General features: G+C 40.9%; 1 protein-coding gene across 1 annotated transcript; it reads right to left on the reverse strand.

Moving 5' to 3' along the window:
- Positions 1–12,584: 12,584 nt before the first annotated feature.
- On the reverse strand, positions 12,585–117,357 carry Asxl3 (ASXL transcriptional regulator 3). Its single transcript, XM_032886225.1, has 11 exons — positions 117,249–117,357; positions 115,687–115,795; positions 99,436–99,557; positions 88,852–88,969; positions 87,509–87,628; positions 75,102–75,265; positions 28,756–28,852; positions 25,851–25,956; positions 20,133–22,083; positions 14,578–16,624; positions 12,585–14,543 (listed from the first exon to the last, which is right to left on the reverse strand). Exons 1-11 carry the CDS (start codon positions 117,324–117,326, stop codon positions 12,841–12,843), a joined length of 6,615 nt encoding a protein of 2,204 aa, XP_032742116.1. The 5' UTR covers positions 117,327–117,357; the 3' UTR covers positions 12,585–12,840.
- Between the last annotated feature and the right edge of the window lie 10,226 nt (positions 117,358–127,583).

Raw genomic sequence — 127,583 nt, forward strand, 5'->3', positions numbered from 1 at the left:
CATTCTGAGTCTCAGAGTCTAAGGTGGAGTCTCAGAGTTGTTCTGATTTGCATTTCTCTGATCTCTAAGGACTTTGAATATTTCTTTAGGTGCTTCTCAGCCATTCAAGATTCCTCTATTGTAAATTCTCAGCTTAGTTCTATACCCCATTTTTTGATTAGGTTTTTTTTTTTTTGAAGGTAAGCTTCTTGAATTCTTTATGTATTTTGGATATTATCCCTCTATCAGATGTGGGGTTAGTGAAGTTTTTCCCAATCTGTAGGATGCTGATTTGTCCTATTGACTATGTTCTTTACTTTACAGAAGCTTTCGAGTTTCATGAGGTCCCATTTATCAATTCTTGATCTTAGAGCATGAGCCATTGGAGGTCTGTTTAGGAAATTTCTGCCTATGACAATGAGTTCAAGGCTCTTTCTCAATTTCTCTTCTATTAGATTCAGTGTATCTGGTTTTATGTTGAGGTCTTTGATCCATTTGGACTCAAGCTTTGTGCATGGTGACAAATATGTGTCTTTTTCATTTTCTTCATACACACATTCAGTTAGACCAGCACCATTTATTGAAGATTCTTTTTTCCATTGTATATTTTTGGCTTCTTTATCAAAGATCAAGTATGGGTAAGTGTGTGATTTTATTTCTGAGTCTCCAATTCTATTTCATTGATCAACCTGTCTGTCTCTGTACCAATACCATGCAGTTTTTAATCACTATTGCTCTGTTGTAGAGCTTGAGGTCAGGGATGGTGATTCCCCCAACCGTTCTTTTATTGTTAAGAATTGTTTTTGCTATTCTGGGTATTTTGCTTTCCAGATGAATTTGAGAATTCCTCTTTCCATGTCTTTGAAGAATTGTGCTGGGATTTTGATGGGGATTGCATTGAATCTGTAGATTGCCTTTGATAGGGTAGCTATTTTTACAATGTTAATTCTGCCAATTCATGAGCATGGGAGATCTCTCCATTTTCTGAGATCTTCCTCAATTTCTTTCTTGAGAGACTTGAAGTTCTTATCATAAAGGTCTTTCACTTGTTTGGTTAGAGTTACCCCAAGATATTTTATATAATCTGTGGCTATTGTGAAGGGAATTATTGCCCCAATTTCTTTCTTAATCCTGTTTATCATTTGTAAAAGGAAGGGTACTGATTTATTTGAGTTATTTTTATATCTGACCACTTTGCTGAAGTTGTTTATCAGCTGGAGAAATTCTCTGGTAGAATTTTTGGGGTCACTTATGTATACTATCATATCATCTGCAAATAGTGATACCTTTAAAGTTTTTTGCCAATTTGTGTCCCCTTGATCTCTTTTTGTTGTCTTATTGTTTTAGCTAGCACTTCAAGTCCTATATTGAATAGATATGTGGAGAGTGGGCATCCTTGCATTGTCCCAGATTTTAGTGGGATAGTTTCAAGTATCTCTCCATTTAATTTGATATTGGCTGTTGGTTTGCAGTAAATTGCTTTTATTATGTTTAGGTATGTGCCTTGAATTCCTGATCTCTCCAATACTTTTTACATGAAGGGGTGTTGTATTTTGTCAAATGCTTTTTCTTTTTCTGCATCTAAGGACATGTTCATGTGTTTTTTTCTTCAAGTTTGTTTATATGGTGGACTATTTTAATGAATTGAACCAAACTTTGTGTCCCAGGGATGAAGCCTGCTTGATCGTGGTGAATGATGATTTTGATGTGTTCTAGGATTCAGTTTGTGAGAATTTTATTGAGTATTTTTGCATCAATATCCATAAGTGAGATTGTTCTGAAGTTCTCTTTTTTTGGTAGGGGCCTTGTGTGGTTTAGGTATCAAAGTAATTGTGACTTCATAGAATGAATTAGGTAGTGTTCCTTCTGTTTCTATTTTATGGAATAGTTTGAGGAATATTGGTATCAGGTCTTCTTTGAAGGTCTGGTAGAATTCTAAATTAAACCTATCTGGCCCTGTGCTTTTTTTGGTTAGGAGGTTTTTAATGACTTCTTCTATTTCCTTATGGAATATGGGCCTGCTTAGAAAGTTTATCTGTTCTTGATTTAACTCTGGTATCTGGTATCTGTCTAGAAAATCATCCATTTCATCTAGATTTCTCAGTTTTCTTGAGTATAGGCTTTTGTAGTAGGATCTGATGATTTTTTGAATTTCCTTCATTTCCGTTGTTATATATCCCTTTTCATTTCTTCCTCTTGGCCCTTTAATTAGTTTGGCTATGGGTTGTTGATTCTCTCAAAGAACCAGCTTTTGATTTTGCTGATTCTTTGTATTGTTCTCTCTGTTTCTATTTGATTGATTTCAGCCCTGAGTTTGACTGTTTCCTGCCTTCTACTCCTCTTGGGTGAGTTTGCTTCCTTTCATTTAGAGCTGTCATGCATGCTGTTAAGTTGCTAGTGTAAGATCTCTCCAGTTTCTTCACCAGGGCACTTAGTGCTTTGAATTTTGCTCTTAGCACTGCTTTCATTGTGTCCCATAGGTTTGGGTATGATATGTCAACATTTTTGTTAAATTCCAGGAAGTCGTTTATTTCTTTCTTTATTTTATCCTTGACGAAAAATGCTCATTGAAAGCATGGTGTCAAATTCATATTATCTGCCATATATTTAAAGGCTATGTAACTTTGTCAACTTAATTTCTTTGAGTCTTTAATTCCCTCATTTAAAAATACTATGAATAGCAAAGGCTGTCCCATAGAGCTATGTAGGATGATGTCATTACGCAGGTGAAGGCAGGTACAAGATAGAACGAGGCCTTTCCTTGGACGAGAAGGAAGGATGGGTGGGAGAAAAGTTTTAGAGAGGAGGAAACTGGAACCGAGGAGGGGGAGAAGCAGCAGAGAGAACATGGAGACGGATGTTAAGATTCTTCTCTGCACATTTACAGGCTGTTATGAATATTCTTAAGGGATGGATGTGTACAGGACTTGGAAGGCTAGATAAGCAAATTATATATTATCAATTGGATCAGAGGTTATTGTGTTGTGTGTTTTTTCATGTGGCGATTTAAGTTCGAGAGTATGTAGTGGCCGGAGACATGTGTATGTCTGGCATGGTGGCAGCCTACCTGCCTTGGGAACTAGAGGGGTAGAGAGATTGTTGCCAGGCTCAGAGAGAAGCCATTGGCAGCATGATATGAGATAAAGCAAAGCGGGTGAGAGGCTTTGCTGACTAAGATGACGATATCTACCAGATATCTTGGGGCACTACGGTGCTGGATCTAGTGCAGGATAAAAGACAGCCTATTTTATTTTTAAATTTTACAGCAACAGGGCTTCCACATTAATACACACACACACACACACACACACACACACACAGACACACACACACACAAAACGCTTAACATGGTAACTGGGTCACAGTCAGTAAGTGCCAGCTATTCTGATGCCCAGGCCTTGTATGCTACTTTTCATCTTAATGTACAACATAAAAGTTCTTGGTAGTTAAACACATATCAGGCTAAGGTTCAAATTTCCAAATTTTATTTCATATATGGCTATAGTTTGAAGGGTATTAAAAGTACTTTCCTTTAAAATATTAAAAATAAAACGGAGTATGGACTATAGGAATAATCCTGAGAATTTAATGTGTTAGAGTATATAGTTAAAACTTCTAAAATTTATACAAAGATAAATATCTATGGGTAGAGAACAAGATTTATTTATTTTTGAGATTGTATTTTACTTACAATATTACTTCTTTTTTCTTCTCTCCCCAATCACTTCCATATACCGCTCTGCTCTCCCTCAAATTCATGGTCTCTCTCTCTCTCTTTTCTTGTTTTCATATACTAAATCATTTTTATTATTTTATTTATTTACATTCCAAAGGTTGCCCCTTCCTGGTCCCCTCTCCCCAAGTTCTTTACCCCATCACCCCTGCCTCTGAGAGAGTGCTCTCCCACCCACACATCCACCCTCTCCCACCTTACCCCTACAGTGAGAAGCTAGATCAGGCAGTCCTCTGCTATATATGTGTCAGGGGCCTCATATCAGCTGGTATATGCTGCCTGGTTGGTGGCTCAGTGTCTGAGTTAGCTAAGTCAGCTAATCTAGGGGTCAAAGTTAGCTAAGACTGCTGCTCTTCCTTCTTGGTAAAGGAAAGATGCTTTTGTGCAAACTTTTCTTTCCAAAAGCTTCGCTTCAGAAGTACTGGGAGTGATCAAGGATCTGGTTTTATAGGCAACTGAGTAAAGCTGGAAGCAGGTGATGACATGGCCCTCCCCAGGGAAGAGCACATCTATTCATTATCCAGTGCTAAATAAAAGGCCAGAACTGAAAGTTTCTCTCTCTCTCTCTCTCTCTCTCTCTCTCTCTCTCTCTCTCTCTCTCTCTCTCTCTCACACACACACACACACACACACACACACACACACACTCACCATGTTTTGGACACAATAGGTTATATTTAGGGATGTATATGTTGTATATGTATATACAAATATACATGTGTATTCAATATCAATTCTTTAAAAAAAGAGATCAGGGGTGCCTATGGAAGACTAACAGGAAGGACTGAAGAAGATGAAGGGGATGGCAACCCCATAGGAAGAACAATAGTGTCAAGTAACCCAGAGCCCTCAGAGCTCTCAGAGGCTAGGCCACCAACCAAAGAGCATATCTGGCCTCATCCATGGCTGCTGCTACATATGTAGCAGAGGACTGCCTTGTCTGGTCTCAGTGAGAGGGAATGTACCTAATCCTGTAGAGACTTGATGCCCAAGGGAAGGGAGATGCTACTAGGGGTTGAGAGACTTGAGGCTTCAGGGAGTGGGGATGGGAACATGGGGGAGGGGGAAAGGAATGAGGAACAGTTGAAGGATGGACCAGGAAGGGTACAATGACTGGTCTGTAAAAAATAATTAAATGATGGTGATGATGATGGTAATGATGATGATGAGAAACAAAGAAGATTGATGAGGGAGGAAGGAGAGGCATGGGGCTAGGTGAAGAGCGAAAAGAAGCTGGAAGAAGAAAAGAGTCATCTCACTAGCCCAGAACTTCAGTAAGTAGGTTAGATTATCTGGTCAGTGAATTTCCAGGGATATTCTTCTCTCTCTCTCTCTCTCTCTCTCTCTCTCTCTCTCTCTCTCTCTCTCTCTCTCTCTCTCTCTCTCTCTCTCTCTCTGCCTCTGCAGCACTGGGATTACAAGGGCACATCACCATGCCTGACTTCTGTGAATCTAATAGAGTTCTTCATCCGAGGCATGAGTTTCGCCAAATGAGCCAACTCTCAGCCCCATCCTGTCTTCCTGGTGCTTGACAGGCATTCAATCAAGTAAGAAAAACTATTACACAAATAGCACTCAAATTTCAAGATTTTTTAAAAAGTTTTAAAGTTTTTATTTTGAATGTTTCTTTTCAAGTTACTAACCGATTTCCCATAGCTTTTTCTCCACAGAGAAATCTTTGATATAAATTTTATATAAAAATGTGTATTACTGAAAGCAAACAAAAATATTTATGTTGAGTCGACATAGGAAGGAGTCTTCTAAAGGACGAAAAGCTATGAAATACCTTAGAGGCGCACGTTAGAAGCGAGTTTTGGGAACTCTTCCTGGGCCTTTCAATTTATTTTGAGATTTGAAATGACGGGCAGATATTTACAATATTTAAAAATGTTTGCCTAATTGGAAACACATAGTCACTGCAAGTCCATGGGTTGAGTGTGTTCAGAAGAAGTTCCTGTTTCCTCATTGCTGAGGTGATCCCACTGTCTTAAGTCAGGAAGAATTGGACACCAGACACCAAAACGTTAAGCAAAATGTTAGTAGAGCCTTGGTCCTCCACTGGATTTCCCTGAATTCCTTTATTACTGAAGAATAGGAAGTAAACGTGTGTCTTGGAATCAGATGGATTTGGGTAACAAGTGAAATCTATTTTCAACTTAGAAGCTTGTGGTAAATTCAGAAAATAGGTGAACCATATGTAACTTTCAAGTGTCCATGGTGTTTTTTTGAAAGTAGCCAATATTCTTAGCCTTATGAGGAGAGCCAACTGATCTGCTTAGAAAAAGCCCAATGGGGAGTTTCAAAACATCCCATTATAGTTTGGGAAGCCTACTTTGAACTGTGCAGAATTATTTCCTTCAAGTGAGGGCTGAGGAGTTGGTTCAGCAGGTAAAGCTTACTCTGAAAGCATGAGGTCCCAAATCTAGTTCCTCAGGATTCATGTAATTCCTGGGGCATCCACAGGTACCTGTACACATGCATATTCCTATATACACATATAACCCCACATATGCAAAAAAGCATACACATACATCCATACCACACACATATGTACTCCTGTGTGTGCGCCTTTGTGTGTGAAGGAGACATCTGTGTTGTGATATGGTAAATAATAATTGTGGATTAAAATAGTACCATAGATATTGACTTTCCCAATAAAGCACACAATGCACACAGCATAAAGCCTCCTCACTGACAAGTGCAGATGCAGGGGCAGCTTTGTCTACACAGAATCCCGGCCAGTCACACAGGTTTGCTGTCTTAGAGTCATTGCTTAGTTTGTTGGGGATCTCTTGGTATTGGTCAATTCCTTACAGGATTAATGGTTACTTTTACCATCAGTTTTCCTTATGAATAGGTACCATGATGGGATATCACTCAATACAGCTACAAAACTTTATTTGAAGTAAAATTGCCAAACAGCTCAGGGCACTCCTCTGATCAGTGAGCAACAACGTGAGTGACTTGGATAAAAGTGTTCTGTGGGACTAAGTCACTGCTCACCTTAGGGTTCTCCATTAGACATTTGTTGACCACAACTTTTCATTTTTCTGATCATTCTGAATAACTGTGTTTGGAAGTTGAGATCTAAGTAATTCAGGGCAAAAAGACTCTAATTACTTCTATGGACTAAAAAATATCCAATTGTTTTATATAGAGGAGAGCTCACAAGTCATTGTCAAACACTTTCCAAGTGAGGCTGCTTCTGGGTTTTTTTTTTTTAATTTATATTTTGCATGTACAACTGTTTACCCTTCATACATGTTTTTATATTACATGAATGCAGTGCCTGTGGATGCCAGAGAGGGTGTGAGATGCCCTGGTTCTAAATTACACTTTGTTCTGGTTATATTTGCTGGTAATCAACCCAGGTCTTCTGCAGAACAATCGATATTCTTAGACACTGAAAAATCTTTCAAACCCTGTTAGTATGCTTCTAAAAGTCTTACCTATCTTTGACCACAGTGAGAAAGGCACTTAGAGCTAAGGAACCACCAGACCCAGATAAAGGCCATGATTGGACATACATTATTTACATCCTAAGAAAGATTGCTACTGAAACCAGGCCCATTAGTAATTAAAATAAAGGAATGTTTACAAAAAACTGTGTATTCATATCCATCTTATGAGAATGAATAAATTAAAACATGTAAACATTCATGTCATTTTTAAAAAAATGTCAGCCTAAGAAATAAGCTGTTCAATTTCTAGGGACATTTTTTATGTGTGTGCGTGTGTGTACCCTTGGAGTCCTAAAGAACATGTTGGATCTGTTGAAACTTGAGTTACAAGTGGTTGTGAGACATCCAGTTTGTGTGGGAAGAGGTGAAGAAGGGTAGAGTTCCCCTACAGGAGAAGCAAGGACTCTGAACTATCTCTCTAGCCCCATAGTTTGCTTGATTTAATATAGTGAATTTTGGACTAGATTAGGTCTGTGGAATAATGCAACATGATCATTTACAAGGGGCCATGATTGTAAATAAAATGAATTATGTTAAATGTTTTAACAGTTGCTGAAAATAACAGAGTGCAATTTAGATCCGGGATCCAAAACCAAGTATCCTCTTTCGCCATCTGGTGGTGAAGGAAAATGATTTCCACGTGCAGAAAGCACACTTGCACTCAGATTTAACAGCCAATTACATTTAATGGTTTCTGATTCATTTTACCAGAAAGATATGCATACTTCCTTACCCCAGATAAACATGCCGGAGGCAATTTTGTTCTAATGGTTCATAACGCGGGATACAAGTAACTACAGCCCCAATCGTTCAGCTCGGATACGATATTAACCAGAACAATTCTTTTAAGATTGCTTTCATTTTGTAATTTAAGTTAATTCTGGCAGTAACAATTTATTTACATGAATGCTTTTTGATGTAAGAAATTAAGATGCTCATGACAAGGCCCAGGCATTGCTGTGGACGGTATGCTCAGCAGACACCACCAATTTCTGATTTCACTCTGCTAACAATGGTTACAACCAAACGTTGATAGTTCCTCACACCAGGAATAAGCAGAGATAATTCAACGGTATGTGCGTGTTTTCCCAAATAGAGCGTTCAAACCTCATCACATTCACAACGAAAAATGACAAGTATTTCGTGTTTTCATTTCTTTATTTTCTCCAGAATATTTTGATATGGAAACCAAATTCTTACTCGGAGAAAGGGGGAAACATAGAAACATAGAGACGGACGTTCCATTTAACTTACATCATCATGAGCAGTCACTTTGTAGGCAACACTTTTTATTCTTTGTAGAAAAGAAATTAAAAAAAAACAAAAACAAAAACAAAAACAAAAAAACCCAAACAGCACCATTAAAGAATACATGATCCCTGAATTCTAAACAAAACACTGCCTAAAACTTCCTGTTGAAATGCTTGTCTCAGCCAGTCACATTTAGTCAGGTATCAAAGCAAGCGTAACGTGATTCCGTTGTAGCAGTCTCGTGGATCAACTGCACCCCCTCCTGAGGGCTTTACACACCTGTCTGAGTTTTTCCTGTGGGAATAATATATTCTTTGGTAGAGGGCTGAAGGAGGGTCTCACTGTTCTCTATGCTGATAGGAAATGTCTGTGTACAATCAGGGCCTTGGTCCCCCAGTCTGTGTGCGCCACGAATGGTGTGTTCAGGTTGACTTCACATTTTGCTGTCACGCTGGAGGAGTGAATTCTGCCTTTGGAAAAAAAAAGGCATCACACGGCTAATATCAAACAGATGTAAACATTTAGAATACTGACCGAAAGAAGGGACAGACACACGAAAACGAATGGTACTGAAAACAAACCGAGGTCGGATTTCTGCAAAGCAGGGAGGGAATACAGCAGAGTCGGGAAAGGAGGGGAACCAGGTAAAGCACTTTTCTGGAACATTCGTGAACAGCACAAACACAACGAATTCTCTCTACAGTCTAGATTATTGTGTGACTATAAAATATAGTTCAAAGCTAAATAGTGTATGCTATTTAAAAAAGCAGCTCCTTTAAATTATAGTAGAAATGCCGTTTGCTTGCTAAACTGTGACAAACATGAGAGCAGGAGGCAACACGATTCTTACAGTGACATTTTGGCTACATAGGCCCCTGACAGTTGATGAGTTCTGTTCCAGGACTCTTCACGTTGTTCTCGGGGAACAAAGATGGACTTGAGTCTGAGCTGTGTGTGTTCGGTGGGGTAGCTATCCCAGGCCGCTATTAGGATGCCGAGCGTCCACACCAGGCTAGGACCATAGAGGACTAAACCTGACTTCAGCATCTAACACCCAGGCTTCATCACACCCCACGGGAAGAAGCAGGGAGACTGGCCACAGCAAATCCCTCTTTTGAAATTGTGCGAGTGTTTGTAAAGGAAACAGGCTTGCAGCATCGTGAACTTAAAAAAAAAAAACAATATTTCGGACTACATTATAAAGCACCACAGACACCAGGCGATTTCTGTATGCTAATTTTTGAACTGAATAAGAAGATCCAGGTCCAGAAGTCAGCTATGCCTCTATAGCTCACCTCAGAAATAGACATCGCTATGAAGTCTTTCTAGAAACCTGGCTCAGCGTCAGAGGTTTTCAAGTCTGTTTTGTAATGCTGGGCCTTCACAGGGAAATAGTCTACGTAACTGTAGTGCTCGGGTCACTGGATTTTGCATTCTTACTTTGGGAAGGATAAATATTTTCATTTTGAAAATGAAGTTTGCATCAGAATGCTTTTATTAACATGCCCATTAACTAGCTAAATGTTTTATGCACCTCAGGCATATGCATATAACACGGAGGGAGATAAAGCATGGCCGTTTCCCTCCCTCCCCTGCTCCGAAAGTGCTATTTTGAGAAATACATCCTTTGTGATTAAAAATAAATACATGTTACATGTGCAAGTTCTGTTCCTGATAGGGGACTAATAATGCCCGATGTTCAGGAAAATGCACATATGAAGTTTGCACATTACATCACTGTAACAGCATAGTCAATGACATTGTCAAGTTGCACACACGCGGAAACACGTAGAATCAGGAAGCCGAGAAGCTGCTCGCCTAATTCAGATATGCTGGCTTTTATAGAAAGGTGAAGTGCATACCTACAAAATACCTCGCCGACATTTTGCTTCTGAATTTCATTATTGTAGTCGCCCCAATGATACTACCTCAGGAAACCAAGCCGTAGAATTTGAACTGGGGCAGAAAAGGAAGATGTAGAAAAATTAAGATCTTTGGACCTGGGTGACAGAATCCGTGCACTATCAACATTAGAATCTCCAAACTTACTATGTGAAAAATCCAGACATACAGAAGGACACTTTTCTTTATTCCCGGGAAGAAATTGGCAGGCAGTACTCAACAAAGGTGCAACTGACAGTGTGCTCAGTGTCCCTCCAGCCTCAACTGTCCCTCTCATACAGAGTGCAAAGGCTTCGTAGACTTGGGTTTCTTTAACAGGTGTCAGGTACTGGCGTTGTAGTTCAGAATCTGCTGGTGTAGACAGTATCTGACGCTGGAATAGCAGCGATTAAACAGGAAGGGGTTGGCATGCAAGTGTCATTGCGTACTGGGCTGCCCAGCTGTGAGGCTAAGAGCACAATCTTCAAAATTAAGATGATATCATACCCAAGCAGACCGTAAGGGCATCACTGATAAGCACAGCATGCAGACACACCCTGGCAGGGCTGGCAGTGCACCACCCAGGCCTTAAGGCTGCAGTCCTGGGGTGTAGCTGGCTAAACAAATGCACTGCTGGCTTTCTCCACTGTCAATTCTGTTAGCTTTAATATGGAAAGGCAGCAAAGAGCCCGAATCAGCCACAGGCAGGCCTTTCCTTGCTTTTCTGTCTTAGGAGGAAAGGATCTTTCACGTTCAGTGCTTTGTTAATGTCTCTGTCACCTAAAGAAATTTGGCAACATCACAATAATAAATTTAGAGGGGAAAAAAACCCCACCACAGTTGGTTATGTTTTTTTGTTCTTGTTGTTTTGTTTTTGTTTTTTTTAAATGTGGCTTTTGTTTGTTTCAGGAATGTATTTTCTACTCATTCTGGTTAACTTTTAAGATGCATTTTCAAGGAATGTCAAACATGTTTACATTGAAAAGATGACCCCCACATGAAAATATCTTTCACTCTTACCCTAGACACGTAATTTTCTTCCACTCTGAATTCTTTTAACTCTATAGGCACAACCAATGGGCTAATGGCACTGCATTTTGTGCTATGAATCTCAGTTAAATGGGTGTACTTCTCCTTCCTTTCATCTTCCAGTCGTGAACCTGTGCTTTTGAGCTTGCTTTGGGGAACCGAGCCTCTCGTCAAGCACAGCTGTCTCTGGAAGGCAAGTAGTCAGTATATGGAAGGAACTCAAGTCCTCCGTTTTTACCGGATAAATTCGAAGGGAACTGTGTGAGATGCAAGACTCCCTTTCCAGTTCCATTCTCTTAGGTACGAGCAATGAAACAGCGACACATGCAGGAGGGAGCATTTTGTTTCAAATAAGAGTTACTTCAGAGTCAAAGGCAACTGTATAGAATGTGAATCAAGAGGGAATAAATGGTTCTGAAAAATGTCATCATTCATACTGCCTTCTGTAGTCATTGTCATCAATGACAACTGTGAAGAGAGGTGGCCAATCTCTGGAAAGGCCAGGGTGAGCCTGGCATGACTGAGGGCTGCATCAGCTCCATGTATGCCCGATTTCCATGTGGTATTTGGAAGAGAGTGAGTAGAATGGCTAACATTCGATATCATCAGCCCACAATAATGCATGTACGGCATTTTATTGTTTGCTTTTAATATTAGGTAGGGCACAGATTTTCATATTTGCTCTTAAAAGCCACATGTGGAATGCCACGATACTCATGGGCCCATGACTATGTATGAGTCAATGGATCCTACAGTTTTGAATATTCAAGGGCTACAATCAGACCACCTATTGAACAAAGCCCAGTTGTCAAATCAGATGCAATACATATTCAACCACAATTTGTGGACAAAATCCAAAGCCAACTTAGGTTTCCTGCCAGTCTCTGAGAAAGAGTAAGAAGGGAAGAAAGGGGGATGGGGCAGGGGACTCCACAGACACATCCTTCACGTACCTTCTGTGATCAGAGGCAACATAAGGAATCACATTTTTAAAGCAGGCTCCCATTCCTACTCTGACTTGAAGCACTGGGTAAGGGTAGGTCCCCCAGCATCACTGCAGAAATGCTTGCTCTGACGTCGAAACTATGGAAGGACACCAGGCTAGGCTGGCTCGGATCATGCTTCTCATAGTTTATCAATAGCTGCATATCTGGTAAATAGGCAACTTGCTATGCCCTAACTGTCTAGGCCTGGGTTGAAAGAAAAAAAAATCAAAATAAAAAAAAAAATATGAGGCAGTGACCTGTGTTCACAGAAACACTCCAAGCTGTGCATCGTGACGGAACAGGCAAAAGCCATTCACTCACGTGCCTTGCATCATCCCCTGTATGAGAAACATAAGAAAATGATCACCTAGAAGAAAAAAAACCAAGATGACTTACTTCTTAATGAAAATGTCGGCACAGAAGCCAAGGCTGTACTTGACTCCTTGCTAATGACGTTAGACTTTTTTCATGTTAAAAAACTGGGGTGCAGGGTAGGGGTACTGAATCCTTCCCTCGGCTCTTATCGGACAACCAGGCAAGCTACGCAAAGTTTGGATGGACCTATGCAGTCGTCGTGGCAGAAGGCACCACAGCCTTTGCACACAATCATGGCTTTGAGGCGGCAAGAACATTTCAGCTCTAACTCATCTGCGTTGCTGTTGTCTGCAAAGTTCTGAACTGGCATCTGGGTGGTCTGACCTGCCAGGCCGGTGGTGGTGGTGGTGACAGGGCTGGAGCCACTTCCCAGAATCCCAATGGACTTTTCAATGGCAGACGCTGCCCTTTTGAAATTTGTGCTCCCAAAGTGTATGGTCGGGTAACTTCCACAGAGCGGCTGTTGCTGGGGTACTGGTAGTTTCTGAGCAGCTAACTGGGTAAAAGGCTTTTGGGGCTCAGAGAGTAAGAAGGAAGAAAAATCTGCATTTTTTAATGCAAAAGCCTTCAGCTGCTCCTTCACTTCATTCTGGTCATAGGGAACCTGTTTCATGCCCAGTTCACAGCTGCTGCTTAAACTTTCCTCAAAAGAAAGAGGTTCTGACTTGATATTGCTACATATGCCCGTGGGCTGGGGCCAACTAAGTCGCTTAGTGGTTTCCATGGTAACTGGTGGTTGCTTTTGGTCAGGTGGGACTTCTACAGTGGGAAGAGGTGGAGGTAGTGGAGGGGGTGGAGGGGGTGGTGGGGGCAGGGCCAAGGGTGGAGGGGGTGGTGGGGGAGGAGGTGGGGGAGGTGGCAGTGGAGCGTGGACCACCGCTTTGCTTGGCATTGTGTGTGTGGTGCCTCCCCCATCCTCGCCTTCTTTTATGGGCATGTTGGGGGACAACATATTGGCTAGTCTTAGCTGGTGAGGTGCTGTGGGGAGATTCACGTCTCCCAACGCTTTTTGCTCAAGATGCCTGTTGAAGGCAAATGCGTTGCAGCCCACTGGGGTCTTGGGAGAGTTCTGTAACAGAGCAGCAGTGGGAAGAGGACCCCTGGCGGCCATGGGCATTTGGTAGAACTGCTGTCTATGTGAGGTACCGGTGTCTGCATGGAAGCCTTCGTTTTTGTTCACGTGGAACAGGCTCGGCTGGAAGCTACATGCAGGCAACAGCCGTTTTTGTTGTTTGACCTCAGGGCTGGGCATGATCCTGTTGGCCATGGAGGGCTTATTGAGCCGTTCCTGCTTAAACGGCTGGCTGTGTCCTAGCTGACTCATGCCTGGACTGATGACACAGGGGACCGCTTTGACATCGGGCTCCATCGCCATCTTCCCTGGCTCGCATTTAACTTGAGCATGGTCTCCCACCGTCCTGGCTGCTCTCTTTTTGGGATGGTTTTCTCGCTTCCTCATTTGGACTGGTGCTAAAGTCCCTGCCAAATAGCCCTTACCATCTGGATTTGGAGAGCTGGACGGCACTTCCGCCATGCTTCTCTCCAGCCCTGTCTTACCCACTGAGGTAGTTTGAAGGGGCAGGGGGAGCCTATTGATCTCAAGTTTGGCTCCCAATCTTGGCTGTGGTAACACCTTTTCCAGGGGCAGGTTGCCCTGCAGTAACTGCGTCACCAGTGGATTATTAGCTTCCACGGAAGACAGGCGGCAGCTTGCGCTACCTGCACTTGGAAGCCTCTTCAGGGTGTCGGTAGTCAAGGAAATAGCTTCTTCCATGGGGCTCGTGGCAGAGGACTTCATGGCCTGTGTTTGTTGTGCACTGTTTGTCGCCTCTGTGGCTGGAGGAGGAGGAGGAGGAGGAGGAGGAGGAGGAGGAGGAGGAGGCTCGGGGGCCAGGGAAATCCTCAGTGTCCATTCTAAAGCCCTTGTCTACTTCATGAGGTTCGGGCTTCACAGGAAGACTGACGTTTGTGATGAGATTCCTAGGGTGGAGATCTGACACGTGTGCATAGCTGGCATGTTCCATTTTTACAGCCTTCAGGCCAGTCGGCTCTGGATGTTCTTTCTGTTTACTTGAGCCTGAATGACTAACCACGGGCTGTGCTGTGTTTCTCATTGGCTCCTCGCTCCAGCAAATCCGGTTTCCTGGGTTATACTGATTGCTACAGGCCGCGTCTGTTTCATTCTTGAAGGTACTCGAGTTTCGTGCTGGCTCAGCAAAGCCATGAGTAGGTGTTGTCACTTCGTTCAGTTTATCTGGAAGAGCAAGGGGCAATTCTCGGAGACCAGTGCAGGTGGCTTGCAGGGTCTTGCAGTCCTGTTTGGCCGTAGAAGCAGCAATGAAAACAGAACCATGGTCAAGCCCTTCACATGCGGCCTGCTCAGGTCTACTGATGACAGACACCTGAGGACACGCCACAGGCTGGATGGCTATGTCTGTCCTCACTGATCTAGTCTGGGGATCCAAGCTTGAGTCTCCACTTTCGATGGAGACAGTCAGAGACAGATTGGAGGTCAGTGTCGTGCTGTGGTCCACAATGACTTTACATGGAATTGACCTGTTTATGGTTGCTGGGACAAAGGCCCCTGGTGGCTGCTGCGATGTCTCAGAACTGTCTGTTCTGTTTCGAGGCCCTGGATTCTTGTCCAAGCTCTCCCCACTCAGTTTGGGGGGACTGCTGTAAGTGTTTACAGTGAGCATGTTTCCTGCAAACATTGCGATGGGTGGACGCGGGGCCAGTGAATCAGTCACAGCCACCGAATCACCGCAGCTGAGGGCTGTTCTCATGGTGGTCCCCATGGACACGGTGGTGGACTGTTCTTCACTCCCAGGCATGGCTATCTTCTCAGAAGCAAATCTGTTATTGATCCCTGCGGGGGGAATCAAGAAAGAACTAGTGCAGAGATGATTTGGCAAGTTACTTCCAATGGGGGGCGCTGGCACAGAAGTGTACTGATTGGACATTAGGTTAGCAGCCTTGCTACTGGGTACGAGCAGGGCCTTCCCGTCCATGGAGTTAGACTGTCCAGTACCTTCTGGGGCAGCAGGGATAGGAGTCCTGTTGACACATTTTGGTACAAGGGCTATGCACGGAGCGTCGGATCCCTGGATGGGTTTCAACATGCTTATGTTACAGGCAGAAATCGTACTGTTTGCACTGTCAACAGACATGAGGACAGACGATTTGTCAACAGGACTCACAAAGGGATGCTCTTTAACTGCTCCAGACACAGCGGTGCTGCAGACAGACATGGGGACGGGGTTGAGGGGACTTTTATTAAGAAGCATGGGTACACTGCTATTTTCAGAAGAGGTAGATGAAACAATTTTCTCAGTTAAATGTGACACAGGTATGTTGTCGTCAGAACTATGCACAGACAAGTCAGTGGCAGTTTCTGGAATCTGAGGTGGGTTCAGAGGCTGCTGTAATACAGTGGTGGTCTCCCGGATGTGTGTGGGCTTGCTGCTAGGAGATCTGCAGTTTGGATTGATGATAATGACACCAGTGGAGCCTTCCATTTTTGTCTCAGGGGTAGGAGAGGCTTCCATATTGAGAGATTCTTCCTTGGTGCTGACAATGGGTAACCGGGTCTCCTTGGAGGTCTGGAAGAGGTGGACTCTGGACTGATGTTTTGCAAAGAGCTTAGCTTTGGTCTGCTCTTTGATGTGGGCCAGGGTTCTTGCCTTTCCACCTTCTCCTGGGCTTCCCATGGCTCCTGAGACAATGCTCGCTGCAGCTGCAACTGCAGCGGCTGCAGCAGCCTCACGCTGGGCCCGGGCTTGTTGAGCACGGGCCTTGATATCTGCAAGGGTCCTGGCTCCTGTGTTCCTCCCACTGCTGACTGATGTGCTAGTGGATGCACGGGACTCTGCTTTGGAGACTGGCTGGCTCTTAATGATAAAAGGTGGCCCAATTTTAGAAAGCTGTATCTGAAAGAGGAAAGAATAAAAAGATATTAGTATGCACCCAGAGAGGAGGGTGGTGGAGCCTTACGTCAAGGTGAGGAGGAAGAGGAGGAGGAGGAGGAGGAGGAGGAGGAGGAGGAGGAGGAAGAGGAGGAGGAGGAGGAGGAGGGGGAGGAGGAGGAGGAGGGGGGGAGGAAGAGGAAGAGGATGGGGAAGAGGAGGAGGCAGAGGATGAGGAGGGAGAGGAGGAAGAGGAGGATGAGGAGGAGGAGGAGGAGGAGGAGGGAGAGGAGGAGGAGGAGGCAGAGGAGGAGGAGGACTATAGATATAATTCAGTTGATTCAGTGCTTGTCTAGTGTGCATGAAGTCCTGGGACATATCTCTGTAGTCCCAATACTCAGGACATAAAGGTAGGTGGTTCTCTATGATCTTGTATCCAACCTCATCTACAAAACTAGTTCCAGGTTGCACAGTGAAATCTGATCTCATCTTAGGCTATCTATTGAACTTGAAGCAGGCTGGACCTCCATGAAACCTCTGCCTTAATAAAAAATGGTTAGTGGGGTGGAAGTAAGCTGTACTGGAAGTGGGCTGAAATATGTCTCAATGCCTGCAGGTAGATTTAGGTCATAAACAGAATGTGCAGTATGAATATGACAATGAAGATTTTCATTTTGAAGGCATCAACCAGTATTCTTTTAGCAACATATTAAGAATATTCTTAAAGTTATGTATGAATGAAAGCAAACTTCATGCTTCTTAAGACGAGATTAGCTCACACATGGTAGAGCACACTCGTAATCAGGAGGCCAGTGACAATGTGAGGTTAGCCTAGGCTACATAGTGAGTTCTGGGTCAGCCTGGACAACATAGAAAGACTATGTCTTAAAAAAATAGATGATACATAAATAGATAGATAGATAGATAGATAGATAGATAGATTATACATAGATAGACATTGATAGATGAATGCTACACCCCATATATCCATATCATATCCATATATATATATGTATATATATATTAGATGATAGATAGTCAAAAGACTTATACTTACTTTAAAAATTATATTCCCTGCTAGAGAAAAACAAACCAACTGAGATGTTTATACCTAGTTTAATCTTACTTCATTTAATTCAAAGAAAACAGCTCTGGTCAAGAAACCTGGAGACAATTTTCATCCTGGGCTTGTCCAAAGGTGACCATCCTTTGGAAGATCACTGTGTGCCTCCATGGCTCTATGATCAGATGCTGGTATAGTTTTGATAGACTCTCATAAACATCTGACATGCTGCCTGACATGGATGCAGAACAGTGACTGTTTATAAGCTCAGTTATTTCTGGTCAGCAGCTCTCTGTAGACAGAGAATGCTGTACTTGAGCTGTGTATTGTCCTGACATTTTAATAAAAGCAGGGACGGGTGACTTGGCTACTCTTGCATTTCAAAACATGTGATTTGGGTGACTTCTTTAAACATTGATCATCTGCAGGGATGCTGTACCTCTCCCAGTCCAGTCTACACTGCCTACCCAGTCATGCTATTTAATAGGCCAAAAAGTCATCATCTCACTTGGGGGACACATACAGCCTCCCATGGTAAGGCTGTGATGAACCAATCACTAAGAACACCTCAAGAGTCACAATTTGGGGGCTGGAAGGGCTCTGTTTGCTGTCCCCCTTTCAAACTTAGAAGTTACCTGCCCACACTCAGAGAGTGACAGAGAGTCTGTAAATACCTAATTTGACTGTTCACGGGTATGTGTTCTGTGTTCTTCCCCTCTCCATTTAGAACAAGACTGTCCTAGAAGACTTATATATTTCTCTAAAACATATATGTATATTGGCTTTATAATTCCTGGATGGGTACAGGATCTTCCCACCTGGGATGTATTTGTGGACCTCTAGATACTTCTCATCTGTCTGAGAAAATTTTTGTTCTTATGTACAAATTGCTTATAAGTCATGTCCTCCAATCCATAGTCAGGAATCACTTATTTGCCAGAGGCATTACATTTTTATTTTTAATATTTATTTCCCTTAGTCTAAATAATTACAATGTTAAAAATCCATCTAAATCTGCTTAATCAAGATGTTCAAGCCCCTTGATACTAAGGGTGTAAATTTCTTTCTGACTTTCTGGAAACACCTATCTATCATACACATATCTATTCAACCTATTAATATGTATTTAAATAAAGTGCATGGCAGTCTGAACATCAGCTTCTGATTACAAAAGTGACACTGGCATAGCTAACAAAGTGTAAAGAGCACATTTACGCTTTTCTTTCTATGGTTTATAGATTAGACAGAGGAGCACTTTATTAATTGGTGTTTGCAGCAGACCTTTAAATGATTAGATTTATTTAATAGGCATTGATTTATGAAGTAGAATAACCACAGCCACACTCTTAAAATTCAGCCTTGTGAAGATCCTGAATCGCCTATAAAATTGGGTGTAGCAGAGCAAAATTAAAAAGAACTGTACTTTTTAAAAGCTTAATATGATTTTAATTCTACAGTGACCTGCGATGTGGAAATCATCCACTGTACAAAACATAAACTGAAATAGACCAAGGCCACAGACATGACAGAGCAGAGCAAAATTTGTAATCAGAGATTTCTTTTGAATCAACCTTAATCTTTATTTTTCTCACCCATCTACAACTTATTTAGGGCATGTATCTTCTTAAATGATCCACTGATCCAGACAAAAATCAAAGTATCTAAACAGGGCTATCTGTCCAAAAAGCCTTATAATTTGGTGACATCTGAGAACTCTTTAATATTTTGGAAACAAAATCTCAGATTTATTGATATATCTATTGCACTCTCTCTCAGTTCATAAGGACTTTTAAAATTTTTGCTTAAGAAATATTCCAAGGTGCCCCATAAGTCTTTATCTGTGACAGTAGCAGTAGATGTTCAGTGTTTGTTGGGTCTTTGTCTCTCAATGCCAGCTCTGCTCCTGACCCAAACCTATAGAACTTTAACTCTCTTTTTTACTTTCCCAAGTTCCTCTTCTGTACTATGGAATCCACACATTTCCTGACCTTTCTATGTTCTATAGGGTCCTCTAGGCCCCGCCCTTCTCTACATCGTTCCTAAATCCTGCTTTTAAACATATTGATAATTCAGCTTTTCTTGCATGGACTCAGTGTATAGCTTATTACGGTTTTTTAAAATGCACGTGTATGCATGTGTGCTGCACTGTGCTTGATAGTACCATGAATACCAGAATGTTTCAGATCCTCTGAAACTGGAGATAAAGGTGCTGTTGAGCCATCGGGTATGGATGCTGGAACTGAATATGGGTCTTCTGCAAGAGTGGTAAGTGTCCTGCACCACTGATCTCTGAAGTCTCCTCTATTCATTTTTTTTAAAAAAACAATTTAATGTTAGAGTGAATGGGAGGAGTTTAGATTCTAGTTTGCTATGTGAAGCCCAGAAAGAGAAACATCTACATAACTTTTGGAAATTAAGTTTCTAAATCTAGGGGCCATATATCTGATGGTCGGTTTTAAAACACCATACCTTGAGAGGGGGAACCCTGGGCTCCTCTCGTGGTGGCTGCTCTTTCTCAGGAGGACTGCCAGACGCCAGGTTCCGGGGTGACTGATCGTCTTCTATCCTCGCTCTTTTTTCTTTACATATCCCAAAGCTGTGCTCCATGGTTTTCCTCTTTGAGATCTCTGACTCCCTATTTTCATTTCTTATGCCATCGGGTGACTTGGACGGCTCTGATGTTTTGGAAGTATGTGAGGTCTCCAATCGATTCAGAGAACTGGTCTGTTTATGCATTTTGTTTCTTGAGCCTTCTAAAAACGTAGCCTTATCTACTGATGGCACATAGTGCTTGTCCTGTAGTTTAGCTGGAGGAAGCTCCTTTCCCTTGGTCTCTGTTTCCTCAGAAAAGACGGGGACCTCCAATGGTGAGGACACCCCTCTCTTTTCAGTTCTTTGCAGAACGCTATGGTTTTTAGCTTTTGTCATTTCTGTAGAAGGAAGTTCTGGGATGGAAGGGGTATAGAGCTTCTCCATTTCAACATGAGAGTTACCAGGCTCCTGACTCAGAGGCTGACTGTGCGATTCTTCAGGTGGAATTGCTTCAGGCACCATGGCAGAACTCATGTTGATGGGTTCTGGAATGGTGGACAAGGGCTTTGAGTGGGAGAGAAGGTTCTCTCCCAGGGGCGTAGTGGGGATGGAAGGTTCCTCTTTCTGTGGAGAGATAGCTTCTTCAGACCCTGAAGGTGAGTTTCTCTGTTGATGCACCATTCTCTCATTCACGGAAGAATTAGAAATTGGAGAAGTCTCCGCAGGAACTGGCAAACTTGATACAAAAGGCGTCTCGGAGGTGAGAGGCATGGAAGATACTGAGGAAGTCTCTGATGTCAGTGGTAAATCGGACACTGGAGACGCTTCAGACGTTAGAGGTACGTTGGATACTGGTGATGCCTCTGACGTCAGAGGCAGGCTGGACATAAGAGATGCTTCTGAGGTTTCCGGTGAGGTGGCTAATGGAGACACTTCTGACACCATCGATGCATGGAGGCTCTCCCCAGTGGGATTTCTCTGGTGGTACTTATCTGTATTCTCAGTGCTGGACACCTCAGAACAGAATGTGGTTTCCAGAGAAGCTGGAGTGCATGACTCTTCAGATGTGGATTGTGTTTCCCCACCCGGGGATGGAAGGCTGGCACACGCTCCCTCTGGGCTCTCAGAAGAGAAGGAATTCTCAGAGATACAAGCATTTTCTGAGAGCTGTTCTTCGGGGTCACTCTGTAGCTCCATATCTACAGCAATGCCCTCATTCGGAAGTTGGCTTTCCAGAGAAGATGGCCCTGCTCTCAGGGCCATGGCGCTAGTTTCTATGGTGGCTTCTTGATCCTTTTGTTCTGCATCAAAGACATGGGTGACAGAAGAAGGGCAAGGAACAAGAGAGTCACCGATTTCTAACTGGTCAATAACAACCGACATTTCTTCCTGGGGACATTCCAATTTCTCGTCTATCTTCACTTCGATGTGAGGTAAGGTGTCTAAAATATCATTCATTACAACACAGGACTCCAAGCTGTCTTCGGGGGCTGCTACCTGGGGTTCTTCACAAGAGGTGGCAGGACTTTTAGACTCCTCAGAAAACTCAGGAATTGTCTTCAGATCCTCATCTTGGCATTCGTAGATACTTGTCTCCACCTCCTCTGCCACTTCCTCCTGAATGACAGACTCCTCAGGGATAAAGATATCTTCTGTTTCCGATTCTGTCATTACGTCTTTCGCTGGAACTTCTAACATAGGGCAAATGGTAGTGCAGAAGTCAGGCTCCAAAGACGCCGAGCTTCTCATGACTTTTGGCTGCTGTTCTAAGGCAGCCTGTGCAGAAGCGCCCGGAATGCCAGAGTCCCCGTGTGAGGAACTCCCCTCAGCTCCTTCATGGTTTGGTCCAGAAGTAAGCTTCATAGAGTCTTCTCTGGACATGCCCAATCTGAGGAAGAATTAGAGACGTCATTGTACAGACATGAAATAAAAGGCTTGCATTGGATCTCTTACAAGTTCAGTATTCAATAAAGGTAAAGGTATCAACTTAGTCACACAACCACTCGGCCTCGTGGTTAATTTATGTTAAGTAGCTCCTGATACAGCTTCAGTGCTACCACTATGCCTAACAGAAGCTATGGCTAATTAAGAATGGCAAGTTTTGTTTTATAAGTAAGGAGTTATGAATCTCAGCAAGTATTAGTAAAGGGAATTTAAATGTTACAAATAACAATGAATCAGAGAATATGGCTAGAAAAATTAAAGAATAGATACAAACCTAAGTTTGAGTCATAAAATAAAAATGTCTCTGTAATATAAAAATTATGAAGACTTTAAACCATACGGTGGAAATAATTAAATAAATGGGAGCTTAGAGGCATAATTCAGATTTTAAAATTGAAATGATATTCAAAGATTAGGTATCTTAGAAACAATCTAAGAAATGCTACTCAACCTTTATCTTACCATCTAATCGACTAATTAAATATGAAGATGATAAAGCAACTTTGAGTTACTAAAGTTAGTCTACTAGATGATACTTGTGTCAGTCAAAGTGTGTGCACACCTTCCTGTGAAGATGTTCCATACAGGACAGAAGAGAAAAACTGCAAGATTATCTGTCCTAATGTTGAGTCCCCAAGCCAGGCTAAGTAGATACAGTGAACATGCAGTGAGTCACTGTTTTCTTCCTATTAAGTTGCAGCATCAGCAGCAGATGGTAGAGAAACACATTATAAATGAAGCCAAATTAGGGTGCAAAAGCGATATTCTCAGGAAACCTTAGAGCAATGAAACGACAAATAGGGTCAGTCCCCTGAGAGGGGTCTGGTGCTGTGCTGGATCTCCCAAACAGGGGGAGTCCAAGTGATGCAGGAATAGCAAGAGAGAAGAAGCCACTACTGTTGTGTGTCAGCTCTCCAATATGAATTAATAAGGTAGTAAAGATCAAAGTTACGCGATGTCATGATGGTAAAAAAAAATCCAACGTAGCAATGATCGTCTACAGCCCTGGTTCTCAGCTTCCTAATTCTATGACCCTTTAATACAATTTCTTATGTTGTGATGACTCCCAGCCGTAAAATCATTTTCATTGCTGCTTCATAATTGTGATTTCCCTACTGTTATGAACCATAATCTGATACACGGGATATCTGCTATTTGACCCCAGTAAAAGGGTCATTTGACCACCAAAGGTTGAGACTCACTTGACTACAGCAGGGAAAGCGTCTAGGGTATGATCTTGTATTTCAGAATGTGATAAAGGTTGTGCAAGGTTGTTACTTGTGTTATGGTGGCTGTCATCTTCTGTGACAATGCCTCTCCCTCAAATGTGCTTGGGAACCTGGGAGTATCCAAACTTCTTGGATAAAATGGGCATATTTGTGAATTTTTATGAGAATTTTTTTGTGGAATTACGATTTTTGAACAACTCATTGAGCAGATCATAACATTTAGCTTCATGTTTCCTGCTACCTACCTAACCTTTTATAATATCATCAATGTAGGTGAGCTATGGGAGGGCTTCAGGCTTGTACTTCACACTTTTTCAGGCTTCCAGGCTTTAGGACAACCTAGCAAGCTTCTACCAATGTGAATTTCTGGGTTCTACTCCTAGAGTTGCTCCATCAATACACTTCACGTGAGTGTTGGAATCTGTGCGTATGCTTAAATAAATTATATTAATTTACCTCTATTTAGTTTGGCGGATGTGTATGTGCATCTAAGAACCCTGCTAGAGAAATCAAAGAAAGACCTCACTGCTTAGAAGTATTTATTGTGGGGCTGGGGATTTAGCTCAGTGGTAGAGCGCTTGCCTAGCAAGCGCAAGGCCCTGGGTTCCGTCCTCAGCTCCGAGGGAAAAAAAAAAAAAGAAAAAAGAAAAAAAGAAGAAGTATTTATTGTGAATGAGGACAATTCACCAAGGCCGGCCCATGCTGAATAAGAAGCTTCTTTGTGTATGTAAATGTGTATATGCAAGTATATGCTTTCACGTGTGTGCACATGAGTGTATGCATGCAAATAGTAAAGGTCACACTCCAGTGTTATTCATCAGGCATTAGTCACATTGGCTTTATTTATTTCTATTTTATTATTTATTTATTTATTTATTTATTTATTTATTTATTTATTTATTTATTTATTTATTTATGTGTACATAAGTGCATATGTGTATATACATACATGTATAAAAGCCAGAAAAAGACATCTGATCCCTTGGAGCTTGAATTATAGGTGTCTTCAGAATGGGTGGTTGGCCATGTGGATGTTAGGATCCTCATGGTTACATGGAAAGAGCTCTCAGCTGCCGAGCCGTGGGATCGACTCCCCCGCCCCCCCCTTGCTGGTGTGTTCGTATGCTGTGTATGCATGGGACTTGTGTTTCGAAACTGATTCTTTCACTAACCTTTGAGCTTATCAAACAGGCAAGGCCAGCTGGCCAGCATCCCTGCCTTCCCAGGGCTGAGATTATAAATGGTTCTGAAGCTTCACTGAGCTCCTCGTGTGTGTGCAGGAAGCACTTTATGGACTAGGTTATCCCGCTTTGCACATATACGGACAGTCTCTTTAAGACGGATTCCTTTAGTTTGCTGAAAAGCTCAAGTGGGATTCCTGGGGGTTCTTTAACCACTAATAGGAGATTTTTATGAAATGAAACTGAAGGAAAGAGACGATGTTACTGGAAGTCAACTCTGTACCTTTGAAAGAACATTAGTCAGCACAATTTCCTCTGCAAAGACCTGGAGCTACAAATGGATCTCCATTCCTAGAAATCTGGTTGTCTGGGACAGATTCTTCCCAAACAATCCTTGCTAAACAGGATGCAGAGGGAAAGCTGCCTTCAGGTTCAGTTCCTACCATATATACCTGCGGTTGCTATTGCATAGTTTTTAAAAGCATAGTCAGAGAGAAGGTTCAGTCAGCAGGTAAAAGTCCTAGCCATACAAGCATGATAACCAAAGGCTGACCTTCAGAACCTAGGTAAAAAGCTGGACAGAGTGGGGAGCACATGTAATGCCAACCCTCTTATGGTGAGATGGGAGGCAAAGACAGGAGACTGTCTCAGCTGAACGCTGCAGGACCAGCTAGCCTGGAGAATGTAGTACAATGGCAGAGACCTGGGTGACACGCAGCAGTTGTTCTCAGACCATTAGACAGGTGCTGTGTCAGGGTGTTCTTCACGCACATACATCATACACATGTACACACTAAATAGAAAAAACACTAAACCAACATACACACGCACTGGAAATGGTAAATTAAACTGTACTCTCAGGCTCTCTCCAACACAAGAGCTAAGCACACACTAGAATGGGCACCTCAACTCATCATCTGTAGGGGACAAGCATATGAATTAAATGTGTCTCAACTACATGCCTTCAGCATAATTATTAATGAAAATACTTGGATTCAAAACTAAGGGAATTTTATCAAAATCCACTTAAGCAAACCACAGATGACTTCTTTGAGATTCCATGTGTAATTTTTGACCTAAGATGGTTTCTCATGCACATGTTATAAACCTTGAAAGCGCATTTTTAAAATTTAAGTGCTGATATGCCACTATAATTTTACCTGCAATTTCGTTCACTGGGGGACCATTGCCTTTTATCACAGGATTATTAAGTTTTACAGCATATGAGGGTGCCGTGGGAAGCAGAGAATTACATTTTCATTTTCTTATAGGAGAAATAAGAGAAAATCTCTAGTACTTACCTCTCTCCATAAAACCTCTCAAAGAATTTTTCTTTCCAAGGTTCTGTTTTCTTTTCCTTCTCAATTTCTTGCCTTATTCGTAATTGCATTTCTGGGGTAAACTCTCCTGGAAAAAAATTGGCAATAAATTGAATTAAAATGTGCATGTCTTCTGCCAATCCGGAAAGACCGCCTGCCATTCAGTTGGGTAAACTTCACTGGACGTTAAAAGTAAGAAGCGTAATGATCACATTTCTAATATTGCCCCTTTTATGAACACCACTCAAATGCTCATTTCACGTTAGACCAACTCTAAAACATTTGGCAAAGGTATTGCATACTATGGGCTGGAAACGAAACCATATATCCACTGTCCTGGAGGAAATCATCCTGATGGAAGGAGAAGGTGCATAATGGACTATGAAATATTGTCCAAAGCCTAGTACAGGCCATAAGAATAATATATGCATTGAAAGTAGAGACAGGACAGCACTTAATTTTCCCTAAGTCAATTAAAGAGGATTACATTTAGGGGCTGATTCTTGAGTTAGCTTTTAAAGGATGATCAGGCTTATGTCCGTGATTAAATCACAAGGCACGGAGACGTGAATATGCATATTTATGTCCTTTTGAGTGGTCAGTTCTGAGCAGAATATAGGACGAAATTAAGTAATAAAGGAAGGCTGAAGCCAATTACCCAATGCACACTCTATAGAGAGATGAGCATTTCCTTCAGGAGACAGGAGTACCTCATCGCATCCCATGGGGGAAGAGCACGGATAGGTAAACAGTCTGGAAAGACGAGTGTGCAAAGCGGTGGAGAATCCATCAGTCTCCTGCCTGAAGACCCCCAAATGGCATGGAGGGAACGATGCAGGCTACAAGGGGGCAGCAACAATGGGGAGCTAAGAGACATCAGAGAGAAAGCAGAGGCCCAGGTACTGTCCAAGTTTTGGATACCCAAGTGTGAGTGTAAGGTGACGGTTCAGAGAAAGGAGGAGGAAGGAGAGAAAAGCAGGGGAAATCCTAGCTTTACAGGCACCATTTGGAATTTAGAGTGTGTAGAACAAGCTTGTGAGATTTATAAACACCCAGGGGTGAAGGGAAGGGACCAGTCAGAACAGGAAGCTTGTAGATAGTATAGGAGCTTAAACTGGGTGGCAAACAAGGCTGCTTGGAGAAAACGTACTGTACAAAAGAAAACGTTATGTTTAAAACATCATTATTTACTATTAAAGAAAAGGAGCTTCCAATGGAATCCATGAGAGGACTGTGAGAATACAGGCTTAGAGAATGAATTTGAAATAGACTATGAACTTCTAAGGCATGCTGTTTGATATAAAATAGGGTTAAAACAAAAATGCAAATACAGTAAGAATAAATGGCGGTGTGAGGAAAGGAAGTGACCTGTGAGGACTAAGAAAGCATGAGCTGGAGGCATCTGCATTCCAAGGAGAAACTTAGGTTTCCCACCAGACCACAACTCAGAGAGAGGGGAGTCGTGTGCTACATTGGGTTTTTTAGTCTATCCAAAACCCTGGGTTGAATTCCAAGGAAGGAAATGATAACAGAAGGTTTGGGACAAAAGGGGGGTCACAAGTTCCTTAGACTCCAGGGCATGTAAAAACACAATGGTTCAAGCTATGTTGTAATTTCAAGAAAATTATATATGAAAATGCATATGTAAAATCTGTGATATATCACACATTCTTCAAAAAATATCTGATAGTAAAAATGCTCCTTGTCATCAAAGAATTAATGTGTTGTTTAGAAAGGGGGGGTGTACTAAGTGAAAATGTGTCTCAGGGGAAAGCAGGGAAGACCTGGAAGTCAGAAATATATCAAGTTCAGTACAGTATGCAAAGTTGCAGTCCACGGAGTGTGTGTATTCTACAGTGTGAGCACACTAGAGTGTGAGCGCTCTACAATGTATGTTCTCTGTAGTGTGTATGCTCTACAGTGTGTGAGTACACTACAGTGTCGTGTGCTCTACAGAGTGTGTGTGTAGTACAGTGTGTACTCTCCGGTATGTATACTCCAGAGTGTGTGTACTCTAGAATAGCATTTTACTCCATCATAGTTGATGTACTTTAGCACTGTGTGTGTGTGTGTGTGTGTGTGTGTGTGTGTGTGTGTGTGTGTGTGTGTGTGTGTGTGTGTATTCCAGCAGTATTCATGTACTCTAACCATGTGTGAACTCTGGCAGTATGAGCATTCTCTAACAAAGTACCTCATTGCCATATGTCCTCTAGCACTGTATATCTAGCACTCACTCTAGCAAAGCACATGAATTCTAATGTAGCACATATGCTTTAACATAGTGTGGCAGTTTGAATATGCTTGGTCCATGGGAAGGGACAATATTAGGAGGTGTGACCTTGTTAGAGTAGGTGTGGCCTAGTTCAAGGAATTGTGTCATTGTAGGGATGGACTTTTAAGTCTTGCGCTTCCTTTTGGCTGCCTGCTGAAGCCAGTCTCTTGTCTGCTTTCAGACCAAGATGTAACTCTCTCAATTCCTTCTCCAGCATCATGTCTGCCTGCATGAGAATAATGGACTAAACCTTTGAAACTGTACGCCAGCCTCAATTAAGTCTTTGTCCCCTATGAGAGCTGCCTTGGTTATGTTCTCTCACAGCAATAGGACACTAACTAGTAAGACAATAGTGCGTGCACTGTATCAGAGTGTGTGTTTGTGTTCCCACAGAGCATGCGTATGTGAACGTGGTACATGCACTGTAGCAGTGTGGGTGTATCTAACCCCATACATGTGCTCTAGCAGAGCATGTACACAGCGTGTTGTAAAGCGTTTATGCTCTAGCATGGTCCAGGCGCTCTAGCCGAGTTGTACACTCTAATGCAGTACTCATGTTCTAACACACCTCACATGCTCTAGCATGGCACATAATAGCAGGAAACTGAAATTTACCTTCTGCCAGCCGCTGTTTCCACCCTTGTGCTGCATATGCAAAGAATTCATTATTTAGAGCTGAAGTACTGAGGCGTAAAATTCCATCGCTTCCCATCTAGGAAATAAGCCGACAAAACAATATTCCATCAGAGATAATTCAAAGTAAAAGCATGAAAAAGAAAAGAAAAATTGAGTAGGGGTGTGTGTGTGTGTGTGTGTGTGTGTGTGTGTGTGTGTGTGTGTGTGCGCGCGCTCGTGCATGTGTGTATGAAGGGCTGATGTAGGAGGAAGGAAAAGAAAAGAAACTCAACAGAAGATGACTCCTGGGTATCAATCACATGCTTCTGCTTGCTGACTTCCGGCATAGGGACAATGAGTGCTGTCCCTGACTCTAATTGTGGGCTGACTATAGGAGATAAAAAGATGAAGTGTGTCAGGAAGCTAAGCATGAACTGACTGGGCATGAAGATGGCTGAGAGATGAAGGCTAAGGGAATGCATATTGAGTCATGAGTAGTAAAGGACAAATCTGTGCAAATGGAACTGCTGTCATGTGAAGATATGAAGATGGGTCCTCTTTCCATATTGCCAGCACCCATACAAGAAGCAAGCATGTAAATTCATATAGGTGACAGAATAAGAATCTGTCAAATAATTCGTGAGTGTATGTGTGTGAGCACATGTGTATGTGTACTTGTGTGTGCACATTCTAAGTGTGTGTATGTGCGTGCATGCACACTCACACACATGTGTGTTGCATGTGTAATGTGGAGTGGATGTAGCAGTCAGTGCGTGCCTTGCATGGTTGTTTCTCTGCTTCCCCAGTGTGGATTCCAGTGATGAAACACACGGCATCAACAAGTGTTACTTGCAGGAGCATCTTACCGCCCATAATTAGATGTCGTGTATGCATACTTTTATTCTTCTTTCTACACTCTATCTTCAGCCACATAAACAATAACATTAAAGAGTTGACGCGGTGACTGCATGAATGTATCATGAGATAAATCATCTTTCAGGAGTAAAGAGGAATATGGATTCTGAAAACACACACTATCTGTTCTAGACCGGCTCATCATGGAAAATCAAACTGAGAGAAGGCAGACATTAGGAATGGTGGAAATGCTAAGTAACTGGAGGGCCACAGATAAGGTCCTTAGCATCACCATCCAGGAAGACACTGACAGCTCCTTAGGTGTGTTCTGAGCACATTTTACACAAGATTTCATTCACTCATTGTTTGCTCTTTGTTTTTTAACATTACTTAACGGATACCTTTTAGGTGACCAGTATGAACTTATCTGGTCCTTGTGTGGATGCTAGCAATGAAGAAAAAGTCGCCCTCCTTAAGTTTTCAATATTTGCTACATGGAGAAAACGATTCAGTTTAATCTAGAGCCTTTCCATCCTTCTGTATTCTGTGTGCTTGGGGTGATTGTCATCAGCTTGGTGCTGATGGTCATTTTGGCAGAATCTAGATTCACAGATTGCTCGACAGAACCCAGAACACCAGCCTCTGGGCATGCCTGCCTGTGGAGGAGTTTCTCGACTGTGCTAAGTTACAGAAGAGTCATTCTAAAGGGTGTGGGATCACCCAGGGCTCAGAGCCTAAATGCAAAGAATAAGATGAGTGCTGAGCAAACTCACTTCTCTCTCCTTCCGAGCTTCAGGTGCTTTATGATCAGCGGTCTCGCGATGCCACCAGCGTGACGTCCCTATGACGATTAACTGTGTGCTCAAGCTATGAGCCAAGGTAAAGCCTCCCTTCCTTAAGTTGCTTCTTGTCAGGTATTTGGTAAGAGTGATTTTTAAAGTAAATATCATGGTAGCCAAGATAGAGCTTTATGGTCCTAACTTTTGTGAAAAATATCCAGTCATTCTATCTGTCAACTGGATAATTCTAGAATATTTTTTTTTCAGAATTCAGTTTAACCACTGAATTATTAGCTGTTACTTGATGATAAGTTTCTTGTGGCTGAGGTGTATGGACCAGAGCGCTAAAAGTAAAATTCGCTAGTACCAGGACCCACTTACCTGCTGTGTACGCTCTGTGCTCTAAGTTCTATGATCAATGAGATTAGAGGCCCACCTCCTCCCTGGGTGAATCACTTCTACTGGGGCATGCTGCTTATCATGATACTGCTGTCTTTTAGGATCATGAAACCTCTGTGCACTGTAGGAAAATTAGTAGCATTCCTAATTAGTAGCAGCAGCTCCTCTCAAAGATGCAACATCTAAAGGTGCCTTCAAATATCTCCAGATGCAATATGGAGGCAGAACCATATTATCAGGATAAAAATATTTGAATAGCTAAGGCACTGAGTGAAGAACGTTCTGGTAGCTAAGTTTTGCCTGGATACCTTGTATCTCTCATGCAGTGGGATTACAAAGCAAAGTTCTAAAGGAGTGGGATGATGTAGAGGGAGAGAGCTGCTGTTGCAGAGTGGGGCAGGCAGGAGAATTAGGGAAACACAGAGCATACACTGCATATCTCCTATATGATCAGAGCAAGACAGCTATAGATTCACATGCCTCAGCAGTGATGTCTGTGTCCTGCTACCAAGTCTACCAGGAGAAGAGCAAGTCTGAGGATAAATGGGTCTTAAGGGAGGATAGGAGGAATGTCAAACAGAGGTTAAGTCCGGCTTGTGACTGGCACAGCCTGTAGTTAACCAAGCAGTTATTGCCTTTGTCCTTACTTTCCTCCCTCCTTCCCTCCCTCCCTCCCTCCTTCCTTCTTCCTTCCTTCCATTCTTTATTCCCACTTCAGTAACTTGTGAAAGAGTAGCCCTCATGTCCGACACTGCAAGTGCTAAGAGAGTAGGAATGACCCCAGAAGTTGTGACGCTCCATTGAGGGTCTGAAGCCCACGCAATGCAAAGGAGCCCGGAAAACTATTGCACGCCCTAGTTCTACCCAAGTCTGTAAAGTCTTGGACTTCTGTTCAAGTTCAGAGACCTGAAAAGCAACCTGCGGGAACAAACAGGGGACAATTCAGATCCATGGGAAACAGGGGTGACTGTAGATAAGACATAAGTCGAAGATCTAGGGCTGCCCAGGGCTGGCCTACTGAGTGCCTCTTGTGGGCTTCCGTGCCAGAAGTTTTCCACGGAAATCTCTGGTCCAGCTGGGTGTGCGGGTTCAGGGGAAGGGAAGAGAACTCAGTCAGGGAGGGGAACAGCTTTTTTGTTGTCTCCACTGTTGTTGTTCTTCCTCCTTTCCAAGCTGGGCTGAGCCAGCAGGGGACTGAGTAGCCAGCGAGGGGTGCCGGGAGCTTCTGGCGGAAATTCTGGGAGAGCAGATCTCTTCCCTAAGTAGCGGTGTTACAGCTCTTATGACAGAAGCTCTCAGATGACAGAGTGATTCTTGCCCACCTTTAATCCTTCTGAACATGATTCTTAAATACAGATTTTGGATGGGTCAGTGTCTGACAGCAGGAATTTCCTATTGGTTTGGCCTGAGAGCTTGAGAAGATCTCATCTACATATTCTGGGGCGTGGTCCTGCTTCTATGATTGATCTGTCTTGAGTCCACATCCTCACCTGTGAAGGAGGGGCTCGAGGCGTTGCCCTACATGACTGGTATGTCTCAAACCTCTCTACAGGGGACTGTGGGGGGCTGCAGCTACATGAGAAGGCCATGATCCCCCTGCCGTCCCTTAGGGTCCTTGGGGGAGTCGACCTATCTCGACCAGGATTCAGGGCATCTTTCACAGCCCGCAGCCCCACACTTCTCAAGTCAATGCGAGGTTCTAGGTTAGTGGTTTCTGGCCCTAAGTGTCCCCTTTAATTCTCTTCTACATATCATGATGTTGCTAGCTTGATCCACAATGCAGGGAATCCATGAGTAGGGCCCTATTCTAGGTAACAGAAAACTCTCTAAACTGGTGTACCTCAGAAATGTCTTAAAGATCTATGCCTGCAAAGGGGATCTTAGGGATGTGTAAAGGTGAAAAGGGAAGGAGGAGAGGATGTGGAGTCATTATTGAACAGTAGACTGAATGGACGATTTAGAGGACAGATGATCAAAGGAACATAATTCACGGTGATCCTCAGGACTGATGAAGGTCTCTGGGGTCAAAGACGCAAGCCTACGTGAGCAGGTCAGAGGGAGCCCTAACACCGCCCAGTATCACTCTGGCAGGAGTAAGTTAAAGATGTCTGCCCTTGAAGCCAAGCAGATCTTCCAGGTATGTTACCAAGTATGTCATCTGATGTGCCTCTAAGCCTGGAATGTGGGCAAAGGCTGTAAGAGGACCTCCATGTTGTCACAGAAAAGCTGCTGCATACAGAGAGATGAAAATGGAAACCGGACCTTTGCTTCACAGGTGGATTTTAAATAAATTTAGCAGGTGTGGGGCAAGTTCCCCACTGTGAACAGGAACCTGTGTGGTGAGGAGTCTGTGTGGATTAGGCACAGTGGGAAAGGCATAAAGTGCTCTGTGTTTAGGGACGTGCATGGTGCTGCTGCGACCACAGCCTATGCAGTGTACAGGGTCTCCAGTGCTCTCCCTAATGGTTTTCTTGCTACCCTTATTTTGGTTAGCAAAAGATTTGAAATTTCTCTCTGGCAGCTAATATACAGAATTTCTGCCTCACAGGTTCTGCCAGGCTGGGGGCTTGGTTACTAATTTAAGACACAAAGACAGCGGATCCAGATTAACTCTGACAGATTCCCAAGATCTGAGCACATAAACATGCAAGTGTGATAAAAACACACTGTAGATCATGGAAGCTAGCCCCGGAGGAAAATCATTTTCTTTTCAAATAGAAAGTACATGGAAATTAAGGTTCCCAACCTATGTGAGACAGCACAATTAAACACTGGAGCTAAAATAGACTTAAGAAATACGTGCCAATAAAACTTTTAAAATACACTATTAATTTTATGGCCTTTAAAAATACTGTCTGAAAGATATAACGCTTTAATGAACTAGAACAATAAACATTTCTGAAAGGTTAGTTATTTATTGATGAGCTATAAATTCTGTTTTTATTAGCCATGATAGAAACATTCATTCTGAAAAATCTTCTCTCGTGATGAAATGTCTACCTAAGCTATTGATCAGCTGCGCTTCCTTTTAAATTAGCAAGAAAAAAAAAAAAAAGAGCCTGACCGAAATGATTTCTCTAGGGAAAATAATAAGAGTAAAGAGAAATGTATTTATGCACAGATCCTGGGATGATGCAAAGATTTAAACTCTTTCTTGATGAGTTTATCATTTAGTTATTAAAACACTTTAGCTGGCTATGTTAGTACATGACTGTAATCACATTTTTGTAAGGCAGGTGGATTACTGTGAGTTTGAGGATAGCCCACGCTACATAGTGGATTTTAGTCCAGCCTGGTCTCCAAAGTGAGAGTCCACTTAAAAAACACAAAACAAAAAGGAAAGCAAAACAAAAACCCACCCACAACAGTGAAGAAGACATTTAGGAATGGGTATGTGGCAAGTGGAATTCAAAGCATTAAACAAACACTGCAGTATTATCTAATTTCAATTCATGTTTAATAAAATAATCTTTTAATTTGTGTATGGGTGGGAGGGGGAGGGAGGGGAGGAGGAGGGGGAGAGAGAGGAGAGAGAGAGAGAGAGAGAGAGAGAGAGAGAGAGAGAGAGAAGCAGGGGCAAGGCAGCATCTCATATAGCCTCACACTGTAACTAATGCTGAACTTAAACTCCTTTTCTTCCTCCTTCAGTTTCCATGTGATCATATCATAGACTACCAAGCTTAACATATTTTTAACACTATCTTCTTTTTTTTTTTTCTGGCTTTGTATCTCTTCCACATGATTTCCCAACACAACAAGAACATGTATTAGCAGAATAGGGAGGAGTACGTTGGGAGTGGAAACTGGTCAAGCGACAACATTGCATTTAGAAACACAACTTAGATTTCATTCTACAGAGAGTGGAGAGTTGTCCAATGTAAAGCCAAAACCTGCTGAGAAGAAGCAAGTTGGTGTCTAGGTCAGCAGCATGTAGGTTTAGACAGTGTAAGGAGAGTCTCCTTGTAACTCAGGATTAATAAGGAACTAATTGGGGTCACACTTGGAGGGACTGGGGAAGAACACGCCGAGGAATAAAAGCAGAGAACTTAGTGAGCGAAGGAATAAGGAGAGAGGTAGTCCAATATCATGGGCAGCATGGTGGGCAACAGGACCTACTGTGCCCTGGACTCCAGGGAGCATTCAGAATGCCCACTGATGGAGTCACAAAGCTAGTCAGGATAAAATCTGATATTTCAAAGGAACAGTTCAGTTGTTTTTGTGTGCAAATACTTTAAAAAGCAGAGAGGACAGCAATAAAATGTTTACATATAATTTTAAGTTTTGTCTCTGCATTGGAAAATGTAAAGAAACACAAAGTTATTCCTAAGAATACATTTTACTTATTTCGACCTACCTAAAATGTTATTTTAACATGTTACTAAATTCAAATGTTGTTCCTGAGCTGTTTTATATTCTCTTTGAAAATTATTTGCTATTCAGTTATATGTCAGTACATGGCCCATCTCAATACAACACACAGCTGCCACATCTCCAGTTATGAGCAGCTGTGTGACTGGCTATTGGCCATTGTCATGAACAGTAGAGCTTCAGACAAGGACTACTCAGATCCATTAAAATGTGCTGATTGCTATAATTCATGAGAAACATGATAGGAGTTGGGACTGGATATGATAAACGGCATAGTTGTCCACACCTGTAACCCCCATCCCCACCCCACACCACAGACAGAAGGGTCACTAGGGCTTGTTGCCAACCTAAGTAACCTCAGGTTCAGTGAGTGACTTTGTTTCCAGGATAAAGGACAGGCAGGTGCACACGTGTGTGCATGGATATTGTTAATTTTAAACATTTGTGTATGAGAATATCCAAGGAAGATTGAACAAAATAAAAGAGCGCTTGTGAAGGGCATTGTGAGGAAAAGTGAGGCAGACAGGAGATGCTGCTGGGAGAATGAAAAAAAAATCATGGAGAAGTCATCAGGAAATCAGAGCAAGCAGCATCATGGGTATAAAGAAGGGAGCAGCATCATGGCTGTAAAGGAGGGAGGATTGGGAAATGATGTGCTAACATAGGTATAAGAGAGAACACTGAGAAATGATGTGCTACCCCAGACGTAAGGGGGAGCATTGGGAAACGATGTGCTAACACAGGTATAAGGGGGAGCATTGAGAAATGATGTGCTACCCCAGACATAAGGGGGAGCATTGGGAAACGATGTGCTAACACAGGTATAAGGGGGAGCATTGAGAAATGATGTGCTACCCCAGACGTAAGGGGGAGCATTGGGAAACGATGTGCTAACACAGACATAAGAGGGAGTGTTGAGGAAATGATGCTGTATCGTGCATGTGATAACACCCACCAAAACACTTAAAATTACTTAGGTCAACAGAGTGTGCAGAACGCCATGCAAGCTGTTGCTTCCATTAAAAAATAATCAATATGCTCTTTAGGGGAAAGGCAGCCAGCCCAGACAGTGGAACACTAAGGGGGATGCTGAGCCTAATATAGTGTCATACTGGAAAGCGACCAGCTCTGGTGAGCTATTGTCACTGACTCCCTTATATCTGATTTGATCGAGAACTCTATGAATTAAGTGAGAGCACTCTGTTTTCTTTAAAAAACTAGTTTTCATTTTAAAACCCAACCACCCAGTCAGATGTAGTAGACAGCTCGGGAGACTGACTGTGTATGTTCAGGTCTCACTTGGAAGGGGGACTTTTTTCTTCAGAACTACATAAAGAGGCATAAAAATTAAAGGAGGCTGTTGAAAGACGGAGGGGGAATCACTAAAAGAAATGGATCCAGAAATAGGATAAGAATGTGCTGAAGAACACTTTGCAAGTAATGTTAGACTAAGCCAATATTCCCCACGCTGCCCCTTCCAAACCAGCTAATTTATTAGATGGCTTTAGGTTAATGCATCTAAAAAGAACCCCTTTCTTCCAACAAATACAGTTTGCACCTACTTCTAAAGTCCATTATTATTATTTTTTTTACTATAAGCATTTTGTAATGTACTGGAATTTCTTATAAGAATGAATTACGCACTGTTTGCCAAACTCATTGGCTTGTAATCCCTTCTCAGAGCAATTATCAATATCTTATGGAACAATTACTCTCTGAGGATACAGTTGGTAAATGACACACAGCTATGTATGAGAGCAGTCAGGAGCACACTATTTAAGTCTAATGAATATGTCCGTGCTTCGTATGAAATCCCTGATTAACAAAAAAAATGAGAACATTTTAAGATCTGGACTTAGAATAATTTTCAAGATAATACCAGACTGTCAGGATTTAATAACCAAAGTAATTCTATGGAATGGGAAATAGAATCTTGAAAAAATAATATAATAATCCTCACTCTATTCACCAACAAGCATCAAATTAAATCCCACTGCAGACAGCAGCTCCTACAGTCCCAACTGGTCAGTGTCGGTGGATTCTCACATATTAGTAGACATTTTTATCCCCAGTGCAGGGAACAGTGCAGGGAAAGACAGGATAGGAAGACTATAAGACCTGCACAGTGTCAAGCCAGTCAACCTTCGAGCATGAGTTGGAGAAGGGGTCATAAAGCCCCACCCCTATCTACAGCGGCAGTTGATAGGTGTACAGTAAGGTATGGAGAGTCATTTTTCTTCAGGGATGTGAGCCCTGATAGGCTGCCCATGCTCTCCTGGGTAGCCTCGCCTCACGCACATATAGGTTTAAGTATACTCAGCAGGTTATACAAAAAAGGGAACAGGAAGGTGGGAGAGAGATTATGTTGAAGAGAGGGTTGTAGAGGAGATGGAGGGTGGGATTAGGAAGTGGATGGGATAAAAAGACATTTTTTTTTTACATATGTATGAAATTCTCAACAAAAATAAAAATACTTAAATTTCATTGCAGGCAACTTAATTATTTTCTATTTTTCCAATCTTTATGTACACAAACAACTTTTTAAACCATGAAGATTTCATTATACAGACATAAAGGCATACAAGAATTTTTAAGTTATGTAATTTTCGTCCTTTTACCCAATTTAAAAATAACGCACAGAATCAAAGTAGAATGAACAAAAGAGAGACTTTGGAAAGAAAATATTGTGAAAAAAAATCAACATGTAGATGGAAAAGTGGAAGGCTTTTGTGTCATAATTGTTATGACAGAGTTTCAGAGCTGATTTTCATAATAAAAGCCTCCCCTGTTCTGTGCCTAGATGATTTTCTTTTCTTCCCACAGCCTGCCGCTCTTGTGACAGGCACTCAACCCCAGGAAGAACTCACGAGGTACAAAGTTCAGCAGGGACGGTCTGGGAGCTAGATCTGCTGTGTTCAGGAGGAGGCCACATGTCATTTTGAACCAGAGGGAATTCTGGCAGGGGAGTGGGCAGGCACGCAGGACATCTGATTATTGAGATCTCAATAAATGTATTGAAAAGGAGCTCGAAACACACATTCTCAGGTGGCATAGTGGCAACAAGACTTGTGGAAAACGAGTCTTCTTATAATAAACAACAGATGTGTGTGTGTGTGTGTGTGTGTGTGTGTGTGTGTGCATATTGTATGTACATATGCATGAACTCACTTGGCTCATGCACTATGAGTGCATGCACTTATAAGCATATATTATACACATACACACACACCTATTTTCCCTTGGAAAATCTACTTTGTAAACAGCTTAAGCACCTTGATAAAATGATGGCATTTATATCATGCATTCAACTCTCTTACGATGACCAGGCAGATGCTGGGGAACCCACAGAATAGACATATAGGATAGTAACTTGTGGCCTTAGTGACCAGGAAAATGGATTTTTTTCTAACAGGACTATCAAAAGTTTTTCTCGGTTTTTAATTTCATCACATATGTCACGGGGAAATGGTTGTCTTTAGAACATAGAAGCTTGCATAAAATAAACGGTAAAGGAAAAGCTCAAGATCGGGTTGTAAATGGGCTCAGTTACTGAGTGTACTGGGAAGCTTGTGTCAAGTATCAGTCTCGACAGCAGTATTACCAGAAACAACAAATACTGTCCAACGACACTGCACTCTCCTTTTAATATTCTGAGACCCCTTTAAATGGCTGCTGCCCTGACTTGTCACGTAGCGTGTGCTAATTTCAATAGTGCCTCAGCGTGCAGTTCAGATGAAAAGCAGCCTGTGGGAGAATCATTGAAAATAAATAATAAAGACATCTAAAGCAAAAACAAATCCTCTGACAGATGAAGCTTTAACCTAAAATTAGAAGAGTAAGCTTTGATATTCATGGAACATCCACTTCATGACAAATCTGTAGACAGTTTTTGCTCATACCTTGGGGCCATCTGACAAGCATTTATGAGAAGTGGTGTTTTCAAAATGACCTAAAGGCAGATAAAAAAATCTGAAGAAGTCTTAGGAATATGAAAATGTGTACACATAACTTGTTCCTGTTTATTTTTTGAGATAGGGTCGCTCATGTAGACCTTGAATCCCATATCTAACCAAGGATGAACTTGATCCTTCTGCCTTCACTTCCACAGCTCTAAGATTAAAGGGCTACGCCATCTCACCTAGTTTGTGCATATTCATTAAAAGGCAAGGCCCCTTTTAGCTTTTGTGCAGTGTTCCCTCTGTGGGAGGAGAAGGGGGAAAAGCAGACATTCAATACACTCAGCCATTAAACTGCACATGAGTGTTCTAGCTGGTGAAACACAAGCTCATGTGCTCACGGAGATAAAATAAGGTTATGTTATAACGTAGTGAGAACCAGTGAGTCACTGTTTCTATTTGTAATACTCTGAACAGCTGTGTTTAAGGGACTATCTATTAGTCACTCCTTTCTTTAACAAACACTCCATAAGCATCAACTACGTGCCAGGAACCATGAAATGGACAGACGGCTTCTGTTTCCACAAGAGCCTGGGCCCTGGAGTAGAAAAGGAAAGGACTCGATGTTGGCAGTACAGGAGAAGTCCTTAGAGCAGAATGGATGTGAGAAGAAGCTCCTAACTTTGGCTCCACTCTGCCCTCGTTTCCCTCTTTGAGGCTTTGAAAACCTTTTCTCCGTACTGCATCTGCTCCGGCCTACCTCTGGTTTAATGATGTCCCTTTCTCTTTATTGTTCAATAAAACCCAGAGCCGATAATAATAACAACTGTCGTTAATTTAATGCGTGCAACAACCCCAGTCTCATTTTGTATTCACGCCTATAACAGAATCCCACAGACAGGTAGCTTATAAACAACTAACATTGATTTCTCGAATTTGAAGGCCAGAGTCTAAATAGGCAGTGTTTGTAGATGTGGGATCTAGAAAGAACCATTTCTGGGTCCACAGATTGTGTCACCTTGCTATCTAACTTCAGTCAAGCCAACTTGGTCACCATCCTGTCATGCTTCCAAAGGACACACCTAATACCATCATTGTTGGGGTTGGGATTTCAATATGTACACACACAGACACACACACACACACACACACACACACACACACACACACAGATTTGATATATACATAGATGTTATATGTTCAGTCTAAGCATGAAGTCAGGTTCTAGCCCCTAAAAAGCTTCTCTTTTGTATTGTACTCATGTGTCTTTTTCAGTTAACATGTAGGTATGGTAGGTATTCCTTTTGGTGGATGCACTGGGAGCTGGGAATACAGTCAGACAGGGCAGGGAACTGAGGACTCTGCTCACACAGAGCAAGGAGGCAAGTGTGTGGGTCAGTTCGGCAGCAGAGTCATTCTTCCCGCTGCCCTTTCTTTAGTTCTTTTTGGTTGGACATTTAAAGTCTATAAAGCTCATCTCTCTCCCACAGTTCAATTCCATCATCGGTAAACTTGGAATTACTAGTAATTTACTTCAGCGTTTCAGTGAGGAGTACACGAATAAATACACACAAAATGCACCAAATAGCACTGGCTCAGAGACCATTCTCAGGAAGCTGACGAAGGGGTGAGGATGTCAAAGCCTCAGGAAGACTGACAAGCTCTGGTCAGGCCTGTGGACTCTTAGAAAGAGACGGAGAAAGCCTCTGTCATGGCAGCTAACTGATGAGCTCTTTTATCCGAACATTTCTTGGTCCTGTGAAAACCCAAGTCCCCTTTACCACGTGTGATAATTCATGAGGGGAGACTGGTACCACCTACTCATTGTCAGGATTAAAGGGCAGTCTGCTTCTGGAGATGTGGCCTGTTTTCTTTTATTTCTATGCACACCACCCTCCTGATGTAGCAGTTCAGGTTAATAATAACTATTTAGTGGGAGGCTAGGCAGGAGAAGTGCGACTCTGAGGCCACTGGCTACAGAATGAACTTGTCTCAAACGAACGAACAAACAAACAAACAAACATTTATGGGTGGGTGTGACAGACCTCTGTACCACTGTAAAGTGCCTCTAATAGAGTGGTTGTCAACCTTCCTAATGCTGCGACCCTTTAATACAGTTTCTCATGTTAGGGTGACCCAGGACAGAAAATTACTTTAAATTCTACTGTAAGTAAATCCACACTATTAACTCCCCAGGGAGAGGAGTATCCCTTTAAGTGTTGAGGGTTTCACAGGTTCAGGGAAACGAACATTGCACAGCTGTTATCATGGAGGAACCTAGATTTAAAGTGCGTGCGTGCGTGTGTGTGTGTGTGTGTGTGTGTGTGTGTGTGTGTGTGTGTGTGTGTGTAGAGGTCATGAAACTAGAAAGGGGATCATAAACATAAGAGATCTGGGAAGAGGAAGGAAGCAGAGGAGGAAAACACTGGTAATAGGAAAACTGGAGGAAAAACAAAACAGACAAACTCAGGAGCAGAAACTCAAGAGGGAAGGGAGCTTGCCTGCTAAACCCTGCACAGAGGTCTTAGTTCTGCCCCGAGTCAGAGACAGTTTGAGCCCTGAAGAAACTAAACATATGCTCCCTTAAGCTGACCAGTTAGATACGCTGTGGCCTGCAAGGCAAAACTCTGGGCAGGTGGGAAAAACTCACTTGATTACTTCCTTATCAGTGGGCAGACACTATTTGTTGAAAACCTGTTTTGGGTCACACTTGCTTTGGTTTAAAGAATACAGGAAGAGAATACAGGATGTCATGTCCTATGGATTATGAACAGCAGGCTTTAATCTCTAAGAGGTTAGAAGCTTTAAGGATATCATTCAATAAATTCATTTTGGTGTGTTTAAAGTTTTTTATAATCTGGTACATAATACGACATAACCCAGTGTTTGTACAATCCTGCCTACTGGTACTTTGGTTAAAGGATCTGATAAAGAACATCGAGATAACATGGGCTATGGTTACCCACTGTCTTTTCTGTGAGAAAGAAAGAAAAAAGGCGGGAAAGTGAGGTTTAGCTTTTGCCTCCATCACCACCACTGGCGGCTACTGTTATGTACAACATTCCTCCCTGGACCGTGCTTGTCTTCAACGTAGGTCAAGGAGCTACAGGCAATCTTCAAACTGGAAGACACCATTTCTTCTAGTAAGGCTAAACCAATTTAATTGTTACATATCACTGAGTTCCTCTAACATCCTATAAAATAAGGAAGGAAGGAAGGAAGGAAGGAAGGAAGGAAGGAAGGAAGGAAGGAAGGAAGGAAGGAAGGGAGGGAGGGAGGGACAGACAGAGGGAGGGAGGGGGGGAGGGAGGGACAGGGACAGAGAAAGGGAGAACAGACTTCTGAAGGATTTGAACCATTCCAGCCCCACTGTGTTCTCCATAGTTATGTCACTCAGTTGCCACACTGGGATTGGATTTACAGTCAGAAAAATGTGCTGATAAATCCATTTCTATGTCTTCACCATACTCAGAAGATCCAGTTCCTTAACAGGTTTTAGTCCTTGTTCATTATCCAAACAAATACAACTGAAAAGTTAATTTGCTTGAATTAATATTAATAAACATAAAAGAACTTATCATCCTGCCCAACAAATAACACATCAGAATTAAATTTTATATGAGGAAAATCACTAGTAATCATTTAGCAAAGGCTTGCTTTGTGATCTTTGTCTTTTCTCTTTTTCCTATAAAGATGTTTTAACTTATGAATGGGGCCACTCCATGTGCTTCAGCTGCCATAATCTCATGATCACCTAAACTGTGAGTACAAACACCGCCTGTCCTTTATGTGATTTCTGTCAGGCATTTTGTCACAGCAACAGAAAAGTAACTGACATATTGATCTGAGCAGTATTTGTTTTTGATAATGTACCAAATTCTCTAGGATATATTTCCTGCCTGCCTGCCTGTCTTCCTTTTCTTTCTTTCTTCTGTCTGTCTGATTGAATGAATGACTGTCAGTCTGTCTATCTGTCTCTGTCTCTGTCTTTGTCTCTCTATTTCTCTCTGACCTTTATCTATCCCCAAAGGCAATCCCTATAGGACTGGCTGACTTCAAACTCACAGAGATCTTCTGGCTTCTGCTTCCCAAGAGCTAGGACTAAATACATTTGTAACCATATTCAGGTCTTTCCTTTCTTAAAACAACTGCATGGTTTCATGTATCACAGGCTGGTTTTGAATTCACCTTATATCCTGGACTAGTCAGCCTCTCCCAGCAACTCTCCAGGGTCAGTGTTTACAGTGCCAAGATCACAGCTGTGCACTACCATACTAAGGTAGTCTGTGTTTTAATTAAATCTCATAATCATAAAATATGTCTATGAATCCTAAGAGAGATGGGATACTGTGTAAGCAAACAACATTGGACTTAACTATATGCCTTGGATCTTAATAATACAGCCAGAGAGCCCATGAGATGTTTCTAACTTTGACATTGATACAGAATATCAGCATGTACAAAGTTCACATTTGGGAACTGTGAAATTAAGTAACAAAAATACTTTTTTAAAATTGTAACTGAATTTATTATTTTGTATTTGGCTATGGCAGTGGCTGTGGGTTAAACATCTCCATAAAGGCTAACTGACAGAATGCTGCAAGGTATCACGATGATTTCTGCTGTTGTGTTTGGAGTTCCTTATCCTTGAGTCAATCTGTCCAACCACTCAGGCTACAATGGACTGGACGGGCATTGATATTGGAGCTCACGACAAAGTTATTCTAGAAAGGAATTCCATACTCTAAGACAACCTCTCCCATGTGCAGGAGAGAGTGACAGGGTCTAAATACCAGGACACAGGTCAGGAGAGCAATAGTGATGCCCTAGAATTAGACAGCTGCAGAGCAGAGCCCAGTGTATTTCTAGAACTCTCTCCCAGCAAATCTCTTTCTTGCAATTGGGCCAGGCCAAAGTAACACAACCAGAAAGGGGTACAACAAGTAACCCATTCAAAGCTTGCCACTTTAAAGATAGTGTACAGTTCACTGGAGTAAGGAATTCCATTTGCAAAGAAAACTCAAAACCACAAAGAAAGTTGGACTACAAACTAACAACAAACCAAGGGCATAAGAATCTATAGAGGTAAACATTCTCTGTCTCAAAATGCTCCTTTAAATTCCCAAAATGAAATGCCAGTCATGCCAAGGAAAAGCATCTGAATGGTGGCTTTGATGTGTAATAAGTTCTGCTCTCATTGGGAACAGAAACAACACCTGTGACATTTGATTCTATGTCACAGTTAGCACAATGATAACATGTTGTCAGGCCATTGTCCTTTACTTCCCCATTTCTCCAAACTGATTCTGGAACAGAATCATGAGAGATGATCCCAAGAGATAAAGGATTTTCATGACAAATGTACTGATAGCATATTCCAAAGTTGGGCCAAGCAGATGCCTTAGCAACCTGGGCATGGTGACCTAACATGAAGTGAACTTGGGGACCCAGTAAATGAAGGAAGAAAGGAGCCAGAGGGGTCAAGGACACCACAAGAAAACCCACAGAACCAACTAAGCAGGATTCGTAGGAGCTCACAGACACTGAACAGACAATCAGGGAGTCTGCATGGGTCTGATCTAGGCCCTCTGCACACCTTACAGGTGTGTCATTTAATGGTTTTGTGGAACTCATAACAGTGAAGCTTGGGCTGACCCTGACTCTTTGCCTGCCTTTGGAGGAAAGGAAGGAAGAGAAACTGCAGTTGGAATGTAATGTATGAGGAAAGACTAAAGCAATGGAAATAAATAAATAACCTAAGTCTGTAAGAAAGAAACAAAAATACAAAACAAACACAAAGAAAACAAAACAAAACACAACACAACAAAACAAAACTGAAGACCTGGGCATGGTAGCATGTGTGCAATCCCAGCGTTGGAGACACAGAGGCACGTGGAGCTCTTTGACCAGGCAATGCAGTTAAGTTCTGTGAAAGACTCTGCTCCAAAGACAAGATGCAGAACAACAAAGACTCGTGAAGTCAATGTCTGACCTCCACGAGTGCCTCTACACACATACATTTGTGTGCACATAGTATAAACACACACACACACACACACACACACACACACACACACACACACACACACACACGTGGAGTTGGAGGGGTTGGAAGAGGGAAGAGAACCAGCAGCTCTAGGTCTTTCCTCAGGAAAATGAATACACCTTTTCTCAAACTCCAGGATGTTAGAACATGAGTCTCCTCCGAATAAGCTTTAGGAACGAGGTGTTCATTATAGAAAATATTACTTTAAAAATGTCAGACTATAGCACGTTGCAGCCCATAGAATTACAAACCTAGAGTGGGCTTTATCAGTTAAGTACTGAATAGACATATTTGTAAACTACAATTTAACGAGCATCAAATTATTGTTAATCCTTATGGAAACTATCCTCGAATATTTACAAAACTATCACCAGAGCATTATTCAATATTTTGACATTCTGATATGAAAATGAGTGATTCATTTTAAGAAGAGATGAGGTCTCTTTCTACAAATCATTTTGTTTTTTTTTTCTACTTTTTTTTTTTTTTGGAGCCTCTAAAGTAAGCATGAGATCACGTGCAGGGTCTGCCCAACACATTCATGACATGGAGGCCACATCTGGCCTTTCCTCTTTATGATCTGATATTCCTCTCTTTCCCAATTTCTTAAAGTTCAGTAATTAAAATATATGTTCAGACATTTTAAGTATAGATAAATCGTAACTAAGATAATTAAGTTATAAAATCTTAGGTTGTCCATAGGTATTTAGTTCAAAATTATTGTCCTAAAACTAATGATAATATATAGAAAATTACAATTTTTATCACACAAAAATGAGTAATCTCAAAGTCACACTGAGTTTTTCAATAACTTAGCATTCATGTCATCATTTAGAGTACCCCCGTATCAAAATCGCCCTTCCATCCAGAGGCTGTGGCATCAACTCTAACTGAAGCTGCAGAAGATGGGACTAATCTATACATGTCATTTAAATTGAGTAATGTGACAAGGAAAGAGGTGTTGGTGAGCCTCTTTTAATACATGCATGTTCCTGTGTGGTGGTGTAGCTGGGCAAGTCCATGTGTCAGGGTATTAGGAGTATCTTCAGGGAACTTGAAGCTTCAAAGGCAGAAGAAAGAACAAAATTCCTCGAAGAAAGAACTTAGAGAAAATTTGTCTTGTTCTTTTTCCTGCTTCTGATGTGCCAAGTTTTATAAACTTCTTTGCATGGTGGTATATATATCTGTATTCCCAGTAGCTGTAGGGTGGAAGGAGGCAGGAGGCGCACTTGGAGACTGGTCTTTGGGCAGAGTTGCTCATGTGTTGTTTTCACTCCTAGCACTCAGGAAGCAGAGGCAGGTGTGTCTGTGAATTCAAAGCTCGTCTGGCACACTTGGCAGTGAGTTCAAGGCCAGGTTTACACAGAGAGATTCACAATACCTGAAGGTGATCCTTGACTATATAGCAAGTTTCAGGACACACTGAGGTACCTGAGAAGCCTTTCAAAGAACACGTTTTTAATAATAATAAACACAAGAATTGGGAAGCCTCTGTAGACTCAATCAGATCCAGCATGACTGTGGTGGTTTGAAAGAAAACAGCTCCCACAGGCTTATAGGAAGTGGTACTTTTAGGAGGTGTGGTCTTGTTGTAGGAAGTGTGTCACTCGGGTGGGCTTTGGGGTCTCAGATACTCAAGTCAGTGTGGTACTCTTTCTGCTGCCTGCTGATACAGATGTAGAACTCTCAGTTACCTGTCCAGCACCATGTCCATCTGAATGCCACCATGTTTCCTCACCATGATAATAATGGACTAAACCTCGGAATAGTAAGCCAACCCCAATTAAATGCTCTTTTTACAGACTGGCCATGACCGTGGTGTCTTTTCATAGCAGTACAAACCCTAACTAATACAATGATTAAAAATATATTCACACATGTAAGATGTACAAGCTATTCACAGTACTCAACTGAGCATGAACACCATGATCTTTTGCAGAAATGAAGACAAGAGTAAACACTTATATCACATGACTTTCACATCCTCCATTATAACTCACTTAATGAAAGAGTATACTAGGGACAATAAGGGACTTTATGACCTCGAACCCTCCCCCTCCAACCACTTTCAGTGGAGGCCAGCTTCATTCAGTTTGCTCCTAACTTAGACAATTATAAATTTTAACCTAATCTTGTTCTCAAAAAAATGGACCACAGACTCAAAAAGGTTCCCATCGTTTCAGAATAAAATTGACTCAAGGCAACATGAACAAAGCTAATTGAAATAAACAGGAGTGGGTCTTTGAGAGTCCATGTGGGTAGAAAGTCCAGTAAGGAAGAGAAGAGTGAAGAGGGTGCCAGGGACATTGTCTGTCATGCTTCCAGAGAAGAAGTGACTCAGACGAAAAGTCAGGATTCTATAGCTGAATGGGAAGGAGCTCGTACAGAGTGAAAAGCCTGCTTTTCAAGGGAAATATTGTAGTAATAAGAGAGACCCTTGGACTGCACACCAACCACATGTCCTCAGGCATATTGTTCTGACCATATGGAAGTAATTGAAATACAAGGCCCTAATGTTTCTTCCAGATTCAAAGTTCTAAGATGTAAGAAGACTGACAAAAGGGACAATGAGCGTCGCTGGGTCCAAAGAAGAATCAACAGAAATGGTGAGGGAACTAAGCATACACAGGGCCAAAGACAAGTGGACAACTTGAGTGATTTGGTGACCTGATGACAAGCTGGGTCTTATGATGAAGCATGCAATGCACGGTGCTGATGCAGGCCTCTAGAAGGAGTGTCTACTGAAAACCCAAGGCAATTGTTCTGAGGAGAACGGCTTTAGAAAAATGAGAAATGCCACCGAGAGGTATCTGTGGGAGGGTCTAGCATTAAGGTGGATAAAGTGAAAGAGGGAGGACCTGTGTTTAGCACACAGTCACATACCGGGGGGAATTGCTTCATGCACCATATGCCTTCCAAATGACTCAGGGGATATGCATGCAAGTCAAATGCCTGCTGTGGTCAGAAACCAGAATAGAATCTATAGTTTTGCATGGGTTTGATATATACTGAATTTTTATGCTAGGAATGAATGTAATCTGTACTTTTTTTAAAAATGTACTTTGCCATATGTTCAGAAACTTTTACAAAAGTTCATGGATAATGATGTTACTCCAGTAAACACCATATAACATTATGGGGCCTGTATGCCTCTCTCTCTCTCTCTCTCTGTGTGTGTGTGTGTGTGTGTGTGTGTGTGTGTGTGTGTGTGTGTGTGTGTATGGGTGCGCGCGTGCTATATGATTCATATGCATATGTGTGTCCAAGTGCACTCACATATGCATGCACATGTGGAAGCCACAGGTCAACCCTAGGGGTCCCCTCCATCATTTTTCTACCTTAATTTTTAAAACGGGGTCTTTTCCTGATTCTGGAGCTTACAAGTTCAGATGAACTTTCTGGCCAGAAAACTCCAAGACCTTGCTGTCCCTGCATCAATAGCACAGCAATTACACATGTCTATTACAACATCCAGCTTGCATATGGGTGTAGGGGTTCAAACTCAGGCACCATGCTTTTGGAGTAGGCACTTGCCCCATTAAGCCATCTCCCTAGCCCCAATTGTGGTATTTCTTATGGAATTCTAAAGGACAACAGTGTAGCTGATGATGAGCTACTAGGAAAGAAGATTCAGAAGGCTATGTTCTAACAGATAAAGTACAAAACCATCGTGGTCATGCTGTCTCCTTGTGGGCTAAAGTAAGAAGAAAAGTCTTACCATATTTTAGACAGCTTTTGGGGGTACTCTTTGCCATACCAACATAACCTGCAGATTGACTAATGGGGTTCACAAAACAAACCATCAAGTCAATGCACAAACAGAAGGTTTTTGAAGCACCGAATCATTCTTGATACTCAAGAGATAAACATTTTATGGTAATCTGTGTTAGTCAAGATGTCTCAGGAGAACTCGCTGAGGAGACATCAGAGGGGCTTTTGTTCTGGAGCAGCCACAAGGAACCTCATTTTGTCAGCTAAGATTATAACACACAGGTGGAAGAGTGGAGCACTGTGAAGTATGAAACGTGATTAAATGAATGGCTTTTCCCCCAGTGACCTAGATCCTTTCATATCGCTCATCACCCTTCTCTGGCCTGCAAGCAGGCAATCTTAATGAATGTTAAAGCTCATTTAAGTGTGTCGCTGTAAATACCAGGGGCAACAGTCGGTTAGCCTCTAACGCTATAATGCTATTTGCCTTGAAGCGAAAGAGATCATTAAATACCATTATTCATATTCTAGTTCTGTCATTAACTAAAAGGTAGATTTCTAAAGCCAACATTTTTTACAAGAAATGGATGATATGTAAAACAAAAAGGCACCGACATTCTTTATGATTAGATACTATGAAAACTATGTCTAAGGAATATGAAAAATTTAATAAGAAAATGGCAACCGTAGGCTTACCAGTGAGTCTCATGTTCTGGCCAAAATATTACATATTTCCATTTTTGTTATATATCTCACTTTAATAAGCAAAAACATATCTAAAGAATCATCTATCACTTACAAAAATGAAATCTGAAAAGCAGAGAGAGCTTTACTTCACATAGAATTGACATGTAAGGGGGTGAGGGTGGTGTCTGCTAATAGCTTCACCGCCATTCTTTTCCGCAGCTGCAGGAATGTGTAGGATTTTAATCTTTATGACAGAAGTTCTGCACTGCAAATGTGGTAGTATGAGCCCTCAGAGGACCTCCTGGGTCAGGGATCCCTGAGCAATGCAGTCTTGGCTCTGCCCTGGATGTTTGCATCATTTCCTGGCTCAGGGCTGGAGGTATCCAAGCACGCCATGTGCTCTCACCCACAGGACACATACAATATCCGACTGTGCAAACAATCAAGTCAACATCTAATTTTATTCAAATAATAAAATTGTGGGATGGCAGTTTACATCTAACCAGTTACCAGGGCATGATTCATTATCACGATAGCTAAAAAATGCTTCCATTTAATTAAATAATAACCATGTTCAGATGAATAAGGCATGCATCATTTGGGAATTTGAATTATCCATGGTATGGTATCCATCGTGTAATATGAATATAATGCAATTAATATAAGCAATATGCACAATTGGGAGGCCAATGAACTTTTGGAAGGTTGTGTATATTTTGAAAGAAGGTTTCAGGCATATGGCACAGAATCAAATAAAAAATTATAATAAAAATATTCATCAAATTTGCATATGAAGAATAAAAAGGATAGCAACTGTGAATGTCTGTCATGGACATTAAAAATAAAAACTAATTTATGTCCTCAAAGGAGTAGAAAAGTCATATCAATAAAACAAATATAAACATCTGTTAACAAAATAAAATGTAATTTAGCTATTTAGAAATCAGTTCAAGGGAAACCATTATATTTACATTCATTTTACATCGACACAATTGCTCTGTTAGGCAAAAATACAAGAAAACAAATGGAAAAATCTAAATGAAATAAAATTTGCAATTTTTAATAAGTAATTTAAACAATATGGCTTTTTAAACAAGACCTGAATAAGAACAACACCAAGAGACATGCTAACATGGAAGGAGGTAAATCTCAGGGGACACTACCCTTAGGCAGAGAACTACCATCAACCTAGGAATGCTGACAGTGTAGGAGAAATAGTCTTCTCCAGTGATAAGCACCTAGTTGGTTATCTAAAACCAAAGAGTCAATCCCGAAATCATACGAATACAACTAACACTAAAAGGGTGGAACAGCTTGCATCTATGTATTTACACACACACACACACACACACACACACACACACACACACACACACACACACACACACACTGACCCTTTCAAACCTTTAGCAAAAGAATTCTGTGGTGTATATGCTTTTAGAGCCAACATGAACGTCCCCATTGTGCTTGTGAGATGTGAGTGGAGACTTTGCTGCTTAGATGAGGCTACTCATTACTATTGTGGTAAATGAAAGTGGAGGAATATTTTACCCATGCTACTTATCTGCTCTGATGCTCATGGACATTTGGGGAGTTTCAGGATCTGGCTAAGGCATTATATGCTTACTGGTAAGGTAAGCTGCGATGTTGCTTGAGTCTTTTTACATATAATTTGTGTGAGCATGAAAAAGCTCAACTGTAGTAAATACTACAGTCAAACCACTTGCAAAGCTCCGCATGAGTCTGACCAGGTTGTGAATTCTGTCCCTTTCACTGGGACCCCTACAATGATGTGCTTCCACAACATCCATCCCCCAGGGTGATTTCATTTAGGTTTCATTTGAGAAATCTCCACATCCAAGGGAAATGGAATTTGAGTAAGGTATTATACATAATGGTACAAAACAGTTTGAATGAATACATTTAAATGAAAATGATGTAAAATACTCATAAGTGTTTTGCAACCACTCAACTGTGGGAATTTGTCCTCCAGAGTTCATGGGGCGGTGTTTAGGAAACATGTTGGGCTGTTAGTGATGTAGGAAGGGAATGCTATGGACATCTGGTAGGGAGCACGCAACTATGCTGATAAGTATCCAGCTACACACAGAAGGGTGAGCCCAAGTCCACAGCAAAGAAATTCCGGCAACAAAATGCTAGTGCTGAGGCTGAGTACTAAATGTGACAGAAGATATCAAAGTTCTGCAACTATTGTTGGATCTGAATCTTCAAGTTCTCTAAAAATCTAGGTCTTGGTGTCATTTCAAGTGATCTTTCTTCTAAGATTTTGAAATGCCATGATACAAATAATATATAAATGTGAGCATCAAATATAATACATTATAACTCAATGTAATGTTGGTAGCCTAGGTCTGTGATCCCCACAGCCTGGGTGGCTGAAGCAGGAACACAGAAAGTTTCGGGGAGTTCAAAGCTACCCTACAGAGCTTGCTTAGGACTGTTTCAAATTTTTTAAAAATAATGTGGTTTGTGGCTCAGTGGTAGAAATCTTGCTGAGGGAATTGGGTTTAATTCCCAATCCCTAGAAAATAATAGAGAATGGAAGAGGTCAATATTTTCATTACCAAAAACTATGAAGGACATGAGAGAATATTACAGGCTAATCTTTCTTCTAATGAAAATGTAAAACCCATGAACAAAATATTTTCAGATCATATATAAATGTAGACTGTTCCTTATTCTAAGAACTAGATATTCATTAAACATCTAAGAAGCAACTAGCTCCTCTTAATGTTCATATAGTAAAGGATAAAATTATCAAATTGGATGCATAGGATGTTTATGATCAGATATGGAAACTGACTAGGAAAAGAATAAAAATTTTATAATGTAAAGTTTCTATTAATAGAGATTGATTTAAGAATAGCATGTGAAGATGACCATATGGCTCCTTATTCCAGAGACTGAAGTGGTCAGGGGCCAGTGGAAGGCTCAGCAGGAAAGGCCACTTGAAGCTAAGCCTGACAGTATGAGCTCAATCCCCAGGATAATTATTCTGTAAGGAAAATCTGACTAGCTGCCCTCCGATGCCCACCCGAATGCAAAGCATAGCTGAACTTGCAATCATACATACTCACGTGTACAAGTAAACAGCAATAATAAATAATTTTAAATATTTGAGGGATTTTAGGAATCAATACTTCTACTTAACAAAATGCTAGTGCTGAGGCTGAGAAGTCTATGGTCCCCATAGAACTGTAAAGTGAGAGGAAAGGGTTTATTTATCAATAGGGCTACTTTTTAATTCTGTACTGAGTGTAGAGAAATAAAGAAGGAAAAATACAGACACTTAGTGAATAAAATTACAATCATCACACTTACAATGCTCTCCTGAGAGAATTTCCAATGAAAACATGTTTACTATTAAAGTAAACAGATTTAAAAAGTCCCTAGAAAACAATAAATGTACAAAAGTTAGTGACTCCAGTAAGAAAATCAAGGAACAAGTTGGAGTAACAACAAAGCAGCAGCAAATCCATCGGGGCAGATAGAAGAGTCCCAAGACCTAGCCCAAGGGAACTATGATCTATCACTGAGAGAAATAAAGGGAAAGCTCAATAAAGTGAAAGAAAATTTACACTCCTGTCTCCATAGATGCACTGTGGTTAAGTTTAAATTGTCCCCTGTGAATTTGCTTTTCCAACACCAGTGTGTTTGTGTGGGAATTTATAAAATTATTCTGTGAAAACACGAAGGACTACTGGTCAAGCAAAGTGAATGGAACAGGTGAGATTTCTCTACCTGACCACAAGCTCTCAATATGGACTGGGCTGCTTTGCTATAAGGATAATTGGTGTCTACAAGTGGAAGCATGAGTATCTGGTGGGGGAACTGGATCATAATTTTAGGAGGCAAAAGAGAAGGAAGAGGAGGAGGGAAGAAGGAAGAGGAGGAGAGGAGGAGGGAGAGGAGGAAGAAGAGAAGGGGAGGAAGAGGAGGCAGGGGAAGATGAGGAAGAGTAAGAGGAGAAGAAGAGTCTACTTTTACAGAATGTGTACTTTAATTAACATGTTTCTGCAGCTACACAGAAAGCTCTGTGGTTAAGAGCCCTTTCTTGTCTTATTGAGTTTGGGTCCCATCACCCATGTCATGTGGCTTGAAACCATCTGTAACTATAAAATTTCAGCAGATCTGATGACCTCTATAGGCATTCTCACACATGTGGCACGCATCCAAACAGACATACTCACAAATACATAGATTAAAAAAACCCCAAAACTTAATTTTTCTAATATTTTATGTATTGATTTGTACTTTGGCATACATTAAACATCTAGAGTTCAAATTGTTTGGGGTGTTAATACAGCTCATTAATATAAGTTGAAAACTTATAGAACTCAATTGATCATGACTTAAATTTAATAAGATTATCATATACATTACGTATGTAGAAAGTATTTTCTTTTTTCTTTTTGGTGGTTGTCATTTGTTTTGATACAGGGTATGTACTCACTATGTAGTCTTGGCTGATTGGAACTTACCATACACCAGGGTGGCCTCAAACACACAGAGGTCTGCCTGCCTCCTTCCTGGGTGCTTACATAAATGTATGTACCAGCTCAGCCAGCAAGAAAGTATTTTTACTTAAATAAAAACTATTGCAACATTTTTTCTAGTTTGTGAAACAAGTCTGTCTAAAGTTGGTGGAGTAATACGACATCCGAGAATCCCCTTTTCTCAAAGAAATATATCTAAACCAGACATCTGAAACAATAATACTGATATCATTGTTATAAACTTACCTTGCCTTCTGTGGTATAAAAGTTCCACATGTATTTTAAAATATTCGGAAATAAAAATATCTGTATTTTTAAGAATCAAATGTGCTTATATACAAAGTAAATTATTTTTTATAAAACTTATAGAAGCATGGACCTTATCATGTAACCCTGGCATTGGTAATAGTTCATTAGAGCCTATTTAATATAGTCTTTGAAAATTGCCTCCCTTTCAGGGGAATTTCTAAATGGATAGAGCATTATGGGAAGAACTGAAATGAGAACACAGACTACAGAAAGTGACATTCTGGAAGCACTCCCAGGAATGATTAAAGAAAGTGGGAATCTAAGTGCTGGAAGCATTTCCTTGCTTTACTCTATCTTTCATTCACTTATCCTTTATTAGTAACTCCTTTAACAACAACACACAAGATGGAAACACAGCATTGGCATTAACACGCACGCAAGGCTGGATACACAATGACACAAGGAAAACCTCCTCAGCACCATTAGACTTTCTGGTGTGCTTTATCACCAGAGGCAGCATGCTACCCTCTTATAAGTTACCACACCAGTTTCTGACTCTCCTTCCAGATGTGCTATTAATTTTCTCTCCGTTGAGAGCAAAGAAACCACAAAACTATCAGGCTCAGTAGTTCTATCAGCAAACTGCAATTATGTTGTGACTACTGAAAATCTAATAGAAATATCATGCTGTCAGAAAGAAAAAAATAGAAATTACCTCTCAAAATCATTGCCACTGGTTACGCAACAAATATAAAATTGAAAAAAAAATGTTCTCAGACAAAACTATCACAGCATTCATACATAAACTTATTATGGGGAGTGCCACACTTGTGAGATAATTTTCAGGTCACCCACCCTTAAATAACCCACATTAGAGGTTTCTGGGATGTGAAATATATTAGTAAATATATGCCCCTTTGTGACTTCTGAATGCAAACTATCATCTAAAATGATATGAAGAATATAGAGAAGCTTTGGGGTGCATTTACTACAAATAAGATGTTATTATGAGTGTCTTTCGAAAATAATATTGAATACTGACTATATTGGTGTGTATATAGAAAAGAAGCACTCATTATTAATATGTTGCTTTTGGGAAAAGGGTGGTTTATTTAACAAATGGCTTTGGTGTACTATTATAGAAAGTTAAACCAATATTTGTTGCCAAAAATAAAATGTAACACGACAAATCTCACTGATTTGTGGCTTGAGGCACTCTAAGTTGAGGTAACTCAGGCAAACCACTGAATGGTGAGTTCTATTTTAAGGAATAACCACTTGGAGGCTATAGATGTGTGTATAGCTGGCATGCAGCAAGTGAAGAAAGAGACAAAGACTCAGCTATATTTTGGTAACCACTAAAGTTCGTGTCCATAAATCCTAGGCTACACCCTCTGCCAGGCAGGTTCCTAAGGACAGGACTCTGCTGTAGGCAACTGTGCCGAGGAGGGCCCCTCTCAGTTATAGTGAAGAGGGAGCAAGTGAGTAAGAAAGGCCTCCCATAGCCCTTCTATCCCAACTCCAGTTTATGGTCACAGAAGCTAAAGTCTCAGCCAAGTAGCGAGGAGTTCCTTTCGTTCTGGAGCCCTAACCTGTTCCCTGAGTGGAGGCTCTAATAAGACAGGAAAGTCACAGCAAAGTCAAGACTATCTCTCCCACTGAAAGCCCCTACTCAAAAACACCACTGTCACTCCTTGTGACCCAAACAAAAAGAAGATGTCCTTAATAATAGTTTTTAGGTCCCCTGAGAAGCTACTTCTCAGCATGCTGGAAACTGGTGACAAAGCTTGCTCTCCATACAGTGGAGGCTGTATTAAGGGAGGTTCAGCAGGAGGATGCTAGCACACTTGGAGCAGGAGGATGCTAGCACGCTTGGAGCAGAGATTTAAACAGCAGGCCACTGACTGTTAGAGAGGACCCAGAACAAACCTCCAGGGCTTGGAGCCACCTCAAAATGGGCCCCAGAGTCATCCAGCGAAGGAGCACTAATTTAACAGAAGGAGAGTGTAAAACACAGCACTGTTGAAAGCATAAAGCAATCAGGCAGCAGTTAATAGACCCTAAGAGCTGGGTATTGTGTCAAAGAAGAATTAAAATCTTGAGCACAGTCCTACCAACCCAATAATTTATCGCCACTCCCTGCCAAGGAAGGAGAATGATTGACAGCAGGGTTGCAATGTTTGTGAATGGCAGATCAAATGACATTGGGACTACTGACAACCTCATGTCAATTGTACCCCCTTTCCAAACAAATATAATCAAACTCTTAATGTCTTCTAAATAAGGATAAAGTTAAAGGCAAAAGACACATCCCCCTTTTGTGAGGAAGGAGGCGGGGGGTCTTAAGCAGTCATTACATCTATGATAGATGTTGATAATTACTTAGCAGGACATCAGATAAAAGGAGAAAGAGTGTGAGGATGGCCATGCTAATGGCTAGGGCTATGGGTGAGGCACTTATGAAGAAGTACAGGCAGAAGCCCAGGCTCACACCACACATAGTTCAGCCAAGTCTTCATAAATAAATAAGAAAGGGGCTGATGAGATGGCTTAGTGGCTAAGGGCACTTGCTGCTCCTGCAGAAAACCAAAGTTCCATTTCCCGCACCTACACAGGGTGGCTTACAATTTCCTATAATGTCAGCTCCAGGGGACCTGGGCCTCTTGCCTGCCTTCTGTCAGCATCTGCACACAGGTGCCCTGTGTTCACACAGACACACATATGCATACTAATAAAACTAAAACAAATCTTTAGAAGGAGAAATTAATAAGAAAATAGCAATGACGACAAGCCGAGAGGGGTCGGACATCAATATACACACAGGTTACATGATATAATGTTAAACACTCACGGTTAAAAACAAATATGGAGGCAAAGATAGAGTGGGGCCAGGAGAGCAGGGAAACGAGGCAGAGAGGGCAAGAGGCACAAATAGGTTTTTGGGATAAAAAAACAATCAGGTAAGAAAACTGTTGTGAGGGGCCTTGCTGGGGAACTTATCAGAAAATTGAAATAAGCATTTCGAATGTTTTTCTTTTGTCTTTTTAAATACAGGCTGGAGAGATGGCTCAGAAATTAGGAGCCTGGGCTGCTCTTCTAGAGGTGCTGGGTTCTAGTCTTAGCACACATATAGCCGCTCACAGCCATTTGTACCCTTGGTTCCAGGAGACGGGATACCATCTTCTGGTTTCTGTGTCTACAAGGCATGGGGTACCCATACACGCGGGCAAGATACCATACATATAAAATCAAATATTTTATATAACTAAAGCAGGCCATGCTTAACCACATGAGCCACAATAATGGTGTCTCATAAAATATATGAAATAGTTATCCTGAGACAGAGGCTATGAGGAATAACCAAACAGATATCCTAGGTTGGAAAGTAAGCTAAGCAAAGTGGAAATTTTCTGGAGGAGCTCCATATTAAACTTAGACAATCAGAGGGGAGAATAGTAACCCTGGAGACAAAGCCATAGGTACTATTCATGTACGGTGGCTTCACCATCTCCCCTCAGGACAAAACAAACAACAGAAACAAACAAAACCTCAGGCTAAATTTGTTGCTGTGCTATTAAGAGATGGTATCTTTTAAATTTTTTATGTCATTTTTCTGTGTATTGTAGCTTTTATGGGTATGCATCTTGTGTGTGTGCAGTGTCCCATATGGGCCAGAAGAAGGTACTGGATTCATGGAACTGGAGTTATAGGCAGTTGTGAGTTACAATATGGGTGCCTGGAATACAGCCTGGAGGCCCTGGAAGAACAACCAGTGCTCTTATCCTTTGAGCCACCTCTCTAACACCTGAGAGGCAGTCTTTGTAAAAGCTGTTTTGTCATGAGGGATCCATCCTCAAGAATGGATGAAGTGCCTTTATCTCATTGAAGACTCATGTGATTTCTCTCCTATTGAAAAAAATTCAAACATATACAAAGCACCTGGGGATCCAGCCCATATGCATACAGCCACAAAACCTAGGCAATATTGCTGAAGCCAAGAAGTGCATGCTGACAGGAGCCTGATGTAGCTGTCTCCTGAGAGGCTCAGCCAGAGCATGACAAATACAGGGGCGAATGTTAGCAGCCAACCACTGAACTGAGAATGAGGTCCCCATTGGAGGAGTTAGAGAAAGGATTGAAATAGCTGAAGGGGCTTGCAGTCCCATAAGAGCAACCATACCAACCAGCCAGAGCTTGCAGGGACTAAACCATCATCCAAAGACTACACATGGACAGATCCATGGCTCCAGCTGCATATGTAGCAGAGGATGGCCTTGTTGGGCACCAATGGAAGGAGAAGCCCTTGGTCCTACCAAGGCTGGACCCCCCAGTGTAGGGAATGTTGGGGAGGGGGCAGGAAAGGGGAGTGGATGGGTAGGGGAACACCCTCATAGAAGAAGGGGAAGGGGGGATGGGACAGGGGGTTTATGGATGGGAAACCGGGAAAGGGAATAACACTTGAAATGTAAATAAAAATATCCAATAAAAAATTAAAAAAGAAAAAAAAGAAAATGTACACAAATTAGAAAGAACTACATAAATGTTATAATCCTTAGTAAGTAGTTATATGGTCATTTCTTTATCTAGAAGCTTGGGTATATAAAATAAAAAGTAATGCATTATCAATAATATAACAAAATATCTAAAAACCATACTTCAAATATAACATACTATTGAAGAAAATTCCCTTTGTAATAGCAATTTATATACAAGTCCCTCCATGTGTACTGTTTGGTTGGTGAATTAGTCCCTGGGAGCTCTGGAATGTCTGGTTGGTTGATATATATCTGATATATATATATATATATATATATATTAGTTATCCTAGATTGAATATAAATGTATATATTGGAGTATGTATGTATGTATGTATGTATGTATGTATGTATCAATAGCCTCAACATACCCAATAAGAAACCTGGAATCTATTACTTCATCCCTGTGTTTTTCTTCACATAAGGGATATTGAAGAATCCTATTCAAAATATTCCCCTTTTAATAACCCTAATTTGTTCTTACTAGCTAATATACCAGCAAGCTGTATTTGAGAGCTGATAGCTGGTTCATTTTTTTAAATTTTCTTGAGTGGTTTATTTATTATTCTCATTTTTACTTTTTTATTGGATAATTTATGTATTTACATTTCAAAATGTTATCCCTTTCCCCATCTCCCATCTCCCCCCCTCCCCTGCTTCCATGAAGATGATCCCACTCCTACCCTCCCACTCCTACCCACCCACTCCTACCCACCCACTCCTACCCACCCACTCCTACCCACCCACTCCTACCCACCCACTCCTACCCACCCACTCCTACCGACCCACTCCCACCTCAGTATTCCCCTACACTGGGGAAACAAGCCTTCACAGGATCAAGGGCTTTTTCTCCTATTGATGACAGACAAGGTCATCCTTTGCTTCATATGCAGCTAGAGTCATGGGTCCCTCCATGTGTACTGTTTGGTTGTTGGATTAGTTCTCGGGAGCTCTGGTGGGGTCTGGTTGGTTGATACTGTTGTTCTTCCAGGTTTCAAACTCCTTCAGCTGCTTCAGTCCTTTCTCTAACTCTTCCAATGCCATTTCTGTGCTCAGTCTGAAGTTTGTCTGCGAGCATCTGTATCTGTATTTGTCCAGCTCTGGCAGAAACTCACAGATCGCTGTATCAGACTCCTGTCAGCAATCACTTCTTGGCAGCAGCAATAGTGACTGGGTTTTGTGGCTGCATATGGGCTGGATCCCCAGGTGGGGCAGTCTCTGGATGGCCTTTCCTTCAGTCTCTGCCCCACTCTTTGTCTCTGCATTTCCTCCCATGAGTATTTTGTTCTCCCTTCTAAGAAGGACTGAAGTTAGCTCATTCTTGGGCTCTGCCTCATTCAGTCCACAGTTGGCATGGGAATGAGGGCATGCCCTTCTGAAGATGCTCCATTCTCTTGGATTCACTGATAGCCTCTTTGCTTCTCCTCTACCTCAATTAATTGGCTGTTGCAGTTCAATCTTCTTCGAAAGGCCACTTACCTTTCTGTAGTCATTAAGACATTGAAGACTCAAACCATAACTTCCTGACTTCTTACATAATAGCCCATGCCACTTATATCCAAATGTTTTTGTTTGCCTTTGGGGACTGAACTCAAATACCAACACAAGCGAGGTAAATAGTCTATGGCTGAATTAGAAACCCAGACATGACCTATGGTTTTAATTAATGAATACATATCACGGGTACCAATTATTTTAGATTCTACCTTAGAAGTACAGTTTATCATCTAAATGTCTACAGCTAATTTGTTATTCCCAAACTCTACATAAACTTCTGAAAGCAACTCAGACCTATGTTCAAATCTAAAACCTTCTGCCTTCTTCCATTGGTGTTTCTGTAACAAAGTATAGGGGACTAGGTAATATATGAAGAATGTAAGTATTCATAGTTTAGAGTCTAGAAGTGTACCTCCAGGCACCAGCAAAGACAGTGCTGCTTCCAAGATGCTATTTTTCCGCTCTGTGTTTACATGGTATAATAGATGCAAGGGAGAAAAGCTCTGTGAAACTTCTTTTACAAGGACACTAATCCCACCGACAAGGGCAGCAACCCGAGAATGTCATCACTTCCTCAAAAGTTTTGGCCCTTACTACCATAGTCATCGTGAGGTTCAGGTTTAAATGTATGGATTTAGGTGGACACATAGTCTCCAAACACACACAGCACACACTGTTCTCCCAGGTTTGCCTATCGCAGAGAGCTGCATCATTCACTCATTCACTGGGGCAAATGAAGCATGACTGTGAGAGTGAGTGACAGGTACCCAGAATTCACAGGAATGAGAGATGTAGCACGAGGTGGGAAACTCGTGAGTTCCTCATCTGAGTGTTGGAGGTGATTCCCTCCTGGAGTTTATTCGCTCTGGTTTATGTTGGAGAAAGCTACCGTCTTTACACAAGGTTCCTACCCATTAAAGCACCGAGTAATCGGTTTTAATGAACTCTCACCACCACACCACATTGCTCTTCCTTTCCGCATCTGTAAAAATGCTAGGGGAAGTCTATTCTTCATGGAAGACCCTCATTCTCCCTTCCCGCAAAAGCTAAAAGTTAAGCTTGCATGCATGAATATTTTACTAAACGAATTAGAAAGCAAAAGGCGAATATGTAAATATTACACGGCGACATAAAGTATCAGTAATAAAATATGGTAGTGGTAGTGAATTACACATGGTCAAGGATGCTCTGTCAAGTTACCATGTAGCATTTGTTTGCAGGAGGAAGAGCACGGTTTATGATAAGCACCCATGTTTTCCAGGCTGAATGAACTTGTGATCCTCTGTTAACCATGCTGTGCATAGGAATAAAAGAAGCTTGATTTGTTGAATTGCCCATGATTTGTAACTCAGTCTAATCTATACATTTTCTGACATAAATTGAAACTAGATACTGATTAATACAATTTGATGTTAACCGTGAGTGAGCTATAAATGAATAATGTAGATAAAATCAGTTGTTTCCATAAGTCATTTCCATATTATTAAATAAGCGATGTATACTTCCACACGTCCCCTACGGTCAGAACATCAGGCATGGAAATGACAAGACTCAGATTGTGAGGATATCATTGGGTCTGTGTGATTTAGTATCACCAGTAAGTGACTTAGGCAAGACAGAATAATGGATTTCCTAAGTACTTTAAGATATGCTTTCAAAAGCAGGGGGAAAGCCAACATGTCCATTCCATTAAAATAATTACATTTCAAGTGCACGCTTACTTTTACCTAAAGATACTAGTACTTTTCTTATCTTTTATAAATTTGAATTTTATAATCTTTTAGGTAAATTGATATTTCATTATATATGCTATTTGTAGAATAAAATAACAGCGTAATTTTTAAATCAATATATACAGTACATGGAATGATCTCTAAGAGGAGCCTGGCTTATTGAAAATGTATGAGCTATTTCCATGGAGGAAAAGAACCAAAAGCCCTTTCCCATTTGCATTTATAAAGGCTTCTTTAAATATATACACTGATGCCAACACAGCCATCAGAAATCAATAAATCACATTCTCGGCTGCAGTAAAGGCTTGACACACACATTCATTTTCCTGGTACAAAATTCGCTGTAAAAGGACTGTGTAAATGTTCCATTTTAGTTTAATGACATTCTCCACAGTTAAAATTATGTGCATTACTGCCAGTGAGTGCAGATAGGATTTTAAAGTGCCTACACTGTACGTATCCTTAGCAGCGAGCCATCCAGCAGACCATAGACACTGGATACAGACCCAGGGGGGGAAAAATGGCAAGGAGTCAGAACGGTCTGAAATGCTGCAATTACCATTTGGTCCAAAATAAAAGGTATCATTTATTGAGACGCTGTTGGGGGATGGTCTGATAAAGGTTTGCGGACAGCCCCGTTTGCCACCAAATGGAGGTGGCGAAGATCATCAACTTAAAAATGATTCAGGTGACAGGCATGGCAACAAAGTATTCATCAGCGAGGTTCAATTTGAAAGTGTAATAAAAGCCTAAATATGACTCTACCTTAGGTGACATTTATTCCACCAGCTGCCATATATTTTTAAAAGGTCACAAAATTGTTCTATGTAGACACATTGATAAAGTGCAAATTCTTAAAGGAGGATTTGCCATGCATCATGAGGGAGCCTCTAAAAATTCTCCCAGCACATCTGCCGAGAAAGGCACAAATGCACAGCTGGCCAAGAAGCCGAGCATCGAGATTTTGGAGGCAATCCTTTTTTGTCTTTTTCATGTGAAGACTTGATGTAGGGTGAGTGATTTCTACCTCCTCACTTGCCCCATCCAATACTGCCCTAACCCTGACCCTCTGGGGTCACATGAAGTCAGAATCAAAGTTCTGTAACCGAAGAGAATTTTATTTCATGTTCATCAGGCCGATCACATTCAAACTGTGCTCTGCCGCGGTATAACACTGAACAATTAAGATGCTTTTCTGCCTTGAGAGCTACACTTACTTCTTCCCAAACCTCCATTCGGTGCAGCTCCACTCTCAGCCTAACCAGCCTGAGTCCTATGGTCAGTCAATAAGCATTTCACAGACCACCTCTTGCCTTCTGCGATTCCATCACTTAAGACTTAGAAATTATCTTACTCTTGAGAAAACTAAGTTCCAGCTTATCTGTTACCAAGGTAACTGCACAAAAAAAAAATTGCCACCATTGTTAGGGTGCAAACAGGTAAGGAGAGCTTTGTCAACTACTGTTTAAGTTCAGCAACAGTTGCTGAACTTCCCCTCAGTCTACTGAATTCTTGTCCTTATCCACCATGCTGCCTTCCAAACCAGCATCTCTCTCAGAGCAGACAGACTCACTTTTCACTGCATCTCCACACTTTCCTATGTTCGCACTCTTTTGCTGTTCCCCTTTGATCTCAGAGTCAGTATATGTACAAAAATGTACACACACACACACACACACACACACACACACACACACACATACTTTCCTTATCAAGAGCCTTCTTTTTAGCTGCTCTGTTGTAAGCTATAATCTCAGCTACTAGGAGGCTAAGCACCTGTGATTTTATTTCTAAAAAGGCTGAGGTTGTAACCACAATGTGACTATTTTATAATTAAAGACTTTTATTTTTATGTATGCATATCTATATATCTGTCTGTCCTGTGTGCAGTGCTTACAGAGAAAAGAAGGCATTGGATCCCCTGGGACTGCCACCCAGTCAGAGTGTTGGGATCTGAACACAGAGCTCCGGAGACGTAGTGCGCACTTACAACCACCGAGTCATCTCGCCATCGCCATAGTGTGACTAGTATTTTAGAGACATGTCTTTAATGAACAGTGAGCTCACCACAGGCTTGTTCTAGACTCGTATCACTGGAGGGGAAGTGCTGAGGGGCTCTCTCTCTCTCCATGTAGGCCTAGGTGTGCACCAAGGAGAGTGAGACTCATTTGGACAATCATCTATGTCAGCACCTTGGCCATGGACTTCGGTCTCCAGAACCACAAGTAAAGATGTTATCATTCTTTGAGAATCAGTCTGTTGGGTTGTGTTAGAGCAAAGCAACTACTGAATTCAATACCTCATGAATAAGGTATTCAATACCTCATACCATTTTTATTTTTTTATTTATTTTTATTTTATTTTATTTTATTTTTTTATTAACTTGAATATTTCTTATATACATTTCGAGTGTTATTCCCTTTCCCGGTTTCCGGGCAAACATCCCCCTCCCCCCTCCCCTTCCTTATGGGTGTTCCCCTCCCACCCCTCCCCTCATTGCTGCCCTCTCCCCAACAGTCTAGTTCACTGGGGGTTCAGTATTAGCAGGACCCAGGGCTTCCCCTTCCACTGGAGCTCTTACTAGGATATTCATTGCTACCTATGAGGTCAGAGTCCAGGGTCAGTCCATGTATAGTCTTTAGGTAGTGGCTTAGTCCCTGGAAGCTCTGGTTGCTTGGCATTGTTGTACATATGGGGTCTCAAGCCCCTTCAAGCTCTTCCAGTTCTTTCTCTGATTCCTTCAACGGGGGTCCTATTCTCAGTTCAGTGGTTTGCTGCTGACATTCGCCTCTGTATTTGCTGTATTCTGGCTGTGTCTCTCAGGAGCAATCTACACTTCTGCACTTCTTTGCTTCATCCATCTTGTCTAATTGGGTGGCTGTATATGTATGGGCCACATGTGGGGCAGGCTCTGAATGGGTGTTCCTTCAGTCTCTGTTTTAATCTTTGCCTCTCTCTTCCCTCTCATACCATTTTTAAATCACACAACGTCTTTGGCTAAAGTTCCTCATATCGTCCCTTCATTTATTTATTCATTAATACACTCATTTTATACATCTATTTACTTTTACATTAATGAATCCAGTTCATTCATTCATCTGTTCACTCATTTGTTCACTCATTATTCCTTTTGTCCATCCATCCATCCATCCATCATCCATCCATCCATCATCCATCCATCCATCCATCCATCCATCCTTATTTATTGACTCTTTTCCTATTTACCACACACACTGAACAGAATAAAGTCGCACTCTGGGATCTTTATGCAAATGAAGGCAAACAATGCCTATGTGCAACAAAGAATACAAACGTATGACAGAATAACTAGAGAGGGCACCTTAAAAAGCAGATGAATTAAGAAAGGCCTGTGTTACAACATCCTATCCTCTAGACATAACGGCCATGAACTCACAGCAGCTGGGATTGCCTATGCTGGGTCTGCTCAAGGTTAGACCTAACAGCCAGTCATGGATAAAGCAAGAGATTATAAGGCTAAACCTCTCCCTGCTAAATTACTGTCTACTGATAGATGCCTGGGAAGGGGAGGCTTTAGATGCGCACCCACTGAGGGTAGCTCCACAGCCAGGCCCACTCGAGTAGACCCTGGAGAAGCTGAGTGGGTTGGATTACAAAACAAAGCAGAAGTCATGATCACGGGGAAGGGACCCATAGGGAAAACAGATAAGAAACACATAACAGATATGAAAGAGATAAGAAAATGAGAGGTAGTGAGAGTCACCAGAATACACAATGTATGTGAAGGAAATTGCCAAAGAACAAATTAAAATAATTAAAAAAAGGAAGGCCTTTGTAAAACAGTACCTTTGGGTTCTCATGGATAAGAGTGAGCTCTGGCCAAATGCAACAGCAAACACAGCAGAGCATCTAAGACATAGTACACAGGCTTACGGCCTGAGTAACATTAGGAAGAGAGCATGGCTGACCACAGCAAGAGCGGGGATCCCTCATCCTCTCTCCCATTACTTCACTCCTCCAGCAAAGCTCTTTATGAAACATAAGTCTATACATGCCATACCTCCACTAAAAACTCCTGGTCTAATTTAAGCTGCTTAGGGGCCCTGAGGTCTTTCTTAAGAGTCTTCAAATTCAACTTTGTAGTTTCCATGCCTTCACCTGATATCCCCAACCTTCCTGGGTGCAGCTAGAGCTCTCTGCCTTCTCTGCCTTTGTGATCTGGGTATGAGGAAGATCTCGGAGGGGAAATGTCATGAACTAGAAGTGCATTATTTGGTGTTCAAATTCTGACTCCCTTGATTGTTCTTGGAAGAAGTTGGAATGTTCTAGGTCTTGCCCTTGATCTTGAGTTTCATTTATGGGGACTGGGGATAAATGACATAGAAGCTTTATTGTGAAGGTTAAGATTACATATATGGAAAGCTGGACATTATGAATGATTAGTCCTATTGTTGACATACATTGCTGCCTCTACTTAGATCGTCCTCCATAATTCTTTGATACATATCCTGATTCTTTCTAGAGCTCTCTGCCTTCAGACTACAATTAGTTCCTTTAGGCCCCCCATAGCAGGGTACAAAAAATACCACTACAGCCTGAGTCGAGGATGACAGGAAGTGTGAGTTTTAAACATTATGTTAACAGTGCTTCTTACATAAATAAATATCAAATTAAAAGTGGTCGAATAATTATTTGAATTATATATCCTATTCCTACTCCAAAAGCTAGGATTGGCTTATGGCCAAATGATTCAACTTCACAAAAAGCCTGTCAAGGGCTTAAAATTACGACTCAGTGGCAGCACATCTGTCTAGCATGTGTGAGGCCTTGGGCTCCATAGCCAACAACCCATATACTTAAGAGTTTGGTCAGTTGAGAGTGCCAACAAGCACAGACAGTTCAACCAAGGTTGGACCATTAGAGGAGAGTAGATTGAAGCTAAGGTTTATAAAAGCCGCAGCTATGAGGGAGAAAACTGAAAAAAAGAAGACACAGTAAGCCAGGACTAATTGTACAAAATATTATATGACTTGATGTAGTAAGAAGAATGATTCCAGAACTCTGCAGAGAAAAAAAAAACTGTGGGGAGGGCTTCCCTGCAGGGGTGTTTTTAAGGATCCAGCCTGCACTGGTCACAGAGGGAAGGTGTGGGGATCAGATTCATTTTTCTTTATGACACAGCTGTGGATACCAAACAATCAGAAAGCAGAGGGCCTCCTCTTTTGCCTTCTGAATAATTCAGGTCTGGAGTTTAGATTGATATAAGCCCCCTAGCCCGTGTGTGTGTGTGTGTGTGTGTGTGTGTGTGTGTGTGTGTGTGTGTGTGTGTGTGTGTGTGTGTGGTGGGGTGAGGGATCTATGTGGCACAGCACAGAATTACAGGCTAATGCATGGTAAGGCAGCAGTCAACAGAAGCACTTAAAGAGAAATGTCGTTTGGGACTGGTGAAGAAACACCTGCATGAGCGGGTGCGTCTTGATGTGCAGTTGTTTAGGACAGAGAAGGAGCCTATGAGAGGTGGATGACTAGGTGGGGCCTGTCCTCTAGTCAGGACCTGAATGTTATAAGAACTCGTCCACATAGGAGTGGTTAACTGGCCAAGGTAAAACAATGACCGCCTATAAAGAGATGACATCAAGTATTTAAATATATTAAGTGTGACAGAAGTCGATTTCTCTCAGAAGAATCAGAGAAGAGACAGGTTGAAAGCAAAACACTAGACATGACCCACAAAGTATTAAATCAGGTTTGAATTCATGGTTTACAAGACAGAAAGTGACATCTAGACATAAATGTAGATGTGTACTGTGTATTGGTTACATACCAGATTCACTGTTCTCTACATGATGCTCATTGAAGCCAATACAGAGGTAAAGAACTGTCCACACACATGTATAGAGACATATGCAGTTTGTGCCAACATGTATTTCCCAAATCTGTCACAGATCTGGGAGAAGCAGTACCCCAACAGTGAAGAAAACATCTTTCATGAAGTCTGGATTTCTGGATTCCAAACTACACTAAAGTGGTGTTTTCTTGGTGAAAGGGTTCATCCTGTACTGGTACCAAGAATTTACAAGACAAGATCAGAACGTCTTGACCTTTGTGCCTCTTTGTAAAGAAGAAAGATCTCAGGCAGTAATGGGGACACATCTGTGAGTACAGGAGCCACCTTTAATGGTCTCCTGCTACCTGAATGTGGGGCAATTGAAGCATAATGACCTATTAAAAACAAATATAAATTAGTAAGGGGGATGCTTGAAGAACAATAAGATATTTACATTGCTAAAATCTACACAATGGAATATTACTCAGCCATCAAAAACAATGACTTTGTGAAATTCGTAGGCAAATGGTTGGAACTGGAAACTATCATCCTGAGTGAGCTAACCCAATCACAGAAAGACACATGGTATGTACTCATTGATAAGTGGCTATTAGCCCAAATGCTTGAATTACCTAGATGCCTAGAACAAATGAAACTCAAGACGGATGATCAAAATGTGAATGCAGATCGCCCTGAGAGACACAGCCAGAATACAGCAAATACAGAGGCGTATGCCAGCAGGAAACCACTGAACTGAGAACAGGACCCTGTTGAAGGAATCAGAGAAAGAACTGGAAGAGCTTGAAGGAGCTCAAGACCCCATATGTACAGCAATGCCAACCAACCAGAGCTTCCAGGGACTAAGCCACTACCCAAAAAGACTATACATGGACTGACCCTGGACTCTGACCTCGTAGGGGTTGCAAATGAATATCCTAGTAAGAGCACCAGTGGAAGGGGAAGCCCTGGGTCCTGCTAAGACTGAACCCCTAGTGAACTAGACTGTTGGGGAGAGGGCAGCAATGGGGGGGAGGGTTGGGAGGGGAACACCCATAAGGAAGGGGAGGGGGGAGGGGGATGTTTGCCCGGAAACCGGGAAAGGGAATAACACTCGAAATGTATATAAGAAATACTCAAGTTAATAATAATAATAATAAAAAAATAAAAATAAATAAAAAAAAATTAACTTCCTTAAAATACTATTTAATTTCAAAGAGGAAGGAATTGTCTTTCATTAGTGAAACTGAGCAGTAACATTCAGGAACACAGATTCATTGCTGTCCTCCTCCCAAGAATGTAATCTGATTCTGATCATGAGAACACACTATTCTAGCCCAGATTGGCTTAAGGTCTTCAAAGGTGTCATGGTAAGACTAATGTCTATTCCAGACAGTGGTCAGCAGCGAAAACATTGAATAGAGTCACATATCTGTACATGGCCTTGTTGATCAAAGGGATCTCACTGGAACTCCTGGCTAAATTGGGCTGGAGCTCAGATCACAAAGAAACCGTTACTTCTAATCTCTGGTCTCTGCTGCTTATACTAGGCTATGGGATGGAAGGCTGTAACTTCTGTGTTTTATCATACAGCTATGTCATGGTATTTTTATCAGACCCCACTGGCCTCTACACTGCTCCTTTCCCCTCCCACTACCCCTCTTCCTTCACTTACAGAGTCCCTTTCCTGTTTTCCTGTGACACATGTTCCACTATCTCTAATATCATAATATATTGGGAGGGAAGAAAAGTAAATTTCCAGGCCACAAACACTCTGCAATGCACCTTCTAAAGGTTTATGGCTATTTTAGAGGAGAGGACAAGGAGGAGGAGAGTGGCAGCCCCTGAGGACTGCAGTGTCTCTGCTCTCGTTTACTTACTCATGAGGCAAACCAGAGTTAAGGAGGTTGAGGTGCTGATCTGAAGGACAAGCCAAAGATTTGATACTTGGTCCTGATGGAGAGCCAGGGAAAGGACAGGAGTATGAAAAAGGCCAAGACAGAACTCATTGGGGGTCTACCACTAAAAACTGCATATGAGAAGGGAGAGGAAGTCCTGTACCCCAGAGTCCAACTGAAACCTCGCACCAGCTGCAACAAGAAACTCTAGCACAAGTAACATCTGCCACAAAGGCTGTACCCACAGCACTAAGATGCTTGTCCTAGAGATGTTTATGTTAAGGCGGCAATGTCTCAGGCTTAAGGTTTGAAGGTACGTGATTTGGGTGGGACCCCTCTCCCCATAGAGGTGGCCTGCTAATCTCAAACTTAGTTTTGTTTAGAGTACAGGTAAAAAGCCTTTAGGAGCCCTTTCATCTTTTCAATCACTCAGGAATTACTCAGTGATTAGACAGTGCTCAAATTCTACCACATTCCTGTCTATTCCTATGTATGAGTACAGTGAAAGCAATGACCAGAGTTTCTGCTTTGTGTCCTGTTTATTCTGAGTACAGCCCCCATCACCCGAATCCACCTACTTATGCCCATTTTAAGGTATCTTTAATATAGGCTCTGACTCTTTCTTATAAACGAGCTAGCTCTGAAGTCTTTTCATAGCCCACACCACAAAACCCAGCTTGTCCAGAGTAAAGGCTCTTAAAACCCGAGGGGAACCCCTTGGGTTGCGTGGGTAGCAATGTGGGGCTGTGAAACTCAGTTTAACCCCTCTTCTGAAGGTACAGTTAGTTACCTAGGAAACATCCATTCATTCCTACTGAGCACTCTCAAAGAAAACTTCTTAGAAAAAACCTTCAAAGTGACTCTGACCCTAAGACAAGGGCACAGCTTCATGGCAGGAACACTGAAAACACTGTCCCCAGAGTAGGACCTCACTGACTTGAGCCTGTCTATGTCTTTCATTCTCTGGGCTAGAATCATGGCTTGGTATGAGGGCAGGTGACCTCAGCACGAACCATGAGTGTGAATTTGGGGGCTTGTGTTTTAAATACTGGGACAGATTCATTTTCTTCATGGAGGTGAAGCAGAAGGTAAACGTCTTTATAGTGAATTGATCACAAAGGGACTCATATTTAAAACATCAACTCACTTACAAAATTCACTTTGCCAAATAATGCAATGGTTTCTTCAGAGTAACTGAATTCCAAGATTAACAACCAAAACCATACACTAATAAGCTAACCCCTGTTACCTTATGTCCCTGAACCAACAAATCACGTTGAGGCTTTGGTTAGTTGGATGTTCTGTTACTAGCTGTATAATATATAAAGAGTCACTTCAAATGTCAAAGCAGATGGAACACTGTGATAAAACAATTAACAGTAAATAATCCCCGATTGGAGACAAACAGGACTATGAAGAGAGTGGAGAAAAGGCAGAAGAACACGGCGAAGAGGTTATCATCCTAGTTGCTGGCAGTTCCAAGACAAATGGAGAGATTTTGCTTTTGTATCTAAGGATACAATCATGCAATGACCTCACTTTGCAGATGTCGGAAGTTAGGGATCCTACACGGTTGGTTTGGGCTAGTAAGAAGGCAAAAAACTTAAAATGTTCAGGGAAGGAAAACATGAGAGTTAGCTCATGGGAGGAAGTTTTTAACCCAGTAAAACTCCCCGGGGTTTCATATAATTATAGAGCCCTCCACAGGCTCCAATAAACGGATGCAGTCAGATCATATCCCCATGCTTCCCCCACTCCTGTTAGCCCAGGAAACTGGTGGTCGCAGCAGTCTGGAAACTTTCTAGCAGACAGCAGTACCTTGATACAGCAGACAGGTTGTATCAAGTCACCTGTACGTTAGCCTCCCAGGTGACATCACAAATCCCACTGTGTTTAGAAGAGAAAGGAGAGAGGGAGCAAGGGAGAGGCAGAGTGGAAGAAAGAAAGAAGGAAGGGGAGTAGGGGGGTGGAGAGAAAATATGGTCCAAATCCCTCTCTTCCAAATGCTGACAAAGCCATTAGCAGACAATATCCTTCAAAATCCCTGATGATGAAATCTTAGTTGTTTTAAGTGCGTTCAAGAATGCCACACCACAGGCAATCTGCCATTTGAACCTACTCATTCTGGGGTGAGAATATGGATAAAGTTCTGTCCTTTGTATGTCCAAGTTTAATGCCCAAGGTCAGGCCGCTATCTCTTATCTCCACAACTTCACTGTCTGTAGCCCAGTTGCCCCTGTCTCACGTCTCTGCCTGTCCCGTGAGTCACTTAGAGGGCTGCTAGCTCCTTAGGAAATAAGCATTGAATCTAGTTTGTTAATCCTCTTGTCCTCCTCTAGGTCTAGGCATGAAAATATCTAAGTAAGCAATGGCATGCGTGTGTCACTTCTCATTTGAAAAATCTTTGATGGTTCCCACTGGGAACCCCTCTTTCACACAAAGTTCCAAGCCTATGTAGCCTGCAATCAGGTCTTCAAGTTTCAGAGTATCTTGGGATGTCTCTGGGGATGGTATTAATCACACAGAAGAGCTGAGTCTACTGGACTTTCATGTGTGCAGTATGTAATGTCCTCTGTTCCTCCAGGAAGATGCTCTTTACTTAAAAACCACGGCCCAGTGCTTCTACAGCTTAGCCACACAATGTTTCCCTACTACCGAGCTCCCGCTAATACTACATTTGGATTAACTGTTTTCATTTGTGATGATTTCAAGGGACTTTATTCTTCTGTTTTTGACACTTATGTGCCCCAGTCATCTTACTAAATTTAGTGTACACCTATGCAGGCATTAATCTTATTTCCTAATTATAAAGAAAGCCACACAACCTTCTCTCTCACAGTTTCCTGCATTCATCAAGTAAACAACACTCAGTGCGTGCTCTGTAAGTATTTCTTGAATAAGTAATCTCCCAAAGGGCTAAATGTTATTCAAGAATGGGTATTGTGCCAAATTTATTTATATTCTCTTCTTACAGTAGCTAAAAAATGGAGTAATAGAAACTGCTATGGCTTGAATAAAATATTAGGCTTCCACCGTGCTCCCTTGGGTTACTGCATCCTTGGCGAAATCTAGGACAATTTGTTATTTCTTCATTCCACTAGTACTTACCGGGATGTAGGGTGTGCATACAAGCTAAATCACGTGCACATCAAAGTGTAGGAAACAACTGTATGTGCCATTAAATGACTCTCTAAAACCACTAAGTGAATATCTGACGTTCTTCTTGACTCTTGACTTCTCAGTTAAACAAATAAAAAGACTATCCATGGCTATTCCCTATACTTCCCTTCAACGGTTATGAAATAAACTGAAATTATATATATATATATATATATGTATATGTGTATATATATATAGAGAGAGAGAGAGGAGAGAGAGAGAGAGGAAGAAGAGGTAGAGAAGAAAGGCAAGGAAGAAGAGGAGGAAGAAGAAGAAAAGGAGGAGAAGCATGAGGGAAAGGGTGGTGAGCACTGTATTTTCTTCATCTTTAATTTCCATGCCAATCCCTCTCAAACCCACCATGCTTAAACGTTGGGAACTGATTATTCCTGATTGTCATATACTGATTCTTCCTGCTTTCATATTTCCCATGCTTGGCATTCCTTCTCAGTACTGGTAAATTACTGTCTTAAGAAACAGTGTTCTTCACATGACATGAGAGAGAAGGAACACTCTTTGGAAAGAGGAAGGCCGCTAGTGCAAGGTGGGGTAAGAATATGATAAGCAATATTATACATGCGTATGGAAATTTCATAAGGAAACTAACTCAACGTTCCATAAATCAGTATATACTAGGAGTAAGGGGGAGGGAGATGTTACCTAACAAAGCCAATTACATGGAAAAGTCTTTAAAAGCAATGGTCTTCTTAGACTCCGCTCCACTCAAACAACCTCAGTTTTCACAGCAGATAGCCCAAGAAAAAGTTTAGACACTGAATTGATACTTAGGAATCTTCTCGAATGCATTTCTGGTGTCTTTACACAATCATTTCTACTGTTCTTCCTATAATAGAGTCCTGCCAGTTAACTCTTGATTTTTGTAATTCTGCATCTCCTTTCTCCTGGTATTTTTCTACCCATTTTTCTACCCATCTGTCTACATCTGCAGGTTAAAGGAAGAATCTTCAGTTTGTCTCTGATACTTCCATTTGTAGTTGTGCTTAGAAAATCCCTCTCAGTTTGTCTATCTCTCCTCTAGCTTTGTTGATGTGTAAAAGTACAAGTATCCAAGTAGAGTGTATTTAACCATTCATGACATAGACATTGATTAAGAACTTACTGTCTACTGTTCTAAAGCTTCTAAAAAAATGTTAGATTCACCATTAAAGATCATGAACATTTTTGTTAAATAGTGGCAAACTCCCCAAAGAAATATATCTAAAGTCAAATTAATACTTTTGAAAAGATTAAAGAGCTATGTAAAAATTTTAACAAACTATTGGTTAATGAAATTTGTATAAAAAAGGTGCAAAAGTTAGTAGAAAGACAAACCATTCAGAAAGCTATCAAAATTATGCAGAGTGGTGTAGCAGTATGGAATCAATGTTGCCTAATTCAGTTCACAGATGGACCTATAACATATGAATTCATAAGTGCACATATGCTAGTTAAACAATGAACTGAAAAATACACAGTCTCAGAGTTTACTGAACTATGAATCACAGAACAATGAATATTTTATGCCAATAAAAAAGAATCACGGAGAAATGTTTTAAAGATAGTATATAATAACTTTTGTGACATTTAATAAAAATTTGTATGTAGAGCTTTTCCCTTCTTTTCCCTGACAGAACAGTTTTGAGGTTGATTGATGGCTCCTTTACATATCTATATTTGTGTTTCTTTACTTTAGTGACTTTCTAAAATTATATTTAGGACATCTGTAGTTATACCAGGAAGATAAAAGGTGATTATTTTTAGACATCATATTATTGATGACAGGCTTGCAGAAAGAAAATGCAAACATAAATTTTAAATGTCTTTTGGAAAGAATCAAAGTAAAAACATTAACATAATTTCCCAGAAACCCTGGCTTTTTTTTTATTACCAAATTTCAATATTCCCTCCAGGCAAAGGAACAGCTACTTCAAAGATTTATTTGATAGTGGAATGTTTGATTTCTCTCCCAATGTGAGTTTTCATTCTACCAGAGTGTACTGTGATTTGAATTTTGAATAGGCTCATTACTAGGAATTTAAAAAATAATAGTTCGATTTTGGCAGACTAAAGAATTTAACCAAGAGCAGCCGTCGCTAAACAGATTAAATAAATTATATACTACACTGCACCAAGCAGTCCACCCAGACACCAGTTGCCTTGACGACGGACCAGCCACTGCTCTGTGTGGTGGGGACTGGGTTGAACGTCACTTACCTGCCTGTCCACCTCTGGGAGCAGAAGCAGGAGATATTGTTGGAAATGCTGAGGAAAGGAAGCAAAGGTGTGCTTGTTTATTAATGCCCTCAGGTTAGTGTTGACGAGAATAGAGCCAGGGGTTTCTATGTCAATGTCCTCAGCTTTGGTCCATTTCAAGTGTCCTGTGATGAATAAAGCAAGAGTTAGGAGTTTACCACAGAGTGAAGGAATACGTGCACGTGAACACACTGGACCTATGTTATCCGGTAATGTGTTCATTTCTATCACTTCTAAAATGATTTCTGGAGAAGAAATCAGAAAGTAAAACCTTCATTAGGAATGTTTATGTCTACCTTAGTTATATTTCAATCAATATTTATTTGAGTCAAATTAGTACCAAGGGTGTTTTATTTATTTTTTTTTAATTGGTTTTGTTTTTCTAAAACAGCATCTTAAACTTCAATAAAGGCCGGCCTGAAGCTCACTTTGAATTCAAAGTGGCCTTGAACTTGTGGCAATCCTCATGCCTAGGGCTCTTGAGTATGAGGTATAGGTAACTTTAAACTGCAAATTGACCAGAATTTGCAAAACATTTAGAAGCACAAATAAACATTTTTTGTACGTTCTCTAAAACTTAACTCCAAAAGCAGCAGCGTATTGTTAATTTAATTTTCTGTCCTTTTCAGTTCGAGGCAATGAACACAGGGGGACTGAAGATGCTCAGCAAATTCTCTCCCACCGAGCTACATTTCTGTTGAGTATTCTCATTTTAACAAACAGACAGCAGCAACACCAGTTGTGTTTTCCCACCATGTTTCAGGCAGTGTAGTAAGAACAGATAGCTTTATGAGATTTCCATTTAAGGTGTTTTTTGGGAATGATAATTTAATAAAGAGATGCTGATAATAATTCCATATGCAAGATCTGAGGGGCGAGTATACTGCTCCAAATTATTCCACAATTCAAGGCACACTGGTATTCACTGGAATCTGTGTACAGGCTTCCTAACTGGAATCAGAACAAATGAAACACACTCTAGGTACGGACAGGTGATAATTACAACAGAAGGACAGTTGTCTGGAACTTGACCGATCTATGATTATGGAGTATGCTTTGACTCAGAGGTCAGTACCTCAAGGTCTCTGAGCTCCCTGTAGTCCAATGCCTGTGCTGCTGAATAAACTTTTGCTTTATTCACAACATTCCTGGTGCTTTCTAGATGGTTCTGTTGTTTGCTTTTCTAACATGACGCTTATGGAAGAGCTGTAGTAGAGATCCAGTCCAATTTAAAACTGCAACTACTTATTTACTGGTCCTTTACAGAAAACAAATGAACAATGTGTTGTTCATTGTTTTTGATGATTAAACAGAAAAGTAAGACTAAAGACAGAAGTGCAAGTAACGTTGGTCAGTTGTGAGTCTTGGCATTAGTCAGGACTACAGAAAGTTCTCTGACAAACGTTGAGAACAGACATAATATATGGGCATAAAGACAAGCATTCAGGAGGCTGCCTGATACTATGTTAATATAGCAAAGGTAGCAGTGTCTATGACTACCCAGCCGTGGGTGTTTAGCCCAACTGACAACACCACGTGTGAACTCTGTCTTGTGGGTGGGGCTGAAAAGCTACTGGCTACTGAGGACTGCTGAGGAGAAAGTTGTTTCTGGTTTTGGTTTTTGTCTTTGCTTTTGCTTTTTATTTTTTCATTTAATGGTTGTAACCATTAATAGGCTTCCCATGTCTCACGGATGGATGGCCTTAGACCCATATGCATGTAGACAATGCTAAGTATACAGGTTTAAAAGAGAGCCTGTGAAGTGGGAAGGCAAAGTGGTGGTAATGGTGTATGGGACACATTGAAGGTGGAGGGAGGTACCTGAATGGATTTGATCAGACAATGATACATATATTGAAATTCTCAAGCAACAGATTTAAAATAAATACAGGAACTCCTATGCGCAGTCAGAATGCCCATCTACAGTGGTTTGAGAAAGAGAAAGGCAGAGAGGGCAGAGAGGCGATACGTAAAACCACTGAGGGCAACATGTTTCAGCTTTTAAGATAAGTGCTCTCAGCCAAAGAATTCATGAAAGACATGTCCTCATTCCGACTTCCATCTGAGTTGAAATCCGTCCAAACATCAATGGAAATTCTTTACGGCCGTTTTATTCAAAAAATAATCATCAGGAATGGCTTTGGGAAGCAGAGAACCTTTGTAATAAATAACAGAAACAGTGTGCTGTCTTCACAGGACCACGAGAAAACAAAGACAAACTTGGGATTTTGTTGTAGCTGGGATTTCCAAATGTCAACGTCTAAGAATGTTTAAAGATCTCAGACAAAAGTTTTGTTCCTAAGAGAATCTTGCTGATCAAGCTACTACAGGCTTTCATCAACCAAGAGTTTCTACCAAAGGAGGGGATAAACAGCTCTAGCAGCACTGGCGAACTAGAAGTCATGTGATCATGGGTACGTCTATATAAGTGCTAATTGTACAGAATAATACCAATGACTAACAAAAGTTAAAGCGAACCAGAAATGAATTATTTGTATGAAACTAAGAAGGTGCATGGAAAATGAGAATATGAACATGGGCACTGAGAATAACATTTTATAAGTAGCCTCAGAAGAGCACAAAACAAATACATTTCCAAATTAGTGAACAGAAGAGAAACATCAGCCAAACAACGGGCACTGAGGAAGATAAAAGAAAAATTAAAATTGAGTCCAAGAAAACTAGAACAAACGTAACCAAAATTTTATATTAGAGTTAAAATGTAAAACGTCCAGTAAAAGCTACTCTTTTCAAGAGAGAGTAAAAAATTCACCTAGATAAGTTGAAAAATACTAGTAACAGATTTAAACCAACAAAAAAGAAACATCACCAAGAATAAAACTGACCATCCAGACCATGTGTAAGAATAAAGGCCTGGGGTTGGGGATTTAGCTCAGTGGTAGAGCGCTTGCCTAGCAAGCGCAAGGTCCTGGGTTCGGTCCTCAGCTCCAGAAAAAAAGAAAAAAAAAAAAGAAAAAGAAAAAGAAAGAAAGAAAAAGAAAGACCTGAGCTTCTGCATACATAGGACAGTCTCAAAACACAAAGCTGAGAGAAATAAAATAGACCATCATCACATTGGTAGGAGAAGTCTCAAGAGATGTGGCTAAAAACTAAACTATAAACTGAATTTAAAAAATGCAGAAAGCTTTCATAAAGCAACACACATGCAATAAATTGAATGAACACAGGGAACTGCACTAAGCTGTTAAATGCAGGCATTGTGCTATTTGACATTCAAGAAACAGCAAGGAACTATACACCACAACCGGCTAGTGAGTCTCGATAAATACTGATCTATTATCATAAGCCACATCTCTCTGTCCAAAGGAAAAGAGTTCATTTAAGCTTCATTCACCAGGCTAGCAACCCTTCAAACCTCCACATATCTAGTATATGTTGTGACATTCCAAGGGGCCTACAGTACTTCCGAATTCAAAGCAAAATAATGACAGTGCTTATAAAAGTGCTTCTCAACCGATTTAATAACTAAATTGCTTATTCTTGAGTGGGAGAGAAAAAAGTTTGAAATTCATGAGTTAAAAGAGCAAGTCATGAATTTAAAAATCAATCATTGAATAAAAACTCAACAGAAGAGTTAATTATACGAAAATGTAAGAATAGAGATCAATATAGTAAAAAAGAATAATGATATCTATCAATATAAAGAAGACTGATTTTTTTTAAATTAAGCTAATGATATTAGAAATTCCTGAGAAGAAACTGCATAAACATAAGTAGTAATAAAAAAACAAAAACAGGGACATGATTCTCAATTCATAACTGATTTAACGGGCAAATAAAATTAAAACAAAAGGTAATAATACAGTATTTTGAATTTTTGATACTTGCTAAATAAAGATAAACCGATTTATTGTATGTACGTTTTTATGTGTAGGAGGGAGTAGGCATGTATGTAGATGCGTGTGTGCACATATGTGCATCTGTGGGTAGTTAGGGATGACAGGGGGAGTCCTTCAATTGCTCTCCACTGAACTCTTCTAGCGCAGACTCTCAGTGAGGCGAGGGGATCAGCAGTTTGCTAGGCTACATGACAGTGAGCCCCACAGATCCTTCTGGGAACTGGGGTCGCATGTGTACGCCTTCATGGTTAGCATTTTACATGAGTGCTGGAAACCAAAGTCGGGTTCTCGGGCTGGCACAGGAAGCACTGTATCTATTCAACCAAATCCCCAAGCCCCGTACTATTTTAAGTTTATACATTTACTAAGTTAACTTTAAAATAGAAAATAAAGTTAAACATAAAAATGTTATTAGTAGGCTTCCTTTCACATACATACAATTAACAAAATATAAAGAACTTAATAACCAATTTAATGTAGCTGGGGATCACTTTACCTTTGTCCTGAACTCTATAAAAGGAGAGGAGGAAGAGGAGGGAAAACAGGAGCGGCCACCCCCAGTGACACAGTCATTTATAACTAAACTAAATAAAGATACGTGTCCAAAATGTCCACCCAAGACAAAGCTAGGCTTTGTAATTCTGAAGAAAAAGACAGAACACATTAACTAAATTTGCTCTTACAGAGAATGTTTTAATTCCATTTTAATTATCCTTACACATGTACTCTTAATTGGCTTAAGAACAATCCAATTATATATGATCGTCTTATCTCATTAAAGCCGGCACTGCACATCTCCCTACAGTGCCCACAGAAGGCAGAGTATGAAGTCACTTTAGAGTCTAATTCCCAGACACTTAGCTTAGAGGGCTGTGGCAGCAGAGGCAGGCAGAGAAAACAGGCAAGGCCATAGTAACACTGAGTTACTGAGAGGCAAGGCCATAGTGGCCCATTCCATGATAAAAATCAGGGGTTTGTGTCCAGCCAAAGTCCTGGTAATCCATCCTCTGGTGTAATGTACCCAGAGAGTTCTGCAGTCACATCCCACCTGGACATGTGCATCAGGAGCAGTGTGCTGGCCCAATCAATTCTAGTGTGCCCTATGTCTAAAGAAACCCCAAAACAAGCCTCTGAGGAGAAAGGTAGTTTTTTCAGAGTGTAGTTTTAGGGAAAACACTGTAACAGGTGATAACATGTGGAGTAATAAAACCCCCAAAACAACAAACCCAAATAAATGAACTGGATGAACAGTCTAACAGGGAGCTATGAATGCAGCGAGCAAGGAAGCAGGGTTTAAGGAGTGCAGGTCTGTACCCAAACCTCCAGCAGTCAATCCTTCCCTTTTAGTAGGTCAGCTCTCAGGACTGAACTCAGGCCGCCATGCTTGGCATCAGGCATCGTGGTTTGCACAGTCATCTTGATAGCCCAGCTTTTCACAGTTCTAATGACTTCGAGAGTTACAGATAGATCTTAAGGCAGTGTTTAAAATTCCCATCCATCCATCCATCCATCCATCCATCCATCCATCCATCCTTCCTTCTCTCCCTCCTTTCCTCCCCTCCTCCCTTCCAAACTATGTCTAAAAGACAATCCCTCCAAAAGGAAAACTCAGTTCTCTCCAAACTCACTGGCAGTTGCTTTGTCTCATACGGCTTTGACAGAGCAAAAAGAAAAGAGAACTTTAAACCTTCCAGGTCTCCTTCACACATATGGTAGCTTCTGATTTTGTGTTTTGAGGGGGCTCCTTGTGTGTAAGAACAAGTGTGCCTTGTGCTTTTCTTTAGCACTTTTTCTTCTGCTCATTTGTTTGTTTTGTCCTAATGTCACTTTGTTTTGTTTTGCTTACTTTATTGTTATTCCATAGATACCTGTTTCTTTAACAAAAAGGGTGTGGATTTCTGGAAGAGCGGAGCTGAGAGAAATCTTGGAGGAGTTGGGGGAGGGAAAACTATAATCAAGATGTATTGTCTGAAAAAAATATATTTTTAATAAGAGAATGAAAAAAATCTTGTTTATTTATCCTAAAATTAATCTGCTTAGTACTTTTTAATTAAAATAGTCTTGGTGTATGTAATCTCTTGGAGAATAGTATCAAACAATGCCAATTAATCATCAGGAAACACTGATAATATTTTGAATGAGATATAGAATTATTATCCAATTTTCACGTTGATTTTTCTGCATGAATTTATGTTTTAAAATATGGAACATTTTCTAAAACCAGCAGAGTTTTAATTCTTTATTACAAAAGATTAAACAAAAAACATAATGTTGGAATGAATCCCAGACTTTGGGCTCAATGAGGACATTATTAAAACTCCCTCAGAGACATCCATTAAAAGCTCGGGCTTGTTTAGCAAACAGTTTTAAACTCCTACTGTGTGAATGGGTAAAAAGAAACAATGAAAAACTGGTTTAGGTCAGTGACCCTGAATTTAAACCACTTACGTTTAAACCAGGGGGGAGATGTGAGAAATTAAGGAAAGAAATCACAAAGGAGGGAAAGGTTAAAAACCAATGTGGAAGATAGGCTGGCAGAAGCATATTCCGCAGAATATGACATTGATAGATGAATATGATTTCATCTTGGGGCACGCAGAGAGAACTGGGTAACAGTGACCATGGACCCAGGTTCCCAGACTCCAACTGTGATGCTATGATACATGCTGAAGAGGGTTTGCATAGGTGAAAGGAGGATGACTGTTTCTGATGGTTCAGCTATTAACTCCAAACTCCTCTGAAAGTTTATTAATTGAACGAAACGCAAAAGAAGCAGCAAGAGAGCGTATGCAGTGAACCCATTTAATGGGTACCAAGGCAGTAAGCTGACATGTTACGGTAATCTCAGAAGACTCACAGGCGAGGCTAGAAGTGAGCTTATCCTTTGCTGAGACAGGGAAAGGACATGTGTTAGCCTAACATGGACTATCACAATCATCAAAACCCACAACAATGAAACAGCTCTTTAAGATACTGAGAACATGGGTTAGGGATTTGGCTCAGTGGTAGAGCGCTTGCCTAGCAAGCGCAAGGACCTGGGTTCGGTTCCCAGCTCCAAAAGAAAAAAAAAAAGATACTGAGAACATATAGCTCAAAGTATTTCAGAGTCATCTCCAACACGCCTGATTTAGAACCAGAAGAAAAATCATGGTCAGGAAAACGGGAGACTGATCGTTACTTTTTTCGCCGCATGGATTTATGCCATCTTCCCAGGTACAGCTAGTCAGAGGCTGCCCAGACAAATACTCACAGTCTCCAAGAATAACCTATGCCAAGAGAAAGTCATGCAACAACAAGGCTGTCAAGACTGGAGGACTGTCAAAGTCTATAACTATTGTTTATTGCTGGCACTGTGGCTTAATTGTGTACTCCAAGCCCTCTCCCAGGGTAGGTGGAAATATGATGTGACACCTAGACCTGTAGTAAGAACTTCACTACAGAGTTATTAGCAAAAAGTACATGTGTGCAATGTGTATTTGAGTAACTCATTAAATTCCAAGAAAGATGCATATCCATACTTTGTTCAGGGTGAGTATCATTCAATTTTATAAAAAAAAAAAAAAAAAAAGTAATTGCAACAGAATCCCAGAAAGCACATGGGGATAATTAGAAGTGACTCTATCCCACCAGGGAAATCTCATCATGAGAATGGAAATTTAGGCTTATGCTATGAAGTCTAATTTTGACTGCATTTTGTTACAGCATTACTAATTTAAATTAGGAGAAACTTATGGTATATGTTCGAATTTAGAATGGTTTCAGCGCATAAGAGCTTGTTTAATGCCACCCCTACTGAGAGAAGATGAAGTAAGTTCAGACGGCTTCTGAGACTAAAGGGCATCTGAGTCAGGTGAGAGAAATAATCGAGCTATCCCCCCCCACACCTCCACATGATGTCATAGCTTGTGTGCACTCGCTCACCACCACCCAATAATAAAACAATTAAGAAAGGTCTTCCTAAAATCTGAGTGACAGTGGTTTATCGAAGGTTAGTATCATGAGGTTCTTTCTTTCACATCTTCCCATTTTTCATGTATCCTATTGGTGTCTATTAAAAGGTTAGTGGGCACTGCCAACTGATTACTGTGTACACTTACATTTCAGGTCATAAAGAATGCTCGTCTCTAAAGACACAGATTTATCCAGGAGACACAGTCCTAGGGAAATTACTTCTTTATCTTACTGACTGACTTAGCACCTTCAGTTGACATAGTCACCCATTCCTTTATCCAGTATTCTCTCAGCGGCCAAACAGAAGTTAGAGAAAAGGGTGGGGAGCATGATCTCTATCCTCACTTACCCAATAGCACCGTGACAAGGAGAGCACCAAAAATCCTGGCTCTTAGGGAACAGATTTAAAAGTCAGTATCTGGACTGGGAAAAAGACTCAGCAGGTAAAGGTGCTCGCCAACATTCCTGGAGGCCTACGTTCGAGCCCCAGGAATCACATGCTGGAAGAGAACCAACCACCAGACGTTGCCCTCTGACCTCCACATGCACATCTTGGCTTTGTGTGCTTACCCACCACCACCCAACAAATAAATAAATATAAGGGAAAATTTTTAAATATATTTTTAAAAACTGGACAAGGTGGTTTGTCTGAGGATGGATAGGCTGGAGGTTTTCTCCTCGACGTCTCCCCATTTTTTTATATCATTGACATACGTTAGAAGGTTGGTGAGCACTGCCAACCTCATTTGCATAAAATAAGCCACTGTTAGCTGCTTGCTACCTTAGTCGGCCCCAGTTCCTTCCCAATCACCATGGACAGTTGGCATTTACAGGTTTCTACTTTAGCAGACTTCTTTTAAACCCCACTATTTTTGTTTTGTTTTGTTTTCTTTGATGGAGGGCTGGCCTTAGAACTCTAGCTCTCCTTCCATATGCAACTGGAGTCTGCCTGAGGGTTGCAGTGCACAGGCAGACTTTGAATATTATATACAATGAGCTTGTTCCCCAGTGACGATGACAGCCACTGGATGCAGGGTAGACAATCTGCCATTCACTTCCCGTCTGAGATGAACGGTTCAAATTAGACATACACATGCCTTAGCCTGGATCTTGGCTGTGATAGTCATGAGTGGACTTCTTAACCTTCTGGGTCTCAGAATGATTTTTCAACTATGAAATGGAAATCATTTCATTCTATAAAACTAAAGAATTAAGTGACACAAATATATCAAAATTTAGTCAGCTGAGTCCAAGTAAAAGGTAACGTGAGGTATTTGAAATCCACAATAGCTTTCAGTACAGCCCAGCATAAAATCATAAAGTCAGTTAAAATATTATGAATATGTTTTGCTCCTTGAGTATGAAGTTCTCCAAGTTTAAGCTCTGTAGAAGACAACGCCCTGTCTTAGCATAAAAGATTGACACACCCAGCCATCCAGACCATTAGCCATGAACTATGACTCTCCACATCCCTTTAATAAAACAGCCTCATTATTTCTACTCCTTTGTCCTCGCATACCAGAAATCTAAGACACTACCCCAGCCTAACTATGAACATGTGACATGGCCAGCGGTGTGCAGGATTGCCTAGAGAAACCTCCTGTTACCCTATTTCAGTTGACCCTCGGAGTAAAACAACAGAACAATAAATCCCAAAGCAATTCTGATTCTCTCTACTTGAGTGTGGACTTCAAGGTGACGACTCTGACACAGGAGATCCAGATAACAAAGATACAGGCCTGGAACTTCTGATACCACAACATGACCAAAGCTGGGCACGCCAAGTACGCGCCTTCTGGGCCTTGTGCCTACACACTGTCTTTGTACGTCATTTACTAACTGAAGTTGTAGTGGATTATTAATTAATCAATTAGTTAATTTTGAAACATTGTCTTACTATGAACCATGTAGCTCGGGCTGGTCTCAAATTCACAAAGCTCGCGCTGCCTCTGCTTCTTTAATACTGGAACCAAAGTCCTTCACCACTCCCGCCCAGCTTTGCTTTGGGAGATGTTCTTGCCATATAGTCAGGGATGGCTAGATTTTCACTGAGAGTTGAATTCCTGCCAAAGCTCCAGTCTTGGACTCCTGAGTGTTAGGATTACAGAGGTGTGACACCCATCCTGGCTAGCATACTCTTTTTTAATGAAATGCCACTGATCTTTAAGTCACACCTGGGTTGATCATGAGAATGAATGAACAATGTGTATGTGTACATTGGCATAGCTGTCATTCTGTACGTGTCATTCTCATTTTAGGAGTTGCTTAAAGCACTCAGACTGGAACACGCTATCAGTGTGTATGCATGCATGGTGATTATTCAACACACAGAGATGAATTTGGCGTTAAAGAGAATAACTATAGAACCTTAGAAATGATGGGAAATAGTTAACTATGCAATATTAAAGAGTTAAATCGAAATTTGCTACTCTTTTCCTATACATATTTTATCTAAGAATACAATTCCATGCTTTTGAGTGAAAGCATGTTCCAGGATTTAGCAAAATTCCTAGCATACAATAAATGATAAATAAAAGTACCCAAACCAATCAATCAACAAGATAAATGTTGGCTGATTTTAACAAAAAGAACCAGTGAAGAAAGAGTTCTATATTGCCAAAGAGGAGGAAGGGAGAGTAAAAGTTCAGGTCACTAAGGTTATGGTTTTTACTGACCACTGTATCAAATATGAGTGATAGGGATTGCACACACACACACACAAGCGAGCGCACACACACGCACAAACACACATACACAAACACACAAACACACACATACACCATACACACAGACACACACATGCACACACACAGGCACACACACAAACACACACATACACACACACCATACCACACGCACACACACATGCACACATACACACACACCACACACGCACACATACACACACACCACACACGTACACATACACACAAACACACACATACACCATACCACACCACACCACACACACAGACACACATGCACACACACAGGCACACACACAAACACACACATACACACACCAACACACACATACACACACACCACACCACACGCACACGTGCACACACACATGCACATGCATACACACAGATACACACACTCACACAGATACACCACACACACATGCACACACACACACACATGCACACACCACATGCACACATACACATCAACACACCACATAACACACACACACACACCACACACACACACACACACAAACACACACATACACCACACCACACCACACACACAGACACACATGCACACATGCACATGCATAACACACACACACCACACAGACACACACACACACACACAAACACACACATACACATCACACAACACACACAGACACACATGCACACATGCACATGCATGCTACACACACCACACACAGAGACACACATGCACACATGTACATGCATACCACACACAGACACACATGCACACATGCACATGCATACCACACACACATCACACACACACACACACATACACCACACCACACACACATACACACACACATGCATACCACACACATACACACACACACACACATTGTGTGGGTATGTGTACATGTATGTGCATGTAGAGGCCAGAGGCAGACATGCACTATCTTCTTTGATTCTTCTTCACTTTATCTTTTGGGAATAAGGTCTCTCAGGAACTGACTAGTTTGGATGACCAGCAAATTTCTGATGTGCCTGCCTCTCTCCTCACTCCAGCCCCCGCCTCTTAGTGCTATGGTTACAGGCATGCAAGACCATGACCAGCTCTCGTGTAGCCTTATCCTTTTGTGGTGGGTACTTTATCCACTGAGAAACTTATCCACTACATCCATCTGTCAGTTATTCCTAGACGCTAGGTCATGTCATCATTATCTCTAGTCATTGGTGAAATCGAGGGGTCCAGGTCCCTAAACACGGTGCACGAGATACAGTAGTCGGCCCAAGAAACACTCACGTTTGTCTTAATTTTCATACTTTAGTATATTACCTGCACGGCCTTAACAAAGCAAAAACAAGTATTCAGAATACGATCCATTGTTAATAATAAGACCTTTGGACAGTGTTCTCCAGACCTTTCAGAAATTGTATACTCTCTCTGTTTTATAGGCAGGTACTACTGAGTATTTCAAGCATCTCAAAAAAAAAAAAAATCAAGGCAGGGCAACCCCATTGCAGCAGACCCCATGACAATAAATTCTCCAATTCAATGCATCCTTCCTAAGAGCCTCATCCTGCCCCACCGTTGTCTAGAATATTCCAATAAAAGGAGACCACAAGACCATACTGCACACCAGACAGCACCCTAACTAGACAGGCAATTACTTGAGTAGACATTTCATGCTTGCTTTGCTCATCACCTCTACTTTATCCAATATTGTCACATTCCATTATAAGCTTGAAACGCAAGTACAACAACAAGGGTCCCAACTCAGCATCTTTTTTTTTTAAGATTAATGAAGGATATTATCAATTTCCGTAAGTGCTAGAAATAAGCTCTGTTTTTTAAAAAAAAAAAACACACACACATTTCTAAAATACTCACCTAAACCAGACTTTTTTAAGCGTTTTAAGTGCTGACTTGTTTGTTTTCCAGTGGGAGATTTTTGCCCATGTTTCATTTCTTTATCTGAACTGTCTGCTTCCCCATTTTTAGACTCAGATCCTAAAAAAGGAAATAGTTATTATGCCATTATCTTCCTCTCCCTGTCCTTGACAAGAAACATCTAAAATTGTTTTAAGAACCACAGATATAATCTCCTTTTTTCTTTTCCCGAGTTAATATACTACCGTACCCACAATCTGATTCCCTTATTGGATATAAGAAGAAAAGGCCAATAAATCAATCAGCTTGCAGAGAAAGCAAGAGCAGATGGCCTAATAGCAGAGTTTGACATACAGTCACTGGTGGAAAAGCTTTTAAATAAACGAGTTGGATCTTTTGTAAAAATACATGAATAAGCTTCAATACTACAATGCCATTTAGAGATGACATCAGAGATGAGAGAGAGAGACAGAGAGACAGAGAGAGAGAGAGACAGAGAGACAGACAGACAGACAGACAGACAGGTGGAAGAAAGGGAAAGACCAGATCTTAAGCAAAACTTTATGCAGAAGCAGGAACAGAAAATGCAAACCCTAATCCACAATGAATTCAGCAGTTCTCAGCTGACCCAGGGACAGGAGGTGATTTAGAAGCAGGCCAGCGCTGCATGGAGGTGAGAGGAATACTATAAGAACACAAAAACTCATAAAGGACTCTGGGCTTTGCAGCGAGCGCTGAAAAGCAAATTCACAGGCAGAGAAAAACTGCTTTCGATGGTGTTATGCACCAGCATGTGGTCCAGAACTCAAGTTTAACATTCAAGGGAAAGCTAAAGTCAGGACAGCAAGTCCAACAGCATCATCAGCATCAGCATCAGCATCAGCATCAGCATCAGCATCAGCATCAGCATCAGCATCAGCACCAGCACCAGCATCAGCATCAGCATCAGCACCAGCATCAGCATCAGCACCAGCAACAGCATCAGCATCAGCATCAGCACCAGCAACAGCATCAGCATCAGCACCAGCATCAGCATCAGCTTCCTCACACGTCCTGAGCTTAGCAAATTAAGTCATTTCACAAATGGGCTCCTGCCTTAAGTACAGCAACTGGGAAACACTCTGTTTTTAAATCAAGAAAGAAGCAAGGGCAGGTGCACATATATAATACACGTAGACATTATAACTATATGTACATATGTACAAAACCGAACCACGCACGAGAGTATCTTTTCAATTTCAAAAGATAAAAAAGAAAAAAGAAAAGCATCAGGCCATCTCAGTCCGTGAGGAAGTCTTCTCCGGGGAGAAACTGGCCAAGCATACAATATTTCAGCTTTTTACCTGAAGGCGAATCTGACTGCTCATCAGACACCTTTAATGGTGTCAAAACAACACGAGGCACAGTCTTGTTCACCATCATTGAGACTCCATTTCTTCTTTTCTGCTGCTGCCTCAAAGCCTATAAAACACGATAATAAAATATAACATAAAAACGTATCCACAATGATTTCTGGTGATTGAATTACATGATCCACTTGCTTGTGACTGCCTTCAATCCCACAGAGCCCCTGATTTGTCAGGATTCTTGGTCATCACCCCTGTCCATTTTTTCCCTCAAAAGCATAAAATTGAGCTTTGGCAAAAGGGGTTTAAGCCTGAGACTCTTTTCGGTCTAATTCTGATAACAAAACACCCCAGAATGGTTTATTCTACCTTAGCAGACTGCCTTGAAAGCTGGTGGAACTTGATACTAGGACTCCCAAGTAAAATAAATGTAAAATAAATGTTTCGAAACCAGGATAAAAATATATGTGTCTGCAATTCTCTCGCAGGTGCTTCGTCCCCAGCACGCCGCTCAGTCAATCAGTTAACACCGGGTGTCATCAGTATGTAAGGCATGTAGAACTACTGTATTGATGCGCTCACTCAGCCGTGGGGAGCGCTGCACAAAATCACCGAACATGGCAGGAATCATTTATTTCTGTGAAGGGAATCAGTCCTAATCTTGGAGAGCTTGCAGCCCTTGGCTTCTGTCTGCTTGACTTTGGCATTAACCTTCAGAACACGAACATGACGGGGTTTGGGCAAATCCAAGAAGAAAAAAAAAATAGATGGAAGAATAAATCTCTTCAAATGGGAATGCTTTGTGTTTCGTAAATGAATCTGCCGCGGTGATGATGATATAATAAAAGGCATTTAAAAGTTTTGAAATACAGTTTTATCTAGCGGATCGCTTTATGCAGAAAATTACCCGTAATAAAAAGGGTTTTAAGCACATGAAACAGGAAAAGCCATTAAAACCTGAAGCCGCAAGAATGCTGGAATTCCTCAAAAGGTTAAAAGGCTGGCCATGGACTGTCTCGAACCTTTTTATTCCTGGATTCTGTATGCTTTCTACTAATTTTACGATGTCTCAGTTCTATGATTAACGCGCTTTGAGCAACAGTTGCCACAATCTCCAGAAATAATGCCTTGACTGTATATTCCTTGGCTGTCAGAAACAACGCGATTTTATTTACACAAGGCATGAGCTGTATGTTTGCCTTGTTGACCATAAGATTTAGAAGCCACCTAATTATAGGAGTGAGAATCTGACCCTCAGTTAGGGAAGAGCTGGCAAATTTAGATGAGATTTAAAGCCACACAACAGAAGGAATAGTTGGAGAATTTTTTATAAATGATACATTTACTACAGATAACATGCAAGGATTCTTATATTTATAGAGTTTTTGTGAAGTCCCCGGCCCTGCTGAGAAACCTGAGATAGAAAGACTAATAGTGTGCCATGCTTCTCACTGTTAGCCTGCTGTCAATATTATATTTAATGAGGCCACATGTGCTATAAACTATTTAAGGATTTTCTCTTTCTTCAAGCCGTGTATATATAATTAGACAGAAATTGTCTAACATACTTGCATAAATCTTTCTCATCTTTTATATAAGAACCCAAAGCACTCTATACACATTAGCTGAACAATACAAGAGAATCAGGCAAAGCCGTGCTTCCAATTATAACCAAAGCCTTCTTCACCCACTGTGTAAATCTCCATAAAAGAATGAAAGCAGCCAGAAAATACAGCAATGCATCTCTACGAGTCTGTGTAGCACCGATCCCAACTCCTCTGGCAAATATTAATTTTCTTAAAATATCCTCTCTATGTGTGCAAACACACATGTGTGCATGTGAAATTAGACTGTGGAAAGTGTTGATTAACTGCAAAAGAAACAGATCACTAATGGCCTAGACCTGCAATCAGAAAGTCAATGATGTCATGCTTCTCTTTAATATTTGTGGTCGATGATGATGATGAAGAAGAAGAAAAGAAGAAGAAGAAGAAGAAGAAGAAGAAGAAGAAGAAGAAGAAGAAGAAGAAGAAGAAGAAGAAGAAGAAGAAGAAGAAGAAGAAGAAGAAGAAGAAGATGATGATGATGATGATGGTCGTGGTGGTGGTGGTCGTCGTGGTGGTGGTGATAAACTTTTGCCACCAGTTTCTAGAGCTAAGAGGATGCTACAACTAATAATTTAACAACTGGATAGAAACCGCAAAATACAAGAATAAAAACCTTGACTACTGTAAATTATTGTCAGGTCATAATAAAGAAAATACTAACATGGAGTTGATTCAGATATTTCAAAAATATGTAAGTCTGAAGAATACCTCTCAACACAACATTTTAAAAACAAGGAAATGCACCACCACGCACTGCATGCAACACAAACGACACCTCCATCACACGGGGAACAAAATTGTTTAAGTAGACCTGAAGGATAAGAGGTCCTGTTCTGTGCCCTTTCCAAAGATGAACTGGGGCTGAAGAGATGACTCAGTGAACAGGAGCGCTTGTATGCAAGTGTGAAGACCTGAGTTTGATTCTGGACACTGCTGAAAAGCCAGACATGGCCACACACATGCCAATAATCCAGTGTTGTGTGATAAAGACTAATTGTAAAGAAAGAAAGCAGAGAGCAATAGAGGAACCATTGCCCTTGGCCTTCATGTGCATGCACACAGACACATGCCTCTGAATGCACACCTACATATAACACACACACACACACAGACACACACATATACACACACACAGACACACACAGACACAGACACACAGACACACACACATACACACACATACACATACACACACATATATATACACACAGACACACACAGACACACATACAGACATATACACAGACACACACAGACATACACATACACATACATACACACACAGACACACACACATACTCACACATACACAAAGACACACACACACAAACACACACACATATTCACACATATACACAAAGACACACACACACAAACACACACACATACTCACACATACACAAAGACACACACACATAAACACACACACACACATACTCATACATACACAACAGAGACACACACACATAAATACACAGACACACACATACTCACACATACAAACACACAGACACATACATATAAACACAGACACACACACACACACACACACACACAACTATATTTACTTCCAAGCAGCACTTCGAGGAGCAGACAACAAAGGGGAGGTCATATCTGTTTCCTGCAGCATCGATTATAAACTGGAGTCTTGATATCACAAACGCTAACATCTATTTAGACCCCATCAGTGGCTGTCCTGAAGCGTCTAACTTACTTTCCAGGAAGAAGATTTTATTTGATGGTGGACACTGCTTACCTTCCACCTAGAACACAACGTGAACAGAAGAAGATAAAACAATTTGCTTCCATTGAAAATCAAGAGATTTCTCAGATGTCTGTACGTAAGGATCTGTAGACATGCTTCATGCCTACTGAGCACTTGGGCCTTTGGTGGCACAGTGTGTACCCTTCAGGGAAGGACAGACTGCTTTTTTGGTAGTGAGGCAATATGTGTTCACAGTTAGGTTGAGCCAGAAATTCACACTGGCTGGCTGGCAATTCTTGTCAGTTCTCTGAAGAGCATTAGTGGTATAGGAAGGCAGACAGGGACAGATGAGGAGACTGGCGTGAGCTAGCACCAACACACTCCACTGAAGGACCAGAAGCTGCCTCAGCAAATCAAATTCTTGTTTGCTTATTTCTGTAAGTGCTTGGGATTAAACCCGGGGCCTACACAGTCTGTACAGATTAATTCTGGGCCACATTTCACCCTTTGGTAGATTATTTTGTGATAAAAGGTCTGACCACATTCCCCAGCTTGACCTTATATCTGCAATCCTCCTGCTAACAATGTCTGATTCAAATTAATTTTTAGGTCTTGTTTCCCTGTTTATAAAAAAATGTGTTAAAAACAGAACCAGACTGTATGCAAGCTGAGGGCAGCATCATGTGATATGTACTAATCGCCTGCATGCACTCATCTGTATCCTACGGGATGACAAGCATACCCAGCCACCTCTCCCTCAACCCTCTTCATTTCTTGGTTGTTCTCATTCTAATTGGCAGGGCTTTCATCATAGAGCAAGTTTCTGGGAGTTTTAGGGGGGAAAAAGGAAAAAGAAAAGAAGACCTAGCATAAAGATATAATAGAATTTATTTTTTATTTGATTTATTGAAATTTATTCACGTTGAAATATGAATCTCCCTTAACTTGAAAAATATATCTACGTGATTGATCATGGGAAAGGGATCAGGAAATTGGTTTTGGTTGTGTGTGTGTGTGTGTGTGTGTGTGTGTGTGTGTGCATATATAGGTTCCTAAATGATGGAAAACACTTATCCATTGTGGCATTTTGGGGACATGGTTTTGTTCTTCTTTTTATGTTTTAAATTGTTCTTTTTTTTTTAACATCTTTATTAAATTGGGTATTTCTTATTTACATTTCAAATGCTATTCCCTTTCCCAATTTCCAGGCCAACATCCCCCTAAACCCTTCCCCTCCCCTTCTTTATGGGTGTTCCCCTCCCCATCCTCCCCCCCATTACTACCCTCCCCCCAACAATCACATTCACTGGGGGTTCAGTCTTGGCAGGACCAAGGGCTTCCCCTTTCACTGGTGCCCTTACTAGGCTATTCATTGCTACCTATGGGGTTGGAGCCCATGGTCAGTCCATGCATAGCCTTTGGGTAGTGGCTTAGTCCCTGGAAGCTCTGGTTGGTTGGCATTGTTGTTCATATGGGGTCTCAAGCCCCTTCAAGCTCTTTCAGTCTTTTCTAAGATTCCTTCAACGTGGGTCCCATTCTCAGTTCAGTGGTTTGCTGCTGGCATTCACCTATGTATTTGCGGTATTCTGGCTGTGTCTCTCAGGAGAGATCTACATCCAGTTCCTGTCAGCCTGCACTTCTTTGCTTCATCCATCTTATCTAATTGGGTGGCTGTATATGTATGAGCCACATGTGGGGCAGGCTCTGAATGGGTGTTCCTTCTGCCTATGTTCTAAACTTTGTCTCCCTATTCCCTGCCAAGGGTATTCTTGTTCCCCTTTTAAAGAAGGAGTGAAGCATCTACATTTAGGACAGGAGTGGCCCTAGTTATTCACCTCTACCAAGGTTCAGACCTCAGTGTTTGCTGCTTGGTCTTACATCTTTGGTCTACATTCATTTTAGGACTACAGTACCAATGATGCATTTCTAATTGTCAGGCTAGATGCTATTTTGAAATGCAAGCAGGTTGTTTTATTAAACAATTCTACATCCACTCATTTTAAATCCAGAAGGAAGGAAAGATGGGAAGTCTAGAACAGCCTAACACTAAATTCTAGCTGATAGTATGTACAAAATTTAACATCTTGTTAACAACGTCAATGACAGGAGGTCACAGTAGTTTAAATGAGAACTGATCCTATTCTTAAGCATTTGAACACTTGGTCAACATCTGGTAGCACTATTTGAGGAGGCTTGGGTGCTGCAGCCTTGCTGGAGAAAGTGTATCACAAGATGCCTTATAATGTATCTAGTTACTCCCTTTGCGGCATGCTTTTGAATAAAGGTGTGGCCACCCAGGTTAAATGGTTAAGACAATTTGCTATGTTTTCCCGAGTCCCTGGTTCAAATCCCAGGATCTACACCTAAGCATCTGTAACTCCAATTACGGGACTTCAGGGGCACGAGATATACAATTGATACACATACATACATGTAGGCAAAATATTAAAATACATAATGCAAAATTAAATTAAATTAAAATGACTCTGTACAGAGCAATAATAATACCACACTAGCTTCACGATAGTTGCGTATGTCTGTGAAAAGGAAGGGGAGTTGCTGACTGAACATGCTTTCTCTATAGAAAAACACTGTGATATTCTCTTATTTAAAAGAAAGGAAAAACTTTTGAATAATTTTATTTTAGATAGAAAGCTTTCCAGACAATCCTCTCTCTAAAAGGGGCAGGGGGTCCTCCTCCTCTCTAATGGGAGCAACCGAAATAAAGCTGAAAACCAGGAGCTTTTGTGTTGACTTGGCACGTTAAACAATAAATGTTCACTGTATTTTAATAGAGAAACAACAATGTAACTTAAGAATGTGTAGAACACAGTAAGCCACTTATTGAAAATCTGAAAATACCACAGGCAGTGAATGCTAACACTAAAATAACTAGAGACGTAAGCACACATGGGGAACAGCTGTCTGTGTCAGCAAGCATTGTGACTGGTACACTAAATGTCCAAGTTAGGGGTAGGAAACTACTTCCGCCACCACAAACCAGCAATGCATCAAGACTGCTCTGCCGTGGTGCGAGGGGGAAGGGTCAGCAACCATCCTAAGGGGACTGACAGTAGTCAAGTCAACAGAAGCAACATGCAGCTGTGCTCAGTACTACATTGCTACCAGAATACAACACACCCTCCTTTTGCCTATCACTCTCTCCTGATGGTTAAGATCCCAAAATATAGCCTTGCTTAACTTCTTTGAAAGTTCAAAAAACTCAACATTCCACATGGTCTTAATAAGGATCTTAACTAAACACCACGGTAGAAAGGAGACAGGGAACAAGGTAAGAATCATTAGACAATCCTGAGAATGCTTAGGCCAAACAACAACAAAATTCCAAGGGCATGAAATGTTACCCATGACAGTATGTCCATCACATTAACTAATACTGTGATGATTTAAAGGTAAAAGAATTCAGATATTATGGGAAAAAAGACAAGACTCTACCCAATAGCCATGGTAATACGGCTTCTATGTAGTCCAGCCTACAGTTGTGATCAGCAGTTTTTAGGTCAGAAAATGTGCTTGCTATGGTACTGTCCTGTACCAACGGGTCTGAGCTTAGACATGGGATGCTGTGTCTGGCTTTGCTTATGAGAGCTTTGTTTTAATTCTTTGTTTTTTATGTATTTGTGATGCAAAGGTGCCTGGGTAATTAAGAATTTTTCACCTGCCTCTTTCTATCATAGCTATACTTAATCAGAACTCTGTCTCTCTCCCTCCCTCCCTCCCTCCTTCCCTCCCTCCCTCTGTCTCTCTCTCTCCCCCTCCCTCCCTCTCCCTCCCTTTCTCTCCCCCTCTCTAAGAGGTTTATTAAGCAAAGCAATGTGAAAGTGTATTCATATACCTAGAGAATTAGAGGAACAAGCTGACCCAAAGAGGCACTAGCAGCCCATTGGGTTGTGTCATGGGATTGTTTTTAAGTTTATATGAATATGTATGAAGTTGGTAGATATTCATGGAGATAAGGTGATTGTCTCTTCCAAATCATCATAGGAAAGTCTATTTTTAGGGCATTTCAACCCATTATCCCCCTGAAAAGCTTATAAGGAAGATCTAAAGCACAATGCAAATGACATTCTAATACGGCCAGGGTCCTCTGAGGAATCAGTTTGGGTTTTATGAGACCCTTTCTCACACAACAGCAATAAAGAAAAATAAAAATGGACATGAGTGTTTTCATAGTTTAAAGGATAAATCATAATGTAAACATCAGTTTATGTAATTATCATTAAAGAGTTTCAGTTGCCTTAGGTGTTATGATTTTGATATGTGTGTATATATAAACACATGGAACATATATTCACATACATTAAATCATGTACAGGCATATATGTGCATGTTTACATGGTAGTCATTGAAAAAAGTTATATCTCATCATAATCATCAACTGTACAAAACTACATATTGCTTGAGCTAGACGTAAATGCCTTATGTTTAGGCAAGCTTTCAAATGCTATCTTAATGCATCCAGCAATTACCAAGGATCCAGGTAAAAGTCTATAGGGGGTGCTTTCTTCTGAATATGACGTATACTATGAATTAGTTATTAAAGGAACATCAGCATATCTGATCTATATTGAATCGCATCTACTTGGTTACCAGTTTGCTACTTGGCTATAAGATAGGAGTTACAAGAAAGGCACAAACAACTCCCTCTCATAATTGAGAAACTCACATGACACACTTCTGAAAACAGCCTTAAACTACAAGAAATGAGGATATGTTTCTCATGAACACTTGTTCTAGTACAAAAAAAGAAAGAAAAAAAGAAAAGACAAAGACAGAGAGAGAGAGAGAGAGAGAGAGAGAGAGAGAGAGAGAGAGAGAGAGAGAGAGAGAGACACTACCAACAACACACTGCTGAGTGAGGTTTGTACAGCACTGATAATTGTATAGAGTTCAAAGGTCTAAAGGAAGTGAGAAAATAACGTCCCAAGCACCAGAGCAATCAGAATCTGCCTCTTCCCATTCGTGCACAGCAGGACTCACAGTCTGCACATCCTCCAGACCACACACCTTGGAAGCATGCATTTCATTTATGATCCCCTTTATGTTCTTAAATGCCACAGCCACAAGTGTCCGATTCTGTACCTTTTCTTCTGTGCTGTTTAGTATTTTATTGCCTGTGTCCTATTTCCTATTTGCTGCTTGAATGAGCATTTGCTTGGGCTTACCTATCTACCCCACCTTTTATTTCCTAAATTAAAAAGGGATATCAATGCTGATCACAATTTTCCTCTATAGCATCCAAAAACACTTCATAAAAAAAAATCATGATATGAATGGTAAGTTATCCAAAGGAGATTGAAACAATACAGGACCTTAAACATGGATGGGAGTGCCATAATTTCAATAATTAATGCAGAATAGATAAGTAACACAGCTCAATATTAAAACTTTCAGTTTCTGTCATGCATTTCCTTGTTTGAGGCAGAGGAGGTGAGAAGAAGCATCTGAAATCTACAAGAGCATGTGAGCTGGGACGATGATTCCCACATGCATTCCCAGAAGGAGTAGGAGGGTTGCTCACAGTGTAGGGCTAGCCTAGTGTAAATAGTGAGATTCTATCTCAAAACAAAACCAGAGTGGGCAGGGTAAGGAGAAGATGAAGGGAGGAAGATGTCACAATAGCATCCAGGAGGAGTTTGCCTGTTGGGGATGTCTTTAAAATCGCTTCAGAAAACATTGTTTCTCTTTTCCTAGTTATAAACACATTACAGGAACTGGAAGGTTGTTTCTGACTTGATAGGACTGCTAGATGAATGCAGTGAACACAGACAGGAGTGCAGAATGCAGCGTACACACTTAGTATAACTGTTACTCCACAGCCCAATCTAACCATGGTGCCTCTTGCTCTGCACAGCTCAGCACATGCTGGTGTGATGGTGCCAGCTCACATTCATTTACTGAGGATTGTGGGGCAGCCATGCTACATCGAAGCTTCCCACAGATTACCTTGACTATCCCCAGGCCAACCCTATGTGAAAAGTACTCTCACTATCTCAGTTCCAGTGAGACTTAAGATATTCAGAGACGGCGATGGGCTTCCCGTTGGCTGTGGGCAAGGTCATCCCAGAGCTGAATGGGAAGCTCACTGGCATGGCCTCCCATGGTGCTATCCCTAATGTATCTGCTGTGCATCTGACATGACACCTGGAGAAACCTGCCAAGTATGGTGACATCAAGAAGGTGGTGAAGCAGGCATCTGAGGGCCCACTAAAGGGCATCCTAGGCTACACTGAGGGCCAGGTTGTCTCCTGGGACTTGAACGGCAACTCCCACTCTTCCACCTTTGATGATGGGGCTGGCATTGCTCTCAATGACAACTTTGTAAAGCTCATTTCCTGGTATGACAATGAATAAAGCTACAGCCACAGGGCGGTGGACCTCATAGCCTACATGGCCTCCAAGGAGTAAGAAACCCTGGACTACCCACTCCAGCCCAGCAAGGATACTGAGAGCAGGAGAGAGGCCCTCAGTTGCTGAGGACTCCCCAGCCCAACTCAGCCCCCAACACTGAGCATCTCTTTCACAATTCCACCTCAGGCTTCACAATCCCACCTCAGGCCCCCATAATAACAGGAGGGGCCTAGGGAGCCCCCCTACTCTCTTGAATACCATCAATAAAGTTCGCTGCACCCCCTCTCCCTGAAGATATTCAGAGACAAAACTGGTTTGCCCAGATTGCCAGAATGACCAGGCTGTGTCAGTGCCCAAACCCAATATTAAAACCATACACAGGGCTGAATAGGTCAAGGCTACAGAGGTCAGGTACATTCTGTGATAAAAGGATGAAGTTCCATTCAGCATCAAACGATATCTACTGATAAGATACCGTGCTGAGATCCAGATAAACAGGATGAACATAAATAGCGTAAACTGAGATAAAATTTTCAAATTATATAACAAAATTGTCAACTCAACTGGATTTACTTAAAGCTCTCTCTCTCTCTCTCTCTCTCTCTCTCTCTCTGCCTCTCTCTCTCTCTCTCTCTCTCTCACACACACACACACACACACACACATGCTCATGAATGACTTTAAGCACATTTCTGATTCTGTTTTACAACAGAGTTCTCGGTTTAATTCTTGCCTCATTTTTTGAGATATAGTAAAATTATTCTATTAAATATTGTAGAAACAGTAGCCCCGCTATTTTCTGATTTTAGGTTCTGAGTTACCTCACTTGGTCCCCACCACACCCTTAGCCTTCCATAGGCAGCACTGAGGGGCTAAGTGCCGAAGGCAGCCTCTTACCTGTTTCAGGGCCTTTTTGGTGTGCTGCTGGAAGGAGGACACCAGCTTGCTTTGCACCGCCGCGTTCGTAAGGCTGCAATCTCGAGTGGAAGACACTTCATCCGTTACCTGCTTCGTACACACTAGAAGCGGAGAGAGATAATGATATTACTAATTTGAATTCCTTTTTTTACACCCACTGTAATTAACTCACTTGGAGCTTCTCTCCAGTTGAAAATGGATACTTAAAATACAGCAAAATAGCACAGTGCGAGGAGGCATATCTCGATTCAAAGAGAAGGGATCGTTTAGTAAGTGTGGCCTCAGTTCCACTTGACTGCTGTAGGCAGCCCAGCTTCTTTTCCCACTGACAATTGGGTATGTGCCCTAGGGTAAGTGTACAACATACAAAAAGCCACATAAGTGTCTTCCAATTGGGGGCAGCAGACAGACACTATGACTATCTGCATATGCAGATACCACATTGGAAACATCTCAGTGAATGAAATGATCTTAAAGCCAGGTCCACATACTAAAAATGACTCTTGGACTCAATAGCTGGTCCCCAGGGAATCCACGGGGGCCCAGGCTGTGTTTCTCTTTCTATGGGATACAATCTATGATTCTTGCTATCAACTCAAGACATTTTTTTTCAAACAATTTACCCTCTGCAAATAGCAGTGTGTTTTGTCCATTTTTGTCAAATTTGGGCTGTAGTTTGCTCTGTCACACATAGGAAGTTTTATTTCCAAACACTCTTGTTGAGAGCTCATGTCTTTCTGAAGTGAGTTATCAAGAAGCACACGGAGTTTCACTGCTCTGCGAAGCATTTGTTTTGGACTCCTTCCTGCAGCCCTCTTCCAGCCAGGAGGCTCTGGGAAGGGATGCAGGGAAGACCCTGCTATCTATGCACTTGAGGAAGGAGTGAGGTTTGCAGAAGCAAAGCGAGGAGAAAGAAGCAAGGTAAGTGGCAGAATGGAGGCATATGTCAGAGGCAGGAGGCAGGAAGAATTTTCATGGAAGAAAATAACTCGAGAACATATTGTCAAAGCTCAAAACAAGACTTTTTAAGGGCACTGGGTACAGGATAAGTCAAGAATATTTGCCAAGTGATGGCAACTTGGGGGAAGAGGTTCGGAACAGACTTTTTAAGAAAACTACAGAATAGAGATTGTTCAGATATCTATAACCAGAACATACATCCAATAAAAGAAAAAATAGTGACTGCAAAATGGATACAGTCTTTACCTAATATTTGCTTTTGAAAGACTTTAGCACATTTCACCTAGAAATGACCATATGATCACTGGAAAGTTTTGTTCAAATCAGTGTTATTTAAGTTTGTTTTAATACAGAATAATTAGGAAGCCAAAAATGAACATACTTAGCAAAAAAATTTTAATTACTGTTAATCATTTTTCTAGAAACTTTACATATGGGATCTCAGCTCTTACAGTTGTTTGTAAGGGGGGAAAGTGTCACCTTGCTGTAAGAAAGAAACACAAGTGTAGCTCAGAAAGGTGAAGAGAGTCACACAGTGTTAGACAATGAACCTGGGATCCCAAGCTAGTCCAGTCCTGTAACTGTCTTCCACACAAAGGACTGGCCCCAAAACTGAAGCTCTGATGCAGAAAATTCCAAATTTTAGTAAGTATCATTTAGTAACATGAGGTTGGATTACTACATGGGAAGTAATTGGACTTAAAGGATTAGATTATTCAGTTATAGAGTAATGGATGTAGTATGGTGAATACATTCTGATACATGCTTCTTGGAACAATTGCTCAGTGCTTAAGAGTTCTTGCTCTGTAAAGGACCCGAGTTTGGTTTCCAGCATCTGGGATTTGATGGCCTATTCTGATCTCTGCATGCAAGTGTTCATACATGTTCACACATACACACACACGCGCGCGCGCGCGCGCGCGCAAGAGAGAGAGAGAGAGAGAGGAAACTATATTTGGGTACACATATAAGGACAGTGTCTTTGAATTAAAGATTAGGTGGTTTTCTTTTCTCCTGATATAATGTGACAGTTTTCATTAAAACAGTCCAAATGTTTCAGGAGAGACTCCTTTGTACACTTGCTGAGTATGATGGTCACAGGTTTCTTTCCTAGCATGATTGCTAACACTTCCCCAAAGTTTCTTTCCCAATAAATAGTCATCGGATCATACTCCAAAGATAGGTCAATTTGTACACCAATTACACAGACTGCTAATGTTCTGAAATCTCTACAATGTGTGACAAACCAAAGAGGTGACACAAGGTGGCAGGCAGGACATATCGTCCTAGTTGGACCAACTAAGCCATCAGACATAACAAAAGCCCAGCTGAAAGTAAAGTCAGCATTAGCAAATATGCTTTATGACTTCTACATTCTTGGTTGCGTCTCTACTAAGGAAACTGAAAACTTCCTGCCTGGATTAATGGAGAACTGGCAGTAGTCCACAGGTCACGAGAAACTCACAGGAAACACACAATTGCTTCTGCGCACTGAACCTGTAGATTCCAATTTACTATCAGTTCGTTTAGGAAACAATGGTAAGTCTTAAAAATTGTGTTTTCTTGCTTTACTTTGTTTATATGTGAATGAGAGTGAGCCTGTCGCAGTCCGTGTGTGGAAGGAAGTCACAGGACAAGGTGTAGGAGTCAAGTCTTTCCTCTTAACTTGTGGATCCTAGAGGTCTAACTCACACACGGTAACAGATATCTTCACTGGCCGAGCCATCTCCCTGGCCCAGAATAATCAATCTTCAAACTGTAAACTTCAGTGTGGCAGGGTCAAATAATAACAAGTTCTGACAGAATACTCCTAAATCTCAGTGAGATTTGAAAAACAGACAGCCTGCCTTCTCATAGATGACATTGATGGACACACTGAAAATGAGGGACAGAGACACTACCGTTTCCAGCATTTTGCTGCATTTTGGTACATGTTGCCACATTTTGTTACATTTTGCTACATATTGCTTACCTCCCCACATTAAGCAGATTGAAAGCGTAGCTTAACTTTGATTTAATGACAGCATAAACAATCATTCCACACACAAACTACCCACTCCTTACTCAAAAGGGCTGAGAGCAAAGGTTATAGGGAGCCAGGAAGCACCCTTAACGATTTCGCTCTCCTTTTCTAGGTGTCTGCAAGTTCTCCGCAAGCCTCTTTTTCATTCCATTGACCTTGAACTTGATATTGCACTAATGGACGTCATACAGGCTACACATTTAAAGTTAAATGGTGACATGAAGATTCCCTTCCAATCCACATGTTACTTCACTGACAGAAGGACAAGAGGCCCCACAAAGCTAGCTTTAATCTTCATCCAAAGATACAAATGATGGAAGGGTTAGAAAGTAGGTGCAATTTGCATGTATTTCTGGCCTCACGGTTCACTGCCTTCTACAACTTCCACCACCTCTAGGAAGCCAAGAGGGCAAGAACACAGCTCCCTGCCATTTGGGGCACTGGCTCTCCCTGTATCCTTCCCAAAGACTCTTCCTCATCTTGCTGTCAGGTAAACTTATCTCAGAAGATCAAACTCTGACAGGATTTCCACACGTTCCCCTAACTACCTCAAAGGCAGCTTGGCTTCTTCCCACCATACATCCGTGGAAGTCAGAGGACACAGCTCTGGTGGTTTCTGGACTGATGGAGTGTGCTCTCATGCTCGCCACAGCAGCCCCGAGTTTAGCAACTCAGGACTGATTTACATGCAAAGACAAGCTACTGCAGGCTCACTACAGTAGATTTTTGAATTTGATTTTCATTAAATTCATTTAAAATATCCATTTTTCCAGTTAACTTTTAATTGCTGTGCATATCAAGAACTGCAGGAGAGGAAAACAAAGGTAGTTTGTATGATGGAAATTTTAACTTTTTAATTAAAAATCTTATGAAAAAATATATATTAAGGTCAATTAAGACATATAGGAGAGCAAACTCGAAAAGTGTGCCCTGCAAAGGGCTTGGAGGTTGCAAAAACAGGGACTAAGCACAGATTGTATTTCCCTGTGCCGTCCTTACTCTGCACCTTCCCTTAAGAAGAAAGCCACCGTTTTATGGGTTTTTACATAAGAAAATAAAAATAAAATGTCAAAATCAAAGCTAAAGTCATTAAGCTACATAAAATGGCAGGAGTGGTGTGAGTCCAAACCACGGTGCATGCTGGTTCCTGCATTGTGTTCATCCCCTGCCATGCAGGCCCTTCTGTCCGGTCACTGCTGTATGTCCCCGTGGACCACACCCACAAGCAACAGGCCACCCGAGAGATATGTACTTCAAACACCTCCTACAGGAAAGGGAGCAGACCTCAACTATTTTCATTCTATCTATTTCTTCTAATGCTTCCTATTCATTTCCTAAAAGAAGCAGAGCTGGTGTCCTCAAATACCACACATTCCTGTAGGAAAGTCACTGATCCATGCTGTCAGCTGGAAAACACCCCAATGAACAGACACCAGAGAACCGGGAACAGCACTGTGCCACCCACTTGGTCTCAGCAATTCTCGAAAAGTGGTTGGGTGTTATTGTTTATATATGAATTGTTAGTTCAGTCACACAGCTTTTACTAGACACTTTTCATCATGTGTAGAATGATATGAGATGTAGAAAAAAACCAGAGTAGACAGGCATTATAGTGATGGTTTCATAATGACAGTGCCATACTCACACGTTAGTCATTGAGCAGATCCCCCTCACAGCCTTAGACTCTTTTTTCTCTCCCCACCTTTAGCCCTTGCTGTTAGTTCTCTTTGCTCCCCAAATAGTTATGTTTCTATTTTCATGACATAGCTGTCTGTGTCTATATGTATGTATGTATACATGTATGTATGCATGTTTTATGTATGCATGCATGTATGTATGTAGGTATGATAGGATTGAGAATGGACAGAAAATACATATTTGCTTTTCTGAATATATTTAATTTGCTTGATGTGATAACCTCCAATTGGAACTATATTTTCAGAAGACAAACAAGGAGTTAATAAACGTTCAAAAATATCCACGATTCTATTGTGGGAGCATGAGGTTTATCTTTATTTAAATCGTCATATAATGTGTGAGATCATGTCATTTTAATGTATTTTATGTATTTATGGTTCCTTTACCTATATTCCATCTCTCCTGCATCCACCATCCACTCATGCTCTACACAGACAGACCTTTTCCTCTCTATGTCCCAGGTGCCCCGCTGCTCACTTCACCCCTCCTTATCACCTGATCTTGCCCACTCTTGACCTCCTTTCTAGATTTGTAGGTTTTTACTCACACTTACAGCTGATCATACATACATGTGCACACTATAAAATTGAAAGGCTTAAAGAAACATTTTTGTTCAAAGAACAGTGGTATAGAATAACGAATTCCATTGACATCTCTGCCAATGGAAACATAACGGTGATGACGATACTTTGTCTTGACAGATCAATAAGTGAGTGATTCCAGAGTAGTAGCCACATGGGAAATTGCCCAAAGGTCTCAACGTGGATTACAATGTGTTCTGTGCATAATGCTTACATTTGAAATTGTGTAAGCAGATATTCTGGATCAATGCAGCAACTAAATGCATGCCAGGAAGTATAAAAACTGACATAAAAAAGAACAGGCTACACAGTTGACCCCAATTAAAAATTTCCTGGACTCCAAGTCTTTCAGAGAAAGGTAATTCCTTAATCCTTCTTGGATCCAGCCTATGGAGAGATGTCCGCTCTAAAAGGAATCCTGTGCCAAGGTGGGGGCAGTCAACTGGACCTAAGCAAGCTTTCTTGTTGAAAAAAAACACACACTCCAAAGATATGATATGCCAAAACAAACCAACAACAGAAGACTGCTAGCAATAAAGTAACAGGAATAGCAATTTTCCAAAGAAGCCATTAAAAGTCTCAACATTTTAATATTTAACCATTGAGAATCTTGATATTATTTGGCACAATAATGTGTATGAATAAAATATAGTTGAGACGAAGAAACTCTTACAATGTTTCCAAACTTTGTTTCATCCGCTCTGTGGGGCCTTATTCAGAAAACAAAAACAGTAAAAACAAACAAACAAACAAGCTAAAAGTAATGGTGAATAAGGTGTCAATATTATGTTTCCCTAGCTTGTTTCCCTATGGCCATGATAAACTCGTGTCTAGAAGTAACCTGAGGAGGAACGGTTTACTGTGTCTTATACATTCTCATAATCCATCCCTGAGGGAAGTTAGGGCAGTAACTAAAGGCACAAATGTGGAGCAGCAATGATGAAGGAGTGTTGCTTTCCTGGTTTGTCCTCTGGCTATCTCAGACATCTTCCTTGTTCAGGCTTAGACTATTCGTTAGGGATGCCACCACCTACAGTGATTTGGGTTCCCCTAAATCAATTAGCAATTGAGAAAATGCCTCATACACATGCAATTCAAAACAGGCGATTCGTCATTTACGTTTCCTTCTTCCCAGATGTGACATGTTAGTAAACAAATCTAATAAGGACATACATATGTGCATGTGTGTATGCATGTATACATGTGTGCATGTGTATGCATGCATATATTGTGTATGTGTATGCATGCATGTATTGAACATGGGTATATATTCATAAGTATGTTGCATATGTGTATTTACCTGCATGACTGTCATAAAAGACAAACTCACGATTCTCATTCATGATTTTGTGGCTGATATCAACTAGCAAATTGCAGCTGCCAATCACAGATCTGGGTATACCACAACTGATTCAGAATGTCAAGCAATGGTTAATAAACACTTTGCTCTGTACCAGATGAAACACTGTAGCTCCAATGGTAACTAAATATTTCCCACACAGATGTAGCAACGGGAATCACTCCTTACAAGTATTGATTAGTCTGACATTCCAACTTAATCCTGGGAATATCTCTGAGGATCAGTCAAAGCATCCCTTTAAACATGGATTACACAAAGAGAAAACATCAGTTTAAAATGACATTTAACAAGAAAAGCATACCTATGAAGTTCCAACTTCTAGCTTCCTAACTCTCAAGCTATCATACAAAGGGTAAGGAATTCTGAGAATAATGGAAGGAAACAGATTGGGGTAAAACCAATCTTAGGTCATCCTCTAGCAAGGTATGAGTGTGTGAGTGTGTGTGTGTGTGTGTGTGTGTGTGTGTGTGTGTGTGTACATATGTCTGTGTTTGCATACACTTGTAGCACATTTCTGATGTCTGTCCTCAGAGATTGCACACCTATTTCTTGAGACAAGTATCTTACGGGGACAGGAGGTCCACTGATTCTGCAAGGCCGGCTGGTCAGTGATTCTCCCATCTCTACCTTCCCAATGCTGGAATGATAAGGGTTTGCCACTGCGCACAGATTTCAATGTTGGTGATGTGAATCAAACTCAGGTCCTCACACTTGTGGGGCAGATACTTTACCACCTGACTTATCCCAGCTCCCCAATTATTGCTTTTATATTGGCATAAACACCCCCTCACCTTCCATGCTACTCAGTTTCCTGGAATAGCTATATAGGAATAGAACAATAGACCCAGAAAAATTAAACATAGGAAAGTCTACAGAAAATATCAGAGCAAAGGGTAGTGTGGGCCAAGGGTTAGTGCTTCACTAATTAGCTTATTGCTAATCACTTTTCTTGTCAGTATGGAAAAAATCAGGCAAGGCACACAGATAGCTGTTTGAGAAACACTTATAAAGAGTCACTTTACAGACAGAAAATGGATTATCTGGCACTGGGGAGCATAGAGAGTCTTTAAAGAGCAGGGCTGCCCTTTCTGATGTACTTGTCTCAGGCAATATAAATCAAAAATTAGCTCGTTAAGATGAATAATTGGGGGATACTTTTAATTGTGTTTTTATTTGAGGGAGCTTGTTTTTCTTATGAGATCACACTCCTCATCTTTCTCATTTTATGAAAATTTCCCCCTCGTAACACAAGAGAGGTTAGGAAATGATATGCAACGGAAGAACTTTATCTGCACCGAAAAGCAAACTTTCTCTTCCTCCATGGCTGTGGGCTGTTAAAACTGACTAAAACCCATTTATACATGAACAGAGTTCAGAGTTCAAGGAGGGAGATTTAGGAAAAAGAGGCCCCTGATGGATAAAAGAAATGGAAGGAATATTTAAATCCTGTTTGAAGGAGGGGGAGTGAGTCATTTAGAGAAGACAGGGGGGTGGGGAAGGGATAGTAACCAGCTGCTCTCCATCACGGGGCAGCAGAAGAAAGGAGAGAACGGTTTTAATTAAAAGCAAAAAGACTCAGCATAAAGAAATCCTTCTTTGCTATAAAGGTTATCAAAAGCATAGAGCAAAAAGAAGTAAGGACTGACTGTAAGATTCTTCTCCTCCCTAGATACCTTGTTAGAAAAATGTCTCCTTAAATGGACTGTGTTTAAGACAAGTCAGAGCACAATGATCTTTGGAAATCTCTTTTATTTCTTCATGAACTATGAAATCTGTGGGCAGAGATGAAAGCCTGAGTCATGGGAAGGAGTGGGCAGAGGAAGTCTTCCACCCCGCTAGTGGTCATTTCTCTGAAGAGTATTCTCTTTCCTCTGTACTTTCTTCCATATGCAGCTAACACAACAAATATTCACATACTTGGAGCCCACCAAGGTAGAGCAGGTGTCTCCTTTAGTTAACAAGCTGTTGACTAAAATGTAGAGATACTGAATAAGGGATAAATGTATTTAACCCTGCCCCCCACCTAAAAAACCCAGGTGGGCTGCTACAAACCCAGAAGGGATTTCTAGTACATGCCCACAAAGTTCTTAGAAAGGGATACCAGATAGATCATGACAAGGCCATCTCTTCTTGATTGGAAGCCTGCTTAAAACATCCTGCATACCCCACCCCAAACACACGTGTGTGGACATGGAGCACCTCTAAACATGACACACTGGGGCACTGCAACTGCAGAGCAAAACATAACCCTGTGAGTGTCAACCTGACTCGGTTTGGAGTCCTCTAGGAGACACACAGATGGGTGTAACTTGGAAGAGTGTTTCCATGGAGATTAACTGAGGAGGACAAGCTACCTGGAATGTGGACTGGGGCATCCCAAGGACTGAGATGTGGAGTGAATTAAAAAGGAAAACAGGAGCTGTGCGCCAGCATTTACCTTTCTGCTGCCTGACAGTGGGGGGGGAACGTGCTTTGTGCTAAGGCTCAAACTGGAAGGAAAAAATAAACCCTTCTTTTCTTAAGTTGCCTTTTTCAGGCATTTTTTGTCATGGCAATAGGAAAAGGTAACTAATGTAGTGAGTAGAATCTAGTCGCTCAAGGCATTCCCTTTCTAACCCTTCTACCTCTATCCTCACCCGGGCCAATGTGAATGTAGAACACACAGTGTGACCACTCCTGCCAGGAGCCTGAGCCTTCATTAGAAACTTTCCACAGAATCCATAAAGCTCCTGGCCTCGTGTGATTGATGTATCAGCAGAGCTCTTACCCATACTCTTGAACCATCCCAAAGCACATTTCACTTTCAATAGTTTTATTACACACACACACACACACACGCTCACACACACACACACACACACACACACACACACGCACGCACACACACGCACACACACACAAAGACCTCCTCAGTAAACACTGAGCCAAGGAAAACAGTGACTTGAATAATGTTTCATTACATTACTACGACCCTGCCAAGAATCACACAACAAAAACCTCTCTTGTAAAACTAGCAATAAAGAATAATGAAAAAGGGGTCACATAAAGAAGTCTTGAAATGGCGAAATCATTTTACAGACTGGGACTTAAGGTCTAGATATTGGATATGTGTTTGTGTTTCTCTCTCTGTCCCTCTGTCCCTTCATTCCTCCATTCTTCTCTCCTCCCCTCTCTCCCTGTCCTCTCTCCTACCTTACACTGCCCTCTCCTCTCCCTTTCTGTGAATGGAAACTTCAAAAATACTAATTCCCTGGCTTGAGTGTGGCTTCCTCCCCGTAGCCATGAGGGTTAATAGCAAGCAGAATTTTTTTCTTTTCTCAACCCCCACCATGTTTTTGATCTCAGTAGATGAAAATTATATATTCTCCCGTTTCTTCATTAAAGGGAGTACTTTGCTGTTTATCTTAAGCATGAAATGTATTACGGCTATAAAAGGGACACTTTTTCTCATTAATAAGAACTTTTAAGTAGAGGATAAAGAGGGTAAAGACTGTATACTGGTGGTATTATTTAATGTAAAATATTATGAGTTCTGCAAGAGGGCAATGCATTGTAAAGCAACTTATTATGTGAGGAAAATCATGATATACCTGTGTGTTATGCTCAAAAAACAACTCAGACACAAACATACTCATAAATCTCTGCTTAAAGTAGACCATAAAATTCATAATATTTTCTTTGTGTGACACAGATCTATACTTATATAGGCATAACTTCTCATGGCTTGTCAACACAGATATATCAGCCGATCCCCCTAAATCACTCTTTGATCTCCAGGGCTTAGCTTATAAAATTTGAGCAGTTTACTTTTTCAAGTCTATGTGTTCAATACTTGTTCACTTCAAAGACTGCTCAGAAGCCAAAGAAACATGTACAAAGCCATATTTCTTTGTCACATAAATCCTACTGTCAAAAATAGACCTCTTTTTTCCACACTGTAGACTGTTTCATCCAAAACTTAATAAATATGTCTTGGAAAAGCAGCAGACATTTTCTAAGAATTGATTCTTGTAGTCAGCTGACTCGAAGAGACGTTTAAGGTAGGCACTCAGGGTTTTGAAATACTAAAAGGACTGATATTCAGGTATTATAGCATTACAATATATTGGTTGGTATACTTTATCTAAGGATTTACTTTACTTGAAAGTTAAGCATATGAGTGTATATCTGTTCATATTAGTAAGGCAAGAAGAACAGGTCATATCTCCTGGAGCTGGAGTCAAGAAAACTGAGACGTGAACTCCTTACGACCAGTAGGCACTCTGAAGCAGTGAAGTATGGCGCCAGTCCCAGGTCACTATCAGCCAATGGCAGACACTTTCCTTTCCTATACAATCTTTGCTTCTCTCTCTCTCTGATGGAATAACAGATGCCAATTTACCCTTATTAATTTTAAATAACTCAGCAATACCAGACTGGTTCTTTCAACTGTGCCAAAAGGTATCTTACCAATCACTAGTTATTACCTGCCTAGATCCTTTCAGCCTCTATACCAAAGACGCAATATGAGGGGCTACAGACAGAAGGACAGGTAGTGGGCCCATCTCTCCTCATCCTTCTCTGCTTGTTCTCTCCCACTTCTCCCTCATATCCTCACCCACACACAGGGAAAACTTTCTCAGGAGGAGGTTGGGAACACATTAGGGCTCACGTCGGAAGGCCACTCATCTCTACCACTAGCTGGTAACTGTTCCCTGCTGTTTCAGTCAGAGTTTCAGAATACTGCGAAACTGGCTCGTGGTGTCCGATACAAACCTGGGCGCAGATACAATGAGAGAGAGGTTTCTTCGTTTCTTCTTTGAGATCGAATCAAATAACAAAACCTGTAACTCTTGTCTGCATCATAGAAATGCTGTGAATATCAAAATCCGTGTAAGTCCATGCAAGGTGGCTGTTTCCAAAGGCTGGGCATAGCCCGCACTCAATAGATTTTTCACTCTCTAGGTTTTCCACACTATACATGGTACTTTTTTTGGATAGGAAATATGCTTGTCCTGCAAGAAGCAATTACGGTTTGTAATAAGATACAAAGGTGGGTGAGCCAAGGAATACTCAAGGAAATAAGCTATTTACTATTCTTTCAGTGATTTCCCCAAAGCAATTTCCCTAATGCAACTTCAAAGGCGATGCCAGGAAATCTAATTTGGGTCACATTTGCTGGATATGTGTGGGTCTGAGTTATTCTGTGAAGTACATAATCACATGTCAAATTAGGGAAGTCTGCTTATCCTTGCTCTGAGTTAATTACTGACTGAGGGCTCCTCCCCTGTCCTCTATCTCTACACAATCACGAAAATCCTTGTCTCCCCTGGAATTTGGGGTCAGTCATTAGCAAACTTCTGCAATCTCAACATCTTCTGTGAACCATTGCTTCACATCCTGATTGGCAAATCTTGGCTCTCTCCTGTATGTACCAGGACCCAAAGAGGCTGCTACATGGCAGACTGTCTTTTGTGTACATCTTGCACCACTGGGCCTAGAAATAGTGGTAGGGTGATCTGTGCAACCTCACTCTTCCTTTGTCCCTGTGCATTGGATATCCCCAGTATTGTTTTGTGTCATTAGAGGATATGTATCTGTGTGACTCACTCTGGGGGCATATAAAGGTTCATTTACTCATGGATCTGTCCACATCCAAGAACACAGATGACTCAGAAGCAGTTAGACCCCAGAGTAAGCCCTTCCCAGTCAGTCATTTTCCTCTTATAAAGTGGCTGCCAGACTCTTAGGGAAAGGGGCCATTCTCTCTCTCTCTCTCTCTCTCTCTCTCTCTCTCTCTCTCTCTCTCTCTCTCTCTCTCTCTCTCTCTCTCTCTCTCATTACTATGCTTGAGCTGGTGAGCATTGCTCATGGTTACCACAGCCGTTCCACTTCAAGGTACTTTGCCTCTGCCCAATCCAGATAAGGTAAATATGCTACTTACAAACTTCTGTGCTTTGCTGTACCTTGTACTTTCTGTACAACTCTTGGGTTACCCTCTATTTCTGGAAGATTTTAGCTCTTACTTAGTACACTTCATCAGTACTATTTCTATCATAGTTTTCAGCTTCAGTATTCATGAAAATTGTTCTTGAATTCCATAATCGGGGCCCCTGTCAGTTCTTACAAATCTTCCTTCAAAAAGGTTGTGGTGTGTAAGAATTAAAAAGCAACCCACACTATCGCCGGCTACTCTCCAGCCCCAGTGGTCTCCCAGCCTCATGGCTAACCCTATGTGGCATTCACCTAACTGCTCATGGTTTGCTTGCTTCTGAACTGCTCCTATCTCCCCAGCCATCCACCATCTGTGGCTAGCTGTCACAAATCCCCATAATCCAGTAAAATCAAAACTCTAGAGACCTGTAACTTATCAGTCAGATTTATATCAGTAAATTCTCAACTCACAAAATGTTCACACAATAAAGTCAGAGTCCATTTCTATTGATACAAGCTGCCCACCTACAATGGACAAATTGCCCTATATTATGCTATGCCTTCTATGATACTCATAGCTACCTGTGGCTACTTGAAGCCATGTGGATCTGGTTCACCCTTTTCCTCCATCTTCTCTGTCCTTCTGTCTGTCTGTCCTGTCTTTTCTCTCTGAAGCTCTCAGCCCTGCCTTCCTTTTATCGCTGCCCAATCACAGAATCTAGTCTTATATTTCACCAGCCCTCACCTGCATATCAACAGCAATCCACACTAGATAAACCCATCCATCAAAGGTAGTAGCAACATCTAGCTTAAACGCTGTGGAAACCATAAATTTCTCCATTTCTTCGTTCTCCATTGAATCCACCTGTGGTCCAGAATGTTAACTTTTGAGAAATCACAGTATGGCTGTTGTTCTGTTTTACCCAACATTGATAAATGTAGGAGTATGGCCTTAATGCTTTCAGATGCATAAGCAGACTTATTCTTTCCCTTATGTCTGTGAGAGTGCTTCTCCTATCCAAACTTTGGCTACTAAACTGACAACCTTTCCATAGGAAAAGCTAAAATAGGAAGAACCAACTTCTTCAGGTCCCTCCTGCACATGTTTCCACAGCCGCCTCTCCTACTGGAAGAGCCTGAGTTTTCTGCTGACTGCCTTCCATCATGTCTGTACCCTTAACTAAACCAGTCTCCTCATCTGCTTAGACGTCATTCACTCATTAGGCACATGACAGCGCAACATCCTTCCCATGAGGTCTGCTTATCCTCCAATAAACAAATAATGATCCTAATAATCGTTCTTCATTAGGCAAAAACAATTGCATTGATTATATCCCACTCCCAAGCATTTTCTCTACCTCTAAAATTCTCTTAAATGCTTGACATTGTCTCTACTCCTCTCTGTTTACTTTTCTCTAGCTTTCATGTGCCCATCACATGCAAGCTATGCTCGAAGACCTCAAAGCTGTCTCTTTCCTTACAATGTTCATTAAAAAGTCATAAACCCAGTAGACATTGATTTCCCCTTCTCTGCCATGGTTCCCAACTCTCTCTCTCCTCCCTTTACACCTTTCCCTATCTTGGGACAAGGTTTCCAACTCAGACTGGCATCAAACATCTGGTGCTGCTAAGGATGACAATGTTCCTGTTCTTGTCTGAGTCCAGAGCTAAGCAGGGTTAGACTGGTCAGTTCTTATATGGGAGGAGATATTGTCATTTTTCAATCTCTCTTCACAGAAACACATTGTTCTTTCAGCTTCCTATACAAAAGCATGTTCTAGATCCATCTACTTGTAATGATTTGTAATCACTCACCTTTTTTTAGTCTCTCCAATCTCTTAAAAGTCAACTGCCCTTGGGCTCAGTCTTTGACCCTCTTTTCTTTGTAATTTACCTTTAATGACCTCAACCAATTTCATGGCTACAAATTCCAGTAAACAGAAAATCTCTAGGTATCCATTCTCGGCCCATGTTTCCCTTTCAGGTCAGTGACCATTTAACCAATCCAGATCACAAACACAGTGTCATGTTCCACACCCTAATCTGAGCTCCTACTCAAGAAACCTTCTCCAAACTAATTCTCATTTGGAAATTCAGCATTCTGGCAAATCACTATTGATCATCAAGTAGGCAGAATCTAGAACTAGCCCAGAGCATTCTCTGAGCATGCCTGAGAGGAAGTCTCTTGATTAGCTTCACTGAGGTGAGAGAACCCACCCAAATCTATGGGTTGCAGTATTTCATGGGGCTAGCGTCTCAGGCTGAATAAAAGCAGAAAAGCAAGCCAAACCCCATCTGATTCCTGAAAGCAGGAGCAATGTGGCTGCTGTTTCTAACTTTGGCTGCCATGCCTCCCTGCCATGGTGAACTGTACACTCAACCCATGCGCTAAAACGAACCCTAACCTTTCATTGAGTATGTCGTTCAAGCAACAGTGAAGGTAACTAATACAGAAGCTAAGGTATGAAGAATAATACTATTCTTTGACTACTCACACCACCCAAAGTCTAGATTCAAACTCATGCCCTTCACCTTAATTCTACATTTGTTAGCACCTCCTGTCGGATCACCCCTCAAATATATCCAGAAACTAGTCATGGCCACCCCATCCACTGCTTTTCTTTCACTTTCAGCACTCTCAACCCCACCCCCACTAGATCATGGCAATGCACTCTAAACTGGCCTCCCTGGTTTTTGTACTTGTATCTCATTTTCCTTGGTGATTTTAGCAGAATCCCATGGATACCATTATCTTTCTGTCTGAAAACCATGTAATGGTTTAGTATCTCATTTAAAATAATATCTGGATACCTCAAGATAGTACATAATATGCCTGTATGACTTTGTATCTTACTAAAATCTCCCTTATAAAATCTCTTGCTATTTCCATAATATTCCCAGGACGCTGCTGCCTCCAGTTCTTTATAACTGCTGTTCCCACTATGCAGACCTCTCAACCCTTAAAACCTGTTCCTTCAGTCCGTGGAATGAAGTAGCATTTGGCTTCTGGGGCCATTGAGATTACATAAACAGTTAAAGGGCTAGGTGTTTATTGTGCTGAGAGCTAAATGGACAACTTGGAATTATTACTGAACTGCTGTATTTCTGCAACATTTGTTTGCTTAAAGATAGTTTAGTGATTTCTACGAGTCCACAGATGAGTATTTAATGTGACAGTCTTCCTCTCAGGAACTATCTGTGGCCATTTGTGGGACCTGAGAGTTGGCTGAGCTCCAGCACAGTAGCTTCTGTGGGATGAAAATCTACCTTACATTGTCTTGATTCTTTGCAGAATAGCAACACTGATCTTAACTTACGAGAAACAAAGAAATAACCAAAACTAGAGCCATTAGGCATAAGCCAATGTTGATCTTAAGTCCATCGTAGAAATAAAAGTAGAAACACCATCCAGGACCCCTCTCCTACTCTATGGGAGCAAAATACAGATTCTGGTAATACCAATAAAGTTATTCTGGGACACATACTGTTTAAAATAAACAAAGATGGAAAAAAATGTCATCGTTTTCTTGGGTGCTAAACTTTTAAAACAAAAATGATGGGCAGTAAGTCTTAAGTGATAACAATGTCTCGAAAATTGTATCTCTGATGGTAGAAACAGCCAAGTAGTGACTTAACATTTAAACAACAGCACTTTTAAAAGAGCAAAGGTGAAAGCTGGAGTCAGGCCCACTCACCCCTGTTCTCCTCTCCGTTGGCACTGGTCTCTGCCATCTCAGCGCCATCCAGGTCTGGGTCACAGACTAGATCCAATGTTCCATCCACTGGGCATGATGACTCCTCTTTCTGTAGCAGTTTGAAAACAAACAAAAACACCACCAAAAAGATTTACAAATATATTAGCAACTGAATACATCTGAATAATGTTCTTAGAATCAGGGGGTGTCATCAGAGTTATATGTGAGTAAGAACTGTAGTACCGATCGATCGACTCTAAATAGAAAAATTAGTTCTTAGGATAAAAGAAGGGAAAAATAAAGCATTGAAAAAGCACCATCACCATAGTAGATGCTTCTAGGTAGTCTTCTAAAATCTATACACAGGGATGGAGGGATGGCTCAAGTGGTTAAGAACACTGCCCCCTCTTCCAGATGTCCCAATTCCATTTCCAGCCTCACACAGTGCCTCACGACCATCCATAACTGTAGTCCTATGGGATCCAGTGCCCTCATCTGTTATGCATGCATGCAGACAAAACACTCACATACATAAAACAAACACAGACATAAATATGAAAGAAATCTATTCACAAGATTTCCTCTTGATATATACAGTTTTCACTTTTCAATCCTATGTTCCTTCTGATAAAGACCAATGGATGACATCTCAGAAATTTGACCAATAAATGAAACACCCAGGTAGCTATGAAAAAAACAAATGGAAAAATACAAGTAATTGTAACGTGGTTATGTTGTTTTCTATAATGCACAATGGGAGAAGAATTGGTGGAATTACAAGTTAACGGAGAAATACTTTGCCAAGTATAACTCTGGGCATTGAAAACAAAACTTCTCAAAGGAATTAATGAACTTTAAAAAGAACTCATCACTTATTAAAGCAAGAACTTGTTTTCGACTTAGCCAATCTAATACAGTGCAAAACAACAAATTATTCTAGTGGATTATAATTATTCTGGTAGATCATATTCTTATGTTTTTGGCAAAAGCTGCAGCCTGAGGAGTTTTCTAATTCATATGTCACTTCCCATTCTCAAGCGCATGAAGAGTCCATTAAACAATTAAGAAGCATTCACCCGAAGCATCTTCTGATATCTATCTATATATCTCATGGTTTAAATTTTATTTTCTATACATATATGTTATACATACATTCATTATTGGTAAAAAACAAAACAAAACAAACGAATCCCGACTTTCTCCAGCGTATCATTTGCTACCCCAATTATAAATTCAGGCATACAGGTCCAAGCGTACAGACACGACTGCAGTAAAGTCAAGATGTGTACGCTAACCCTGCTCACCTAAAACTCCCAGCCGACGCTCTGGGACTTTCCTCCCTAGAGGTCTTAGAGAATGGACAAGTTCCATTCCCCCGTTTATAAAGGAAACTCTGAGGCGTTCCTTAATGAAATCTGTCACCGTTCATTATTCATACAAAACCCTTTCTATGGCATCTGAAAACCTTCCGGGCACAGAGGTTATTCATAGAGATCCAATCGTATTTACCTTGACATACCTCAAACTATGTGACACACGGTATACAAAACGCTCCAACTTACTTTGAGAGCATAGAGGCCTGACTTTCCAGGGATTTTGAAGAATGTTCCATCCCCTATTCGGGTGTTAGTGTGAAGCATGGCATTCAGACAGGCTAAGGGAGAGGTTCCACTGGAAAAAGAAAAGTGCAAAACATGAGCCCAGCTGAGACACAACTTATTAAGCCAAAACATTCTCTGAGTTAAAAAGAGAGAAAGAGAGAGAGAGAGAGAGAGAGAGAGAGAGAGAGAGAGAGAGAGAGAGAGAGAGAGAGAAGAAACCTCTTTACATGCCTTCTTAAAATATCTTCCCACCCTTGAAACATCTACATTACAATGAAGGGCCAGTCCAGTTTCCCCAAAGTTAATCAGATTCATCTGTTTTACAGGCTTCAGGCAAAAAATCTCCTAAACACAGCTTTTGTTTTTATTCACAAAGCAACCAACACTGCATTTTACAGAAACCAAGGTTCAAACTGTTATGTGGTGCTATTTTGCAAAATGGCACGATGAAGCCTCAGCTGAAAAATATTTCAGATACCTTAGTGGTTACACTTGAATGATCAAAAAAAAAAAAAAAACAAAACAAAACAGAAAAACAAAACAAAAACAAAAATTTCAAGGCCTGTACCTCTTCATAGGCTGAAAAATAACAAAAGAATAATAAGAAACCCACGGAGAACTGATTGGAATTATAAGTACTTAGGCTGCTCCTAATATCAAATTGCTCACACGGCGAATGAGGAATTAGCATCTAGGTTCAGGTTTCCTACAGGTTCGACACTGTCAACTTTTCCTTGCACATGTGGGAATGTGTGTCTGAACATTCTGTCCAAATATCTTCTGTACTAAAGATGTGATGACGGTTACAGCAATATTTAAAAGAAAACAAACTATGCTACATTCATGATTGAGAGTATCAGTGCGCACATGCGCAAACATTTGTGGACTGTACTCAAGGCCTTACAAAAATGTTAGTCCCATGTACTGTGTGTGTATTGCACTTCGCTTGCGAGACAGCGCCTTTGCATGCTATAATTGAAAGGTATGATCACTGCCTTGGTTTACTGTCGATGTGCACGTGTACTATGTGACTGTGTGCATTTAATTTCCAATTATTCCAAAAGATCAGTATTTGGTTAAATCGGTGTTGATTAGACCTGCCCTGCCCTACTCCACAAGCCGCTTAAGACTTAGAAGATTTTTAACCTCAAATATTTTGAAACAAAGGAGCCTTTAAGACATGAACTTTCAAATTTTGAGTTATTAGGCAAAACTAAATTATATGCTACTAACTTTTTCTAAAAGCCAAGATGTTCAAATCTCTTATTTACTAGGAAAGCTTGCTGGTAAAAATAAAAAAGAAGCAAAATTGCTGAGTTGCAGGAACGCATTATTGCAAATCAGCATGGATATGCATCGTGTCCTGAAGGTTTGGGTGCAGTCTAATAAAGTGGGTCTCTATTATTTTAGGAAGCAGCTTTTCTGTGCCAACATAAAAATATAATTCCATTGGGTTTGACAAGAAACAAGAGTCCTAATGTAAATTTGGTCAGAGGACAATGTGCTGTAACAGTTGACTCATGTGGGAACAGTGCTATGGCCTTATGTAATGTCTCTCCTCAGGAAGAGCCTACAAGCCCACTGGCCTCATTTCAGTATTTTCCCTCATGAAAGATGTTTGCTCATATGTAAGTGGGCCGAGCTACAGCTATAAAGAAAAAATAGACTCGTCTCCCTAGAACTATTTCTCTACAAATGAATTCCAGATAAATAATGCAACATGTTATACTGAACACTGCAAAATATGTAATTTTTATATTCCACTCTCCAGACCAAAAAGCAGAGAAAAAAAATTGATGCTGGGAATGGCCGTGCCAGATTTCAGGAGTTTTAAATTAGTGAAACTGTCAGAAATGCAGACTTTCTGCAGGGACGTGACAAGATGTGAACATGACAAGTCACACAGAACCCAGTCCATAAAAATTACACTCTCTAGATCTTTAAAACCGTAACTTAACAGAATTGTCCAGCTGACATCAAACTTCACAATAGCCTTCTTGATCTTCAGAGGATATTCTTAATGCACACAACTCCAAGGATGTAGATTGAGGACATTTAGGAAGAATGTAGATTTAAAGGCAACTAAGAATACAGAACAAATCTACTACTCCAGTTTATGTTTTCTAAGGTAAACATGATCGCAGATGTGAAATTGCTGGTTTGGTAGCAGCTTCCTGCTATGATTAACATCAGCTAAGGACTTCATCTCATACAGACAATAAGCTTTAATGAGCACAAGTGCATTAGTAAGGTATACTCTGTACTAACTTAATAAGCTCAAGATTTACCATGGAAAAAAATCAAAATATCTAACTCACAACCATAAGATAATAAAGCTCTGAAGATTTCAACAACTGTTTTAATTTCCTCAAATATTTCCGCAGAGAAACAAATAAAGTATTTTGATTTAAAATTAAGTTCACCTTCTTGATGAATTAAAATGTTCTTGCAACTCAAGTCAATCTGCTTAGTCATCCCTCGTTAAGGTTTTAATTGCATTTCTACATAATTATTTTGTAGATCATTATTTTGATCTATCTCATTTAAAAACAGTAAAATGCTTTCATCTAAAGATACCAATGTTTCTAAAAAGAAAGGAATAAATCCAATGTAATATATTCAATGGAAAAATAAACCTTTAAAGTATTCTAGCTTACACCTTTACTTATGGCTATTGATATCAATTCCCTATTCCATAGATAACAGAGCCTTCTTTTCTTGAAATATATGCGTGTCATCTCACCTAACTGCTGTACCAAATAATTAAATGAAAGTCTTATTTGTACAATTTTATTATTTTATATTCATAAAACATAGAGTATCACACACAACTATGAAGGAGGGTGGAACACATCTGTGTCCCCAGTTACTCCTATAGAGTTGGGACAAACATTAATCTTGTCCATCAGAATTGAACACATGACCTCCAAAATGGAGCACATATTTTGGGTGGGATCATAAAGCATCAACATTTTAAGAAAATGGCTCAGAAAATTCAGGAACTACTTACTTTCTAACAGGATGGGTTGGAGGAACAGTGGCATCCATTTGTGAAAGAAAAACAAAGGACAAAGAAGAAAAGAATATTAGTCTTATCATACAAAGAGCGGTTCACTTCACCAAGTCAATACGCAAGACAATGTTCAAGAGTGGGACTTAAGTCTTGGATTTGGCTGCCTGGGGAAGGTTGGGAAGAAAAATAGAAACATTAGGCTATAGGGTGACTGATTCCTTCACTAATATTTCTAAGATGTTTCCACTTTACTGACAATGTGTGTCTATTTCCATATGGAAAATATAAGACGAAATAAATAAGCGGGGTGTTTGCTCCACACAGGCCCTGTAACTGGGCAGTTTCCTATACACCTGACAGAGTAGACCCACTCTACTTGTTAGCTTTTCCCCCTGGACTGAAGGCTGTGGAACCCTTCTGGTTTGTTTCATTTCCCACAACCCCTGAAGCAGAACAGGGGTGGAATTTGGAGGGAGGGAGCAGGCATAATTTAAACTGTCTAGACATCAAAGAACCCCCAGAGACACTTTGCAGAGCTCCGGTGCTATGTGAAATACAGAAAAACCATTCCTTTCTATCATCGAATTGCTGATGGAACACATAAAATTTACTAACAGTCAATTCTGAGTGCTACGAATGGACAGCTTGTCTATTTAAGTAATGTTAAAAACCAGGAAGGATGCTGGGAAATGTGATTGAGAGAACATTCACAGATCTGACAAAGACTATCCCAATCACAGGTGTCCATCCCTTCTCACAGAAAAACACTATTTCTGCAGAATGTTTAAGTCACACAAATCCTAAACTATTTTATTACGTTAATGTGGTTTTTGATAAAATGGTAGAACCAGCTTTCGGTAAATTTTTTAAATCTCATTTTTCAAATATATGACTATTAAAAATTAACGCTATGCAATGTAAATCTAAAAACTCAAGAAGTTTAATAAGCAATTATGCGGCACCCTTATTAGAGAGGAACTATGCTGAGTGCTATTAATATAAATAATTATATGCTCACTCTCCCTTCAGAAAGGAGTTATTAATAACGTCTTACAAATATTTCCACTGTGAGGTTTGAGAAAATGCCTTAACTTTGTAAAGAACATTTTTTAAGAATAAATGATGTGATTTCTGTTGATACATGTCAAGGGTTTAAACATAGATAAGGGTTCTTTTGGCTTACATGGTGAAAACTGAAGTGTGTCTGCTCAGAAAGTGTACAGTTTACTGTGTTATATTTTACAAATCATATTCTTGAAACGTTAAAGGACAAATAATGCATCTTAGGTTATTTTGACGATGTGTATGCTTGCGAGGCGTGGGCCTGCCAATGGAGAAGAATTGGTCACATTACCAGTGAATGAGTTGCCTTGTAGGCACCCTGACTAACACAGGGCACGCTGGTGATACATCAGTAACGTAGATGATTGAAATCACCCCAGAAAATCAAGAGCACATTAACTTGTTACTATGAAATATTACTGCCAGTAAAAACCGAAATACTTTCAAAACTAGATACCCCTGAATACATTATGTGACTAATCTATGCATGTAAAATACCTAGGCCATGACAGATGAACAACCCCACAAGAATGTGCATTTCACAGGACTGCCATCACCCCGATATTTGGATTTTGAGAACAGAATCTACATGATTTGTGGAAGGAAGTCTCCAGAGAGCTCAGTGGGGTCTGAGGTGGGGAATAACAAGACTGGAATTCAGAAAAGTATAAAATAAATAGGAACCAAAGTGACTCAAATAGGACATGGCTCAAAGGAAGACATGTTGTAAATTTATATGGGAACATATCTACATCATAATTTTTCAGTGCAAGACATCAAGCCCAGAGCTCTGTGCATGTTAGGCAAGGAGTCCACCACTGGAGTTACATTTCCAGCTCTTCCGTGACTTTCAGTATTTATTATATCTCTAAGGGAAATGTAGACTTAATGTTCCTTTATCAACTACAGCTACTAAGGCAAGAGGTAATTATGAAATGGCATAACTTAATTATGTTCCGACTTAATGCAAACATTTTAAGAAGACATTTCAGATTTAAGCATTTAACACACAGCTCTGATGGCCTGTTGACTTGTATGGAGAGACGTCTCCTTAGAATATTTGTTATTCTTAGTACCAGAGGCTAGAATTTTCTCCACTTTATAAAGCCTGTAAGTCACTGGCTGACAGACTGCAGAAATCCACAGAGATCCTTACTACACTGATATGTCATCGTGGAAAGTAAACTCTTCTGTGGAAGGACAAGAGTTTATCTACTATTTTAACTTAGTATCTATATGGGCAGCAAGAAGTCTTCTAGATTCATTCTAAATATAAAGAAAGGATATAGTTCATTATATAAATTTCAAAGAGTACGCCTAACATAAGGCAAGGCTGTTCCTGCCAATTGCAGACATTTTGTAGGGTATATGCCACAAGGGCAAATTGATATTGGTAAATGTCTCACACACTGATACCCACTGCCACGGCACCGGGACTACTACAAAAAGTAGTCAAACATAAAAAGTAAGAAGACTCCAGAGGTGGTCATTGAGGTACAACTGAGTTAGACTATTGGCTAAGTGTATCATATTTAGTCGGACTATCATGACGTAGGTCCTTCAAATACAGAATGGGAATGACAAAAGTTACTGTATCAGAAGGACTCCTCTGGGGTTGAGCTAAAACATAGATGTACTTGAGGACTATGCTGGTGAGTTGTAAGTATTCAAGGGCTAGATGGGCTATTTACTTCACATACTACCATTACTACTAAAAGTAAGCAACTGTTTGATGGTCAAATAATATCAACGTGGAAAGAAATTGATATTTCAGAACTCATGTAAAAACTTGGCTAGGGAAAGCTCTATTTAATTTCTATTTTTTTTACCTCATAGTAAAAATTAAGGTAACACCTGCACATGGGGAACTTGGTGAATAGCTTGTACTATGTAATATAGAAATTAAATGAGGAGAAAGATAGCAATGGGTGTCTATTATTATTACCATCATATATTCAGAGCATCAATAGCTGGTCTAGGCCTTTGAAATTATTCTCCATATTCCTTACAGTCACCAAAGAGTGTTAGCACAATTCTCAGTCTTAGAGCTGTGACTGAAGCCTGGACACTAAGAAAGATATCAAATAACAGCCAAGCACCAGACCAAATTCTGACTTCATTCCCAGGCCCATGCTCTCTGAACTGTCTGGCGCTCAAACCACAGAACTACCCCTTCCCCTGAATACTAAAAGGAGAAATGAAAGACACAAACAAAAGCCAGATTCTGTAGATGTTAAGTTTTCTGAGCCTGTCTTCGCTTAACCTTAGGAAATGGTTGGTTTCGGATGTTACAAAGAGCTGGCCTGTGGTAGGTAATGGTTGCTTGTCTCCCTCAGGTAATGCTAGTCATGAACATTAGGGAAGAAAAGGCTTAGGGAAAACAGAGTGGAGAATCCAGACCCATAATTGAGATGTCTCTGTAGAACTAGATCATTAAAGAAAAAAAATTCTATTCATTGAACAAACATTTACACAAACCCTATATAAGTCAAGCTAATCCTCAAATAAATTTACACTCTGACAGTGCTTTGCACATAATAGAAATGTATGCTGAGCTGAGATGAATTTTCTGAGTACATATGAAAGGACAGGGGACTCGAGAGAGAGGCAGCCTTGAGGCATGTTTCAAACCAGAGGAAAATCATTTGGAATTTAAATACTGCTTTTAGTGTATTCCAAAGGGATGACTGCCCTTAATCCAAATGCAGCTACAGTCAATCCATGGACAGTTTGTGCCATTCCCCCATTCCCTATTCACAGCACGCCAAAGGACATATTCCCAAATACAGATTTCCAAAAATTGATGTTCGGAAAATAAAATACTGAATTCTATACACCAGCGGGCAGACATTAAGCCCCATGTGATAGATTGGTGTCATTGCAAACTGTAAGCACACATTGTGCTCCACCCATAACTCTCAGCCTTTCATACCATGTGACAAATGGTAAACACTATAACAGTCCCACGTCCATCTATGCTATACTAAGCCATGATTCAAAAATACTGCAAAAATGGTGTTAGAGAAAACAACTTTTTATGTTCCCTCATCCAAATTAACTAAATAAATCAACAGTACATATCAAAGTTGCAGGAAAATACATTTTAACTTTGTAGTTGTATTTACCCATACAATAAAAGAATACCTCAAAACACAACCCTGAGGGACGTGTCCTATTGTGGTATGACGAAACATGAGACAATTCTATCTCTATTTACATGATTGGAGTCACTACGAAGGTACTTAAGAATATTCACTACCAGAAATATTTAGCTGTATTGTCAAAATGATAGCATTTTTAAAAGCATGCAAAACGTCTATTTTTCAAAGATGCATTTTAAAATTCTATGTGTATGGATGTTTTACCTGCAAGTACGCGTATGCACTACATGTGTACCTAGTGCCTGTAGAGACCAAAGGACAATGGAAGACCCGCTGGTTCTAACGTTTGGTATAGTTCTAAACCTCCATGTGTGCTGGGTCTTCTGCAAGGGTAGCGAGTGGAGCCATCTCCCCAGCCCTGACCTTTTAGCCATCTCTACATTCCTCAGTCAGTGAGCCATCTTTCTAGTCCCTAAAGCATCTATTTTATCGCAAAACATGATGCAATGTGATGATTCTTCCTGTACAGATTTTAAAAATCAAAAGATATAGCTACGAACTTTGGGTAGCTGAAAAATGTACCTATTCAAAACTGAGAATGGCATGTTTTCAGAATTTCCCTTACAGAAGACACACTGTGCAGGGAAAACACCTTTCTCCTGAGTCCTGCTGGTTCCTTCTCTCCCCTCCCTTAACTAAAGCACCTCAAATTATTCCATTCCTTTCTTGTGTAGAAAGCCTTACTAAAGCTCATCTTAAGTCCACATTCTTTACTTTCACACACTCTGATTCACTCTGTCCCTCACTCACAAGAGGAGCATTCCATTGTCTCTAAATGTCCTCCCTGATTTTAGCACCTCCTATTTCAATTTGTCTTACACACTTAGCCAAGCAATCTTTCTCCTCCTACAGCCATAGCGACCAGAGACTGATTTTGTTAATTGATGACTTTCCCTTCCCTACAGAGGAAGTGCACTCATTGAGTCTCTTAGAATGCACTTGGCACCCATCTCAGCTTCTACCTCTCCAGTGGCTCAACTATACTCAGGGGGTTGCCATGAGACTACGGCTCTCAAGACTATGGTTTGGCCCAGGGGAAGCCATTTGTTGGGAATCATCACTTACATTAACAATGCTTAATTTCTGCCTTCAAAATACAAATTCTAACGGAGAGTCTAACTGCCACACACAGAGCAACAATTTTGTGCTTCAAGGAGATCCCGTTTCCTCTAGGACAGTCTCAAAGCTTCATTTCTTTCTTGTGGGTTGTCTTCCAAAACTGTTTATACAGCTCACCCTCATAGCTTCATCACTTCCAATCAGTTTGAAAACCCCATAAGGAGCCTAAAAGAAAGGGCTACCATGCACGCGAGCATAACATATTTACCCTAGTCTGCCTGGTATCTAGAAGGTTGACTCCCTTCTCCTTATTAATGATTCCAGCATCGCCATCAATAAAAACAGTCTCGGTTTCCCCACCGGGAAAGCTAGCAGGATGAAACCATTTCTGTTGTTATAGTGGTTGGGAGTTTTGCATACTTTTTGCAACATTAATATAGAAATATAGAGACAACATAAGTAATTTTCAGTTGGAATATTAGCAGTGGAGACACAAAAAAAACCAAATAATCTGTGTATGCTTAGCCTCCTTGGAGCTCAGAGAATAAAGATAGCCAGAGCAAAGTGAAACCAATCCTAGAAGGAGAAGAGGGAAGAAAATTAAGTTCCCAGAATCCCCTGCACCGAATGTTGAAGATGAAGCAGGGGATGCTAAGTTAAATGAAGCAAAATTGTCCGGCTTACATCTTTATCTGAAAGCCTGAGAAAAGATAACTTCACCCAACCTGTCACTTCCTCATCTGTCACATAAAAAGAACACAGGTGTACGGTGTTTTCAATTATTTTACTGCATTTACTTTTAACTTCTTTGGCGTAGGTATGTGTGTGTGTGAATGTGGGCCATTAAACAAGTGTGGACGACAGAAAGTGATTGGTAAGAGTGGGATTTTCTCTTTCCACCATGGCAGCCCTGGGAGCTGAATTCAGGTGATTAGTGTTAGCTGGAAGTGTCTTCACCCACGGAGCGATCTCAGGAGCTCCACCGGTGCTTAGAGATCCCCTAATACATTTACAGCTAAGGTTTTAAATCAATCTGGAATTGGTGCACTGCTAGCTTTCCAAAGTGGATCCTAACTGGGTATTTGACTGTATGTTTCTCTCACGTCAGTGTTCTTTGTTAGCACTAATGGCTTCTCCTGTCCGTCATGGTCTTCCTGCCCACTACCGGCAATACAGCTTAAGCTGATCTGACAGTGTTAGCTTCTGGCCTGTCTGACACGACTTTGCTGCTGCTGGCAATCTGACTCTATTAACGATTCTCTATGCTCCTCGCACATTCAGGAAATGTTGATAAGCTAACATTTCACAATTTATAGGGAAGAACAAATTTGGAAGCTTCGTGATTCCAAGAATTGGCTGAGGCTATCCAGACATGGCATTGTGAAATATTCGTCTAAGAATATAAGCTGATATAACCTAATTTGGAAAAACATTTGGCAATATCCAGTGAAGAATCTCTCTACATGTTCTGTAGGTCGACAATCTTATATTTTCGTATAAGCTCCAGAAAAAAATCTTATTTTCACTGAGAGATAGTAGTTACAGGAAAAACATTATAAATGATCTAAATGTTTAGTACATATAGCTATGAATGTAGATAAATATTTATTTAGGTAATCACAGTAAAATATGGAGTCTACAGTATAATAATACTTAGTAAAGCTTTGATATTGGTTGCCTCTGAGGAGAAAAGGAAGGAATTCAAAGAGAAATTAACTCTTTCTATTGTAATTTCTTTAATGAATCAGAAGCAAGTGTGAAACCATCTCCACGTTTGAATTACAAGTCAGTTTTTTCCTTAGTATAGAAGTATCCACTCATTTCCAAAATAGAAAAAAGGGATTTTTATTGCTATTCACATTTTTCCTTAAATCATATCATATATTCTCCCTTGATTTTATTTTTAATGATTATTTTATACAAGAAATAAGTATTTATTGCCATGGGAATTATTTAAGTACTTTCTTATAAACAACTAAAAAGTCTTCTCAACACTTCCCA

Source organism: Rattus rattus, chromosome 15 (assembly GCF_011064425.1).
Source record: "Rattus rattus isolate New Zealand chromosome 15, Rrattus_CSIRO_v1, whole genome shotgun sequence".
Taxonomy (NCBI): Eukaryota; Metazoa; Chordata; class Mammalia; order Rodentia; family Muridae; genus Rattus; species Rattus rattus.

Bases quoted from the DNA above. Each gene is read 5' to 3' on its own strand.
- Asxl3 (XM_032886225.1), bottom strand. From the start codon at position 117,326: ATGCTTCACACTAACACCCGAATAGGGGATGGAACATTCTTCAAAATC. The intron at 28,853-75,101 runs GTAAGTGACGTT...CTTATTTCCTAG, and splicing joins TCCCAGAGGTGGACAGGCAG to ATGGGAAGCGATGGAATTTT. The intron at 14,544-14,577 runs CCTCCTCCTCCT...CTCCTCCTCCTC, and splicing joins GGATTTCCCTGGCCCCCGAG to CTCCTCCTCCAGCCACAGAG.